Source organism: Cyprinodon tularosa, unplaced genomic scaffold, assembly GCF_016077235.1.
Source record: "Cyprinodon tularosa strain WSP-4 unplaced genomic scaffold, ASM1607723v1 ctg653, whole genome shotgun sequence".
In the NCBI taxonomy this organism is placed as follows: domain Eukaryota; kingdom Metazoa; phylum Chordata; class Actinopteri; order Cyprinodontiformes; family Cyprinodontidae; genus Cyprinodon; species Cyprinodon tularosa.
The window spans coordinates 1-144,179 of NW_024039400.1; the positions used below are offsets into that span (position 1 = coordinate 1).

The 144,179-nt window shown below is 40.0% G+C and overlaps 3 protein-coding genes across 9 annotated transcripts; 2 read left to right on the top strand and 1 right to left on the bottom strand.

The window, feature by feature from the left end:
• Window positions 1–9,072: 9,072 nt before the first annotated feature.
• Window positions 9,073–34,545, top strand: LOC119799204 (septin-5-like). Its single transcript, XM_038309006.1, has 12 exons — window positions 9,073–9,187; window positions 9,337–9,347; window positions 16,558–16,648; window positions 16,728–16,814; window positions 16,910–17,033; window positions 20,049–20,183; window positions 21,397–21,514; window positions 23,336–23,437; window positions 23,603–23,699; window positions 23,773–23,908; window positions 33,433–33,535; window positions 33,980–34,545. The coding sequence occupies exons 1-12, from the start codon at window positions 9,142–9,144 to the stop codon at window positions 34,040–34,042; spliced, it is 1,113 nt and encodes a 370-aa protein (XP_038164934.1). The 5' UTR covers window positions 9,073–9,141; the 3' UTR covers window positions 34,043–34,545.
• A 5,598-nt stretch (window positions 34,546–40,143) lies between these two features.
• Window positions 40,144–107,519, top strand: LOC119799207 (multiple C2 and transmembrane domain-containing protein 1-like). 7 transcript variants are annotated; one of them, XM_038309009.1, is made up of 22 exons: window positions 40,144–40,733; window positions 78,240–78,360; window positions 78,433–78,575; window positions 78,668–78,747; window positions 81,993–82,116; window positions 83,780–83,824; window positions 89,197–89,235; window positions 90,152–90,319; window positions 90,428–90,558; window positions 91,520–91,706; window positions 91,983–92,076; window positions 92,162–92,264; window positions 93,846–93,948; window positions 96,346–96,447; window positions 96,559–96,633; window positions 101,464–101,583; window positions 101,661–101,771; window positions 101,855–101,908; window positions 104,396–104,505; window positions 105,946–106,055; window positions 106,748–106,845; window positions 106,923–107,519. In XM_038309009.1, the coding sequence occupies exons 1-22, from the start codon at window positions 40,260–40,262 to the stop codon at window positions 106,992–106,994; spliced, it is 2,664 nt and encodes an 887-aa protein (XP_038164937.1). In that variant the 5' UTR covers window positions 40,144–40,259; the 3' UTR covers window positions 106,995–107,519. The 7 variants fall into 7 exon arrangements, with proteins under 7 accessions (XP_038164937.1, XP_038164938.1, XP_038164939.1 ...); XM_038309010.1 differs by having other exon boundaries at window positions 90,155–90,319; XM_038309011.1 differs by having other exon boundaries at window positions 40,144–40,697.
• A 22,750-nt stretch (window positions 107,520–130,269) lies between these two features.
• Window positions 130,270–141,862, bottom strand: LOC119799206 (arrestin domain-containing protein 3-like). Its single transcript, XM_038309008.1, has 8 exons — window positions 141,341–141,862; window positions 138,183–138,264; window positions 137,675–137,822; window positions 137,491–137,593; window positions 137,111–137,367; window positions 134,073–134,226; window positions 133,828–133,982; window positions 130,270–131,115 (listed from the first exon to the last, which is right to left on the bottom strand). The coding sequence occupies exons 1-8, from the start codon at window positions 141,618–141,620 to the stop codon at window positions 131,038–131,040; spliced, it is 1,257 nt and encodes a 418-aa protein (XP_038164936.1). The 5' UTR covers window positions 141,621–141,862; the 3' UTR covers window positions 130,270–131,037.
• Window positions 141,863–144,179: the final 2,317 nt, after the last annotated feature.

Genomic DNA, 144,179 nt, shown 5'->3' on the forward strand with positions numbered 1-144,179 from the left:
ACAATTGACTCACCTTTTTTTGGTAATTAGGGGCCCCTTTGGGGGTTTCCACGCTCTCCATGGTGCCGAGACGTCCGACGTCCCTTTTTGCTTTCCTCCTGCGCTGGCCGCCAATTATGTCGTCTATAATTCTCTTCTTGACGACTTAAAATTGAAGCTAAGTTTTATAAAAATTCAAAGTTCTTAAAAAGCAGAAAAAGTCTCAAACAAAGATCAAAAAATTTAGGCAGAGGCAGCTGAGTCCGGGTCCAGTGTGTTTATTGCTAAAACACAAACACATTCACACTGAGCTGGTCACCGGTGAGCCGAAGCTGAACAAATGGTGAACACAGCTCCCTTTTATACATTTCTTATCGGTGGAAAACCCCCTTCAGAACATATTTCAGTCTTTGGTAAAGGTCCATTGATATTTATCTGCAAAACACGGTGACATTCATAGACACATCTCATTCTTGTGAGAGCAATCTCTCAGGCCATGAAAACATCTGGTGCATTCAAATCAGAAACTTATGACGGTTTAGTCACAAACATGTCAGAACACATCTTTCCCTTGCTTCAAGCCATGTCAGTCTGGCCTACTGCTCCCCCCTCGTATCTTAGTCAAAGCATCACCCTTTCTGGGACCATTACCCAGAAAGGGTGCCTTGAAAATAACAACTCTTTTTGTATGGCCAAATTTTGCTGAGCTGGGCAACCTTGAGATGTCAAATATTTCATTTTTATTGAGTGTGCTATCTTATCACTAAGGGGCCTCAACCCTGCGTTGTCCTGCAGACTTCACTCCTATTGGGGCCAGGTGCAATAGTTACACATACTCACTGCTCTGCTTTTCTCCTCTCTGGCCTTGAATGGCTCCATTCATTGCTCTGTTTTTTTCTTTTTCCTTTTTGGCCTTGAATTGCTCTTATAACAGTATTTGGGAAAACAACTTTAAACTTATAAAACATTAACTTTATTTTATCTTATGATTAGTGCAGATTAATACACAACAAACTGATGCTAACAGCTGGTCAGGTACGCGCCAGGGGTTTTTCTCTCATGTAAATCAAGACACAAATGTCTTCACATTGGATTGATCCAAAGCAAAGAACTCAACGCTATTCTGACATTTTTAATTGAAAAAGCTTCCTGATGGGAATCAAAACGTCTTCAAACTTAGAAACAAAGTCCAGTGGATTGTTTTTAACTTTTTTGTAATGACTATGACCTGGATGACTGAAAATCTTCTCCAGCATATCCAAAGCAAAGTAAAGCAATGCTTTTTACTGTACTTCGTCTGCTCTTACCCCACTGAGAATGGAATAAAAACATCTGGTTTTCCTCTAACAGTTGTGCAACAGCACTGATGATGTAATGTTCCACTGCTTTCCAGCTCTCTTACAGTTTGAAAATTATTGGAGAAGATTCCTGCTCGATAGATGGGTGGGCTGACACATCTGCTGCTAGTTAGCTTCCACCCTTCCAAGGATATGTGTTGTTTCTCAGGAAGTTCGCTTTGAGCTCTTCTTTTTCTGCTACAGCTAAGTAACTAATAGTAATGATAACTCCCTGGAACATCATATGAAGGAGCTCTTTAAGAAGTGAACCCCAAAAACAGAAGATTATAGAGGCAAAAAGGTGCCTCTAGTGGTGAAAGAGGGACATATGCACTTAGTTATGTAGTTTTTTAAAAGTTTCAGTATGACTTTTAAAGTTTGTGAGATTCTCTTCATATGTTCATTAAATAGAAAAAGAGTATCCAACACCAAGGATTTTCCCCCCGTCTTATTGTAAATCCACCTTTGTGTGTTGAGAGAAAACTTCCTAAAACTTTTCACATCAGACTTTTTAGTTTAGTTCCCTTTATGGCAGTCATTAGCACTACACCTAAGTGGACGTCTCGCCTTGTAGTAAACCACACAGAGACTTCGATGAGCCACTGTTGGACCTCAGATATACAGGTGGACAATATCTCCACAGCTTGCTTGGATGACTTATAGCCTTTTCCTACTGATTGAAAACGAGTTTAAACCCGGGAACAATCGGCTCTTAGTGGCAGTGGGACCAGCTCACTGACACGTGTCTACCTGGGTCAAACAACACGGCAAGCGACCCACGTTAAAATCGCCTAGGCTCTGATCGGCATGCTGTGGGAACACCAGACATGGGTTGATCCGCTAATTTACACGATAACACTAAACGCAAAGTAAAGACGTCAACACATGTCATCTCAAGGCGATTTACAGTTTACCAGATCATCCAGTCAAATTAATTCAAAGTTTTCTATCTAAGGTAAACCAGTTGATTGCATCAACTCATTAACTCGAAGGCAATCCCTCACACTAAGCATGCTTGTAGCGACAATGGAGAGGATAAACTCCCTTTTAACAAGAAGAAACATCCAGCAGAATCAGAATACTTTATTGTCATCGCTCCACAGGGGTGCAACGAAATTACTTACTTGAGCAGAACCAGGCTCAGTGTGAGCGGCCATCTGCTGAGGCCAACTGGGGTTCAAGGAGACAGAAGCAGAGATACAAAAAGCAGCTGTTAAAGGCGGCCCCGTCCACGAAACACACAGCCAGCTCCGAGCCAGCTCCCATGTCAGAGGATGAAGAGAGCACATCCAGTTAGTCACAGTGAGAGAAACAGGAATGCACTGAAAAAACAGGCCGATCTCCAACATCTATAAACAAAGGTGTTGATGGCAGCAAAGCTGAAATTTCTCTGCTGGATGGAGACACAGCCAAACAGGAACAGACCAGATGAAGCTACTATGAAAAAAAAAGGAACAGATGAGGCAAACCTAGTCTGAGAAAAATCAGAGACAGCAGAACATTAGAGATTGAACTAACAGATTGTGCAGAGTGGGAGAATAGATAGAATGAAGCAGAATGATGAAAAAGGGGTCCCTATGTCCTCCAGCAGTCTAAGCCTATAGCAGCATAACTATAGAGATAGCTCAGGATAACCTGAGCCACTCTAACTATAAGCTTTATCAAAAAGGAAAGTTTTAAGCCTAGCCTTAAAAGTAGACAGGGTGTCTGCCTCACTTTTAGGAATTCTAGGAACCACTAGCAAACCTGCAGACTGAGAGAGAAGTGCTCTGTTAGGAACATAAGGAACAATCAGATCTCTGATATCAGATGGAGCTTGGCCATTTAAGGCTTTATATGTGAGAAGGAGGATTTTAAATTCTATTCTGGATTTAACAGGAAGCCAATGAAGAGAAGCCAGGATAGGAGAGATATGATCTCTCTTTTTTATTTTCATCAGAACTCTGGCTGCAGCATTTTGGATCAGCTGAAGGCTTTTAACTACAGTTTATGGATTTCCTGATAGTAAAGAATTACAGTAGTCCAGCCTGGAAGTAACAAATGCATGGACTAGTTTCAGACAGATCATTCACACAGTCAAATTGAATACCGCTATGAATACTGGAGTGATTAAATGTCAAAGTTTATGGATTATCTCTCCAGCTTGCCCTTTGTAATTAATATGAATGCCTAAATTCTACTTGCCATATAAGGAGAAACAGTGCTGCAGATGTTTCCTGAGTTCCCACTTAATTAGTTTAGTCAGCAGGACTGCAGCCCCTCCTGTGCTTCAATCTGCCCACAATTGCCCTCACATCACCAGAGGACAGTGATAAACTCCTAATGCATCAGCCAAATTTAAACACTGTCGTCCGGTAGCATGGAAGGCTGTTGCAAATGTATGCTTAGTTGTTTTCAGTACTTATGGCCTTAAATAATACTGGTCCTTTAAATTTCAACATAACTTCAAATTTTCTAATGCTCCTGAATTCCAATACCTTTAGGTAATTCCTGTGTGCGTTCAGGGTTGATAATAAATAACAGTGTCAGTGAATTTTGCAGGCTAAAGCACTGCAAATGCAAATCTGTTGATTTTGGCCTAAGGGGGTCAATATATGTGTATGAGAGATTAATCACTAAACACAATAATGCTGAAAGGTAGAAAAGCATCATTGGTTATGGTTAAATGGGATCTGCTTTATGAGATCAGGGTGATATTACAGTTTTATATTCACATTTGCCTTTTTGTATCTCTGCTTCTGTCTCCTTGAACCCCAGTCAGCCTCAGCAGATGGCCGCTCACATTTAGCCTGGTTCTGCTGGAGGTTTCTTCCTGTTAAAAGGGAGTTTTTCCTCTCCACAGTCGCTACAAGCATGCTTAGTATGAGGGATTGTCTTTAAGTCAATGAGTCGATGCAATCAGCTGGTTTGCCTAAGATAAAAAACTTTGAATGAATGTGACTGGATGATCTGTTGAACTGTAAAGGTCCTTGAGATGACATGTGTTGTGAATTGCGGCTATAGAAATAAACTGAATATAATTGATTGACCCAGTTAAAGAGCTCACTAATGCTAACAGTACAGAGGAACTAATCAAACAGGTGCTAAAATCATTTGATTAAAGGATCAATGTGTCACAAAAGGCATGTGGGATCATAACCCAGAAATGTATTTTGTCAAAAATAGATGCCATTGCAGTAACAGGCTTTTGTCTTAATTGGTGCAACAGCAAATATGACTTTTGTGCAGCAGACGGTTTAGGATGGATTTATGGACTTGCCACTACTGCTCACTGTTTATGCTTGGACTTGTTTAATTTCAGTTTCCCATCTTATCTAAGCCATCAGCTCATTTCCTGCGTGTAGCAGGGCCATTTCCTGTCTCTGTGGAGCACAATCAGCATGGTGGCTACTCAGATTATCCCCTCTTTGCAGCACGTTTCTCTTTGGCTCCTGTCTCTTTCCTCTTCTCTCTGTTCGCCTCTGCTCTCTGGCGATCATGATCTTTGAGATTTCTTCATGTCAACAACTGTTTGTGTGAGAAGGGAAATGTGAGCTTATCTTCTTTGAATTTTGACACTCTGCTTTCTCAGAAAAAAACAAACAAAACAAAGAAAAAGAGAAGCACACCAACTGAAACTCCTAGCATTTTTTTGTTTTCTTGGGATTCCTGTGCGTCTTATGAAGGACAAATAGCCATCTGGGTCCATTGTCCTCATGCCACTGAGAAAGAGAAAATGCTCCTGCAGAACAATGCGTACTTCCTCCTGGTGGGTTTTTTGCTCCTTGGCAGCCAACAAATCAGTTAAAAACACATGCGACAGACCATTGTACAATGCCTGCTCCAAACTTCCTGCGTTAACCTGCTTCCCAGCTGAAGTCGTTTAAGCTGAGGGAATGCTCACATAGATTGGTGTTGTCATTTAAAGGATAAAGTTGCAGTTAAAAAGGGCTTAACCAGGAGCGGTCTGGGAAAAGAAATTAGACCAGGAATTTCTTCAAGCATTTTTTTTCAGACCACCACAACCTGATTAACTTAAATTAATAATCCAACAACATTTAAAGGAAAAGTCCGTTCACATTCAAATTACAAGCTTCTGAAAGTACTTTTAATATGAAATTATTCCATACTGTTCAATAAATGATAAGTGTTTTTAATTAAGAGTAATTTGCATTTCAATGTGCTTTACTGGAGGCATCCATGTTTGTCAAAGAACACTACTGCCACCTACTGGTTTGTGACGTCATGGTGCTGTATCGGCTGTTGATCAAGTCCCAGTGCTGTATCTGGTGTTTGTAACAACGCGCTATGATCCAAGTCATCTTGAAAACATTCTTCTTCCAAATGTTGGCTACATATTACGTGTTTTTCCTCTGGACAGAAGTTTGATGGTAAATCCTCCCTCTTCACGTTGGCAATCCAACGATGAACCCGTCCGTGGAGGATCAGAAATCGGAAAGGTGAAATAAATTTTTTTTTCACTTTTACCCCATGTATTCCAACATCCAACTGCCATGCACGTGGGCATTGTCAGTTTCACTATAGCTCTGGTGAATTTCTCTGGTGAAGTCCTCTGGAAATCTTTAATAATTGTTGTTGATTGCAGATGTGTCTAGTAGTTCCCATTGATTTTGCTTGTAAAAAGGAGGGAGAGGGAAAATTAAATTAAATTCAGTTCAATTCAGTTTATTTCTATAGCGCCAATTCACAACACGTGTCATCTCAAGGCGCTTTATACTTCACCAGATCATACAGTCACATTTATTCAGAGTTTTCTATCTAAGGAAAACCAGTTGATTGCATTGACTCATTGACTCAAAGGCAATCCCTCACACTAAGCATGCTTGTAGCGACAGTGGAGAGGAAAAACTCCCTTTAAACAGGAAGAAACCTCCAGCAGAACCAGGCTCAATGTGAGCGGCCATCTGCACAGGCTGACTGGGGTTCAAGGAGACAGAAGCAGAGATACAAAAGGCAACTGTAAAAGGCGGCCCTGTCCAAGAAACACACAGCCAGACAGACGAGCTCCGAGCCGGCTCCCATGTCAAAAAAATGGCGCTAGGCTTACCACTTCCAGAAGATGTCAGGAGTCAGATGTTACTATATTTGCGTAAGGATGGCCGGTATTTTTTACTATCAACTATTTGACTATCTGTATTTCTTTAGTGATTAATGCTAAATTCATCAAATCACTGCAAACATATTAGTTTTAGGAATAGATCCATTGATTATTCCTTGCTGGCTGGCATTTTCCTTTAACATCTCAAATGATCTATATTTGTAAAGTTCAGTGTGTGCAGAACATCCTATGTGGTTTATAAATTATTGTAAAAGCATGAAACAATATTTTCAGCAACTCAATATACAGTACGGTTTTTGAGTGCTGGAGAATGAGTAATGCATCATCTGCATAAATACTGATTTTATGTTCTATATTACTGCATTTAATACCTGTAATATTGTTGGTTAGTCTGATTGCTGTAGCTAGTAGTTCAATAAAGATAGAAAACAATGAAGGAGGGAGTGAAAATCCTTGCCTAGTGCCCTTCTGCAGATCAAAGCTACAAGATGTTTGATTATTTGTTCAAATACATGCGGTTGGGGGACTTTATGGGTTTTTTAACACATTTATTAAACCAACGCAGATGCAAAGATTACGTAGAGACCACTTCCTCACCACCTCAGCTGTATCTAGACCCACAGCTAGTTCCTGATTGTCCCTCTTGCGTTGTGGCGTGGAATAACATAGTGCAGAGTACGCTTCAATATTGGGCATAAATCAAAAATATCTGTGACAAGCTCACTGCGACCCACTGCTGTGGGAGTATAACCACCCTTTTACCCCCCAGAGCTAGACCCAGCCAGCCACTACCTCTCCCCTGTTCTGGCTGTCTCTGTCAGATGGAACCCAATCTCTCAGTGGGGTTCCTTAACTCCAGATGGGAGCATAATCATGCAGATTTCAAATTCTAAAGAAAGCGCGCTCACTTACGCGCTTTCTTTAGAAAGCGCGTAAGTGAACGCTTTTTGAATCTGATGCGGAACACTCGTTTAAATTTATGACAAGAAACCTAAATCTGAATAATCCAATCTGTCCCATAATGGCCCCTGGGAGTCAACAAGGGTCACAATACAATATTGCAATGTGGTGGTTTGGGATTGAGCCTGTATGCAAGACATGATCACTTCTTATACATCCAACTACTGAAGGGTCATCAGAAAACTTCTAAATGTGGCAGGTCTCTGTGCAGTAGCTGATGTCTGTGGTGTGCAGATTTAACTCTGTGAACCCAGCTGCAGCCAGAGTTCTGATGAGATCATATCTCTCCTATCCTGGCTTCTCTTCATTGGCTTCCTGTTAAATCCAGAATAGAATTTAAAATCCTCCTTCTCACATATAAAGCCTTAAATGGCCAAGCTCCATCTGATATCAGAGATCTGATTGTTCCTTATGTTCCTAACAGAGCACTTCGCTGTCAATCTGCAGGTTAACTAGTGGTTCCTAGAATTTCTAAAAATAGAATGGGAGGCAGATCTTTTAGTTATCAGGCTCCTCTCCTGTGGAACCAATGACCAGTTTTAGTCCGTGAGGCAGACACCCTGTCTACTTTTAAGGCTAGGCTTAAAACTTTCATTTTTGATAAAGCTTATAGTTAGAGTGGCTCAGGTTATCCTGAGCTATCTCTATAGTTATGCTGCTATAGGCTTAGACTGCTGGAGGACATAGGGGCCCCTTTTTCATTATTCTGCTTCATTCTATCTCTATTCTCCCACTCTGCTGAACTTGTTAGTCCAATCTGTAACATTATGCTCTCTCTGCTTTTTCCCATAATAGCTTCGCCTCGTCCATTCCTTTTTGGCTGTGACTCCATCCTCGAGAGAAATATCAACTTTGAATGAATTTGACTGGATAATCTGGTGAACTGTAAAGTGCCTTGAGATGACATGTGTTGTTAATTGGTACTATAGAAATAAACTGAGTTGAATTGAATTATTATTTCTTATTTAAAAACAAACCAAAAAGAAAACAGGAGTGTCTTGATTCTCTATAGTGGTTAATTTCACTATGTAATAGAGGTTTAATGTTGAATCTATTACAACAAAGAAAGTACAACTCTGCTTTGAGACTCATCCTACTGAACAACTTGGCAACATGACAACAACTAACACCTTGATAAAATTATAGTAATAATATCTGCCCTGAGTTTCTCACATTTGTTGTATATCAGGCAATTTTTTTGAAACAGGGGTGTCCATATTTAGTCCTAAGGGCTGCTGTCTTACAAGATGAAAATGCATTTCGAGAAAGAAAAACAGCAACAGCGGATTACAAAGCTAAGCTGAGCCAAAAGGAACAATTAACTAGCAGCTTCCTAGAAATGGAGTGAAGTTACAATATTTGACTTTGAAATGCATTGGAGTAAAAGTTATAAAAATACTCAGTTAAAGATACTAAAACAAAGTACTTGAGTATTGAAATAAGGTAAATGTACTTTGTTACTTCCCACTCATGATAAAATGCCTGAAGCAGGATGGAATAGAGCTCTATTGCTCTATATCAGTGTTTAGGTAAAGCGGGACACTGCCCCCACCTGGTGGCCTGGTGAACTGCTGACAGATTGGGTTATTTACATCACTATTACATCCAGAGTCATTTTGAATGAACCGAGGTAATAAAAAGAAAAAAAAAAATAATAAACATCAACTGTAGCAGCTCTAATACTTCTGATCTGTGCGTATTGGCTCGCGGTTGTCCTCTTCTTCTCCGCGTGCCGTGATGACGTAGATCGTGTCCACACCCCCCACCCCTTGGTTTCATCAGCAGCAACCTTCCATTGTGTCCAACATGACGTCCAACAGCAGCAGGTACCGGAGCCGCGCGCCCCGTGCAGGTGAGCACCCCCCAGCCGGCCGGATGCTGCAGCCTCCATCTCCTCTCACCTCTCCTGTCTTTTATTTCTGTCCTCCGGGTCTCCATGGGAACTGATCTGATGCTCATCGCCGCTCATCTCTGTTGGAATGCGGCTTTTCCACGCCACAGAAGAAGCGGAGGTAAATAGAGCAGATGGAGGTGTGAGAATATCTGTGTTTGCGCTAAAATGCTTTTTTTAAAGAGTAAACCCCCCCATCCAGGGGCGGATTTAGGACATTTGGGGCCCTAGGCAAAGACAGGTATGGGGCCCTCTGAATTGAGAAGACAGCACATCAAACAGACCCATTATATATACAGAAATTTGAATAGAATAGACATCCATTATTTGTTCTACCTTTTGTTATTTGATTACCTTTTATTGCTGTTTTCCTCCATTTTTTTTTTTTTGTTCCTTTCTTTTCATATTGGCAATACGCTCAGCTGACTTTTCATACTGCAGTAAAGTTAGCAACAGATTCGGCTTTTCCGGATTAATAACTCATCAGCAGATAATTAATTCTACAAAACTCCTATCATGCAGGAAGAAATACATTAACCCTATGCAGAGCTCGCTCCTCGGCGAATGCTTAGGGGCCGTCTGCAAGTTACATCGTAAAAATAATCAGAGAGAAATATTCAAAAGCGTCACCAAGGAGAGGTGGATTATTGTCAAATTGATTTCATGTGTATCTCATCTCATGTCTTTTATACCACATTTATTGGATTTTAAAATAATACTTTTTGAGGACTTTCCCAAAACCTAAATGACAAATAGAACCTCTATGTTATTATTACAATAAGTATAAAATGTGCTACACTACACTATAAATCATTGCAGTGCCACTAAACTTGTAGCACAGATAGATTACTTCATCTGGATCATACCACAACTCTTACTTTGGGAATATTTGCTAAACTCTTATTTTTAGAGATTTTTTTCAGTGTCATTATAAGCATATATTTATCAATAAATACACTATTATGAATTGTAGCCACACCAAAATCACTGTGCACATCATTCACACTCTCCTGATGATAATACAACTATTATTATATCAATTAAATAATATTTAATATATTTGGGTATTTTTTTATTGGGACAAATAATCAAGAACTCCTCCATTATGTACTGTACCTTCACTAAAATCACTGTACACATCATTCACATCTTACTGATGATAATTTAAATGTTCAAAACAATGGAATATACTTATATTATTTGTTTTTTTATTTAAAGAGTCCAATGATATATCTATCTTTCTCACTGAAAGAACCATTAACAAGTCCTGCATGAATAATAGCTGCATGAATCATGACAGCAGACAAGATAGAGGAGAGCAGGAGGCGGGGTTACCAATCTACTTGCTCTGGAGAGCAGAGTTCGCTGCTTTTAGATGTTGTAGCCAAAGTCTCCAGTAGCAGAAAAAAGTGGCTAGGTGTTTTACTTGGTGCTTCTTTTATAAATCAAAATTCTAGAGGGGTCTGAAAAGTCACCAAATATAGCGACAAAAGTTGGCAACACTGCCAACACTGATCCAAACACACAGCAGCAAACCATTTGAAAACTAACGATGCGACTTTTCAGACCCCTCTAGCACGTTTGTTTCTAAACAGCGCCTAGTGCCTAATCTAGTGACTATTTTCTGCTAAGGAGCAATTAGCTAAGTGAGCTTAGTGATTGGAAAAAATCTTTCATTCCTTTTGAGACAGCATGAAAAGTCAGCTGAGTACAAAACATAGATGGAAAACAACAAGAAAAGGGACAAGAAGAGAGGGACAAAATGTAGAGCAAAAAGTGGATGTCTATTCTATAACAATTCTGTATCTGCATGATGGGTCTGTTTTATGTGTTGTCTTCTCAATTCAGAGGGCCCCCTGCCTGTTTTTGCCTAGGGCCCCACATTTCCAAAATCTACCCCTGGATGGGGGTTTGCTCTTTTAAAAAAAGCATTTTAACAGACAGTCTCTGCACGGCAGCAGAGTGCCACAAAATCCCAGGAGACAAGGAGACAGAGGTCCCAGAATCTACGCTGGTTGATGTTTCTGTAGTCGGGGATATTTTGACGTGTCATGTTGTCTGCTGGTGTTGGTTTACCAACACGTTGACCTTTATCAAGTCAAAGATCAATGCAGCCGCCTACCAAAAGATTTCTGTGCACTTTATTCTGAAGCTTTATGGGGAAGCTGTTTTATTTTGAAGCAATGGCTCCTGACCTACGCTGCAAAAAACAAAAATACCCGCTTTAAATATACAAAAATAAAACAGAAATAAAACAATCCACGTTTTCGACATCTGATGAATTTCACTTTTTAATTAGGGAAACACCTTTGTTTAGAGATATTGGAGACCTGCCTGTTTTTTCAGTGTAGTCCTGTTTCTTTTATTGTGACTGGCTGGATGTGCTCTCTACATCCTCTGACAACCCCAGTCGGCCTAAGCAGATGGCCTCTCACACCGAGCCTGACTCCGCTGGAGGTTTCTTACTTGGCTGCATTTCTCTTCCCTTCACTCATAACCCCTTTCCTGTCAGGCTACTGTCAGAAAAACAAGCTGCTAGAGCTGTAAAAACTCAAAAAAATAACAACTAAAATAAAGAGAATTGTAATTATATTCCTTTCTGGAACTCCTTTTACTCTCCTCATCCTTGGCTTGTCAAAACGTCTGTTAAAGAGCAGAAACAAGCAGTTTAGAAGAACAAGCTAACAATAATAGTCCTTCGTTTGATTATAACTAACATTCAATTATATCTTATTCTAAGGATCATTTGATTAAATATGCAACTGTTGTTCAGTTATTTTTAATTTAGGCTTCATTATCATGACCTACTTCAGATAGAGGCTCATGGGCTAATTCATGCTGTAAGGGAGGGAAAGCAGGGACTGTTCTAGGCAGGCATTCATTATTGTTGTCTGTCATTGTTTCCTTCGTGGAAATGGGTTAAAGCTGTGCAATGTTCATAAACACGTTCTGCTCTATCAACAGAAAACAATAAGGCAACTGTTTTATCCCTTCCACGTATGAGTTATGATAAACTCAGTCATGGTTTTTATACATCCTTAGGAATGTAAAACAAGGTTATAAAAAAGAAAACATCTATCTTTATTCTATAAATATTTCTCTGTCCATTCAAGAGTACTATGCATCTTATACTGTTAAATAATCGCGGGAAAAAGGGAAATCTAAAGAAGTATTTTTTTTTCTAAAAAAAGTGCATTTTTTCTTGAATTGAGGAGGTAAGTGAGACATTTTGCCAATAGAATAAGACAATGTACATTTCAAATAAGAAAAAGAAAAAAAACAAAACAATTCCATTCTGTAATTTCAAGTTTATCTCATCTAATTTTCTTATTTTGTGAGTGAAAATAGTAATTGCTTTGGCAAATCATCTTATTTACCTAATCAAATTATGGTTAAATACACTGATTTAAAACGGTTTACTAATTTCTGGATTGTTTTTGCAGTGCACCAACAAAGTAGTTGCATAGATATAGTTGTAGTTCAGTTTTATAGTGGTGATATGGTATTCTGTTGGAATGGTGGTTCCTCTGCTCCCCTGTAGAAGCTGAAATAGCCGAGGTGTTTATTCTTTCCCCCTGTGTGTGTCAGCCATCTTGGTTTCAATGACTTTCTTCCATTGCAACGATCAACTAATGAGATTTTTCTGAATGGGATGATGCAACAATAACATATAATGAATGTATAACATACACTCACCGGCCACTTTATTAGGTACCCCATGCTTGTAACAGGTTGGACCCCCTTTTGCCTTCAGAACTGCCTCAATTCTTCGTGGCATAGATTCAACAAGGTGCTGGAAGCATTCCTCAGGGAGTTTGGTCCATATTGACATGATGGCATCATACAGTGGCCGCAGATTTGTCGGCTGCACATCCATGATGCGAATCTCCCGTTCCACCACATCCCAAAGATGCTCTATTGGATTGAGATCTGGTGACTGTGGAGGCCATTTGAGTACAGTGAAGTCATTGTCATGTTCAAGAAACCAGTCTGAGATGATTCCAGCTTTATGACATGGCGCATTATCCTGCTGAAAGTAGCCATCAGAAGTTGGGTACATTGTGGTCATAAAGGGATGGACATGGTCAGCAACAATACTCAGGTAGGCTGTGGCGTTGCAACGATGCTCAATTGGTACCAAGGGGCCCAAAGAGTGCCAAGAAAATATTCCCCACACCATGACACCACCACCACCAGCCTGAACCGTTGATACAAGGCAGGATGGGTCCATGCTTTCATGTTGTAGACGCCAAATTCTGACCCTACCATCCGAATGTCGCAGCAGAAATCGAGACTCATCAGACCAGGCAACGTTTTTCCAATCTTCTATTGTCCAATTTCGATGAGCTTGTGCAAATTGTAGCCTCAGTTTCCTGTTCTTAGCTGAAAGGAGTGGCACCCGGTGTGGTCTTCTGCTGCTGTAGCCCATCTGCCTCAAAGTTCGACGTACTGTGCGTTCAGAGATGCTCTTCTGCCCACCTTGGTTGTAACGGGTGGTTATTTGAGTCACTGTTGCCCTTCTATCAGCTCGAACCAGTCTGGCCATTCTCCTCTGACCTCTGGCATCAACAAGGCATTTCCGCCCACAGAACTGCCGCTCACTGGATGTTTTTCCTTTTTCGGACCATTCTCTGTAATCCCTAGAGATGATTGTGCCTTAAAATCCCAGTAGATCAGCAGTTTCTGAAATACTCAGACCAGCCCTTCTGGCATTAACAATCATGCCACGTTCAAAGTCACTCAAATCACCTTTCTTCCCCATACTGATTGGCTGCTTAGAAATTAAGTGTTAACGAGCAGTTGGACAGGTGTACCTAATAAAGTGGCCGGTGAGTGTATATTGAAACATTAATTTCCTGCATAGTGACCACTATGCAGGGAATTGATAATTTATTTATATTGATCAACTGAGATTATTTTTAGTTTTAAAGTATTTACTTATTTCTTTACCTGAAAATTAAAGTCTAAGAGAAAATAAACCTAATTTTGTTTTTTGTTTAGTTAATGAAAAAAACTACCAGTAAAACCAACTAGATTATTATTTTGTAGAACAAACAAAAAAAGCTCTGCTTAAAGCATTTATTTTTAAATAAGCATTTTAAGACAACAGGAAACTTCTAGAAACACTTGACAAGTTTAACAAGTAGCAGAAAAAGGGGTTAAATAAAAGGTTTAAGTGGTTTCCATGATAGAACAGAGGAAACACAAAACGCAACGAATCAGGTCAATAAAACAACTGTGAGTAGTAAGAACTGTTCAAACATGTAAGAACTGTTCAAACTTCCCCAGAAATGTGGACTTCAATGGCTTCAGCATGATTCTCCAAAATGCCTCCTCAATTTAAGAGACATAGACACAGACAGGACCATCACCAGAAAAACAGGAAATAAAAACGAATATTAACCTAAAGGCAGTTAGCCCAAAGGGTTTAGGCAAACTCTATAGCGCCAATTCACAACACACGTCATCTCAAGACACTTTACAGTTCACCAGATCATCCAGTCAAATTGATTCAAAGTTTTCTCTCTTAGGAAAATCAGTTGATTGCATCGACTCATTGACTCGAATGCAATCCCTCACACTAAGCATGCTTGTAGCGACAGTGGAGAGGAAAACCCCCCTTTGAACAGGAAGAACCCTCCAGCAGAACCAGGCTCTGCTCTGTTATAACAGAGCCTGTTATGTCACAAATAATTGTTATTACAGTGTTAACTGTAAACATGTGTTGGCTCTAATTAAAACAGAGGTTCTTTATAACTATCTGTATTAAAGAAAAAGAAGTTATCCAAACTTCTAGAAAGAACATGATGATATCAACTCCTGGAAGTCAGTGATTCTGGGCGTTCTTGTTTCAGTAAAATTAGGATATCATACTGAAGGAAGGAAGGATGGATTTCTGCTAAAAGGAATAAAATAAAAAAAAAACGATAACAATAGAGGCTTGGGAGTGAACTGTGACCTGAACTCGTCTCTGCATGTTTGTAGAGATGCGTTGATCCAAACTGGTTCACTCATAGGGAACCTTGGATCTGTTCTCCTTTGTATGTTGGTGTCCTATGCTGAAGATCATTAGCCATGGCTAACCATGAATCTGGATTACATTTAGCAACCGGCCAATATTTTGATATTGATATTGGTGTGTTTTTGATGGTGAAAGGAAAAGTCCGGTCATATTCAGAATTCAAACTTCTCAAAGAACTTTAATCATGAAATTATTACATACTGTTCAAACACTGATAAGTGTTTTTAATTAAGAGTAATTTTCATTTGAATGTGCTTTACTGGAGGCATCCATGTTTGTCAAAGAACACTACTGCCACCTACTGGTTTGTGACGTCACGGTGCGGTATCGACTGTTGATCAAGTCCCAGTGCTGTATCTGGTGTTTGTCACAACGCGCTATTATCCAAGTCATCTTGAAAACGTTCTTCTTCCAAATGTTCTTCTTCCAAATGTTGTAAAGCAGGGAGAATGGCGCTAGGCTTACCGTACCGTGACGTCACTGCCGGAAGATGTCAGGAGTGAGGTGTTACTATATTTGGACAAAAATGGCCGCTCCCAGACTCAGTGATTGCAACAAAAATGATTGTTTTTATTATCTTACTGATTAACTCTAAATTCATTAAATCACTGTGAACATATTAGTTTTAAATATAAATAATGATCCATTGATTATTCCTTTATAGCATGGTATTCAGATTCTATGGTGTATTCAGCAGCCATGTCTGAGATCTGTGAAGCTCCTGCACTGCTGCTCTGTCCATTAGCGATATATTGTTCATCTTTTGTCTGAGTTATTAAAAAAGTTTTGTTTTCATTCTGTCATTTTTATCATGTAAATGGAGGAAGAAAAAAGTAATACATTTTATTTAGGATTTGTTCCTAAAACCTCAGCAGCACAAATGTGTCGATTCCTCTGATGTCATATATCATCATCAGCCTTATAGACCTGTATTAGTCTAATCTTTCTCTAGTTTTAATGTAATAAAATGTGGTAGGAAAACAAAGGGAAGTGAAATAAATCTGTTACAGCTACGTAATGGTTGCTGCTCACTTCTGACTTTTTTGTAAACTCTAAGTATGGTTTATTTTATGCTAGTTTTTCAAGCTTTCTCTCTTGTTTTGCTCTCCGTCCTTCACTGTGCTTCATGCTGCCTGGGCTCTCAACTTGCAGCAGGGATGCAGCTTTATGGTTTGCATTTCTCAGATCCTTGTGGGGGTGTGATTTAGACATTCAGGTGTAGAGTCCCTTCATGCCTCCATATTCAGGCCTGCCTTATTTTATTATGTATTGACCATGTGCCCTAACTGCACCTTTTGCTTGCTTCTAGGACAAAGAGTATGTGGGCTTCGCGACTCTGCCGAACCAGCTGCACAGGAAGTCAGTGAAAAAAGGGTTTGATTTCACCCTCATGGTGGCAGGTGAGGAGAGCCTGGAATTGTTGAATAGGTTTAAAAATATAATAGATAAACTGGAACAAGGGCACCTTTTGTGACACAGGTGAGTTTGGCCTGGGGAAATCCACGCTGGTCAACAGCCTGTTCCTCACCGATCTGTACAAAGAGAGGAAGCTGCTCAACGCTGAGGGTGAGTCCACAATCCATCACTCAGGTTTTACATTGTTTTTTTCCTACTGATCTAGCTTCAATGTCTGCGTTACTGCATTGTTTTCCCCTGAAAAGAGCGCATCCAGCAGACGGTGGACATCACAAAGCACACAGTGGACATCGAGGAGAAGGGCGTGAAGCTCAAACTGACCATAGTGGATGTGCCGGGTTTTGGAGATGCTGTTAATAACACAGAGTGGTAACATTTCTTCTTTCCAGAATGCATCTACACACTAGAAAAAAAATCAAAATCTAGATTAGTAATTTTTTCTTTAAATAAGTGCATTGTTTCTTGAATTGAGGGGGTAAGTGAGACACTTTACCAATGGAAGAAGGTGATTTACATTTAAAATAAGAAAAACAATTGCATTGTCTTATTTCAAGTGCGTATTATCTAATTATCTTATCTTAAAAGTAACAATACTCCTTCTATTGGCGAATCAGCCATTTGAACCACTCCAATAAAGGTAAATACGCTTAATTTACGAAATGTTGACTGATTTCTAGATAGTTTTTGCAGTGCATTCCGTTTGCAAATGGAACAAGACAGTTTACATCTAAAATAAGAAAAAATAATAGCAGTCTCTTATTCCATGTGCATAATATCTAATTATTTTATTTTAAGGGTAAAAATTCTATTTGCAGATCAATTTTATTTACCTACTGAAATTAAAGATAAATGCGCATATTTTAAAATATTTTACTTGTTTTTGCAGTGTAAAAATAAAAAAAAATTATTTGTTTGATTGTCCATCAATCCTAAACCTTCTAAACCTTCCTCTGTTCTTCAATTCAATTAAATTCCTTTCTATAGCACCAATTCACAACACGTCATCTCAAGGCACTTTACAATTCACCAGATCATCCAGTCAAATTGATTCAAAGTTTTCTATCTAAGGAAAACCAGCTAATTGCATCAACTCATTGGCTCTTCAGCAATCCCTCACACTAAGCATGCTTGTAGTGACAGTGGAGAGGAAAAACTTCCTTTTAACAGGAAGAAACCTCCAGCAGAACCAGGCTCAGTGTGAGCGGCCATCTGCTGAGGCCGACTGGGGTTCAAGGAGACAGAAGCAGAGAGTCACAGCCAAACAGATGAAGCTACTATGAGAAAAAAGCAGAGATAGCAGAATATTAGAGATATTCTTCTGTTACCTTGTTTTGTATTTCTGTTAATCTTCTGCCCTTTATGTGCAAACATCATGCTGCAGTTTTAAAGCAGATTATATGGCTCTCCATCCAGGGTGTAATTTGTTTTCCATAGGAGAACTAACGATTAAAAAACAAATTCTCCTACTTTGTTTCAGTTTTAATCAATAGAAAGTGGAGGATCATTTTTTCAATGCAAAAAAACATGGCATTCTGGCTGGTTGATGAGGCTGAAGCTCATGATTACAGCCTCAGACAGGAGGAAAAAGAAAAAAACATAAATAAATGAAAGGAAGCTGTGCGATTTTTTATTTTAATGCCAGTCTGTGTGCATCTGAACCTCCAGTAAATCTCTTCATCAGGCTTAGGATTTAAATTGTACAGTAAGTAAACCATTTTTTTTTTTACTTTTCTGGCTCAGCCAGCTGTAGTTTAGCATAGCATTAAGTTCAGATCAAATCAAAACAATAATAGATTATAGACAGACTTTGGTAAACAACCTGAAGCTCATTGATTCAAACAGTTTAAATATTGGCAACAAGGTCAGAATGAAACATAAGTACAGATAGAAGAAAAACAACAACATGCGGTTTATATATTGATTGCTCTAAACCCAGCGTGGATTTTGAGGATTTTACAGAGTAACAAAGAGTCATAAAGTTGGATTTGACTGATTTTCTTTTCATATACTGGAAAAAGGCAAGAGAATGAATGAAACTTTCCCACATTTTGCCCCCAGTTGAAATTCTGAGCAAAAAGGCTGTAGTTTTTGGGATGACTATATAGATACCCTATAGTACAGTGCCAAATATAGCTAAACTACTCAACTATGCACACATCTGTAGTCACAATGGCTTGCCTGGAGTCATAGGCGGAATCTTAAACTGGCCCCTAAGCATTAACCCTGAGCAATAACCCTTCGTTTGCGAGTTCTTGTAGACGGTCCACCACATTAAAGGCCATTACAAAGCCTGTAGTGGGTAGGGCTTTTAGCTAAACTAAGCTTGTAGGGGAGCTGTAGGTTCCCCTACAATTCCTTTTTAAACATTAATCTTTGTACTAAAATATTTTGTCATGATTTGTGGACATAAAGATCTAAAGAGAAGCGTAATCTCCTGGTCAGACCCTGTAATTCAGTGAAAGGGTGGAGTCAGAGTAAAAAAATATGCATGCCCAGGAGAAGAACAGTGGCTGGAAGTTGGATGAGATTTTGCTGGGAGTTGCAGGGAAGTGAGATGGGATTCAGCTGGCGTTTGACTGGCAAGCGCCATTTTGAATGGAACCTACTGTATAGCAAGTCTGCATCAGTGCAGGCTCGCTTTAGCGGAAGGAAAAAATGTGCGTTCAAATGTAAGTTATGCTGGTTTACTGCCTCTTCATAACACTGGAACAAAATCACAAGTTAGAAAAATGAAAAAAGACGTAATTAATCCCTAAATGGAAGCTCCTCCTTGCAGTAGTTTTATCTGACTGTATAGATTCATTTTTAAGAAAATGGCAAATGTTTGATGTTATATTAATTTCGCGCCACAGAGCTACAGCTACATAAGGCGTTGTTGTGTTGCCATAGTAACGGCTGCTTTCCCTTTCTGTTAAAGTGAAGAAGCCGTTCCATTCACATTTACAGTATACCCTCCACAGCTGTGAGTGGGACTGTATCACAAGTGACACTTGATAGTTAATCTAATTTAATTTAAGTTAATTTATATAGCACCAATTCACTACACATGTCATCTCAAGGCAGTTTACAATTCAACCAGATCATCCAGTCAAATTGATTAAAAGTTTTCTATCTAAGGAAAACCAGTTGATTGCATCGACTCATTGACTTGAAAGCAATCCCTCACATTAAGCATGCTTGTAGCGACAGTGGAGAGAAAAGTTAAGGGTTAGTGGTTAGGGGGTGGTTTGGGATTCAGCCCTTTACACACTCATATATCCACCCTAATGGAGATATTTTTTATCACCCTCTCTGCTCCTACTGTTTTCCAACCCTTCCAGTATCGGTTGAATCTTTATGTTTCCTGCTGTTTATAATTAAAGCATGTTTGCTGGTGTTTTACAGCTGGATCCCAGTAACAGACTACATCAACCAGCAGTTCGAGCAATACTTCAGGGATGAAAGTGGGCTGAACAGGAAGAACATCCAGGACAACCGGGTCCACTGTTGCCTCTACTTTATATCTCCATTCGGACAAGGGTATCACACCCACAGACACACAAACAGACATTCATATGTGTCTACATGGCACATTTATGCACTTTCAACATTTGTATATATATATTAGTGCTGTCAAAATTATCGCGTTATTATCGCGTTAACGCAAGGCCATTTTAACGGCGATAATTTTTTTAACGTGAGATTAACGCTATGTGGTTTTATGGTACAATTTTCCAAGTACATCCCGCTGCCTCAAGGGAAAAAGACGCTCATACACTGGGTAGCGCTAGTGCCTTTTCTTTAAGCCCCACCACCAACAAACAAGTTGAGTGTCTGGTAACTAGTAGCAACCTGAAATACGCTGAGAAAACAGATTACTGAGGTGAAATGGAATCTGCTACGGCACTCTTGCTGTGTACGCCACAGGTCAGTATCGTGTGTGTGTGTGTGTGTGTGTGTGTGTGTGTGTGTCTGTGTGTGGGTGGGTGGGTGTGTGTGTGTGTGTGGGTGGGTGGGTGTGTGTGTGTTCTCATTTTTGTTAAGAGGCTGAAAAGTAAATTTCTAGAGCATAGACTACCTCCATCTAGTGATGTCGGTCTATTGATTTTGATGTATTGATTGAAAATTGTTCATTATTACCTTGGTTAATTGACATCTAATATTAACTGTGCCACATTTTACAGCAGTAGGGTAACATCCTTGTCTTTGTTCAAAAGACTGTATTAACTGTAAAGACTGTCTTTTACATCAGCCTGTTTTCAGGGCCTTTTTTTTTGGCTACATATTTGTTATTTTTTGCTACATGCCTCCCCATCTTCTTGCCATATGTTTCTATGGCATAAATCAGTGTCTGTGACCTGTTTTCATTTAAAAAAAAGAACATTGGCACAAACCTAGCCTGTATGTATTTTTTGTATGTCATCGAGAGTATTTAAATGATTTTCAATCATAAAAAACATTTGCGATTAAAATGCAATTAATCGCGAGTTAACTCAGGCATTGATGCGATTAATCGCGATTAAAAAAATTTAATCGATTGACAGCACTAATATATATATATATATATATATATATGACAAAGACTATCTGAGTTATTTCTAAAATCTGTTTTTCCAATTTTTCCAGCTGGTATATTAAACTTAGTATATTATATAACACATTAAAGTAAAACAAAAATCAAAAACAGAGAAAATCCGATGGAAAAATATTTTTTGTGGTATTAAATGTATTTTGTAAAAAAATCTTCTCACAGGCTTCGTCCCATTGATGTAGAGTTCATGAAGGCCCTCCAGGATAAAGTCAACCTGGTTCCTCTCATTGCTAAAGCTGACTGCTTGACTCGCTCTGAGATAAAGAAGCTCAAAGAACAGGTAACCGTCGTCTGCAGGAGCCAAATTTGCTAAGAAAAAACAACAGTTCATAAAAACAGAGATAAAGAGTAAAGCCTTCTCCACTTTAAGAACCCTGGATCAGGAACATTAGATTCTAGCTCAATTACTGCCAATAAAATTAACTACTTACTAGTCAAAGTAAATATGCAGTTACCTTTTTTCATCTAAAATGCATTTGAATCCAAATGTATTTGGATACTTTTCCTTTATTAGAATTTTAAATACACCCAAAAATTAAATTAGGAAATATAAGATATTTTATATAAATAATTAAAATGACTATATATCTAAACGTTTTGTATATCAATCCAAACCATTTTGGTGTATGACTGGATTAGTAAATTACGATATGATTATGTAGATTCATTTTTTATATTGCCATAAACAAACTAAAAAGCCTAACTAAGGATCTTTACATTTTTCACAGCCATCAAAATAGGCAGGAAATCGAAAATATAAGGACATATTTAAGTATATATATAAAAGGAGATCACATTATTGCACAAAATAATCCCAGCAGGACTGTTTAATCCCAACTGTTTAATCCCAGTATTTCTGTGTGAAAGTAACAGTGAACCATTCATTTGAATTCAGTATAACACTGAGTAACAGTAATGTGTGTTCATGAAGGCAACAGATCTTTAGATCATAGATGTTTCTAATCAAATCACAGGGACTTTAACAACCGCTTTTCTTCATGAATGAGTCATTGAATTGGTGGCTCTGCTCCATTGTTTCTCCTCTCTGTTCCAGGCTAATTATTTTATATTTAAAGTACTTTCAGAAGTTTGTATTCTGAATGTGACCACACTTTGCCTGTAATTCAAACTTTGAAACCTTAAATTTGACCGGGCTCTTGGTTTTACCTTTGAAAGACAATGTGTGCCATGTCGAGCTGTGACACTGATATATATTGGCTAATCTGTAACATGCAGATTGCAAAAAGATCAGTTTCCGTGCCTTAATGTCAGACAACCCCAAAGGTTTAGGTGATGTGTAAAACTTTCACACAGACAATCTGTCATTTCTGCTGAATCTGACTCCTACATGGTGATCCTGTTGTTATCAGTTTAATTCAGTTAAGTTTATTTATATAGCACCAATTCACAACACGTCATCTCATGGCACTTTAGTTCACCAGGTCATCCAGTCACATTGATTAAAAGTTTTCTATCTAGGCATCTCAAAGGCAACCCCTCAAACTAAGCATGCTTGTAGCGACAGTGGAGAGGCAAAACTCCCTTTTAACAGGAAGAAACCTCCAGCAGAACCAGGCTCAGTGTTAGCGGCCATCTGCCGAGGCTGACTGGGGTTCGAGGAGACAGAAGCAGACATAGAAAAAGAAGCATAGATACAAAAGGCAACAGTAAACCAGCTCCACGTCTAGGAAACACACAGCCAGGCAGACAAGCTCCCAGCCTGCTCCCATGTCAGAGGATGAAGAGAGCACATCCAGGTAGTCAAAGTCAGAGAAACAGGACTACACTGAAAAACAGGCCAATCTCCAACATCTATAAACAAAGGTGTTTATGGCAGCAGCACAGCTGATATTTCTCTCCGGGATGGAGTCACAGCCAAACAGAAACAGACCAGATGAAGCTACTATGAGAAAAAACAGAGAGAGAATAATGTTAGAGATTGAACTAACAGATTCTGCAGAGTGGGAGAATAAAGATAGAATGAAGCAGAATGATGAAAAAAGGGGTCCCTATGTCCTCCAGAAGTCTAAGCCTATAACAGCATAACTATAGAGATAGTTCGTCTTATCAGTCTCATCTTTGTTGTGTTTTGTTCTTCCAGGTGAGGGAAGAGATTGATAAGTTTGGGATAAAGGTCTACCAGTTCCCTGAGTGTGACTCTGATGAAGACGAGGAAGTTAAACAGCAAGATAAAGGGCTGAAGGTAGGTCTGATTTGAAATGAAAATCTAAATATATCTTTGTTTGTTGCTCAGGTGTTGTTTTCAAAAGTATATTTAAGCTCTTTAGTTATTGTTGTGTTCCAGATGTTATTTCTAAGCCTTGTTATGAAATAGCAGGATGCTCCCATGTCTGTGTTGATCCTGCAGGAAAGCTTTCCGTTTGCAGTGATTGGTGGGAATACGGTGCTCGAGGTTCGAGGGCAGAGAGTAAGGGGGCGCCTCTACCCGTGGGGGATCGTGGAGGGTAAGACACAGCTGGAAGCCACAGCTGTCTGTCCTGGTAATGGTCTGGCTCTGATATTGATCTGTTTCCGCAGTGGAGAACCCATCCCACTGTGACTTTGTAAAGCTCCGGAACATGCTGATAAGAACGCACATGCACGACTTGAAGGACTCGACTAATGACTGTCACTATGAAAACTACAGGGCCCAGTGTATCCAGAACATGACCAGGTGAGCAAAAACCACATGGTTGCAACATCATGCAACATAGAGAACTTACCGTTAGAATGCGTCTCAGTAAAACCTCAAACTAATCTACTATCCTCTTCCATCTGTGAAAATGGGTTGATGTACAAAATGGGAGATGGAAACACTTTTTTTACATCAACTTTGCTGAAGCTAACTTTTATCTCACATCAGGGGTGGATTTAGAAAATTTTAGGCCCCAGGCAAAGACAGGCAGGGGGCCCTCTGAACTGAGAATACAACACAGAAAAAAGACCCATTATACAGATACAGAAATTTTAATAGAATACTCATACATTAATGTTATTGGGTTTGTCCCTCTCTTCTTCTCCCTTTTCTTGTTCTTTTCCTCTCTATGTTTTGTACCTTCCTGAGCTTCTAAAAAGACGACGGCAAAAGTAAATAACCCATTCCTTCTTTTCACTGTAGACAAGCCATGATCTGCTTATCTGTTCTCCATTTTTCATTTGAATGAAATAATAGCTCCATGAATTATGACAGCAGACAAGATAGAGGAGAGCAGGAAGCGGGGTTACCAATCTACTTGCTCTGGAGAGCACAGTTCGCTGCTTTTATATGTTGTTGCCAAAGTCTCCAGTGGCAGAAAGAAATTGCTAGATTTGGTGCTTGGTGCTTTTTTTAAATTAACCCTTTAAAGCCAGATCCAAGAATAAAACAAAACAGAAAATGACTTTTTTGGGTTTGAAGTCTTTATTTGGCATTTTAACAAAATATGTAAAAAGAAAAAACAGAAATACATTTTTGATATTAATAATTTATTACTATGCGATAAGTCAAGATTATCTTTGTGTAGTCTTCTACTGGCTGTCAGGTATATCTGATTGTGTACAATAGGATTTTGAGCAAATTTTTTACCATTAAATTATGCAAAAGGTGTCAGACGCAAAACATTTCAGAAACCGTATGTATCAAATATGATACATTTGGCATTACAGGGTCAAAGTGCTTGAGGGGTCTGAAAAGTTGCTAAAAATAGTGACAAAAGAGCTAAGTTAGCAACAATGCTCTTCGTATCATTTGTTTTCAAATGGTTTGCTGCTGTCTATTTGGACCTTTCTGAACATGTGCAGCAAATGGACTGATCTAATATGGTGAACACTGAGGGGGGGTGGGGGTGGTGGCTGAGACACACTTAATATTATAAGCGTTCTGATGGCATTTTAGCGAAAGGATTTTTTTTCAAAAGCATAATTAATGTGCACAAATAAGGAATAGCTGTATTAACTATACATGTAAACATGTACATGTATAGTTAATACATGTACACATGGCTGATCAGCTGACCAGCGTCTTTACGGATGTTCTTTTTATGCACGTAAACACAGCTGGAAGCAACATCGACATGACTAGCTGAAATGTTAATGTAGGAACAGTTTGCCCAACAGCAACACATTTACTATCCTTACACCTTTATTAACCTTACATTTATTAACTTTACTCCATTACTGATCCGTGTTCAGTGTAGCCTTTACTTCCTGTTACTTGCAGCCATATGTGACGATGTAAAGTGGACTTCAGCATATGAAGACATTGCTCTTTGTGTCACTTGGCTGATTCGCTTCAGACCAAATGGAAACAGCAAATTCGCATTCCCTTTTTATTCAAACTTTTTAAGTTTGCTTAAAACTGACATTTTTAGTTTGTTGTAAACACCAGAGTCCTCAGAGGTCAACGTCCTGCTAGCTGTAGATGGTAACACAGCTGATTCTAATGGTCCAACTGGATTTCAGTGTGTTGAAGAAGGAAAAGAACTAAACGATGCAGGTTACAGGCCCTTCAGGACAACTCTGACTTATGCAAACAGGTTATTCTCCTGTGAAAAAATATGTTTTCTGCTTTAACTGTGCAGGATTGCTGTCAGATTGATGAAGCTTGTGCAGAAGAGAGACAAACACACAAAAAATATACTTTTTTTTTATCTTAACAGTTCTAAATGTTCTCTTCTGTTCTGTCAGAGAAACTAGATTTGTAGAAAATCATGTCATAAGGCTGACATTACTGACTTTTCATGGTTTTGTTTTTATACATGAATAATAACCAGAACTGAAAAGTCTTTTAAGGTAGAGGACTGCTTTCACAGCAGGATGCAGGAAGAAAAAGATCCCAGTGGAAACTGCTCCACAGCAGCATCCCTAGTGTGGGATGGATGATGTGCAGATGGAGCTTCTCTGGGAAGTGTCTGCAGATGTATGGGCGAGAACAGAGCCGGGGTGTAAAAATACCTGCTCAACTTCGGCGTGTGTAACAGTGGGAATGTAACATGATCTCTTTAATGCACTTACACAGAAATTTGGAAAAAAACATGTAAAACGTTATTTAACCGCAATGGTCTAAATGCATTAATTATTTAGCAGTTACTGGAAAAACATCTTCATCCCACATTGCTGTGATATTCTGATTAAAGGGGTGATAGAATGATTCTATAGGGTATTTGGTGTTGGTCCTTAAGGTCTCTGAATAGGGTGTGTAACATTGGTTGGGCTGAAAATGGTATATTTACTGTTCTATGAGACCTAATGCAAGCCAGGTTAAAAAGCCTAGAATGAAAGGGTGACTAGATGTCCTCTTTTTCCCTGACATGTCCTACTTTTCATACCTAAAAAAATGTCTGGGGGAATTTAAAAATCGTCCGGGATTTTGGTCAACTAAAGTGCTGCAGAACCTAGCCATCAGCTCCGGGGCTGATCCGGGAACTCTTGCGGATGGGGACGTGGCGACCATACCCGACTTGGTGACGTTAGCCGCGGCCCCATGCTGCCCCACGAGCCCCGTGCTTCCCCATGAGCCACCAGCTCCGGAGCTGATAGCATTGCTATCAACAGCTTAGCGACAGAATCATACTCCCAGCTTGCAGTTGTAATGGCCTTACGGTTACAACAGCCTCTCGTTTCAGTAAAAGAGGTTTGGCAAATCCTGCTTTGAACTGTCCAAGATTTTGAAAACTGTCCTTGATAAAATACTCTGAACAAATGAACAGCTGAGCATCAAACCTTTCAGTGATCTTCTAAAATACAAAAATAATCCATGCCTGTGGAGTCTTCGGATCGTTGGGAAGATTGAAAATGTTCCCCTTCCTCCATGCTGCCTGGAACACTGCATTTACGCCCGTGGTTCTGACTCATTTTCAGTAGAGGAACTTCCTGCTTTGTAATTCTTGTAGAAGTAAACCCAACTGTAGGCTGATCTGTATGTCAATTGCGGGGCGTGACAAAAGTACAGGCCAGAACCAAATGATGCAACATCCCCGAATTGACGTCAACCAGGGGCTTTGTTTGAATTTGCCCATTTTATGGAATAGATTGGTAATGTGAAATTTGAAAAGAAAGGGGCTCTCGATGTGGTTTCAACTTCCCTGCACGCCCATTTCACCCACTGAACTATCATTATTCATCTATGATAAGGGAAACTTGGTTTTGCATTCTGTGACCCTTTTAAAGCCATTCTAATGGCTTTATTCAGGCCACACCACACCATTCCCCCACCTGCTAAAAATAAGGTTAAATATATTTATTATTTCAAAAGAAATTGACCACTTTTATGTCATATTTTCGCTGTGTAGGTTTGTTTTACACACTGTATTGTCTTGGTGGGTAGTTTTGATTTTTGCTTCTATTAATGAACTGTTACACATAAAGAGCTGAGAAGAGAATTAACATGCCGGGTGGCCACCTGTTTTTGTATTTGGTGATCCACACAAAAAAAAAGAGCCTTGAATGGCTCTAAAATGAAATATGTCAAAAGGCCAAATCATTTACTTAATTTCATATTTCAGGTTGTTCCTGTTGGAAATGACTATTACTAGTTTTAAACTATTGATTTCACTTTATCTAAAATTTTTAATCCCCCACCATGAAAAATAAAACTACTGAAAGGATCAAATGTCTATTACTAGTATAGGTTGATAAGGTTATTGTCGGACCGTTTTTGGCACAGTAACAGTTAAAACAGGTTCCCAGTTGACCCTAGTGTAGAACAGTCAGGCTTTCCGCTTTAGATCTCTTTCAGATTAACGATCAAATCCTAATTTAGTCCCATGGATTAAGATGCCATTTAAAGTCAGCAGTGACTTTAACGAGCTGGGATTTATCGTCACAGAATGTTGTATTTTTTGCTGTTCTCTTTGTCAGACATCAATGATATGTAGAACAGCGTTTTTAAAGTGGGGGCTGTCATGGGGTTCTAGTGGAGGCCTCAGAAGGGGAAGAAAAATAAGCAAAAAATAAAAAAAAGAGATAAAAAATTGTTTTATCTTGGAATATAGTATTTTGAAATCATCAAACCTTACCTATAATAATAATATGAAGATTTAAAGCTGAGCATTATGACCACTGGAAGAAGAGATATGAATGTTTCTGATGGACAGTGTAAGCCCAGTCCTTCCAATACACACACACCTGAGAGGTTCTTATGTTTGTTTTATCATCAACAAATGCTCGCCCCTGCCTGTCTTAAATGTTTGTGTAAACATTTGTTATTCAGTGGGAAGATATACAGGTTTAAAACAAACGTACACTGCCAAACTATGAAATAAAAGTAAGTCATTTTCTTTGGAAATATGTGTATTTAACCTTATTTTTAGCAGGTCAGAGAATTTGCCAATGGAATTAAAATAAAAAAAAGAATACATTTCTCCATTATCCTTTTTCAAGCGTATAATATCTAATTATCAAAAATACTCATTTCATTGGCAGATCACCTCATTTACCTGCTTACATTACAGACAAATACACATATTTTAAGAAATCTTTCCTGTTTTTAACCCGAAAATAAATTTTTTTTAACGTTCTTTGTAGGATTGTATGTACACTCACCGGCCACTTTATTAGGTACCCCATGCTAGTAACGGGTTGGACCCCCTTTTGCCTTCAGAACTGCCTCAATTCTTGGTGGCATAGATTCGACAAGGTGCTGGAAGCATTCCTCAGGGAGTTTGGTCCATATTGACATGATGGCATCACACAGTTGCCGCAGATTTGTCAGCTGCACATCCATGATGCGAATCTCCCGTTCCACCACATCCCAAAGATGCTCTATTGGATTGAGATCTGGTGACTGTGGAGGCTATTTGAGTACAGTGAACTCATTGTCATGTTCAAGAAACCAGTCTGAGATGATTCCAGCTTTATGACATGGTGCATTATCCTGCTGAAAGTAGCCATCAGAAGTTGGGTACATTGTGGTCATAAAGGGATGGACATGGTCAGCAACAATACTCAGGTAGGCTGTGGCGTCGCAACGATGCTCAATTGGTACCAAGGGGCCCAAAGAGTGCCAAGAAAATATTCCCCACACCATGACACCACCAGCCTGAACCGTTGATACAAGGCAGGATGGATCCATGCTTTCATGTTGTAGACGCCAAATTCTGACCCTACCATCCGAATGTCGCAGCAGAAATCAGGACTCATCAGACCAGGCAACGTTTTTCCAATCTTCTATTGTCCAATATGATGAGCTTGTGCAAATTGTAGCCTCAGTTTCCTGTTCTTAGCTGAAAGGAGTGGCACCCGGTGTGGTCTTCTGCTGCTGTAGCCCATCTGCCTCAAAGTTCGACGTACTGTGCGTTCAGAGATGCTCTTCTGCCCACCTTGGTTGTAACGGGTGGTTATTTGAGTCACTGTTGCCCTTCTATCAGCTCGAACCAGTCTGGCCATTCTCCTCTGACCTCTGGCATCAGCAAGGCATTTCCGCCCACAGAACTGCCGCTCACTGGATGTTTTTTCTTCTTCGGACCATTCTCTGTAAACCCTAGAGATGGTTGTGCGTGAAAATCCCAGTAGATCAGCAGTTTCTGAAATACTCAGACCAGCCCTTCTGGCACCAACAATCATGCCACGTTCAAAGTCACTCAAATCACCTTTCTTCCCCATACTGATGCTCGGTTTGAACTGCAGGAGATTGTCTTGACCATGTCTACGTGCCTAAATGCACTGAGTTGCCGCCATGTGATTGGCTGCTTAGAAATTAAGTGTTAATGAGCAGTTGGACAGTTGTACCTAATAAAGTGGCCGGCGAGTGTATGTTTGCAATGAGGGGGTCCCCTGCCAGACCTTATTTATGTTTTTTGGACCACTGCATGGAAAAGTTAAGGTTGCAAAACTTACTGTGCTGTTTCTTGATTGTTGGCTGGACCAAAAAACATGTAATTTATAACATGTAGAGATCTCCTCTACAAGCCAACAAATGAACTTTTGTCAGGGTTCCGAAATGGTCCTAAAAAGTTTGGATGAGTTGAATCAAATTTCAGTATTTTTTAGTAGTAGATAAGTATTGAAAAAATAAATCAAAAGCATTGAAAAATATCAGTATTTCTTAAATTTAAATATTGTGTTCCTACTTCCATTATCTGGATTGCACTCCTTCCTTCCTTCCTTCCTTCCTTCCTTCCTTCCTTCCTTCCTTCCTTCCTTCCTTCCTTCCTTCCTTCCTTCCTTCCTTCCTTCCTTCCTTCCTTCCTTCCTTCCTTCCTTCCTTCCTTCCTTCCTTCCTTCCTTCCTTCCTTCCTTCCTTCCTTCCTTCTTTCCTTCCTTCCTTCCTTCCTTCCTTCCTTCGACCGTCATTAATGGTGTCAGAAGAAGATGAAGACAGTGTATGCAGGGAATTTTGTTCTTTTTTTTTGCTTTCAACAAAAATATCAACAAAAATAACTAACCAGCTAGTAAAAAAAAGTGGTATATAAAGTGGAAATAAATAAAAAGAAAAAATAGTCCTGAAATTAAACTTTGAAACACTTCTCAATAAAAAACAATAGAAGAATCTAATATAAAAGATTCTATCTAGCAACAAAAATAATAAAAATGTCACACTTCAGGCATAGATTGACACTAGGACTGAGCAGTTGGCAACGCTTGGTGGGTTTATTTTTGTACAATCCAGGTAATCTTGGTCAGACAAGCACAGGGTCAAAGCCAGGGAATCCAAGGTTGGGGGTTCAGGTTCAGACAGGCAGTAAACAAAGAGAGAAACAAAACAAGCAGGTTAGATCTTGCTAGACTTGGTCTATTTAGTAAAATGGCCTGAATGTGTTACTACTGGCGTTAGACAACAATCTGACGCCGTGCAGGGGGAGGATCTGTCCTTAAATGGCTTCATCTGCTGATTAGGGTGATGGATCAGAGGTGTGTGGGTCATAGCAGAGGAGCTGGTGTGACAAAAAATAATAACCAGCTAGCAACAAAAATGGAAGTGGAAATAAAAAAAGAGAGTAGTCCAGAAATTAAACTTTGAAAATTTTCTCATTAAAAAATCAAATAAAAAATGAAAAAGATAAAATCTAAAACATCCATCTAATTTCTGTTGGTGTGTAAAGACGTTTGCAGAAACAGTTTATTTGGCCGAGTGTTTGTTTGTAATGGACTGCAGGAGAAAAAAATGTGGTCTGTGAAACACAATATGAAAAGACAGCAATTCAAAAAACTAAATCTAAAAAAAATAAATATATTAACATTTTAAAGCTGTTTTGAAAAAGTTTGAAAAATTAAAGATTAGATTTATTTTTTTCTATATTTTTTTTATAAAATTTGATAAAACAGCAAAGTCATTATTTTTATTTTTTTCTAGGATGTTCTTTGCTTGGAACAATAATGCAACAAAACTTACTCAGTAGTTTACAGCAATAAAAATTAAATTTAAGCGCTGATGCAGCAAAAATGGCCTCAGTAGAAGAATTTTCAGTTTTATTTTATGAGATTTTTTTCCTCTCTCTTGGTTCCATGAAAGCAAATATTTCATAGAATTAAAATATGGTTTTAATGCTTTCATTGCGTTCTATTTAAAGGCAGTATTTATGTTTCTGTGACTCAAACGGACTATGATGACAGCGGTGCTAAACTGATGGATTCACTCATTACCTGTATTGTTATCAGGATAAAAATGCTTATCCAACTAAAATATAGGTCCATATTTTTCCCACCTTTAGCTTAGTAAGTAAAAGATGAGAGTTTTCGTTATTAGTGAAGAAATAAGAGACTTACCGTATTTTCACGACCATAAGGCGCACCGTACTAAAAGGTGCACTCTCAGTTATGTGTCCCATTTCTGTATTTAACACACACATAAGGCGCACCGGACTATAGGGCGCGTTTTTTATATACAGGTACATGTCCTCTACTACCTTTAAATACCTCTACTGCGTATTTAACAATACAGCCGGGGCAAAACTGAGTATGACTGTGCTTTATTCATGTATTTATTACAAAGTATTAATCAAACCTGGGAGCTGGCCGTGAGACAGACACATCGCAGATGACACAGCGCTGTGATCACTCCTAAATTAACTTAAAATCCTGAAACCTGTCGACGGAATATGTTTGCTTTTATTACTGGTATCCTGGTGCCTGCAGTTTAAATTATTTAGATAAAAAAGACCTGCAGCAGCCGCGTGAACCCGGAGGCTACCCAGCCTAGAGGCTGCTGATGAAGGGATTTCTACTGTCGGCGCACCGCTGGTATGTGGGGGTCTGAGCGCCTCCGACAGAAATAGATAATCTGGATGAACTGACTGCAATTATTAAGTTTTCAGGTGGCCTTTCTCACTTAAAAACATATTAAAACTACTTTATTCCCCCTGATCACAGCAAATATAGCTGCAAGATTTAGATTATTTAGATGAAAAAACACCTGCCAGCCACCGCGGTGAAGAGGAGGAGACCCGCCCAGAGGCTGCTGTTGAATTAAGTTTTCAGGTAGAAAAATAGAGCGGGAGCAAAACTGAGTATGATTGTGCTTTATTCATGTATTTATTACAAAGTATTAATCAAACCCATCAAAGTCATCATCCTCTGTTTCTGAATTAAACAGCTGCGCTAAATCAGACATGCCAATTTCCCCTTCTTCGCTGTCAGAGTCACTTTCCGTGCCGTGCGGCTCCTCAGAAATAATGCCGGCTTTTGCAAAAGCTTGAACAACAGAGCCAGCAGACACGTTAGTCCAAGCATCTACAATCTATCCGCAAACGGTGGCGTAACTTGCCCGGCGCTGCCTTACACTTATCCTGAAACTGTGGTCTCCGTCGGTCATCCATCGCTCCCACGCCGCTCGCAGCCTTACTTTGAAAGGCCGGTTCACACCGATGTCGAGTGGTTGAAGTTCCTTTGTCAGACCCCCGGGATAACGGCGAGCACAGCATCCATTTGATTCACCTTTTTTTTCACATCGGCTGTGAGATGGGCACGCAGCGATGGTGATGCGTGGAAAAAAACCACCTGGTCTCCTTACATACACCTGCCTCAGCCATGCTTTCATCATCTCCTCATCCATCCAGCCTTTTTCATTTGCGTTAATATAATATGTCATCAGAGCGCACCGCACCAAAGGGCGCACCGTACATTTTGAGGAAAAAAGACGTTTAAGTGCGCCTTATAGTCGTGAAAATACGGTAAGTCTCATTATCCCTGAATGGATCTGCAGAAACTGTTTTGTTAAGCAGCAGTCAGACTTCATGCGTACCCCTGTTATTGGTCATAGTGTGTTTGTTTTCTCTATTGCAGTAAGATGAACGCAGATAAGCGGGTGGAGAGCCCCATCCCGATTCTGCCCCTACCTGCCCCGACCGTGGAGACAGAGAAGCTCATCAAGAAGAAAGATGAAGAGGTGAGTGATGGCGGTCAGGCAGGAGGTTTCAGGTCAGGGTTCATCAACCTTTTTTAGGCTGAGAGTCATAGGATGAGCTACCAATACTGACCTGTGAGCCGGAGGAGTCAGAGTTCACCTAAACTGAAAGTAATATTCGGAAAATGAATAAAAAAAAAAAAACTGGGAAAAACTTGTAAAAATGTAGTTTGCATTTCTTCGTACCCATTAAAAAAATTACTTAAAGCCTTTTTCTTAATAAGTGATTTTTCATTTTTCAAATGCTTTTTCTTTGAATTTCCTTTGCTTTCATTAATCCTGGAACAAATTTCTCTCCATATATAAAAAGCGTTCATAATGTGACAAATTATGAAATGCTTAAAGTTGTGTGTAATTTTGGTTGGCCAGTTGTTGCCCTGCCTTATGCTGTTCCCATCTCCATGTTTCTGTTTTCATCTCCTGCAGCTGAAGAGGATGCAGCAGATGCTTCAGAAGATGCAGCAACAGATGCACGGGCAGGACCTGTGACCTCTGACCGTCCATTTTACAGCAGTGATAATCTCACACACACAGTTTAATCCTTTCTGCTGCCCTCCTTTCAGGGATGGGGTGAGAACAGAAGTGTTTTTGAATTGGCATGCTTTCTCTTTATTGCAGTCTTTAGCCAAGTGAGTATAGATATAAACCATAAACATTAGGTTAAAGTGACCAGAATGATGCAGTATTTGCTAATGTTGTGGTAAAGACCACACCAACCGGTGCCAAGACCGTATTTACATAAAAGAAAAATAATATTTTGACAGATTTCTTTTGTAAATGAGATCTTGGACCTCAATGAGACAAGCTGTATAATCTGGAGTTGTAGGGTTTTTTTGGCTTTAAAATACAAGCAAAACAATCTTTATTTTTGCTTTTCTCAAAGCAACACATTTCACATCATAGAAAACTTGTTGTGTTTATGGTCTTGAAAAAGTTCGTGCTAACATAACTGAACTGATAAATCACAATAAACCTTTCATTTCACAGAGAAAGAATGGATCAAGTATAGTCAGTACCATTTAATTTAACACTACATGTCCCTGGGAATGTGAATCTAATTGTCTATAAAATATAAATTGGATGCAAAATAAGAAAACAAATTCTTCTCTGTGTCTGGTCCTACGTAAACGTACTGCATTCTCCAGAGAAAAATAAAATCAGACACCTTATCTCATTATTACGAGATCAGTATCTCGTAATTATGAAATATTATCTTGTAATTAGATACTGTTCTACAGAACAGTCAAATGTTTCAAGGAAGGTTTGAAAAAAAAATCAAATTTATGTCAAATTATTTTAAAAAAGCACAATAATAAATTATTTCACAAAGTTCAAACTTTATTATTTTTCATTGATCAAATAACGTCAAGTCCCAGTAGAGGTGAAGGTAAAAAGTTTTTCTCACCAAAGTTAAATAACTCCTGCAACAACTGTGTAACATTCAGTTTGGTAACTTTGGTTCCCTCTTTAATTCAATTTAATTCAGTTTATTTCCATAGCGCTAATTCACATCACATGTCATCTAAAGGCACTTTACAGTTCACCAGATCAAACAGTTAAATTGATTCAGTTTTCTTTTTAAGGAAAACCAGTTGATTGCATCGACCTCGCACTAAGCATGCTTGTAGCGACAGTGGAGAGGAAACCTTCCCTTTTCACAGGAAGAATCCTCCAGTAGAACCAAACAAGCATTGATCCACGACTGAATGCGGAGTAATTGTTCGTAAAAAGCCTGATCTACTAAATCAGGCTCCCTTAATTGGTTGTGCATTTACTGGGTGTGTTGCAGGGGATCTACTAGGCATATATGTGCAGTTAATAACAGGTGCTGAGGTGGAGACTTTGCGCTACTCTGGAGGATTTGGAAAAGCAGAGTCGATTTTTTATTTACATCCTTAAGACAGATGCAATTAGAAAAAGGACTTTGCCCAGATGATAAGTGATGTGGAAAGTATGCAGGCAGAAGAGGGAAGAGAGAGATAATCGTCTCTGTCTGTGAAAAATGACAAAGCAGCATTAAGGATCTGTTCGTTTATTTCTGTTTTATTTCTCTTTTTGTTAAACATCTAATTAACCAGGAAGACCTTTTTAGTAGTAATCTTTGGTTCCTTGAGATGGCATGTGTTGTGAATTGGTGCTGAACTGAACTGAATTGAACAAGTAACATAAAAAACAAGTTGTTCACACCTAAAGCAGCAAGAGCAAAAAAACACACGTGCTGCTTCATTTCTTGAAGCATCTCTGCTGCTCTAGCTGCGTGGTGGAAAAAGTGGGTGTGATGTGCGTTGGGAGGAGCAACCCCTCATCTATTTGCCTGTAACAATGGCAGCTGTATGTGCTGTGATCAGTGGGTAAACAGTAGTTTTAATGTTTTTAAGTGAGAAAGTCCGCCTGAAAACTTCATCTGTGCAGTCAGTTCATCCAGATTGCCACCCTGCCCTTCAGATATTATTTCTGCCAATCGGAGCCTCTCAGAGCACCACATACCGGCGGTGCGCTGTCACTAGGAATCCCTTTCAACAGCAGCCTCTGGCCCGGTTGCCTCTTCGCGTTTGCAGCGGCGGCTGGAAGGCGTTTTTCATGTACGTAATCCAAACTGTAGGCACCAGGATAATTAAAGCGAACATGTTTTGCCATCATTTTGCCATTTTAAGTTAATTTAGGCGTTAATAAACTGTTTCAGTGGAGTGATCATAGCGCTCTGCATCAGCAGCGCTGTGTCTGTCTTCCTGCCAGCTCCCAGATCAGCTTCTCTGATTGGTTGATGTGGCGCGTCCAGCAGCAAAAGTTAAATTTTTCCAACTTTGATCATGTCAAATTAAATCTACCCAATGTGTAAAGGGAATAAAATCAGCTTTTAAATGTGTTTACTGAACTTCCTGACAACAGGAGAGGTTTCCAGCACTCAGGACTGCAAGACTTCTTTTTGTACATTTATTCTGTTTTGTTTTGTTTTTCAGTGCGATTGGATGTAAAAAAAAATTGAATCTTCACTGTTTTTATTTTGTGATTGTAATAAAAAGATGAGAAAATTGTCACAGGAGTTTCATATGTTTTTTTAAAAGTGTGATGTAAAAAAAAATCCTGTAAATTCTGTCTGTAATCGAAAAAGTTCTCAACTTTACATTCCAAAAAAGTAAAAAAAAACAATCCACTGGACTTTGTTTCCAGGTTTGAAGACGTTTCTCATCGAGGAAGCTTTTTCAATTCAAATGTCAGAAATACCGTTGAGTTCAAGGCTTTATACAGTAGCCCAACAAAGCCTTGTTTTCTTTTAGAAAAAATGCAAATTGAAACGGACTAATGGGTCCACCCCTTTGGAATGGGGGTCATTTGGGTTCTTTGTTGGCCTGCAATGCCACATACCTGTCTATGTCTCTGAAAGGAGGGCCGTTAAAGGGAATTGTTGGTCTGGCTGAACAGGCGAGGTCTTGTTTCCCGCTGTAAAGGGGTTGGGGATGATAGCAGGAAGGGATTAACTCTATTGCTGCATTGTAGGTTTTTGAAAGCTGAAACCTGATTTAACCCCTTCTGTTTAAGGTTGTTTTTTCTTTCTTAACTCTCTCAAACCACCTTTCTTCTTTGTCCAAAATGTGAGCATTCTGTTCCTCCACAGAATGTCTTTCATCCATAAGGTGTAGATGTACCGCAGAGTCTTGTCCAGAGGATGCCGCTCTTCTGTGCTGGGCCATGCGTCTGTGGAGAGGTTGTTTGGTTCCTCCAGTATGAAGATCAGAGCATTCCTCACTGCATTGAACTGCAGACACCATTCTATACGCTTATATGTGGTCTGGGGGTTTTGTCCTTAGGATGCACTAGTCTCTGTTTAAGCGTCTCGTTTGGTTTGAAATGTATCAACGTTACATAATTTGATAATCCACCCCTTATTTACACACCTAACAATTCCTATTAGATAAATATAAAAGAGCTAAAACCTCTGCTTTATGGGTTATTTTCACAGATTATGCCTTCCTAAGGGAACCACTGTTCAAACTAGGCAAAAGACAATATTCTAATGATATTTATTGATCTTCAAAACCCTGCACCATGTTGTTGGTTTGGAGTCGGATCCAAGTGATGTACAAGTAAGCCAAGGCAGCCCAGCGGATGGTCGTCTGCCCTCGTCCCTCTCTGGTGGACATTTACACTGCCACTGCCTCATTAGAGCTAATTCATCACCAAGGACAGCTCCCACCTGGCCTCAACCTGTTTGACCTGCTGCCCTCAGGGAGGCGCTGCAGGAGCAACAGATTTAAAACAGACAGTCTGAAAAACAGCTTCTTTCTGACAGCAATAATCACCTGAACTCTAATATTCACTGATTCTTTGATGGAGGTTGCTTGTGTTCAAAAATGTTGAATATCACCGTATCTATTTTATACTGCATTTATGTTCCGTTTAGCATGAACCACTGAAAAAGTAAAAACAATCATTTTCCTTTTGATCACTGAGTCTGGGAGCGGCCATTTTTTTTACCAAATATAGTAACACCTTACTCCAGACGTCTTCTGGCAGTAATGTCACGGTACGGTACACTCAAAAAATGATGCCAATGTTTTCGGCATTTACTTAATCATATTTAGTTACTTTAACACAATTGTTTCATGTTAGCAGGGTAGGACAGAAAACAAGTGTGTTAAAGTAGCTGAATATGATTAAGTAAATGCCAAACGCAATAGCATTATTTTTTCAGTGTAAGCCTAGCGCCATTCTCCCCACCTTAGAAGCAAAATCAATGGGAACTACTGGACACATCTGCAATCAACAACAATTATTGAAGATTTCCAGAGGACTTTAACATTGAAATTCACCAGAGCTATAGTGAAACTGACAATGCCCACGTGCATGGCAGTTGGATGTTGGAATACATCGGGTAAAATTGAAAAAAAACATTAGTTATTTCACCTTTACGTTTCCTGATCCTCCATGGACGGTTTCGAAGAAGAACATTTGGAAGAAGAATGTTTTCAAGATGACTTGGATAATAAGCGCGTTGTGACAAACACAAGATACAGCACTGGGACTTGATCAACAGCCGATACCGCACCGTGATTTTACAAACCGGTAGGTGGCAGTAGTGTTCTTTCACAGACATCGATGCCTCCAGTAAAGCACATTCAAATAAAAATTACTTTTAATTAAAAACACTTATCATTTATTTAACAGTATGTAATAATTTCATATTTAAAGTACTTTCATGTGTTTGAATTCTGAATGTGACCCGACTTCTCCTTTAAACCTTCAGCCAATGTGCTCTTTCCATGTTTTTTTAAATTTTGAATTATTTCTTACTCTTTTGTTATGAGCTCCCATGAAACCCCCCCCCCCCCCCCCCCCCCCCATACTGCCCACAGCCTCAATTTTTTCTGGCCATTTTTTGGAAGCCTATAATATATTTCTAAAATTACCCATAACTTATATAATATAATACCCATAATAGGAAGGTGTAGCTACAGTAGCAGCCATTCAAATGGATCTTTCCAGTCAAATGCCAATGGCAGCCCCAACAAAATCTCCTCCAACTACAAGCCATTGGAGTGACCCCCTCTTGCATATTTTTTTTTACTTTCACTGAATTAGAGGGTCTGACCAGGAGATGATGCTTCTCTCTGGACCTTAATTTCCACAAATCATGACAGAAAGAATATTTTAGTCGTGCGTCGAGCAGAGAACAGGAGGTAACGAGGGGCGATCAGCCTCTCACGACCACCTCCCGATCAGGAATCTGTTGAAAATCATGTTTGATATTCAGTCGGCTGAAGGTGGTCGTGGGCAAATCGCTCAGTGCGCAAACAAGGATTCTTCTTCTTCTGAGATGTGGAGGTGAGAATGAAATGGAGTTCTTTCTGTAAAACTAACAGACCGTAGTAGCCGCGTTTGCTCAGTCATGTATTTGTCCAAATACGTCGTCGCCTTTTCTTTTTAGGGCTTTCAGCACAATATTGCACAAATTACCAAGGCAGCGCGTTTCACTCTACAGAGCTTCTTTGTCCTTTTCTACTCGTTTGGCTTTTGGATAGACGATTCCGAGTAGCGCCATCTCACTGCGGAGCTGAGTCCCACCTGGTTTATAGATGTACGGTGTGAGCAGGTAGATCGCATCAGAGCGTCTGGTCGCACAGTGAGAGAACAAACATCGTGAGCTGTAAACCCTGCGGTTTCGTCATACATTGTGCGTAAATGGACTGATCCAAAATGGTGGACGCTGGAGGGTGGGGGGGGGGGGGCTGGTGTGGTCGCGGGGTTCTGAGACACATTTTATATTATAAATCTTCTGATGGCATTTTATCAAAAGGATTTTTATCAAAAACTTAATTTATGTGCAAAAATTAGGAATAGTTGTATTAACTATACAGGTATCCAGAGTTTTATGGGGCCCCCTGGAACATGGGGCCCTAGGCACCTGCCTTGTATTGCCTAATGGTAACCCACCCCCCCCCCCCCCCCCCCCCCCTGATTATTATAACTATGGTGGCCTTGTGGTCCAACAGAACGCGCAGGATCCAAGGCATTGCTGGAAACGCATCTGTGATTGATTTTAGAGGCTCTGTGTGCCCTCCCACTGCGGTGATGGTGATGGGGGGGGCTTCCTGCCAGATGTGCAGATGAACATGTCCAGCCTGCACATCCGTATTTCAGAGTAGTGCGGGTTTTGGTGTCGTGTTTTTTTTTCTCAGGTTGCGTAAGTCTGTCTCTGAGCAGAGGGATGGAAGGAAGCGAAGCGGATGAGAATGAGAGCTGCTCGGTGTGGAAACAGTTTCAGGCAAAAGCAAAGCCTCTGCTGAGTCCCAAACTGAGCGGCAGAGAGCCGGACGATCAGAGCAAACGGAGCATTTGGATGTTTAAGAAAACAAGGCGGAAGGAGACCGTGGCTTTGGACCGGGTCATCTCCTCCTCTCAGCCCGACCTGCTCTTCTCCTCTCAGGAGGTTCCGATCAGCGGCAGAGCGGCCGGGAGCGGATCCCTCCTCGGCCGGGAGAAGATGCACTCTTCCATCAAGCGCAGGTCCACGGGCGCGTCTAAACCCACGGTGGCTCAGCTGGTTCAGTCCCACCATAAGAGCTCCTCGCTGGGCTCTGCGTGCCTAGAGAGGCTGGCGGAGCCTCCGAGCGGCAGCCGCGCGGAGGAAGGAGCCACAGCGGAGGAAACACATCTGGAGGGGAGGGAGGAGGTGCAGGCGGTGAGTCCTGGTTCGGTTCGGTTCGGTCTGCAGACCGCGGGATTAATGGAAGCTTTGATGGATGTTTTTAAATGTCAAAGGGGAAGGATGTGTTTCCAGGAAGTAGGAAGATCTTGGTGTTAAACACCACAATCTAATAAAACAGCCTGGCCACCCTAACTAATAAAAACACAAAGTCAAGTCCTTTTAAAGTGGAAGGCTGATGGCTTTATTTGATTTTTTTATTCATCAACCCAAAGCTCAGTCTGTCAGATCAATACGAAACTCAGTTTCCTGATTTATTTATTCACTTATCTCAACAATAAAACAGAAGTGCTTCTGCTGCAGGTTTCTTCCTGTTAAAAGGGAGTTTTTCCTCTCCACTGTTGCTACAAGCATGCTTAGTGTGAGGGATTGCCTTTTAGTCAATGAGTCGATGCAATCAACTGGTTTTCCTTAGATAGAAAACTTTGAATCAATCTGACTGGATGATCTGGTGAACTGTAAAGTGCCTTGAAATGACATGTTGCTGATGAAGATTCTCAGTCATCCAGGTCATAGTCATGCCGTAAAAGTTCAAAAAATATTCACTGGACAGTTCATTGGTTTGTTTTTCTGATAAATAAATAAATCAATCACGAAACTCAGTTTCTTATTGTTCTCAAAGACTGAACTTTCTTTTGATCAATAAAAAAAAAAAATGTTTTGCTTTCCTACTTCATGGAAACTAGAGAGGTGGCGAAACGTCTTCAAATCTTGGAAACCAAGTCCAGTGGATATTTTTTCGAACTTTTACGGAATGATGTGTTGTTGGAGCTATAGAAATAAACTAAATTGAATTGAAAACACGTTTCCATGAAGTAGGAAAGCAAAACATATTTTTTATTTTTATTGATCAAACGAAAGTTCAGTCTTTGAGATCAATAAGAAACTGAGTTTCCTGATTGATTTATTCATTTATCAGAAAAACAAACCAATGAACTGATCTACTATTGTCTAACAAGTCCAAAAGGGATTTACTGATCAGCAATTCCAGCATCAGGTTGTGTTTCTTTGTAAACTACATGGCTCAGGGCATTTGACTGTTTGAAGACCATCCAATGTAGATAGTCGGGGTGTAAATCTCACCTATCATGGCGATTCGATTCAGTATCAATTTCATGACCCAATGATTCGATTCTTTTCGATACTCACGAATACACCACGATTCGATTAATAAGTTGATTTATTTATTTTTACCTTACAGGCTAGACAATGTTTCAAATTTAAAATAAATCATTGAAAGCTGTAATATCGTTATGCACTTTATTCTAGAAACAACAGCAAATAACAGAAGTAGAAAAGTCGTACTCCACCTAGGCCTATGAAAACCTCATTCATTGAAAAATAATAATGCCTCTGCATTATAGTTTCTGAAAGGCCTTGTATCCAAAAAATACTACGAGCGGAAATAGGGTAGTGGATAAAGGAAGCGAGGTAGGAGGGCAAAATAGGTTTAGAACCACCGGAGCATAGGAGTCAGAATTATGTCCAGCAGCAAATGGATAAGAATAGACCAGAAGAAAAAAAAAAAAACATGAATCGATATTCTTGCGGACGTGTCGATGCATCAGATCGTCGGCAGTTGGATCGATGCATCGATAGAAAACGATTATTATTTACAGCCCTATTAGATAGAATTTAAAAAAGTGATAAAACTCATAACATGTACACTTCTGCAATAAATGCAATCATAAAAATGCATAAATTAGAAGAAGTTTGACACCATAACAGTTCAAGCTGGATAGCTGTGTGGTTGCTTTGGTTTTGCTTGTAGTGATTCTCTGTAGGTGGGAGCTTATGAAAGCTTATAACTTGATCAATGATCTACTGAAAAAGGGAAGAAGGAGTGGAATAAGTTTCAGGACAGTTCGATGATTCTTTCAGCTCCTCCTCACTTCCCCTCCATCCCCTAAGGATGCTGGTAAGAAGGACGTTTCAGTTTCTACAGAAAGTCCATTGGACCAGTTCCACCATCACATCAGTGATCATCGATCTCATTCTGATAGATCAGAAATCTGTACTCTGTGGAAATTCTAAGTTACCCACTCTCCTAAAACCTCTTAACATCCACCTCATTCTGTAATGATCTCAGAATGTAGGACCCAGAATTCGAGGCGAGACAGGCAGTGGAAAAGTTCAAAGCGTTTATTTAGCAAAAACAGGTGCGCGGGGCTGCTCGTCTGCTGCGGGGCGGCTCTCTGCAGAAATGGGAGAATACAGATCAGTGACTGGATATGGAGCTTAACACGATTTGGAGCAAAGTCACTGACCTGATTCAAAGTTCAGTCCGTTTGCTGAGGTTTGACCGCAGGTGCGGCGGGAGACGCCCCCAGAGTTCCTAGAGAGCGCGCAGCAGACGCCGAGCAGCAACAGAGTCCAGAGGGGAAATCCAAGGCCGAAGTCAGACGACAGTTCCAGGTTCAGAAGCCGGTGGAATCCAGGATCAGACAGGACAAACAGAGCAGACAGGGGCAAGGCAAAAAACTCGAAATCCTCAGGGCAGAAACTGGTCAATATCAGGGAAACAGGCAGACTACAGACTGCTGGGGAACGTATCTCAAAAACACAAGAATAACCCGGCGCTGATGGGAGGCAAACACACAACTTAAATAGTAGAGGAACCAGGTGGAAATGATCGGCAATAATCAGCCGCAGAACCAATTAGACAGGAAAGCAAGGAGCAAAGGAAAAAACCAAACCATCAGCGCCGAGATCATGACACATTTTGGGAAATTCTCGCCTATTTTGCAAGCCCAAACAGAAAAGGAAATAACTTAGGAACTGTACGTCCAAATTACATGTGTGATACGTTATTTGAAAGCGAACACTGTCTAGTTTCTGAATATATACATGAAAATTGGGTGAGTAAAACACTGCCCAAGCAGTAACAGCAGTAATAAACACATGCTTGAATGTTGTATTGCTTTGTCCTGTTTACATTTTGACATGCTGCTATATCTGTGTTAATTGTGCTTTGGTGCTCGCTGTGTTTATAAAACGAACTTGGTGGTTGAATTATGGATAATCTAAGCTTTCCAACAATGTGTAACATGTCTATATTGGTAAATATATTAGAGGTGTAATTTACATTCATTCTTTGTTATTAGTTGTTAAGGCTTTAAGAGGTTAACTGCATAGTGACAGTTGCAGAGCCATATGACCAGATTATAACCCTAGGGAAGTCCATTTCATTTGATTAACATGGAAGAAACTTGCTGAGAACAAAAATCTCTTTTCCAAGAACACATTGGTCAAGAAAAGTGCTGGAGGTAGGACGACAAAACAGTCCTTGTAGGGCTAAAATAAAACCGCTTTCTCTAAAATATCCCACAAACCTCTTAATAACATTCCCTACTTCATCCTTTATTAACATTATTTTCTCTATCTTACATTTTGATTAAAAATGCTCATCTCTGCTGCCTTCGCTTTATGATACTTTCTAATCTACTTTCATTCCTATGTCCTATAATGAAGAATTTATTGATTTGATGCTGTGATCATGATCGGCAATCGGCAGATACAGATTTTTGTAACTGATGATCGGTGCTCGGCCCCTAAAATCCTCATCTAGTAACTATCCGGTCTAGGCTTGAGAATATTTTTGAGGGGATTGTTTTGATATTATTCAGCCTCTCGACTCTCTTGTAAATGCTAAAAAATAATCATGAGCCTTTATAATTTTATAACTGTCATACTCAGCTGCACATGTCTTTAAAACTGAGTATGCTGTTTTTAATTAATTCAAAGTGTTTCCTTATGCCTAATTTCTGCTTGTGCTGTGCACTCCCATATTCTTTCTTTCCGTCTTTTCATTTTCCAGTGAATCTGCATGTCTCAACTTGTCCAACCCTGGATACGAATATACCTGAAATTCCTCACTGTGGGACATGAAAGCATATGTCTTGTTCTACTCAGTCTCTAGATATTAAACTAACCATGATGGAAACGACTGCAAATATATGCATAGACTATTGCTGAATTAATTATCATACAGTTCTTCAAGTATGCAAGCTTATTGTTAAGACTTTATTGATTAAAACTCAGTTCATTTCTGTATCTTTAGTGATTTAGATTCACAGTATTTGGATAACTCTTAGTTTCACTAGCAAAGACAGTGTGAGCTTACTGATTAAGTCAGTTTTAAAGGAAAGAATGTGAGGGTAAATTACATACGATGGCTGAGCTCTATGGGGAGAACTGAGATTAAAGGCTTAGAAGAATGAGCCTCAAAGTTGTTAATCTGGTCATCTTAAAGGAGAAGTCAGTCAGCAAGGAATGATCAATGGGTCATACCTAGAACTAATTTGTTTGCGTTGACTTAATTAATTAACATTAATCATAAAAAAAAAATTCTTCACGATACCAAGTCTGAGAGCGGCGATTTTTGCCCAAATATAGTTAAAGTTTTTGATCTGGTCATCTTAACAACCCCCAAAGGTCACCTGGGTAAGATTAAGGTAATAAAATTGGTCTTAGCAGAGATTAGGGAGGATGTTATTGACAACTAGAGTATAGATTGGGTCCAGTAAATTAGTCCTGTGATCAGTCTGAAGATCAGTCCAATGATCAGCCCAAGGATCAGTCCAGGGATCAGTCCTGGGGTCAGTTAAAGGATAATTGCAGGGATCAGTCCAGGCTCAGTCCAAGAATCAGTCCAATGATCAGCCTAAGGATCAGTCCAAGGATCAGTCCTGGGATCAGTTAAAGGATAATTGTATGGATCAGTCCAGGCTCAGTCCAAGGATCAGTCCAATGATCAGCTTAAGGATCAGTCCAAGGATCAGTCCTGGGATCAGTTAAAGGATAATTGCATGGATCAGTTCAGGATCAGTCCAGGGAATGGGTTGCAATAAAATGTGGAGACAGGTTTACAGAGCCATTATCTATTCCCGAAGCTTGGTGAGAAAGAGCTAGCAACGAATTCTCTACACTGCTGAGAGTTCACGTGCGAAAGCCTGCTGCAATGACCTCTTTATACACGTTTTAAACATGTTTACCATGTTAAGCTGTGACTTGTTCCTGAGTTTTAACAAACCGCTCAGCTTTCTACCACAACTTTAAAGAACAGGAGGAAGTTTGTTTTGGAATCAGGCCTGACATTAGATCCAACTCAACATCAGAGCATGTCACTGAAAATGTTTTGTTTGAAAATCCTTGTTTAAAACTTTTTAAGCATTTTTAAAGCAACAACAGCCGTTTGTAGAAGGATGATTTCTTCAGTTCTGAGCAAAGGGGAAGGCTGGAGGCCTTGTCACATGTGGGAAAAAAAGAAAAATGTGTGGAATGAGTGGGATGGTGAAATGTTGCTTCAACCTTCTCAGGCACGGTGGGCTCCTATTGTTGGGAAGAAAGTTTCTTTAGATGTTTTCCATAATGTTTTTTAGACCTGCTTTGTCAGAATATTGATTATCTCTGCAATTTGGTAACAGCAGGAGAATCTGGTAAAACATCCATTAATCCTTAGAACGCTGAGAGGTTGGTGTAAAGCTGAGCTGGAAAACGTTTCCTTAAAGAACTTTAAATATGAAATTATTACATACTGTTCAATAAATGATAAGTGTTTTCGTGGTGCGGTATTGGCTGTTGATCAAGTCCCAGTGCTGCATCTGGTGTTTGTCACAACGCTATTATCCAAGTCATCCTGAAAACATTCTTCTTCCAAATGTTGGCTACTATTACGTGTTTTTTCTCTGGCCAGAAGTTCAATGGCAAATCCTCCCTCTTCAAGTTGCCAATCCAACGACCAACCTGTTCGTGGAGGATCAGGAATCGGAAAGGTGAAATAACTAATATTCTTTTTCACTTTTACCTGATGTATTACAACTATTAACTATAGCTCTGGTGAATTTCAATGGTTAAGTCCTCTGGAAATGTGCAATAATTGTTGCTGATTGCAGATGTGTCTAGTAGTGCCCTTTGATTTTGCTTTTAAAGCGGGGAGAATGACGCTAGGCTTACCGCACCATGACGTCACTGCTCTGCTGGAAGATGTCAGGAGGGAGGACGTACAGTAGGCCTACTATATTTGGGCAAAAATGGCCACTCCCAGACTCGGTGATTGTGATGAAAATTATAATTAAAATTTTTTTTAAGATCAATGCTAAATTGATTAAATCACAGCGAACGTATTATGGATGGAACGGTTTATGAAAACTGTTCGAACCGTTCGGTTCGACTGTCTCGGTTCGGTTCGCGTGTGTTGCGTTCGGTTCATGCGCTGCTCCTTTTTCTCATAGGTGAAGCGTGTATACTGCAGAGCAGAAGGTGGCGGTACTGTGACCAAAGCCAACCACCAGTAGTAACCAAGAAGAAGAAGCGAGGCAGCGTAACCAGGTGTAGCAGAAAAAAATCAGTTGTTGGGGAGAATTGGGTATGGCGAGTGGGAAAGAACAGGAGTTGGAAGACGCGCCAGCAGCACTTTATAGGTCTGCTGTATGGGACCACTTTGCATTTAGAGTGACCTACAATGATGGTGGAAAGAAAGTTGTGGATAAAAGTGCAACAGTGTGCAAGCATTGTGCAACACGTGTTGTTTATGCTAACAGCAACATGACCAACATGTCAGCTCACCTGCGGAGACATCATTCCAGTGAGACAGTTGGCAAATGGTTTGCCAAATAAATGAAGCACATGTTGGAACTAGCACTGTCTCCTCTCCTGCAATGCCAGAATCTCACCTACTTTTAACCTAAGACTGTCACAATGATGTATCAAATGTCAAACTGCTTTTTTCTTTCAGTTTTAACCTGACTATACAAGACATAATAGATTTTCCTAACAATCAACATATTCTTAACCGTAAATCGTGACCACGAAACCGTAAACCGAAACGAACCGTGGATTTCGTGAACCGTTCCACCCCTAGAACGTATTAGATTTAGGTATGAATAATGACCCATTGATCATTCCCTGCTGACTGACTGACTTCTCCTATAAGATGACCAGATCAACAACTGAGGCTTGTTCTACTTAGCCTTTAATCTCAGTTCTCCCCATAGAGCTCAGCCATCGTATGTAATTTAGCCTCACATTCTTTCCTATAAAACTGACTTAATCAGTAAGCTCACACTGTCTTTGCTGGTGAAACTAAGAGTTATCCAAATACTGTAAATCTAAATTACAAAACATACAGAAATGAATAGAGTTTTAAACAATAAAGTCTTAACAATAATCTTGCATACTTAAAGAACTGTATGATAATTTATTCAGCAATAGTCTATGCATATATTTGCAGTTGTTGTTTCCATAATTGTTAGTTTATTATCTAGACACTAAACAAATAATACATATACTTTCATGTATATATTCCTCAGTGCTCATGGTGATGGGACTGGACTGATCCAGGGCAAGGTGAAACATGCAGATTCACTGGAAAATAAAAAAGACAGAAAGTAAGAATATGGGAATACACAGTAAGAATTAGAGCCTAAAGGAAAAACTTTGAATTCATTAAAAACAGTATACTTGAAATGTGCAGCTGAGTTTAATAGTTAATTATACAAGTGCATGTTTATATTTTGCATTTCCAAGAGAGTCAAGAAGTTGAATAATATAAACGCAATCACCTCAAACTCTCAACAGGGTATAAAATATTCTAAAGCCTGGAAAGGATAGTTACTAGATAAGGATTTTAGGAGTCGAGCACCGATCATCAGTCACAAAAATCTGTATTTGCCGATCATGATCACAGCATCAAATCCATAAATTCTTCATTATAGGAGGTAGGAAAGAAAGTAGATTAGAAAGTATCATAAAGCGAAGGCAGCAGAGATGAGCATTTTTATCAAAATGTAAGAAAATGTATGTGGATGTTGCTTTCAGTTTGGGCTCATGGTCCACCAGGGGGCCCAAAGAAGGGGGGGGGGGGGGGGGGGGGGCAAAAAACAATTGAGCCGGGCTATTGACCAAACTATGACGACTGCCTTTGAGCTTCTCACATACCTTTAACAAAATGAGATGTGTGTGTTTTGGGTAGCTCTCAGGAGCTAGCCTGCACTCTGTCTGTGATAGTTGCCTCAGCAGAGGAGCTTCAAAGCTGAAATACTCAAAAACATACTTGATATCATCAATGGCCCAGGAAAGACTGAGTGGACTTGCAGTTATTAGTATTGATAACAACATTTTCCAGCATTTTTTATTGTTATTACACTGTCATAAGTACAGCGCAACAAAATACACTCTGCATTTAACCCATCCCCTTAGGGAGTAGTGGGCTGCAATCGGGGGCTGCCCAGGGAGCAGTGTGGGATAGGGATCTTTGCTTAGAGTGGCAGTCTGTGGGAGTGGGTTTCGATCTCACGACCTCAGGATTCTAAGCTCTTTGCTCTAACCACTAGGCCCCCCCTTTTTTATTTTCTTTTTGGCCTAGTTGGCCATGCGATACAATACAATGATGTTGTCAATGACTTTACCTCCAGAAAAGCTAGAAAGGAAGATTTTTGAGGTCATTATTGAACCCTTGCTGTTCTTTGCTTTCTTTATTTAAGTATCTTTGTTTATAACATTCTGTTTTTGATTATATTAATGTTTGTATATTTTGGTTTTATTTACAAGATTACATCACTGTATTCGTTTATAATATTCGCTATAACATTATAGTTTGACATTTGTGTCAATAATGTTCTAGCATATTCTGAGTGGTTGGAGGGGGAAACCCAAATCTATCCAATTCAGTTTATTTCTATAGCCCCATTCAAAACAAATGTCATCTCAGGCACTTTACAGTTCACCAGATTATCCAGTCAGATTGATTCAAAGTTTTCCATCTAAGAAAAACCAGTTGATTGCATCGACTCATTGACTCAAATGCAATCCCTCACACCAAGCATGCCTGTAGCGACAGTGGAGAGGAAAAACTCCAACAGGAAGAAACCCCCAGCAGAACCAGGCTCAGTGTGAGCGGCCATCTGCTGAGGCCGACTGGGGTTCAAGGAGACAGAAGCAGAGATACAAAAAGCAGCAAAAAAAGGCGTTCTGTCCAGGAAACACAAAGCCAAGCAGATGAACTCCAAGCAAGCTTCCATGATTAGGAGAGCGCATCCAGCCAGTCACAGTCAGAGAAACAGGAATACACTGAAAAACAGGCCGATCTCCAACATCTATAAACAAAGGTGTTGATGGCAGCACGGCTCATATCAAATCAAATTCTGCTTAGGGCCCCCAAGAGGCTCGGGCCGGCACTGTTTGCCGAATTAGTCCATCTATGCTTTATGGATCTGGAAAAAGCCTTAGACTGTTCCCCTTAAGTCAGAATTGTTCTTGTTGCATGTTTGACCCCTGTAGGCCTGCCCTCTGTCACTGATCCTGTTCATAACCTTTATAGACCAGATTTGTAGGTAGAGCCCAGCACCAGATTGGATCTAGTTTGGGGAGTAGCAGATTTCTTCTCTGCTTTTTGTTGATTACCTTGTTCTGCTCTCCCCCTCTAAGCAAGGTCTACAGCTGAGAGTAGGGCTGCAACTAACGATTATTTTAAAAATCAGAACAAACAAGCACACAAGTACAGGTTGCTCATTAACTGTACTGGTGCAATATGAAAAATAAATGTTTGTGTTAAAACTACGCAAACTTACATGAGAAATGTAGATGTACATCCACAAAATATAGGGTACTTTGTTTCATAAAGCGCAAAAAAAGACATTTTTGTTTTTAAAAGCCTCTAAGGGGTTCAAACAATAGGCCCCCCCATTTCAACAAATGAGTTTTTTTTAGACTAGAAGAGTTCTGCCTTTTAAGACAGGAAAGTACAGCAGTTAAAGTTGCTACTTGAGAAAATACTGAACCATAGAGATAAAAATAGCCCTGTGATTCAAATTATAAATTGTATTTGGAATAAAAATGAGAGAACTAGGGGTGCTAAAAAACACATCCTCCAAAGACAGATATTTACATGGGAATGTGGCATATAATTAATTGACATATTACTGATCTTGCTGGATTTTATTCTGCTTTACTTCTATAAATTGCAGGATCATCTTTACTTTATCTTTGCCAGATTTAAACTTTAAAAGTCTTGCCCTCATAATTTGCAAGTTAATTTATTTATAAAGTAAATGTAAACGCTGCTTAAGCTAGTTCAAATGAAATTTAAAGTAAAATAAGTAGCCAACCTTATCACTGTCTGTAACCTACTAACAAGATAAGGAAAGCATCAGATGAGCTACCTGAGAAACTAACGTAACGTTTCCCCACTTTAAAACCAAACAAACATGGTGGTTCCGTGCCATGTTAATTTCTTTTGAAAAAAGTTGCATGTTATCACTTTTTTCACTTTACAAAGCGCAGGCTATTTTAATTATTGTGATCAATTTGCGCCGTCAATCCCGGTGCATGTGCGCTTCATTTGCAGTCTGGACGCTGAGGCTCTGACTGAGAGGGACTCCTGCGGGAAAACGCGGTTGGGGTGGGGGAGGCGCCCCACGGCAGAGTAGGAATGATACATGCTTTCACGTAAGAGTCTCCAAAAGCCACCAGTGACACTGAAAAAAGTCGCCAGATTTGTCGCTAGTCGCTTTTTTGAAAAATAGTCGCTGGAGGGGTCTGAAAAGTCGCGGAGTTGGCAACACTGCACCTGCGGCGCTGACTCGCTCTGCCGTATTTTTTTTCCTTCCTCTTTCAGTCAAGAGGCAGTGATGACGGCGCAGCGGATGACGCAATAATCGCGCGACACGACTAATCGATGATGAAATTCGTTGCCAACGCTTTTAAAAGTCGATTTTTATCGATTTTATCGATTCGTTGTTGCAGCCCTAGCTGAGAGTAAGTTCAGCTTATCCAATTCTAATCCATAGCTGAAAACCAGAAAACAAGTGATTTGCCTTCCAAAGATGACTTAGACTTTAGATATAGACAATTTTTATTGTCATTTTGTATACATAAAGTGTATAGAAAACAAAATTTTGTTTAGTACTGCCATCCACACAGTAAATTATAATTTCCATTTCATAAAGTGTAGCAGTGATCAAATGTCAACAGTGTGGGAGAAAAAATTGTGCAAAAATGCATTGATATGGAAGTTCAGAGCATTAATATATCTGCTGCAAACATTCAGTATTTTTGGTTTGGTGTTCTTAGTGTGATGCAGAGTCTGTGACATGATTTAGAGTTTTCTCAACAGCTCAGCTGTCTGATGGTGGTGGGGAAAAAAACAGTTTCAGAATCTGCTGGACCTGCAGCGGATGCTGCGAAGCCTCTTCTTAGCAGGGAGAGCAGATATTGAAGGGAAGCTCCTGCCTCAAAAGGAAGACTTTAGGTATCTCTGTCCTGTTTATAACTGAGGTGAGAATGAAGAGAGGGGTCGATGTCTCATGGTTTAGTGTTCCTTTATGTCCCTGCTAAATCAAAAATAACATTTCAAATCCTCCCTCTTACATAGAAGCCCTTTAATCCTTAAGCTCCAGTAAACATCAGAGATCTGATTGTTCCAAGCATTCCTAACTCCTGCTGCTGCACATCTATATGCTGTACATCACCTGTGCTGCTGATCCATTGGATATTTATCACAAAAACTGAGTTAATTAATTAATATTATCAAAGACTCACTCATCTTCTTCTGTAGGTTGTTTCATGTAACCTGTGTTGTTTCAGTAGTTTGTAGTTTTCACATAGTTTATTAAACATAATAATAGTGTAATAGAGATGTTTAGGTTTAATAATAGTGCACCAGAGTTTAATTCCTTTTATAACAGGGACTGATTGTCTCTAAGAGCTGAATCAGTTTCATTTTGAGTAAACAAGCCGAACAAACAGAGACAATATTTTTCTTTTCGTTAATGATTAATAACTTGCTTGAAATTAAAACCCAAGTTATTGACATTTACTGGTGGTGAGGACACACTGGATTTTAAGAGCCAGATGTCCAGCCTTACAGGTAGCCGAGTTACGAACAAAAAATTTTCATTTCTATGCATTTGACCAACATTCATGACATTGTGATTCTAATTTTTGTGATCTACTGTATTGATTTTTGACGCCAAGTATAGATTCTTGATAAAAAAAAAGGAATAAATAATATAAATGAGTGGTTGGCTCACATCCGCCAAACACAAGTGGAAAACAAATTCCAGTCCAGTAGATGTCCCTGCGGTTGTGTTGACGTTTCTGACCGCGGGATACTGCGACGAGTCATCCATAAATGAAAGATGGAGGATGCTGATAAAATTCACCCGGCTCTATCACATTTCAAGTTCGATGTTTGGATGCATTTTGGCTTTAAAAACAAAGAACGTAAAAACAAAATTAATATGACACATGTAATTTGCAAAAGGGGAAATGTCGTGTCAATGTTTTCATTTCATTGGTGTAAAGGACCACTGAGGCCATGTAAGCAGCACTGATTATCCTTATTTTGTTATTTTAAATTTTATAAATCCTTAGCACTTTTTGTCAGTGTGTCCACTCCAGTAATAGTAATTGTGTCCAGTATATGTTTTCATGGCAGTACCTCCAAAATTCCTTTTTAAATAAATACAGCTATGTATGAATTCAGTTGCTTTCAGTTATGCATCAATTGAAGACACTATCCAGATCATAAACAGCCAGTCAGCCACTGGTAAGGGCTGTATTTTTTGTAACAGTGTTCAGTGAAAATATATAAATGCATCAGGTTGCATTACAATATTTCAAGTATGAAGTATCATTGTGGCATGTGAATCGTGATTCGAATCGAATTGTGACTTCTTTGGCAATACCCACCCCTAGTTGCTTTCCCTTAAGTAGAATAAGAAATGAACTGAATTTCACCTCAGGGTGCAGTTATTAATAAATAATGTTAATGAAAACAGTAAAACTTCATAACAACCTGCAGACATTAAAATTGTAAAAGACAGTTAGACTGCTGGGCGTGCTTTAGTGGTTAGGGCACACGACTAATGGCTTAGTCCTCGACACAGTCAACCCGGGTTCGAATCCAGCCTGTGGTCCTTTGCTGCATGTCTCTCCCCCTCTCCTGTAAGCCTACTGTCAAAAAAACAGCCACTAGTACTGTAAAAAAACACAAAAAAAAAAACAGATCTGCTGAAGTCTGTAAGTTTTTAAAAATCACTTTTTTGTCATATTGGCTAAAACTGTCCCTATGCCCAGACAGCAGTACATGTGATATGTAACCTGTGAAAAAAACTGCTTCAATTGGTACCGCCTACTGCCTGTATTTCAATCTGGAAAGAATAATTCGGGACGAGTCAAAACAACCAATCACTGCCAGAGGAGCGTCTGATGGAGTGTCAATCACAGCTCACACACGCCCCCCCCCCCCTTCTGGTCTCATACGGTAGCCGCGCAGATGCTGTGAGAGGGGTGGAGCTTGGAGGTGGGGCATGAGTGAAGCAGAGAGGGTGGGGGAGTGGCGTGAAACCGATTTTTCTTCAAATTTTCAGTCGAAGTCTGCTCTCTTCTCAATGTTACAGACTGCAGCTTTAAAGGGGAATGTCAGGCTACCATTCATTCCAATGTAAAAAAAAACGGTGTTTCCCTTTAAGCCAGGCACACAATGTATGATTTTTTTGCCTTTTTCGGGACGATTTTCCAGTCGTGTGAGAATTTTTCCGATTGGGCCGACTTTCAGCTAGTGTCCTGCGTCATGTAGTATATAGGGGGTAACGAGGGGCGATCAGCCTCTCACTAACACCTCCTGATCAGGAATCATAAGGTTGGGAGAAAACCAAAGATTTTTGAATGTCAGTCGGCCGTTGTGCGGTTGTCGTGGGCAAATCCTGCTGTTGAAGCAGAACTACGAGCCGATTTACCAGAACATCAAGCACTGCTCATGTGCAAACAAGGGAGTTCTTCTTCCAGATTGACGAGTCCGACCAGCGCCATCTCTCGATGCTGAGTGCTTTTTAGACATGCAGAGTGAGCAGGTAGTTCGCATCAGAGCGTCAGGCCGCACAGTGTGAGAACATACATCGTGAGCTGTGAACTTTTAAACTCTGCGGTTTTGTTGTACAGTTTGAACTTGTTGCACACAGTGAGCCAGGTGCTGCTTGATGATTCTAGATGTTTATGGAGCCGTTTCCTTTTCACTGTCACTATGCAAGCTAGGTGAAAAGAATTGCTTTCATAAAGAGTTCCTTTCTAGTCAGTTTTAAAGTGTTTTATAACCTTGACTTGGAATTTGTCTGTTTTGCCTTTAAAAAAAATATATAATCTTGATTAGAACCAAATTGATATCCCTTTTTGTGTCATAGATGTGAAGGTTTGTTTTTGGTAAAAGAAATATACCTCATTGAGTAACACATACAGATTTGCATGTCAAAAATAGGTCACTGATCTAATTCTAGATAGAATGAATTTAAAACCCATGAACTGAAACTAGAAACTATTTCCTGGGTGTTATTTTCTCAAATCTTTTAGCAGCCTTCTATTAAAGCAACTAGTCATTCTTACCCTGACTGTTCCTGGACATTATGTTTTGCTGTTTCTGGTTGGTCTTTTTTATTTTTATTTTTAGTCCACTGTAAACCCAGCAAAATCCTTCAAATTTATGCTCATAAGCATAGCATTTTTTATACCCCCTCTGGAATTAAACAGGGCATTCTCAAACTGTGTAACGTGTCAGCATCAAAATAAAGATTGGGGAGATGAGAGCGCAGACGTGGTGGAGTCAGTTGGGTATCTGATATCTGGAGTTTTTCCAAGCTTACTGTTCTGGAAGAGGACCAGTGCAGAGCCAGAGTCTGTCAGAAGCATCGTATGTCTGGGATTCCTTCAGAGATCAGCTGTAGAGATCATAGACATTTTTTAGCCTATTTTTTGGGATGAGGAAGCAGCCTTTATTTGAATCAGAGTACCGCTCAAATATGAGTAGTTTTTTTAATACTGTATGCACTTTTTACAATAAAATACAAAAAAATGTTACATTGTAAAAAATATACAGTATTTGGTTATTTAAATATTTCAATGATGTTCTAGTTCATCAGAAATAATGATAAACAAACAAGTAAACCAGTCTAAGGGAACTCCTTAACTAAAATGTTGACCAACACTTTAAGGATCTTGTTCGAGATCCCGGATACAAGCGGCTGAAATGAGCTTTCTCTGCAAGGTGTCCGGGCTCTCCCTTAGAGATAGGGTGAGGAGCTCGGTCATTCGGGAGACGCTCAGTGTAGAGCCGGTTCTCCTCCACATTGAGAGGAGTCAGTTGAGGTGGCTCGGACATCTTTTTCGGATGCCCCCTGGACGCCTCCCTCGGGAAGTGTTCCAGGCACGTCCCACCGGGAGGAGGCCCAGGGGACGACCCAGGACACGCTGGAGAGACTATGTCTCTCGGCTGGCCTGGGAGCGCCTAGGGCTTCCCCCAACGGAGCTGGAGGAGGTGTCTGCGGAGAGGGAAGTCTGGGAGTCTCTGCTTAGAGTTCCGGATAAAGCGGGAGACGACGAGTACGAGTACACTTTAAGTAAAATGCTGCATTCAGGTGTTTTCTGAAACGTTCAGTCTGATTTCTGCACCTATCGATGGTGTGTTGGGGAAATGCTCCCCAGCAAGGTGCTCTAATGGGTCTGACTGGTTTGTTTAATTATCTTTAAAACCACAACTCAATATCAATATTTAAATTACTGAATCATTACTAAATCGTCATAATTTTTTTCAGTTTCTAGTTATTTGAATTTACAATCCATTTTATGATTGCCTTTCTAAAGAGTGAGAGGCGTAGAAGGGGGAGCAGAGGAGCGAGTAGTAACAGGTCAGTAAAAACCAGGTAGGAAAACAGACAGAATAGCAGCAGATCAAACAGGAGTTGTTAAACAGGCAAAGAAAAACCTTTCATTCAGTAGATTATGTTACTTATATCATTGAAGTAATTTTTTGCACACTTCACTTTATTAAAACTGATATTGATGTCCTTCTATAAAATGCTGCTTTTATCTTTGCTTGTTAGGTTTTCGGTGCACGTCTCAGATGTGATGCATTAGTGAATGATGGAGTCAGTCATTAGTAAAACGCACTGAACAAGTTTCACAAATATGTGTAGAAAACAGTGAAATGAATCTTGTGTGGCCAAACAGCTCTCTGGGTGCTCAGCCCCCCAAACCTCTCGTCCTAGAATCGCCACTGAGGAAGATCTACATTTATTTCCTCAATTTTTTTTACCAATATCACATGATCTAGTAAATCTCTACGGAAGCGTATTGCATTTAACGAAGAAAAAAAATCTGACAGCATATCTCATAATCTCGAGACCAGAATCTCTAATTATGAGATATTATCAATATATTTGGTCATTATAACTTGAGCCAGTAAAGAAGCATCTCCCAGAAAACAGGTCTGCATGATCACTTCTTAATAATATCTGCTTCTGTTTCACTGAACAGTTCAGTGTACCGAGGTCTGACCTGATGCGCATTGGAGCTCCGCTCCTGTTTTTCACTTCATCAACAAAGTACGCAGCTATAACCCTGGGATTACAACTTGTGGAGCAAGTATGTAGCCATAGGACCATCCGTGAAAATCCACAAACAGCTCCACAGATTCTGTATGGTTTTAGTTTTTCATATGTATGTCATGCTGCATGAAGTTGGGACCTGATTGTTTTAAACGACCCTGAAGCCTCAGCTGCAGTCATTGAGGATCTAGGGTTTTGAGAAGGTACCGGTGGACAGTTCTTTGGGACACCACCAGCTGGAAAGCGTTTTAGATGCATTAATTTATAAACATAAAGCATCCCTTGCTGGTTTAATTGCTCCTGCAGGAACAATGCGATTTCCAGCGAGTCAGAGCCGAGTGGGCTTTTTTGCCTAAACAATTCAAAGCAATGCTGACAAACTAAAACTAATTCCATCCACATTGAGGAAACTCAGTATTTCCCAGTGTATCATACCTAAAAGGAAATAAAAGCAAATTAAATCTGAAAACCCACTCATTGTTCACGTTTCATGTGGCGTAGCTCAGCAATGATTGTCCTTCCTGATCTTCTAAATATAACATATTGTCTCATGATTATGAGATCTTATCTCGTAATTATGAGAAAAGATCTCATAGTAACGAGATAAAATATCATAATTAAGCTGTCAGATTTTTTTTTCTTTGGTGAATTTAAATCGCTTCTGTTAATATCTGCAAATAATAGAAAAAAGTTTCTTATTTAATCTAAAGGTGTTGATGTTTTCATCAGATGGATTTGGATTAAAAGTGTTTTCTAATTATTTTCAGTCTGGTCTCATCAGATCATTTTGCTTCTGTCTCTGTCTGTAGTTTTGAGATACTTGAAGTTTGACCTCCTAAGTTCAGACTTTAAGGGCAGCAGCAGCACATCCTTGTCTGCACATGCTGGCCTGAAACGCGTGTGACCTGATGAGGCTGTTGTCCTGTTTTCTGTGATCATACCCTTAAGTGTACCCTGTAAATTACTCCTAATCCTCTGGGAAAGGATTATCATCCAGCCAATCAGCCCAGCTCATCGCTGTTAGGTTATTTTCTTGTCACTCGTCTCTTGGTTCCTTCTTGCCTGGAGTTGTATTTGAGACAACCTACTTCTCTGCTATTTTTCACTACAAACTCTCTTTTACCAATCAACATTACCTTGTGTTTTCTGAGACCCTGGATCTTTTAACATCCCCGGTGGCACAGCGCCGCCTGGCAATCCAAAGGTTTCTTCGCTGCGCCTCTACAGATGACCCCTTTTGTCTCTCCTCATCATGTGAACGCCTGCTGTCGGTGAGATTTTTTCACCTATTGGCTCACAGTTTCTGGAATCAATTGTCTATTTTCATTCAATGATAAAAGTCTTCTTATTTCTTTTTTTTATTATAAAAAGAATCAAGTAAAAGAATGTGAAAACCCACTGTTACCATAGAGAAAAAGGTAACAAACAATCTGCAGTTTAAATCATGCTTAAAGTGAAAATGGTCTGAATATATGACAGGATTGATGTTGATGGGCTTCTGGCAGATTACTTAGAGTCGGTACGTCTGTGTTTGAGCAGTGACCCAGATGGTGAATCAGACAGCAGTCCAGATTATTCCTCTCTTATCTTTTTAGATAAACATAGAATAGAATGAAAAGTCCTTAGCAAACAGTCGCAGTCAATTTCTAGGTTTATTCTGGGTCCTATAGTGGTTATTTGTTATCTTTTAGCAACAGAGGTGGGGAGTATTAGGTCAAGGCATTTTTTTAATACAAGAATAAAGTCATAAAATTATGAAAATACTGTTTTAATATTATAAAGTCATAACATTACGAGAATAAAGTGGTAAACTTACGAGAACAAAGTTAAAGAATTACCAGAATTAAGTCATCCTACCACAATCCATTTCAGAAAGAAAGTTGGAGCATGCATCTTCCATACAGACAAAGTCGTTTGCACAATCATTTCAAAGTTTAAATTTGATGCTGGTTCGCTAAAAGACTTATTTCCTCATTTGTGAAACTGATGCCAAAGTTTAACTTCACAAGGTGCTTGACATTCCCTATGATATGGAAGTCAGTGCTTCTTGTAAGAGTTGTCTTAAATACAACGTAATTCTCATAATATTACGACTTTATTCTCATAATAATAGGAAAACTCTGCTTCAAAGAAATGACAAGCAAAACCAGGCTCAGTGTGAGCAGCCTTCTGCTGTGACTGACTGCAAGATTGAAAAGAGTAAAGACTGAAGTAAACATATAAAAGAAACATAGAAGCACTGATCCACAAATACCTTCAAATACTTTCTATGTCAGAAAAGGTAATGGTTAACTAGATCCATAGGTGGCATGTGTGAGAGAGCCACATTCAAAGCTGATGCCATAACTATGCCTGGGAGAGAAATAAAACTAAAAACTGAAAAACCAAAGTTGTTGATGGCAGCAACAAAACTGATGCATTCCTCTAGGATGCAGTCACAGCTACTATGATGAGAAACAGCAGAGAGAACATCAAGTTAAAAAGTAAATGAGCAATTAATGCTGAATTTGGGAAAGTAGGTAAAATCTCGCAGAGTGATGAAAGGTAGTCCCTAAGTCCTCCAGCTGTCTAAGCCTATAGCAGCATAACTATAGAGAAAGCTCAGGATAACCTGAGCCACTCTAACTATAAGCTATATATTATAACTATAATAACTATAAGGACTTAAACTGGTAGTTGGTTCCACAGGAGAGGAGTCTGATAACTAAAAGATCTGCCTCCCATTCTATTTTAAAAAATTCTAGGGACCACTAGTAAACCTGCAGATTGAGAGCGAAGTGCTCTGTTAGGAACATAAGGAACAATCAGATCTCTGATATAAGATGGAGCTTGGCAATTTAAGGCTTTATATGTGAGAAGGAGGAGTTTAAATTCTATTCTGGATTTAACTGGAAGCCAATGAAGGAAAGCTAAAGTGGGAGAAATGTGGTATTTCTTTTTAAAATAAAAAAATGGACATTTTGTTGACCAGTCCAGCCCAGAAGTAACAGAGAAATTGACAATTTTTTCCAGCAGAAATAGGGAACAAATAGGTATTTGTATCATTATTCTAGCTGTAGAAAATAAAACTTCTAGCAAACAAATTTAGTCAGATTTAACTTTACTGAGAATTGAAAATTATTTATACTTGTTTACATTGGATTTATACATATCTAGTTTCCAGTTTATATTAAAAGTTCTTGCTTTTAAAGCATTCTACTCTAGAAGCAACATAAGCATCTGATTATTTAGAGATAATCCTAAATACTTACATTTACCAACAGCCCAGAATAAGTTTTCTATAGACTTTAATAATTCTGTGCACACTTAAACAGAAAGATTATCTTTAACCTACAGCTCTACCTTCAGTAGTCCTGTTATAGGAGCAAATCTGTTTATGTGATACAGTCATACATGCCTGCAGTGTTTTTTTAAAACAGCACTGTGGAGAAATGTTAGATCGAATTCTACACCACACTTTAACACTTCCAGAAAGAAGAACCTTTTAGTTACAGTATTGATCTTCAGCTGTAAGGGCAGTCTATAAAATTCCCATGAGGTTAAACCACTATCTTAGTGAAGCCCTTTTTTCACCATCAACTGTTGTTGAATCTATACTCAGCATCAGTATAGCTATCCTCCTTTTTGTCATTGGTTGTTTTTTTTTTATTCTTGCTTAGAGAGCAACTACAATCTGCAGTTCACACGCTTTGGACTGCAGCTTGTGATCAACTCTAAAATTAGAGATGCTACTAACAGGAAGTTTCTGCCTAGTTAACAGATTTCTCTGATAGAGGTGTTAATCAAAATGCAAAAACACTCCCTGCTATTAGATCTTTACCTTTATCCCAGTCATGTTCCCTGTACTAACTTTAAAGGAGAAGTCCAGTCAGGAAGGAATAATCAATGGATCATTATCTATAACTAACACTAATACGTTTGTGGTTATTTAATGAATTTCGCATTAATCAATAAAAAAAAAAACAATAATAATTTTTGTCATGATCACTGATTCTGGGAGCGGCCATTTTTACCCAAATATAGTAACACCTCACTCCTGCCATCTTGTGGCAGTGACGTCACGGTGCGGTAAGCCTAGCGCCATTCTCCCCGCTTTACAAGCAAAATCAATGGGAACTACTGGACACATCTGCAATCAACAACAGTTATTGAAGATTTCCAGAGGACTTCACCATTGAAATTCACCAGAGCTATAGTTAAACTGACAATGCCCACGTGCATGGCAGCTGGATGCTGGAATACATCAGGTAAAAGTGAAAAAGAATATTACTTATTTCACCTTTCCGATTCCTGATCCTCCATGGACGGGTTCGTCGTTGGTTTGCCAACTTGAAGAGGGAGGATTTGCCATCAAACTTTTGGCCAGAGAAAAAACACGTAATATTTAGCCAACATTTGGAAGAAGAATGTTTTCAAGATGACTTGGATAATGGGATCATAATGGGACTTGATCAACAGCCGATACCGCACAGTGACGTCACAAACCAGTAGGTGGCAGTAGTGTTCTTTGACAAACAGGGATTAAAAACATGTATCATTTATTGAACAGTATTTAATAATTTCATATTTAAAGTACTTTTCAGACTTTTGAATTGTGAATATGACCGGACTTCTTTTTTAATAAGCGAGGTGCATTAGGAGGCTGCTAATAGCTTTATATAAATCTTTTCAAGTCCGTTATTTTATATAATTAAAACATGTAGACTTGACTGATTTTTCCTGGTGAATGTTTATTTATTTTCCAGTAAAAGGAATAAGCAAAAATTTAAAGCTTGAAAAGCTTTAAAAAAAACTGGACCACATTGCATTAGGTTTATGGTAGAGTTGTTAGGCTTCCACAAAGCCTTATTTAACAATCACTAGAAATACCCGTGTTGTTTGGAAATGGATGTTACAAACATTTTTGCTGCAGGTAGCATCTCCAAAGCATTTTGCTTCCACCTCCGTTCTCTGCTTTGTGGATTGTCTTCTTCAGGTCCTACACTAAAGAAGAAAAGTAGGTATAGTTCAATTCAATTCAATTCAGTTTATTTATATAGCGCCAAATTCACAACACATGTCATCTCAAGGCACTTTACAGTTCAACCAGATCAAATTGATACAAAGTTTTCTATCTAAGGAAAACCAGTTGATTGCATTGACTCATTGACTCAAATACAATCCCCCACACTAAGCATGCTTGTAGCGACAGTGGAGAGGAAAAACTCCCTTTTAACAGGAAGAAACCTCCAGCAGAACCAGGCTCAGTGTGAGCGGCCATCTGCCGAGGCCGACTGGGGTTCAAGGAGACAGAAGCAGAGATACAAAAAGCAGCTGTAAAAGGCGGCCCCGTCCAGGAAACACACAGCCAGGCAGACGAGCTCCAAGGCAGCTCCCATGCCAGAGGACGAAGAAAGCACATCCACTCAGTCACGGTCAGAGAAACAGGACCACACTGGAAAACAGGCCGATCTCCAACATCTATAAACAAGGGTGTTGATAGAAGCAGCACAGCTGATGTTTCTTTCCAGGATGACGTCACAGCCAAACAGGAACAGACGAGGCAAAGCTACTCTGAGGAAAAGCAGAGAGAGCAGAAGGTTAGAGATTGAACTAACAGATTCTGCAGAATAGGAGAACAGAGAGAGAATGAAGCAGAATGATGAAATGGGGGTCCCTATGTCCTCCAAAAGTCTAAGCCTATAGCAGCATAACTATAGAGATAGCTCAGGATAACCTGAGCCACTCTAACTATAAGCTTTATCAAAAAGGAAAGTTTTAAGCCTAGCCTTAAAAGTAGACAGGGTGTCTGCCTCACGGACTAAAACTGGTAGTTGGTTCCACAGGAGAGGAGCCTGATAACTAAAAGATCTGCCTCCCATTCTACTTTTAGAAATTCTAGGAACCACTAGTAAACCTGCAGATTGAGAGCGAAGTGCTCTGTTAGGAACATAAGGAACAATCAGATCTCTGATATAAGATGGAGCTTGGCCATTTAAGGCTTTATATGTGAGAAGGAGGATTTTAAATTCTATTCTTGATTTAACAGGAAGCCAATGAAGAGAAGCCAGGATAGGCGAGATATGATCTCTCTTAAAGTAGGTATAGTTGATGCCATAGATGTTGATTGGGGTGACTACCTACTTTTTAAGGGTTGTGCAGAAACATTATAGATGCCCCTACTCCACCAGTGGATTTTCTGTTACCTTTACTGCAATCTTATTAATTTTTCCAAAAGTTACAGACTTTCATTACACAGTCATTCTCTGTTCCTCTCTCTTATTTGCAGCAGTCTGTCAAACATTTTCCTCTGTGCTGTTTGACTTATCAGGTCTGATTGCAATAATTTCAACAAAAATCTCACAACGAATAAATGATCATTAAATGTTTAACCCGTTACCTTTGTTACATCACAGACACACTGTTGCTTAAATTTTAGAGTGAAAACATTTAAATCCCGTATTAATAAGTTCAATAATCCACCTGTTTTGTGCTTTTATTTACCATCTAGTTAGATAAATAATTATTGCTTACACAAAGGAAACCCCCTTATTCTTCTTACCATGATCTGTTGCAAAAATTTATCTTTAGGGGAGAGTAACAACACTACTGGCATTTATTCAGAATCAAGTTTATTGCCAAGTAGGTTTGCACTTGCAAAGAGTTTGACTTGGTGTTTATGGTGCAGGGAAATTAGATATATATACAGAATGTATGGCTATATACAACATCAAACATAAAATAGACTCTATACAATATATAGTATATAGACATGTACTATATACACAGTAGGCTGTGGGTTAATGTGATGCAGGAGGTCTGGAGATGCTATGTTGGTGTAGCTTTTAGGTCCTGAACGGGGGAGGGAGAGAGGCAGTGTTACGAGGGTCTCTGTGGTCTCTGGGTCTTGTTGATAAGGCTGGTGGTGGATGGGCAGAAACTGTTCTTGTGGTGTGAGGTTTTAGTCCTGATGGACTACAGCCTCCTGCCAGAGGGAAGTGACTGAAATACTTGGTGGCTGGGATGCAAAGGATCAGCCACAGCCTTCCCTGCATGCCTCAGAGTCCTGGATGCGTACACATCTCCACTGTTTTTGGAGCGTTGAGCTCCAGGTTGTGAGGATGGTAAAACAATTTTGAGTTAAAAGCATGTTATAATATTAAAATTGTCTCATGTATTTCCTATCTGGTCAGCTTTGAACAGATGAGAATGAAATATTTAATATATTGATTAGGCTTTATATGTAATTATATTGCTTTAGTAGTCATCATATGGCTATATATGTAGCGGAGATGGCTCCTACAGTCATCTTGGAAAACCAAATCAGTTTAATTTAGTTTATTTCTATTGGGCCAATTTACAACACATTTCACCTCAAGGCACTTTACAGATACAATTAAACCAGATCATCCAGTCATAATGATTCAGTTTTCTATCTAAGGAAAACCAGTTGATTGCATCGACTCATTGACTTGAAGGCAATCCCTCACACCAAGCGTGCTTGGAACGACAGCGAGGAGGAAAAACTCAATTTTAACAGGAAGAAACCTCCAGCAGAACCAGGCTTAGTGTGAGCGGCCATCTGCTGAGGCCGACTGGGGTTCAAAGAGGCAGAAGCAGACTAAGAAAAAGAAGCATGGATACAAAAGGAACTTGTCAACCACCTCCACAGGTGGCCCCGTCCAGGAAAGACACATTCAGGCAGACAAGCTCCGAGCCAGCCACCTTGTCAGAGGAGAATAAGAGCACATCCAGTCAATAACAATCAGAAAAACAGCACTACACTGAAAAACAGGCTGATATAAAAAATCTGCTTTAGAAAATATATTCAAATACTTATCCATAAAAATAACATGAACACTCCATTATCTACTTAGGTAGGGAAAATGGAACCTAGGCGAAAGTTAAAATAAATAAACTGATTACTCGCCTTCATCCGCCTACAACACAGCCAATCAGCTTTGAACCACGCCTTCATGAAAGCCGATCAGCATCCAAAGTTAATCTTAAAAGGCCTCCGATCTGCAACTTGTCTGCAACCTAGCTACCACTGCCTGCTACCACTGGCAGTGGACTTCAATTCCCATGACCGTGTTTCAACCCACCTCCATCCCCTCCTCCACCATCGTAGCTAAAGCTTCATCAGCGCGTCATTCCTCCCGGACTCTTACTGCGTTCCCTGTCTCATTTCAACCAGTCCGGTGAAAGACCGCCATGTTGAGCCTGGTTCTGCCAGAGTTTTTTTTATCCCGAAGGGTAGTTTTTCGTCTCCACTATTGCTTCATGCTTGCTTATCATGGACAGGTTCTCTCAACCTGTGTTATCCAACTGGACTTCCATCTTTCACGTCCCTGAGTGAAGCTCTAGCATCAGCTCACACAGTCCACTGGATCCCCCCATAAAGCTCAGCAGACCGTCTCGCTAACCAGGAGTCTACAGACTGACCAACTTCATCTATCTCCACTCCACTACCAGTTTCAGGCTTCTGGGGGAAACAGCCCTGTTCTTTGCTCCTGTTCATGCATATCTATCAAAATTCAGCGCTATGCTTCCTGCCGAGGTCTGAGCGCCAAAGACAAAGTAATTGTAACAATACATATCTTCCATTTGTCTTTTCTCTTCGTGTGAATTTTTCAAATTGAACTAAATACTCACATTTCACAATATATTTGCATGATTGGCATTTTCGGCACATAAAAAAACTGAAAAATGTATAAAAATAAAAACATTCATACATCTGCACATAAACCTTTTTATGAACTAACCAGACAGATAACCAAATGTTAAAACTACTGTTATGTGACCTTTTTAAAATGAATGGGGATAACAGCTGTTGCCACAGTCTCACTCCCAGCTTGTTACTGACACTTGGTCACACCCCCTGAGCATCAGATATTGCTCTGATGCACAGCATGCATTACAGGTTTTAGCAGGAACCTGCAAAAATATTGAAATGCAAACTAAAAAACTAACACTAGTCTATAACCTTACCCTAAACCTACAGACACGGTAGCATACAGGCTACCATCCCCTCCCAATCTACCAACAGTAACTTAGTGGGCTAGAATTTCTTTTACATTATATCGTAGATCATGTGCGTGTGAGACAATGCCTGTAAGCTGTCATGCACCCCGCTCAAAAAGGTACGGAGAGAGGAATATTCAGTTCAATACATTTTATTCATATATATATACAATTTATAACACATATCACCTTAATGCACTTTACAGAGACCACCATAGTACCCCTGCTGCTTCATATTTGACCAGTTCAGGGTTACAATGTGTCGTCGAGGCAGCCATGATAAAACCTCATCCTCTGGCTAAAATAGGCGACCTTGATAGAAGCTAACCTAAAAAACCAAAAACGTTAACTTAGCACTTATCCACATGGTTTGAGCTACATTACAACCACTTCTACAACAACTAAGCTCATTAAAAATCAATCAATCAATCAATCTATCTATCTATCTATCTATCTATCTATCTATCTATCTATCTATCTATCTATCTATCTATCTATCTATCTATCTATCTATCTATCTATCTATCTATCTATCTATCTATCTATCTATCTATCTATCTATCTATCTATCTATCTATCTATCTATCTATCTATCTATCTATCTATCTATCTATGACATCATCCTGTCAATGTTGTTAACTATAAACCACCATAGAAATAAAACAGACTTCAAGTCTTTTTGAAGTTATTATTTGTAAACTTGGCACTGAACAGTTTCAGCTGCGTGTGTAAATTCCATGATGAAGAACGATTGTTAAACTGATCCTTAAGCCTGACGCACGCGTGTGAGTTGAAACAAAGCTTTAAAATAGGCGTACATTAGTGTGTTGATGGGATGGTAATGGTCTAATGCTATTCATGGCTTCTTTAATTCCTGATATAGTACCACTCAGTTAATTCTTTCTAAGCAGCTTGTTAACGCTGGAAAATCCAGTCACTGATATAAGATAAAGTCCTCTGTGTTATTTTAGTTCCTCACTCATCTGCTGTCCTTTTTCCACCAAGGCAAAAGGTTATATTTGTGTGCTTAGACTTTTTCGTTTTACGAATTAGGCTCCTTTCCCAAATTATTAGCTGTAGAAATAATTCCAGCAGTGATATAGTGGTGTCATCCCTCACATCACACAACGATTTTGTTTGGCCAGTGAAAGTTGGGCTAAGGCTAAAGCTGGTCGCTGATATCTAAAACAACTTTTTTTTTTTTTTTTTTTTACATTTAATTGTTTATTAAGGTTTATCCAGTTCTTTAGTTTTTGTCTCTGTCTTTTGTCTTGAATGTTATGCATTTCATCCACTTTTCTTCCATTTGAGTTTCCTGAAACAATATATCAGGTTTTCCATAATATAGATTTCTTCTATTTTTTCAGTCCATTCTTCTTCACAAGGGGGGGTCAGCCTTTCCCCATTTCCTTGTAATAGCTTTCTTATTCAGTTTATTTCTATATAATTCACAACTCATGTCATCTCAAGGTACTAGCAGTTGACCAGTCAAATTGATTCACAGTTTTCTATCTAAGGAAAACCAGTTGATTGCATCGACTCATGGACTCGAAGGCAATCCCTCACACTAAGTATGCTTGTAGCGACAGTGGAGAGGAAAAACTCCCTTTTAACAGGAAGAAACCTCCAACAGAACCAGACTCAGTATTAGCGGCCATCTGCCGAGGGTGACTGGGGTTCAAGGAGACAGAAGCAGAAATACAAAAAAACAGCTGTAAAAGGCGGCCCCGTCCAGGAAACACACAGCCAGGCAGAGGACCTCCAGGCCAGCCCCCACGTCAGAGGATGAAGAGAGCACATCCAGCCAGTCACAGTCAGAGAAACAGGACTACACTGAAAAACAGACCGATCTCCAACATCTATAAACAAAGGTGTTGATGGTAGCAGTACAGCTGATATTTCTCTACAGGATGGAGTCACAGCCAAACAGGAACAGACGAGGCAAACCTAGTCTGAGAAAAAGTAGAGAGAGCATAACCTTAAAGATTGAACTAAAAGATTCTGCAGAGTGGGAGAATAGAGATAGAATAAAGCAGAATGATGAAAAAGGGGTCCCTATGTCCTCCAGAAGTCTAAGCCTATAGCAGCATAACTATAGAGATAGCTCAGGATAACCTGAGCCACTCTAATAATAATAATAATAATAAATCCAATTTGTACCGTACTTTTCGTTAACAAAAATCTCCAAGTGCTACACAGTGCCAATAAAATCAAAGATAAAACTCAACATCATAAAAATCATGTGGTCATTAATAAAAATCTCAAAGTGCTACACAGTGCAAATAAAATCAACGATAAAAATCAACATCATAAAAATCATGTGGAGGCAGAATAGGCTTGCTTAAATAAAAAAGTCTTCAAGCCTCTTTTAAAATCATTCAGTGGTTGTGGAACTCTCAGATGATCTGGGAGAGAGTTCCAGAGACGGGGGGCAGCGACAGCGAAGGCCCGATCTCCCATGGACCTTAATCTGGAGCGAGGAAGGTGAAGGAAGTTGCAGTCTTGTGATCGAAGAGATCTGGTGGATGAATGTGGAGTGAGAAGGTCCTTCAGATAATCCGGTGAGGATCCGTTTAAACACTGATGAGTGATGAGCGCGATTTTGTATTGAATTCTGCAGGTGATGGGAAGCCAGTGAAGGTCATGCAGAATAGGTGTAATATGGGCAGATTTGCGGGCCCTCAAGAGAATCCTGGCTGCGCTGTTTTGAATGTATTGGAGCTTCTGAAGATGTTTTTTATGGATTCCAACAAACAGAGAGTTGCAGTAGTCTAACCTGGAGGAGACAAATGCATGAACGAGAGTCTCAGCATCAGAAAAAGAAAGAAAAGGACGAATTTTGGAGAAATTACGAAGATGAAGGAAACAGATTTTAAACAGATGCTTAATGTGATTTTCAAAAGTAAGTTGAGAATCCATTCTAACTCCAAGAGCTCTAACTCTACTCTTCTCTACTAGCTATTAACATTATCTGACTGTCTTTTACCCTTTGGTGTTACTCAAATTTAAAAGATATAGTACCATACAACTCATAGGAGTATCATATCCCAGAATCTTTATCACAGTTGCATGTAAATTGTTCCAAAATGTAACATCTTGCATTGTTTAGTGTACATGGGGTAACGAGGGGTGATGATCATGACTACTTCCTGATCAGGAATCGTAAGTAGGCCATTTTTTGGCCCCAATAAGGATACCTGATAACTGGCTGTGCAGTATTCCCGATACTGGTATCGGTGCAACACTAATTGTAAGGTAGGGAGAAAATCAAACATATTTGAAATTCACTTGGCCGAGGTGAGGTGTTGAAGCAGAGCTAAGAGCCGCTTTACCAGAACCTCGAGCACTGCGCATGTGCAAACAATGGAGTTCTTCTTTTTCTTCTTCTAGATTGACGAGTCCGACCAGTGCCATCTCTCGGCGCTGATTCAGTTCCGTACAGTGAGAGCAGGTAGATCACATCAGAGTGTCGGGTCTCACAGTGTGAGAACATACATCGTGAGCTGTGAACTTTTAAATCCTGTGATTTCATTGTACAGTTTGAGCTGTGGCTGCATGCAACAATTGGAAATATCGCAGAGTGTGCCCGGCTTAAGATGCTATGTTACGCAATATTATGCTATGTTACGCCTGGTTCTGCTGGAGGTTTCTTCCTGTTAAAAGGGAGTTTTTCCTCTCCACTGTCGCTACAAGCATGCTTAGTGTGGGGGATTGTATTTGAGTCAATGAGTCAATGCAATCAACTGGTTTTCCTTAGATAGAAAACTTTGTATCAATTTGACTGTATGATCTGGTTGAACTGTAAAGTGCCTTGAGATGACATGTGTTGTGAATTTGGCGCTATATAAATAAACTGAATTGAATTGAATATGTACACCATTGTTTTTGTAGTAAATGTAAATCCTATAGAAAATCAGTTGCTTGAACATATGATTCAGAGAGGATCCAGAATGATATATTGAAAAACATACATAGATACCTCTTCTGGGTGAAGGGTCATCGACTTGCCACTGTAGATTTATTAAAAGCAATTGTTTCCCTATCTTTGAATTTTCTTCTATCTCGCCTGGATAGATGTACTCATTAGATGTTTTATGGCGCTTCAATAAAAGTTACAGTTGATTGAGGACTCTTTACTTATCTCAGGGTGCTAGATTTCCACTACATGTTGTGTTTGCATTCAGAACATTCAATGTAGGCTAATAAAAGCAAATGCAGCCTGGGTTTGTGATAACAGGACTTCCTCCCTTTCTGTCAACAACCCCTTGTGTGACTGATAGTTGTCCTGCTAATAAACAAGGCTGTTGTTGGTCCTAAAGCAGTCATTAAAGATTTACAGGTGGATGCTTTGGCAACCATCCTCACCTACCTATATCTCTGTCAGCTGGGACAGAACCTCCCAGTGTGTGTGTGTCCCAACTACTTTGCTTGCTGGAGAAAGGTTTTGTGTAAAGATGCTGCATATCTGAATGTGAGGCGCATTGAGATTTTATGTGTGTTGAGATCCTTGGCTAGTCCTTGGCTAGTCCTTGGCTGGTCCTTGACTGGTCCTTGGCTAGTCCATGGCTGGTCCTTGGCTAGACCTTGGCTACTCCTTGGCTAGTCCTTGGCTGGTCCTTTGCTAGTCCTTGGGTGGTCCTTGGCTAGTCCTTGGCTGGTCCTTGGCTAGTCCATGGCTGTTCCTTGGCTGGTCCTTGGCTGTTCCCTGGATAGTCCTTGGCTAGTCCCCTTAGCTGGTCCTTGGCTGGTCCTTGGCTACTCCTTGGCTAGTCCTTGGCTGGTCCTTTGCTAGTCCTTGGGTGGTCCTTGGCTAGTCCTTGGCTGGTCCTTGGCTAGTCCATGGCTGTTCCTTGGCTGGTCCTTGGCTGTTCCCTGGATAGTCCTTGGTTAGTCCTTGGCTAGTCCCCTTAGCTGGTCCTTGGCTAGTCCTTGGCTGGTCCTTGGCTGTTTCTTGGCTAGTCCATGGCTGTTCCTTGGCTGTCCCTTGGCTAGTCCATGGCTGGTCCTTGGCTAGTCCTTGGCTAGTCCTTGGGTGGTCCTTAGCTAGTCCATGGCTGTTCCTTGGCTGTCCCTTGGCTAGTCCATGGCTGGTCCTTGGCTAGTCCTTGGCTAGTCCTTGGGTGGTCCTTGGCTAGTCCTTGGCTGTTCCTTGGCTGTCCCTTGGCTAGTCCATGGCTGGTCCTTGGCTATTCCTTGGCTAGTCCTTGGTTAGTCCTTAACTATTCCCCTTAGCTGGTCCTTGGCCAGTCCTTGGCTGTTTCTTGGCTGGTCCTTGGCTGTTCCCTGGATAGTCCTTGGTTAGTCCTTGGCTAGTCCCCTTAGCTGGTCCTTGGCTAGTCCTTGGCTGGTCCTTGGCCAGTCCTTGGCTGGTCCTTGACTGTTTCTTGGCTAGTCCTTACCTGGTCCTTTGCTTTTCCTTGGCTGGTCCTTGGCTAGTCCTTGGTTAGTCCTTGGCTAGTCCCCTTAGCAGATCCTTGGCTAGTCCTTGGCTAGTCCTTGGTTAGTCCTTAACTAGTCCCCTTAGCTGGTCCTTGGCCAGTCCTTGCCTGTTTCTTGGCTGGTCCTTGGCTGTTCCCTGGATAGTCCTTGGTTAGTCCTTGGCTAGTCCCCTTAGCTGGTCCTTGGCTAGTCCTTGGCTGGTCCTTGGCCAGTCCTTGGCTGGTCCTTGGCTGTTTCTTGGCTAGTCCTTAGCTGGTCCTTTGCTTTTCCTTGGCTGGTCCTTGGCTAGTCCTTGGCTGGTCCTTGGCCAGTCCTTGGCTGGTCCTTGGCTGTTTCTTGGCTAGTCCTTAGCTGGTCTTTTGCTTTTCCTTGGCTGGTCCTTGGCTTGTCCTTGGTTAGTCCTTGGCTAGTCCCCTTAGCAGATCCTTGGCTAGTCCTTGGCTGGTCCTTGGCTAGTCCTTGGTTAGTCCTTGGTTAGTCCTTGACTAGTCCCCTTAGCTGGTCCTTGGGTAGTCCTTGGCTGGTACTTGGCTGGTTTTTGGCTTGTCTTTGGCTGGTGCTTGGCTAGTCCCCTTAGCTGGTCCTTGGCTAGTCCTTGGCTGTTTCTAGGCTGGTCCTTGGCTGTTCCTTGGATAGTCCTTGTTTAGTCCTTGGCTAGTCCCCTTAGCTGGTCCTTGGCTAGTCCTTGGCTGGTCCTTGGCCAGTCCTTGGCTGGTCCTTGGCTGTTTCTTGGCTAGTCCTAAGCTGGTCCTTGGCTTTTCCTTGGCTGGTCCTTGGCTAGTCCTTGGCTGGTCCTTGGTCGGTCCTTGGTTAGTCCTTGGCTAGTCCCCTTAGCAGGTCCTTGGCTGGTCCTTGGCTGTTCCTTGGCTGGTCTTTGGCTGGTCCTTGGCTAGTCCTTGGCTGGTCCTTGGCTGGTCCTTGGTTAGTCCTTGGCTAGTCCCCTTAGCTGGTCCTTGGCTAATCCTTGGCTGGTCCTTGGCTGGTCCTTGGCTGTTCCTTGGCTGGTCTTTGGCTGGTCCTTGGCTGATCCTTGGCTGGTCCTTGGCTGGTCCTTGGCTAGTCCCCTTAGCTGGTCCTTGGCTGGTCCATGGCCAGTCCTTGGCTGGTCCTTGGCTGGTACTTGGCTAGTCCTTGGCTGTTTCTTGGCTGGTCCTTGGCTGTTCCTTGGATAGTCCTTGGTTAGTCCTTGGCTAGTCCCCTTAGCTAGTCCTTGGCTAGTCCTTGGCTGGTCCTTGGTCAGTCCTTGGCTGGTCCTTGGCTGGTGCTTGGCTGTTTCTGGGCTAGTCCTTGGCTGGCCCTTGGCTGGTCCTTGGCCAGTCCTTGGCCGGTCCCTGGTTAGTCCTTGGCAGGTCCTTTGCTAATCCTTGGCTGGTCCTTGGCTAGTCCCCTTGGCAGGTCCTTGGCTAATCCTTGGCTGGTCCTTGGCTGTTCCTTGGCTGGTCTTTGGCTGATCCTTGGCTGTTCCTTGGCTGGTCTTTGGCTGATCCTTGGCTGGTCCTTGGCTGGTCCTTGGCTATTCCCCTTAGCTGGTCCTTGGTTAGTCCTTGGCTAGTCCTTGGCTAGTCCCCTTAGCTGGTCCTTGGCTACTCCTTGCTAGTCCTTGGCTGGTCCTTGGTTAGTCCTTGGCTAGTCCCCTTAGCTGGTCCTTGGTTAGTCCTTGGCTAGTCCCCTTAGTTGGTCCTTGGTTAGTCCTTGGCTAGTCCTTGGCTGGTCCATGGCCAGTCCTTGGCTGGTACTTGGCTGTTTCTGGGCTAGTCCTTGGCTGGCCCTTGGCTGGTCCTTGGCCAGTCCTTGGCTGTTCCTTGGATAGTCCTTGGTTAGTCCTTGGCTAGTCCTTGGCTAGTCCCCTTAGCTGGTCCTTGGTTAGTCCTTGGCTAGTCCCCTTAGCTGGTCCTTGGCTACTCCTTGCTAGTCCTTGGCTGGTCCTTGGTCAGTCCTTGGCTGGTCCTTGGCTGTTTCTGGGCTAGTCCTTGGCTGGCCCTTGGCTGGTCCTTGGCCAGTCCTTGGCCGGTCCCTGGTTAGTCCTTGGCAGGTCCTTGGCTAATCCTTGGCTGGTCCTTGGCTAGTCCCCTTGGCAGGTCCTTGGCTAATCCTTGGCTGGTCCTTGGCTGTTCCTTGGCTGGTCTTTGGCTGATCCTTGGCTGTTCATTGGCTGGTCTTTGGCTGATCCTTGGCTGGTCCTTGGCTGGTCCTTGGCTATTCCCCTTAGCTGGTCCTTGGTTAGTCCTTGGCTAGTCCTTGGCTAGTCCCCTTAGCTGGTCCTTGGCTACTCCTTGCTAGTCCTTGGCTGGTCCTTGGTTAGTCCTTGGCTAGTCCCCTTAGCTGGTCCTTGGTTAGTCCTTGGCTAGTCCCCTTAGTTGGTCCTTGGTTAGTCCTTGGCTAGTCCTTGGCTGGTCCATGGCCAGTCCTTGGCTGGTACTTGGCTAGTCCTTGGCCTTTTCTTGGCTGGTCCTTGGCTGTTCCTTGGATAGTCCTTGGTTAGTCCTTGGCTAGTCCCCTTAGCTGGTCCTTGGCTAGTCCTTGGCTGGTCCTTGGTCAGTCCTTGGCTGGTCCTCAGCTGTTTCTGGGCTAGTCCTTGGCTGGTACTTGGCCAGTCCTTGGCCGGTCCCTGGTTAGTCCTTGGCTAGTCCCCTTGGCAGGTCCTTGGCTAATCCTTGGCTGGTCCTTGGCTGTTCCTTGGCTGGTCTTTGGCTGATCCTTGGCTGTTCCTTGGCTAGTCCCCTTAGCTGGTCCTTGGTTAGTCCTTGGCTAGTCCTTGGCTAGTCCCCGTAGCTGGTCCTTGGCTAGTCCTTGCTAGTCCTTGGCTGGTCCTTGGCCGGTCCTTGGTTAGTCCTTGGCTAGTCCCCTTAGCTGGTCCTTGGTTAGTCCTTGGCTAGTCCTTGGCTAGTCCCCTTAGCTGGTCCTTGGCTAGTCCTTGGCTGGTCCATGGCCAGTCCTTGGCTGGTCCTTGGCTGGTACTTAGCTAGTCCTTGGCTGTTTCTTGGCTGGTCCTTGGCTGTTCCTTGGATAGTCCTTGGTTAGTCCTTGGCTAGTCCCCTTAGCTGGTCCTTGGCTAGTCCTTGGCTGGTCCTTGGTCAGTCCTTGGCTTGTCCTTGGCTGTTTCTGGGCTAGTCCTTGGCTGGTCCTTGGCCAGTCCTTGGCCGGTCCCTGGTTAGTCCTTGGCTAGTCCTTGGCTAGTCCCCTTGGCAGGTCCTTGGCTGGTCTTTGGCTGGTCCTTGGCTAGTCCTTGGCTGATCCTTGGCTAGTCCCCTTAGCTGGTCCTTGGCTAGTCCTTGGCTGGTCTTTGGCTGGTCCTTGGCTAGTCCCCTTAGCTGGTCCTTAGCTAGTCCTTGCCTGGTCTTTGGCTGGTCCTTGGCTATTCTTTCGCTGGTCCTTTGCTAGTCCTTGGCTGGTCTTTGGCTGGTCCTTGGCTAGTCCTTGGCTGGTCCTTGGCTGATCCTTGGCTAGTCCTTGCCTAGTCCCCTTAGCTGCTCCTTGGCTACTCCCTGGCTGGTCCTTGGCTAGTCCTCTACAGTTCCTTTTTAAACATCTACAATGTTCATGATTTGTGGAGATTACGATCTAAAGAGAAGCAACATCTCCCGGTCAGACCCTGTAATTCATTGAAAGGGTGGAGTCACAGTAAAAAAAATATGCACGCCCATGAGAAGGTTAGTGGCTGGAAGTTGGAGGAGATATTGCTGCCCTTCAGCTAGCTTTTGACTGGGAAGGGCCATTTTGAATGGCTGCTACTGTAGCTCTCATACTTGCAGGAAGACACACTTAATTGTTTGTGTTCTCATCAGCAGTGCAGCAGGTGGGTTCTGCTCTCCTGCCTCCTGTTCTGGCTGATCTCCAACCCTGCAGAGCTGTGAATAATACATCCTAGCTGTTGCTGCATACAACACTTGATCGCAGAGATGGATACTTTTACATTGTCACACATGTGGTTTCTGTTTAGCATAATTGCTCCATCTTGCTTTTATCAGGTCCTGACTGTGTGGATAGTCTGACCTCAGATTAGCATCATCTGTGTTGCTTTATCTCCTTATACATGTTACCAAAGGTAACTGTTGCACAACACTTTGAGCAATTCATGTTACTGTGTTGCAGGCAATGCTGACCTCCGAGTTTGAAGGCTTTTTACACCGGTAGCAATATTCCTCTAAATCCCAATTCCTCAAATCAAATGGATTTCTCTGACTGTGATCTGATTCCAGAAACATTTAGAGGCATATCCAAGCATAGATATGTTTTCATTTTCACTGAGAGGAAGGTTCTTTAATGTTTTAGGTTCATAAGGGATCAGGGGGGGGCATACTGTGGGGAAAAAAAGTTGTTGAACTTACAGGTGAATCACTGAACGAGCAAGACATGGAGTATTAATGGGAGTTAACAGGAGCTATAAGAAAGGTATAAGAATAAGAACAAAAGAACTGTGTAAATCATTGATTTGACAGTGGAGAAAGATATTGGCTCCTTCCAAAAACCTTAAAATTATAGCTCTTTCCTTCTGTTCCTGGCTTCTGTACCATCACCTTTGACCTTAAGGTCACCATAATAAATTAATCTAAAGTTGATTAATCTTATTGAGTCACTAACAATTAATTTGATTAACAACATATTGTATCAAGCGAATATTTCTGCATTTGTTTGGTGCATCAAAGATGAGCAATAACCTTAGTACCGGGAGCTGGTGAATTGCTTTGTGGCATGGTGTGAAAACACTTGTCTGATCAACCAAAAAAAGCGAGGTGATTGTTATTTCAGATGAGACAAGAACAGGTTTTATCCTGTTAACATCATGGGAGAAGAAGTAGAGGTGGTGGAGGAGTATAAATACCTTTGTTTTCACCTGGACAACAAACTAGACTGGGGTTGCTCCTGTGCCGCCGTCTAGAAGAAAGAGATGTTATACATACAGGCAGAGTTTCGATGGATGGTGTAGATCGGACAATACTACTGGGGTGAAAAAATTCTGCTAAAGTTCTGAAATAAATTAAGCTGAGAATAAGGGTGTTCCCCATTTGACATATAAGCCTTTCAGATTTCAGATGATTTTTTTTCATTTTTTGTTATTTCCACCATCAGATCTCTCCGTCATTCACACTGTAAACAACTTGGATTCTGAGTCACCAGTAATACTTAACGACCCCCGATGTTCGTTTACTCTGGAGCGTTTTCTGTATCCATCCATTATAGCCCTCATTTGTCATCAGTATTGATCCAAATGAGTGATGTATGTGTGTGTGCTGACAGGATGCGCAGTTCACAGCAGTTTCCTGGCATTTTAAATGCCAGGAAACTGTGTGTTAAATACTGTGGGTTACATGCTTTCTCTAAACCAATGGGATCCAAATGCTTTAAAAAAAAGTTAAAATGCAATTGAAAACCTTGTTATTTAGGGAAGTCGTATTTTAACTTCTTATCATTTGATTAATTAATTTGCATGTTCATTTATTTCCCCCTTTGCCTATTAACATAGTTTACATTTACACAAAGGTGTATACATACAATTAGCTACACACGGACAGAGCTAGAGTGTTTATATAATATATTATCCTTTCTTCATGAAAACGGCATTTCTTCAGTTTTACAATAACTTTCATTACCATTAACATTTTCAGTGTTTTTTGCACATACAAACCTACTGTCAGTCCCTATTCTAGTATTTACAGTTGCCTTTTGTATCTGCTTCTTTTTCTATCTCTGCTTCTGTCTCCTTGAACCCCAGTCGGCCTCGGCAGATGGCCGCTCACACTGAGCCTGGTTCTGCTGGAGGTTTCTTCCTGTTAAAAGAGAGTTTTTCCTCTCCACTGTCGCTACAAGCATGCTTAGTGTGAGGGATTGCCTTTGAGTCATTGAGTCGATGCAATCAACTGGTTTTCCTTAGATAGAAAACTGAATCAATTTGACTGTATGATCTGGTTGAATTGTATCTGTAAAGTGCCTTGAGCTGAGATGTGTTGTGAATTGGTGCTATAGAAATATACTGAATTGAATTATTAACCCAATCTGTTCAGCTATGTAATGTGTCCAGATATGTAACTACAAAAGCAAAGTAAAATAAAAGACAAAAGAAAAAACAACAAAGAATATGATGGATAATTTCTTTCTTTTCCTTTTTTCTTCATATTTGTTCTCAAGCATTTGAACTATAGTGTTATAGTTTATTATCAACCTTTATGGGCTTTCAAAATGTGGAAACTTCTGGGTAAATCTGATGTGAAAATTTGCTTGAGCACAACATTGGGAATTCACTGTATGAATGTCTGGAAACGTCTGTGTGTCTCCTACTGAGGTGAAGCCATAGTTCATAGGTATGGAAGTGGTGTTAGAGTTTAGTTTCATACAGTTTGTCTGTGGACTGATAACTCCTCTAAAGGGAGCTGGTTTGAAACAGTCTTACTACATAAACGGAAGAGAATTCATCTCACCATCGGTGCGGTTGGTTGGGAGGAAGCTTGAATCGTGTAATTTCCTGTCAGAAGCCCTCTGTAGAACAAAATGACTTTGACACTGGTCCGTGTCGCTATGAAGTGTGTGTACAGCTGAGACATTAAAGGCTAAAGTGGGACTATCGCACAAAGACATTTGTGTTTCTCTGCTAAATGTTGGTGAGTCTACATTAAGGTGGAGCTGTGGTGTGACTGTTTGTGATTAACACATCCATCTCTCCTGACAGGGCATGGGGGCATCCTTCTCCTCAGGGACGTCTGCTGAGGCAGCCGCCCCGTCCTCAGGGATGTATAAGCTGGAGATCGAGCTGAAAAGAGGACACAACCTGGCCATCCGGGACCGAGGAGGTGCTTCCCTGCCTTTCTTTCTCTTCTCATCCTTTTTCTGCTCATGGCTCTGTAACACTTTTTGGTTTTTAGGCACCAGTGATCCCTACGTGAAGTTCAAGCTGGCTGGTAAAGAGGTGTTTAGAAGTAAGACCATCCACAAAAACCTGAACCCGGTGTGGGATGAGAAGATAACGCTGGTCGTGGACAGTCTGAGCGACCCTCTGTACGTTAAGGTAAAGGAAACAGACAGACTGCAAACATTTAGAAATCCTTGATTTAAAGGAGAATGAGGAATCAGTGCAGATGTTCTGTTGCTCTCCTACAGGTGTTTGACTATGACTTTGGTCTTCAAGACGACTTCATGGGTTCAGCTTTTCTTTACCTGGAGTCTCTAGAACAGCAGAGGTCTGTTAGATGTTGATGTGACTGTGTGCAGGGTTTTTACCAGCCGTTCAAACAGTGAATTTATCTCCTCATATCAGAGCTTCAGCCTTCCAGTGTTAGACAGACTCATTCAGTGTGTTTCTGTGATCAGTTCTAGTCTGTGTGGGTGGTCTACTTGTCTGTGGTAGTTGGTGGTGGCATTTCTGTTTTGGTCTCTGCTGACCTTTCGTCTATTTGTGCCTGCAGGAATCATGATAGCTGCTTATCTGTGTCTGCGTGCTGTTTTCATGCTGTCACTGTGTTGCTTCGTGCTGCTTCGTGTTGCATGTCTCTATGTGATCCAGTTGTCTGTAGTTTGGGTTAAAAAAATATAAAATAAAATATTTGTATTTTGCCAAACGCCTCACTGAAAAAAAAATCAAAATCTAGATACGTTTTTTCTTAAAATAGGTGCATTTGTTCTTTAATTGAGAAAGTAAGTATAACACTTTACCAATGGTACAAAACAATTTACATTTTAAATAAGAAATTTAAAACGACATTGTCATCTGTCAATCAATTTTTTTCAGTCATAGCATCTTGATTAATATGTCGCAGCTAATATACGCAACGGTTGAAAAAGGAAATAAGAATCATTTACTTTACCATTGAGTTCCGTCCCAGTGTTCATGGGGATGGACGTCTGCGTCTTCGGCAGGCCTAACCAAACCTGTTTGTGAATCTTCTGCCACAATAATCCCGCCCCCTTGGTAAACAACCAATCACATTCACTTTATTCACTTGTTTAAAGTTGTGCACTACTGGGTTGGAACAGCCGTTTCCCTAAAACTTTAAGGGTAAAAATCGACATCCATTGGCAAATCATCTTATTTATCTGCTCAAACTAAGGGTAATTACACCTAATTAAAGAAAAGTTGACTTATTTCTAGATGGTTTTAACATACCTGTTAGCTTATATTGCAGTGGAGTTTTTTCAAAAAAATGCAACAGCTACAGAATTTTTCATATAAACACACAGATTTTAGGGCTGTGTAGGATCTGTATGACATATTCCTATATTACTCATACAGACTAACTACATTTAGGGATTAATTATCATTTTTATGAATGACAAGTCTTAATAGGGATTTTATTTTTATATGTTAAATTGTTATTTAAAACAAATCAGACTTCTATCATGAAGACCAGGGAGTTCCCAAATATTTCAGCCTGTAACCTAATAAATACTGGTGACCCCTAACAATAGAAACATTGGTTTTAAAAACAGAGTGAAATAATTATATTACGCTTAATGAAATGTAATTATTTATTAAATAGTTTTAAACATAATTTTGATTATTAAAAGCAACATTAATTTTTAATTGTGCATTTTTTGATTTAATTGGGTTTTTTATGTTTGAATCAGGTACAAATGTTGCATCTAATTATTTCATGATGTATAATGTATTATATCTGATGGATCAGATCATGATGATTGTGAAAGATATTTCATGACCTGTCACTTTGTGTCTCACAACGAGTCCCAATTTAGACCCTTTTGGCTATCAAAGATGGCGACTCAACATGGCGTATTCCATTAGGAGCAAGGCCGCCTATGTGTTTAAAAGCATCTCTTTCTAAGCTCACTGATGTAGTTGTTATCAGACTTTGGCAGAATATTTTTTTATTGGAAACACGACTTTATTTTTGCAAATAAAAATTTCCTTTAAAACTAATTGTGATGCTTATATTAATCCTTATGTTTTACATCAGCATGTATATGTTTAGAGAGTGATGACTTGGTACAGGTTGATTTGGTTGAATTATTGCCTAAACAAAATGGTGTTTAATTTCCAAACTTGCTGTATATACTTAAAATAATATTATTTAGATGCACTGGTATTTTTTTGATGGTCAGAGAAGTTTACACCCTGTTTGTAAAAATGAGCACTACCACCGCTCATTCATCCCTGCTGCAATCAGACACAACAGTAACAACTCGTGCAATTACTATTATAATAACTTGTACATTAACCTGTTTCATTAAATTTGATACCCTGTGCAATAGTTATATAGATACATACCCATCTATGTAAATACCCATGTAAATGCTATCTATATATATATATGGATATATATATAATGTTTCGTTTTTTAAATTTTCATCACATCTAAATTGATTGATCGACTGATATATATATATATATACATTGGCACCTTCTTATTTTTGACTATTTGAGGCGATGTAATGAGTAAATTTCTCCAATGTGAGATCAATAAAGTTAATCAGTCGATCAATCAATTTAGATGTGATGAAAATTTAAAAAACGAAACATTTCTGTAAGCAGGTAATAATTTTTCATAGAGCTGCAGTTCCTACAAACAAAAGTTTAGTCCCAATAAAATCCCAGCGTTCAGACTTTATGACTTGAAACGGCTAAATGTTTGGAGCTCCACTTTGAATGAAATTAGAATTAGAAAATAGCTTTTTTGTTTATTAAATTATTTGTGGTGTTTTTTCAGTATTTTCTATTTTCAGAAAATATTTAAAAAATCTGTCAAATCCTAAACTAGAAATTTACAAGAAATATATGATGAATGATAAGATTATCCAGATAAAAAAAAAAAACGATGAAGCTGAGCCAAACAAAATGTCACCAAACGGGTCTTAATCTTATTTCCTCTATATTTGTTAGTGCATAGAATCATACCAAGTATGTCCTTTGCTTTCATTCTGTGTGCCAACCTGTCATAAACATATAAAGCACACATCTGATGACCCAACCAAGGTTCTGCTGCAGAGCAGATTGACGGCAGCAGAAATACAAATGTAAACATAACCCACCTAAAGCATTTAACGGCATCTCCAACATGAGCAAAGTACAGCCTGAAGGCCTTTCGTGGGTCTTTAACTGTAACCACCTTTATTCATCCAAAAATAGAAAAAAAGATTAGATCATTAGAATTTAGCATTGTGACATTAAAACTTAAAAATGTTTTGTTAATGTTCCGTTTTCTTGTTTTTCTCCTATAAGTATTCTATCACCTGCATCCTTTCTAGTATTATATTTAGAGGTTAAAGCTAAAGGCTATTTAGACACTATTACACAGAAGACGATGGTTATTTATACAGGAAATGGAGGCTGGAGGCAGTGCGTCACTCATAATTGTCCTGTTGAAAACATGAACACTGAGCTAAACATCTAAACCAGATCTGGTCAGAGTAAAAACTGCTTTTTTTATAATGTAGCAGTGATTGAGCACAAAGACATGCTTGTGTGTTGTAGGACGATACCTGTGACTTTGGTGCTGAAGGACCATCAGCTCCCCAATGAGGACCTGGGCTGCCTGGAGCTGGCAGTAACCCTGACGCCTAAAAACAGCCCCATAGAGGAGCAGCGAGACCCAGCGGTACGTACGCTTCCTCATCGCTTCAGATACTTTGGATGGAGGGGGGTGGAGGGGGGTTCCTCACAGGTGGAATAGCAAAAATTTATCCCTACTTTTCAACCTAGTATATCCAAAGCTTTACAACAGGTATAAAAGAGATTGCAGAAATAAAAATTTAAGCTCAGGGGATCAGACGGTAAAAAATGTTTGGTCTAAGTGACTATAATTTAGAATTATATTCATATTTTAGAATTCTTTTGGATAATCCTGCAATTTTTTTGTTAATTGCAGGATTATACCAGCTGAGATATGCTCACTTAAGGTCAATAAAAATTCATTTAGAGTCTAATCTTTAAAAAAAAAACTTTGCTAGTATAACTAAAGCTTTATCTGGGGTTTCATGACTATCCTTTAAAGTATATAAAGTATTAAGCAATAGCCTTGGTAATGAGATATATTACGGTGTTTTGAAGTTCTTGTGGCACGAGATCTACGCCTCTGTTTTATTACTTTGCTTTCATTATTTCGTCTTTTAAAGTCGTAGGGAAGTCATATTCAAATGTCAAATCCTTTCGGCTTAAACATGTATATAAATGCACTCTTTATCCGATAATATTGTCCCAAAATGTAAAAAATGTCTATTTAAAAAAAAATCCTGTCTTAAAATCTGTTTTTTTTTTTTTTTTTTTTTTTTGTTATCTTCTGCAGGCCAATTAGTTCTATGTTAGCCTGAACACCTAAATTCGGCCAATGTTTGCAACGGTCATCTGTCAATCCGATTTTTTCAGTCATAGCATCTTGATTCATATGTCACAGCTAATATACGCAACTGCTGAAATAAGAAATAAGAATCATTTCCTTTCCCGTTGAGTTGCGTCCCAGTGTTCACGGGGATGGACGTCTGTGTCTTTAGCAGGCGTAGAGCTAACAGAACTGGCAGCGTTGCGAGGCAAGGGCTCAAACATGTACCCTGGAAGCCTTCTACACCAAACCAAGCTTCTGCCTCCCTGGCGTCCTCTTCCACAACATCTTCGTCCCCACTTTCCTCCTCTAAATAAAAAATGTATGACGGAGGAGACTCATCCACGACCTCCGACTCTAAAATCTCCTCCTCTTGCACGTTTCCTCTGTCCATAGCGTTCCTTGACAGCGTCGTTTCTCAGTCACCTATTTAGTGCTACTTGGTCCCAATGGAATTTCCCATTGGGAACCTACTAGCACTAAGTTGCTAACTGGTTAGCAAGATGCTTCTGACAAACCGGCCACAATTAGACTTGCTTGCAAACCTTCCGCCACAACAATCCCGCCCCCTTGATAAACAACCAATCATATTGACCTTATTCACTTTGTGTAGAGTCCTGCACCACTCGGGAGAAATCAGAAATGAAACCGTTGGAACAGCCATTTCCCTACGACTTTATACGCAGTTTGTTTAATACTCACTACTTTGATCATTACAGCTGTAAAAGGTGCAGCAATACCTGCAGCAAATACAGCATCCTTATTAGATGCAGAAAAATCTAAAAGCCTAAATAGAAAATCTGCGTTTTAATCACACACCAATTTTTTCTCCTTTAACCAGTTTACAGGTTAAGCTGAATTGATTGCCGACTGAAGAAAAAACTTTTATTAGATTCTCTTTTCTTTTTTAACTGGTGAAACTAAATATTTCTGTTTCCTGCAGCAAGGCGAAGTTAAGACCTATCGGTGGAAACCTTATGTAAATAAAGTGAGTGCGGAGGTATTTTAGCTTGTAGAGATGCCTTTAGATGAATGCTTCCCCTGCTTCACCTCGTAGTCTTCCTTTTCCTATTGTGGCTGAGTGGTGCAACAAGTATGGAAAGTATTGCGAAGACAAAATTTTCACAAACTCATGCAAAGGAAAACATGATGCAAAAGAGATATGCTACAACCACAGAAATTAGAAAACAACAGTACAAATGCTGTGTAAATTTATTGAAACGCTTTAAATAAGCACATAAATGATGCTCACACACAAGCTCAGCAACACACCCACAGGAAAAATTCAGTAAAAAAGTAAAAACAAATAGAAAACTGGAGTTAGGTTCTGCAATGCAGAACAGCTCCAGACCACTAGGGGGAGTCGATCACTGTCAACAAGACTGATGACATTACTACCAATTAATATCTACACTCATAAAGGGCTGGTTATACTCCCACAGCAGTGTATTGCAGTTAACTTGTTGCAGGTGTGACGCAGATATTTTTGATTTATGCCCAGATTTGAAGCATGGTCTGTGCTACGTTATTCCACGTCACAATGCAAGAGGGACAATCATGAACTATCTAGGATTGTGGGTGTCGGTTTGACGAGTTGTTTTCCGTGTACAACCCCTCATCCAACAGCATGATGACACACAGTTCACCAATGAGTGTTCCCCAAAGACTCGCCATAGCGCTGCGTGTTTTGGCTTCGGGTGCAAACCGACAGGCCGTCCCCGGAGCGTAGCTTCCTGCACGGTGTTTGGTTGATTCAACTAAAATCTGATTTTGTTGACCTATATTTGTCATTGCATTGAATTAAGTTAGAAACAACTAACTCAACATTTAACCTAATTGTATTTACTTTAAGAGCAGAAACTATTTTTGTTTACAGACATGGATGTATGTTACATGGTCTAAATAACCTCAACATAGAGCTGCCTTTCATCATGGATCTTGGCATCAAGGTAACTTATGGTTTCAACAGTGTGAACTTGGGCAACACCTAACTCCTCCATCTCTCTTAGGTTCATTCACACTGGAGGGCTTGATGCTCAATTTCGATTTTTTTGTGAAATCCAATATTTTTGCGTTGCCGTTTACATTTCCAAATATATGCGTATATATTGCAGTCATACAACGCAAGTGTCCTGCATGTGCAGTAGAGGACGTAATGACATCACAAGCCAGAGTGCTCTGTGTTTACGAAAGTAAACATGGATGGTAGTGCCGGAGCGCATCTAGCGATCTTTCCCAACCATAAAGACACAATCTTTTCAAGATGGTTTAACATACATACTGCTCTCTGCATCATCGTCTGCCAAGGTTGTTGTTTTTCTTGCTGCTTCTTCATAGCAAGACCCAATATAGTGACCTTTGTCGGGTATTAATGGCTTTCAGGTCGGATGAATGTGACCTGGCTGTTCAGACACAGGTCGCATATGGGCCAAAAAATTGGATTTGGGTCACTTCAGGCTGCAGTGTGAACGTAGGTCAAAGATGTAGAATTACCGGCCATGCGGCTGGTTATCTGGATAAAGTGGTCCAGCAGTTAAAGGAAATAATCTTAGCAAGGACCAATTTTCATGACCACTGCAAAGTAACCTAAAAATCTTGAGTTCACTTGAAAGACTGTCCTTGTTCAAACATGTTGTGTTACATTTATTATATATTACTACATAATTCTGGAACCAATTAATATTATTTTATTTTTCAAAGAGGGACTTAATTTTTTTGTGTGTGTGTATAGGCAAATCCTTAGCTCAAAGATGAGCAGGATTCCCTCTAATAGCACATTTTAAGTTTTTACAAAAGATCCATATTAAGACTCTGTGATTGTCTCCCCCTAGTGGTCTGAAGCAGGTAGATTATGCAGAGCTACTTTGCAGCTTTAACAGCAGTGGTTTTTGCAGCCTGTAGGATTTTTCACTGTTTGTGCTTTTTTGTTTTTGCAGTACTTTTTGTATTTGCTGCATATATGCATTTATATATTTGCAGTATGCTTCCACAGCTCGGCCTCTGCACTGTCCTCATCAGACTGTAGAGCAGACATTTAGGTGGCCTCTGGGAAAGAAGCTCTGTACCAAACCGTCGCATTGTCCTATTGATTTGTAGAAGATTTTGTTTGTAGAGGAAAGCAAGATCGATACCTTGCCTGACTTTTATAAAGATGTCTGTGATTTCGACAACCTTACAAAATGAATCCCCTTATATCTGCAGCTGGGACTGGCTACTCTATAGAAGAGGCCTATTTTAACAGGCTGTGTGGGTGTTTCATCCCCCTTGTCAAGAATCAAACTTTTATGACTGCAGGGAAAGGCTGGAACATGGATGGACCAATAAACTGAGTTAGTTTAAACATCATCCTGATTACTGCATGAGCAGTGCTTACTTATTTATACCAAAATGCAGACATCAAAGTACAAGCTCCATTTACACACCACTTCTAGATGGCCATTTCCTTGCCAGTGCAATGTGGAAAATACCAACACCAAAGGGGTTGATCCACAGATCGCTTCTAACCTGACAAAAAGTAAGATATAACAGTTTGGAGATGGGCTGTGATGTTTATAAAAAAAGTTAATTCTGTAGTCTCAGCCATGCTGCTAGCTCCTTTTATTAGCAGGCAGCACTGATCGGGCTATTTAACTTATTTTAATCAGTTTACGATTGACCAAGATCAAATTAAATAGAAGTTTATCTTATAAAATAATCACAGAATACACAAAGACCTCATACTTAAAAAGCGCTACAACATCTTGTTTGAGCATTTGCCAATATTATTTTGGACATTTATGTGTATTTTTTTTTCTATCTGGGCTTTGGAAACAACTGGAATGTTCTGACACTGCATTGGCTAACATATACATAGCTTTAAATATGTTGGTAAAAACAAATAAATTCATGTTTCCTGGTTTTTATCTGAAGCGTTTTGCTGATGTGTGAAGCTAATGTGAGCATTTGTTCCCTTTATTTTGATATGAATTGTTGATTATTTAGTTTAGGTGCGGGTGATTTTATTCGGTCAAATGCTTTTAAAACACATTGCTTTGATGGTTCAGCATTTTTGCTTTGAGTTGAATGTCGTTAAGTTTAATAACTAGTGTTTCAGCTGCACTGTACAGCTTTCCTAAGACCTTTGAGAGATCTGAGTCATGAGATCTAGAGCGGATGGCATCCTGCGGAGAGAAAGGAAAATAATTGAGAATGGTGAAAAACTGATTATTTGTGGAAATATAGACTTATCAGGGCTGTAAGAGACCAACCAAGAGTACAGTTTTATATTTCAATATATAAATATGGTCCTGATTTTGTAGGAAAGTCATGTTGCTCCTGTAAAGAGCTCTTCAAAGACTCGTGATTGTAATGGTGTTAAGAAAGACTGGATCAGGACACCATGCTGACATTCTCTCTATTTAGCATTTCAAAATTTTAAAAAACAATCCACTGGACTTTGTTTTCGAAGTTTGAAGATGTTTCGCTTCCCATCTAGGAAGTTTTTTTTTTTAATTCCAATGTCAAAAATAGAGTTGAGTTTGAGGCTTCATAGAGTGGACCAAAAACAAATCCTTGTTTTTGTTTAGCAAGCATGCAAATTGAAACGGACGAACGGGTCCACCCCTTTGGAATGGAAGTCGTCGGGTTCTTTGTTTGCCTGCAATGCCCCATACCTGTCTTTGTCTCTGAAAGGGGGGTCATTAGGGGGAATTGTTGGCCTGGCGACAGGCGAGTGTTTTGTTCCCCTATTCAACCATTCCAACAATTCCCATAAAGCAGGGGTAACCAATTAAAATCAGCTGGGTCCGAATAAAGAAAATCAAGAACCAGTAAAGGTCCTGAGACATTTTTAATTATAATTCGTTACTTTAAAGATAATTTAACACTTTTCCATTTTAAAATCAAAAGTGTTTTTTGAAGTAGAAAACAGTCGTTCAGTTTAGACAACTTCCTGATTAACATATTTTATAAAACACATGAACTGACTGTTTGTTTCTTTCTTTTTTCTGTCTTAATGTTGGCAGTGGGCTTTATGCTGCCCTGCAAGGCTTTAAACCTGGCTTTGAATGGAGACAATTCCATTCTAAAGCACATATCAAGGAGCTCATTCTGAGCCTGGATCCAGATTTATTTATGATTCTGTTCATGGTGGAGAATCCTGCTTCACAGCAGCAGGTTGAGCCAAACATCCTCTAAATGTGCAGGGTCATCTTTGAGCACCATTTCACTTTTCTTTCACCAGTTCACCACAGTTCATCCAGCAGTCCACACTTTCTCTGCTCTCTTTTTCTCATCATCTTCTCCTTCCTTCCCATCGCCTGGCTTGCCACAGGTTTGCCTGCTGCATCTAAAAGTAGCAGCAGCAGCAGCAACCCAGCCTGACAGCAGCTCATTGGATCATTTGGTGTAGCCTGGTGACAAATTAACAGGAGAAGCAGCGCAAGTAAAATTAGACACTGCTGTTGGACAACATGCAGTAATATTTAAATGTTTTAAATCAGGTTGGTTTCATATTAGCCAGCGTGTGGACACTGGACCCCGGTCCAGTATTCCGCAAGCCTCTAACTCAACCCTATTCCAGATCATTTTGATTTAAAAAAGCTTCCTGGATGGGAAGCAAAATGTCTTCAAACTTGGAATCAAAGTCCAGTGGATTAATTTTTTACTTTTTTGGAATGAATATGAACTGGATGACTGAGAATCTTCAACCAGCTATTCTCAGCATTGTTTCTAGACTTATGTTGGTCCTGATTGGTTGTTTTCAGTCGGCTGTATGTATGTAAGAGGGTTCACGGTGGAATTGGAAAAATATTATATTTGATTGATTTTGGGATCATTTTAGCCACATAGCAAAGTCTTTGTGTTTTCAGGGATTGCTTTAGAGAATACAGAAAACCTCTTGTGTTCCAAATCCGACAAAAAGAGGTTTTCATTTTGATATTTAGACCTGCATGCTGTTTTTCTTTTCGTTCAGCTTCACTTGTTGTCAGCATTAGGATGTCTTCAAATGCACCCGAAGCCCCAAGACATTAAGCACAGCCTGTCCCATTCATGTATTATTCACTGAATGAAATAATAATAACCCGACTCTCAGCCTGTACTGCAGCACAAGTCAGATATTTAACCAGATTGAAATGCTGATAAGAAGAAAGAAAAATACATTGTGGTAAATAAACCCCTTCTCTAACTCTAAAATCAGTTTTTGCTCTATTTTGGGGGCTTGAATAAATCAACCCAACATGCTCCTCCCCATATCTAGCTCCACTTAGTCAAAGTAGAGCTTTCACATAGCGTGCTATAGATCATGGTGTTTTGTTTTAGAGTTTAGTTTCAACATGTAACCAGATGCTGATCTAAACCATGTGTTTAATATGTCCTCAGACCATGCTGCTCAGGAGATCCTGGAAACGATCCACGAAGGTAAACCATCACCATCCTGATCCCTGTGTGACTGTCTGCAGGCACGGCATCATCTTAACATTCCTAGCACCTTAATCATTGTTCTCTTCCCTATAGTTTAATATTAAATGTATTTCCTTTTTCCTGTTAGATTCCTTATATGTTATATTCACCAACGCTCCTTTCTTGAAGCTGAATTTAATGTGACTTATTGGACCAAAGTGATCCAGAACATCTGTTTAAAGTCTTCAATGGCCACATCTATTTAAAAAAAAACTCTTCTGTCATGTTATAGCAATAAATATAATAAGTTGATCAGAAAACACAGTCTTTCATGTCATATTATTGTTTAAACCTCTATTTTTAAATAAAGTTGCCATAACCTTATTTAAAAAAGGCTAAAAACATGTTAGCATCTGGTCACACGAGCATTGAATGCTGTTTTTTAGTGAAAATTTTTTAAACGTGTATCTGGATCAGCAGTCAGGCTACCAACCATATTTATATTCCTGAATTCTGGTGAAGCTCTTTATAAAACCCTCCCAAGGTAAAAAAAAAAATTAAAAATGTCCGCCCTCTCTTTCAAATCAGGATACTGTTGTTCATATTTACTTCATCCTCCATTCGGTCAGTTTTCTTGGTCCTCCTGAAGAAAAGCACCACCACAGCATGATGCTGCCATGTTTCTGTGTCAGTTTCAATTTTAGATTTCTGGTGTTATGCTTGTAGGTCAAATGTTTTAAAAGTAATATTCTGACAAGAACAACCAAACCTTGAAGTGATTAAAAAAAAATATATTTTTTGCTCAATTCGGATTCTCATTAAGTTTATGCCAGCCTTCTTTTTATATAACCTAAGAGAAATTAAGAACAGATTCTTGTTGACCTTGTTCCTAACTGTGAAAACATCTGTTTGTGTTTGGGGGCGTTTGGGTCAGCAGCAGCAGTCAATGCGTCTCACTGAGGTCCACCGTAAATCCCAGCTGTGGCGAGGGATCGTCAGTATCACGCTAATCGAAGGTCGTAACCTCACACCCATGGACCCCAATGGCCTTAGTGACCCCTACGCCAAGTTCAGGCTGGGACCACAGAAGTACAAAAGCAAGGTGGGTTAAACAGAGGAGACATCTTGTCTGAGCTTTCTAAGAAAAACGGCTTTTAAATGTATTTATGATGTTTGCTTTACATCAAACAAATCCTGTGCGTTTGTGCAGACGATGGCAAAGACCCTGAGTCCTCAGTGGAGGGAGCAGTTTGACCTTCATCTGTATGAAGAAACAGGAGGCGTTCTGGAGATCACAGTGTGGGACAAAGACACCGGGAGGAGAGACGACTTCATCGGACGGTCAGAATCAGCTTCATTTAATTCAGTTCAGTTTATTTCTATAGCACCAATTCACAACACATGTCATCTCAATGCATTTAACAGTTCACCAGATCATACAGTCAAGTTTATTCTAAGTTTTCTTTTTAAGGAAAACCAGTTGATTGCATCGACTAATTGACTCTTCAGCAAGCCCTAACACTTAGCATGCTTACAGCGAAAGTGGAGAGGAAAAACTCCCTTTTAAGAAGAAGAAAACTCCAGCAGAACCAGGCTCAGTCTAAGTGGCCATCTGCTGAGGCCGACTGGGGTTCAAGGAGACAGAAGCAGACTTAGAGAAAGAAACAGAGATACAAAAAGCAACTTGTTAACCAGCCCAACAGGTGGCCCCAACAAGGAAACACAGCAAGACGAACTCTGAACCAGCTCCCATGACAGAGGATGAAGAGAGCACATCCAGTTAGTCACAGTCAGAGATACAGGACTACACTGAAAAACAGGCCGATCTCCAATATCTAAAAAACAAAGGTGTTGATGGCATCAACACAGTTGATATTTCTCTCCAGGATGGAGTCACAGCCAAACAGGAACAGACCAGATGAAGCTACTATGAGAAAAAGCAGAGAAAGCAAGAAATATATTAGAGATTGAACTTACAAATACTGCAGAATGGGAGAATAGAGATCGAATGAAGCAGAATGAGGAAAAAGGGTCTCTATGTCCTCCAACAGTCTAAGCCTATAGCAGCATAGCTATAGAGATAGCTCAGGATAACCTGAGCCCCTCTAACTGATATGTAACTGATATTTAACAAAATGCCTCACTCTTTATTCCAGTGTTGAAAACCAAAACCAAAAGGAAATTCTCTGGTACAATTAAATGATGTATCCTTAGGGTTACCAACCACTTGTTCAGGATTTTAGCCACACCTTGCTTTTAGCTTCCAGAGAATGATCTCAAATCCTTGTTTGCTCTCTCCCAGCTGCCAATTAGACCTCTCCACTCTGGCGAAAGAGAAGACCCATCACCTGGAGCTGCCGCTGGAGGAGTCCCGTGGCATCTTGAATCTACTGGTCACACTGACTGCTTCCGCCGCCGTCTCCATAGCTGACCTGTCCCTTACGCCGCTGGAGGACCAAGAGGAGCGCAGAGAAATCCTCAAACGATATGTCAGTGCCAAACTATCAATCTTTCTGATTTTATGACTTTAAACTGGTTTCATTTTCTCCTACACTGTCTACATTCTTGATCACTGCTGCACTTTATAAATGGTAATGTTCATTTCACTATTGTAAGCTGCTCATTCACTGTGAAAAGCTGTATACATTGAAATTTCATTTTCTATACACTCTGTTTGTACAAGATGAGAATAAAGTTTGTCTAAAACTAAATATCTGGAACATTTTCAGATATCTAAATCCCAGTGAACACCTTGTTTTCTGCAGAGTCTGAGGAAGTCCTTTTTTAATCTGAAGGACGTGGGTATTGTCCAGGTGAAGGTGCTGAGAGCAGAAGGACTTATGGCTGCAGACGTAACGGGTATCAGAGCCGTCTGATTCTTCTCCTTGTTTTGTCTCACCTCTCCTTAAAACAGGCACTCTCATCTGATTTCTACCTTTTTCAGGTAAGAGTGACCCTTTCTGCGTGCTGGAGCTGAATAACGACAGACTGCAGACACATACTATATACAAAAATCTCAACCCTGAGTGGAACAAAGTCTTCACCTTGTGAGTCGTATTCAGTTTTCATCACAGGGCTGTGGATGTTTTTTTTTTTTGCTTTTTTTCCGCTAGTCTGAGCTGCTAGAAAAGGCCTTCCGAGTCATTCTGAGTTATGAGCTTGTTGTTAAAAAGTTCAATACATGCAGAAAGACCAAAAATATAGAAGAAAGTTTAAAACTACAGAATATAAAAGCTGAATACACAAGTGCTTGGCTTTTAGGATGTGGAATTAGTTGGATAATTTATTTGCAAAATGGTTTAGAGAAAAATAAGCAGAGAAAAATAGAAACAAAGATAATATCCTAAAATAAAGCATTCAGCTAATAGAAACAGTCATGTTTCGAGTGTCTAGAACCAAAGTGGAAACAGTTGGTCTTCATGAACGTCAGCAGCAGCACTATTATTGGTCAGTATGTGCTTAGAGTCAGAGAATGTTATCTGTAAAATGCATATTGAAAAGTATGAAATTCGTAAAAAACAATATAAAGAACATAAAATTGCAGAAAAAAAAAATTGTATAATCTCTAACACAAAATGTTAAAACAGCAAATTACTCCTTAAAACGATTTTTAGCACGAGGTTTTTCAGTTTCACAATGGGTTTGCATTTTTTCATTTCTATTTACAAAACATGTTGTTTGCTTGAAACAATACTGGAACGAAATTCACTATAGATAAAAAATAAAAAAGATCTGACACTCACCCGATCAGGCATGTCTTTGTTTCTCTGATATAGGATGTTTTATCTTGTAGTTTGGTGTCATTTTCTAAAAAGAAAACAGACAGAGACGGTTCAGGTTGGTAACAAGAGTAGACCTCACATCGACAGCTTTCGCCAATGGAAGCTGACATGACTTGGTGGCGCCATCTTGGAGCGGTCGACAGCTCCGTTCAGTGTCACATGTGGAGCAGGCACACAATATCCCTGAATATTAAACAAATTTCAAGTTTTTTTTTTTTTTTTTTTTTTGCTGAAAACAAACAAATGGTTCAGTACATTTAAATATTCGTAGTCAAGAGAATAGAATATTCTGATATGGTGTATGTATGTTGCAAAGCACAGCTGCTCATATAGTTACTCAGTATGTAATAAATTAAAATTGGGTGACTAGAACACAGACCAACCTGCATCAGTTCAAACATGACTCAAAGTTGTTGTTTTTTATTCTCGTAAATTATAGGTCTTTTTTGAACGGCAGTAATAAGGATATTCTTGAAAAGGGGCAGGTTTTATTGTTTGATTATATTTGTTCTACATCATGTCAACCACGCATGCAGAAAATTTGAGACCTCTAGCTCTAATGGTTCTAGATCTGTGGGCTATGAAACTTTTGGTGTCAGCTTGGAGCTGCGCGCAATGGCTCCACCTGCTGGTAAAAATTTTATGCATTCTGAATTATTACCCCCACTTAAGGTCTTTTCAGAGGTTAAAACATTTGAATGCCATAAAACTGAACAAATATGTTTATTAGGTCAGGTTCATTCATCTCTAGGTTAACTAATCTTGGGCTCCTCATCCAACTGGGATCTCTGAAGCACAGCTCTGATGTTTAGCTGACGGCTTTCCTCATTCCTCCTCTCTCCTCAGCAATGTGAAAGATGTCCACTCAGTCCTTGAGGTGTCAGTGTTTGATGAAGACAGAGACAGAAGTGCAGACTTCCTGGGAAAAGTAGCCATTCCTCTACTAAATGTGAGTAGTAAAGCTCACATCGCTTTTTATTTATAAATGTATTTATAGTTTTCTTTTTTTTAACAAGGTTGTATATGGAAGACCTAAGCAATGCAACATAAAATGATTGAGAAGAAAAAGGATTCCTGTGTTCCTCACAGAGGAATCTTTAGTCAATCCGCTGGTTTTACTTCAGTCACACTCCAAGTGTTCTCATTAATGTTTTTACTGTACTTAGTCAGATTAGACCAGGGGTCGGCAACCTGCGGCTCTGGAGCCACATGCGGCTCTTTAGCCTCCCCCTTGTGGCTCCCTGGAGCTTTTTCAAAAATTTATGAAAATCGATTTTCTTTTTTCTTTCAATATGGTGTACAGGTTGCAAACAAAAGTTAATGTTTTCCAATGCTTTAAACATTTGTATTATAAATAAATTTAAACAATAATTTGCGTCAAAGCCATAGAAATCAATGGTCAGAACTTGGAACCAGCGTGGCGCAGTGCCAGGCAAACAAAGCTGCAGGTGTGTCTTGGAATATGAGTCCCAAAGGGAAAAAAAGGAAGATTACTGATGAGAAAAGAGGATTCAAATAGGCCGACTCATTTGCTTTCATTATCAATGATGCACGATTGCCTGCATTTTTGCTTTGTAATGAGAGGTTGTCAAAAAATAAAAATAAAAATTTGGAAAGGCATTTCCAGGGAAGGCTAAATCTGCAGCCGACCACCGAGCTGGGAGTGAGAGAAGAAGTGCGATTGCAGGATAAATTAGAGGAGCGCAAAGATAGATTTAAGAAGTGGATTGCATTTCCAAACTCCACTACTACTGCTAGTTTTGTTGCAAAGATGGAAAACCGTCCACAGATCAAACAGGCAGAGCTTTGATGCAGGTATCTGAACTTTCTTCCATTTTTTCCCCAAATCCTAAAAATATTAATCAGACCAAGAAACGATGGTGACAGAGGATGTGGGATTTTGGGGTTAGAGAGCTCTGCTCTGATGGGTGTCAGTTCCTGCTTGGTTCCTCATGACTCAATAAACTCTTCCCAACAGAAACATGTCCACCATAGAAAGATTCCTTTATTGTGTTTCTATAATTTCATCAATGCAAGAAAACTTAAACAGCGCGGTGAAGGTGGTGAAGCGGCGCTCGGTGAAGCGGTGCACGATGGGAGCGTTCACTGTTCCTCCTTCACCTCAGGCTACTATGTGACATTTGCTTCAGGATAAACATTTAATCGTGAATGCTTATTATATATTAAGCCCATATAGTCCTTTTTTATAGTGGGATAATACACTTAGAGCCCGTGTTGCCATACGAGGCTTATATAAGGCTTTTACATTTTTGTGGCTCCAGACAGATTTTTTATTTTATTTTATTTTTTTGTCCAATATGGCTCTTTGAATAGTTTGGGTTGCCGACCCCCGGATTAGACAGACAGCATCAGAGGAAATATGCTTTAAACGTCCATTTTGCATATACAGGTAATGCACACAACAGTTTTTGATTGGCTGAATCTTTCTTTTAAAGGAATCATGTTTTTTATATTTTACTATTAGGCTTCACTTTTTGTAATTTCCTGCACTGTGTGCAATTGCAGCCCCTACAACAGCCTGGAAACTGTTACAAGGAATTGATTTATGACAGGGTTAATTAAATCCTTATTTAGCATAATGCCGCTCAAGAATTCAATTTAATTCATTTTATTTATGTAGCACCAATTCACAACACATGTCATCTCAAGGTGCTTCCCAGTTCACCAGATCATACAGTCAAATTCCTTCAAAGTTTTCTATCTAAGAAAAACCAGTTGATTGCATCATTGACTCGAAGGCAATCCCTCACACTAAGCATGCTTGTAGCGACAGTGGAGAGGAAAACTCCATTTTAACAGGAAGAAACTTCCAGCAGAATCAGGCTCAGTGTGAGCGGCCATCTGCTGAGGCCGACTGGGGTTCAAGGAGACAGAAGCAGAGATAGAAAAGCCTAGTTTAAATGCAGCCTAATCCAGGAAACAGCCAGGCAGACGAGCTCCGAGCCAGCTCCAATGTCAGAGGATGAAGAGAGCACATCCAGCCAGTCACAGTCAGAAAAACAGGACTACACTGGAAAACAGTGCATGCTCCAACATCTATAAACAAAGGTGTTGATGGCAGCAGCACAGTTTATATTTCTCTCCAGGATGGAGAGATTAATCCTCTTCTGAATTAATTTGGCCCCAGGCTCTTTATAGTTTGATGATAAACACTGCAGCTTCCTGCTTTTAGCTGCCTGCTGGCTCTTCTGCATTAGGTCTGATCTGTGACCAGCCAATTAATAAACATTGATGGGTAAATAAAATATAATAATTTCCCAGTGTTAAAGGTTGCTGGTCAAATAAACTCGAGCCGCTCATGGTTCATAACACCTGTGTGTTTTAGGTCCGCAACGGCGTCCAGAAAGCATACGTGCTGAAAAACAAGGAGCTCACCGGGTCCACGAAAGGAGTCATCTTCCTGGAAATCGAAGTCATCTACAACACTGTGAGCGTCACTCTGTTTCAGCGTGGTTGGTCTTATACTCATAAACCCAGGATGGATCCATGAGGTTCAAACAAGCTTTCTTATTTGCTTCATTTCCCTGCATTCCTGCAGATAAAGGCTGCTATAAAGACTGTGGTTCCTGCAGAGCAGAAGTACATTGAGGAAGAACCAAAAGTTTCTAAACAGGTTTGTAATTTTTTTGAAATTATAGTTAAAATGATTTAAAAAAAATACTGTCACTGAACCCTGAAACACATTTGTAATTTTTAAGAGGAGAATGTGCACCAATTGCTGGGCTGTTTGTCAGTTCACAAGAACGCTAGTATGGACTCAGGTTCTCGGCAAGTACGTTCTCGAGAACACAGAAAAGTAAGGAATCAACGAGAACGGGAACACGCAGAATAAATCTGGTTCAATCTGAACAGAAGCGTACTCGTGACATCACCATATTCAAAGCTAGTCTGGACGTGCATTTCCCCTCCTGTTGTTAGTGCTCTCTAGATAATAATTGGATTATATCTTTTCAAAACATACTTTTGTGGAACAATGGCAACAAAAAGTGAACTTCTAACTTAATACTCTGAGCTCTGTTAGCGCTAACCTGGAAGCTGCTACTGCTGTGGTTCATGCCGGAACAGCTGTCAATCTGGAGAACTGTGTAGGTACCAGATCTGCTCTGGCCCTGCGCATGCTAGTGACGTTATGCTACATGACTGGCTGAAAGTTGCCACATGATGTAAAACATTGTGGTTACCCAGATAACTATAATAACATCATGCAGCGTCCGTGTGCCGAGTTGGGAGTATCTGTAGCATTAGCGTGTCTAATGATCGATGAAGTTTTACCTGTTGATAGAATGTAGTGCTTCCCTTCAAGACTGACAATGATTGTTTTATACTTTCGGATACTTTAGATCACTAATGAAATGTAAAATAATAGCAAATATGGGTTATAACATGTGGAGACTCCAAAAGAGAATTAATTCTTAAAAAAACAGGTGCAATACAGTTTGTCCGAGTGGAGTTGCCATATGATGACGTCATCAGAATGGTCAGGGGCCTGAGCAGATCTGACCTACAGCAGACAAGTCTGCTCTGAGACCTGCTGGGTAAAGACGGAGGGACGAGAACAAAATCTGGGGATTTTGTCCGTTCTCATGCTGAGTTCAAATTCAGCGCCTTCGTCCTCTGAAGGTTAAATTCCGGCCTAACCACCCTTCATTGCTCATCAACAGCTCAGCTGGTCAGTGGTCAGTAGAACCAAATTCCGGGGGGTGCACATCACAGACAACCTCAACTGAAATATAAACACCACCTCAATGGTCAAGAGATAACAGAGGCGCTTGTACTTCCTGTGGAGGATCAGGAGAGCCCACCTGCCCCCACCTATCCTCACCACCTTCTACAGAAGCACCATGGAGAGCATTGTGACCAGCTGTCTCACTGTGTGGTGTGGAGGCTGCAGCGCCCCAGACTGGAAGAAGGTGAGATGAGTGGTGAGAACAGCTGAGATGATCATGGGGGCTCCACTCCCCTAAAAGATATTTAATCCCAGCTCTGCGTGTCCCGAGCCCGTTACATCATCAGTGACCCCTCACACCTCCACCATGGACTGTTCTCCCTGCTGCCCTCTGGGAAGAGGCTCCGCAGCAGTCATTGCAGGACTTCCTGCATGTCCTGCAACAGCTTCTTCTCCACCGCCATCAGACTGTTTAACTGTTGAAAACTCTAATTCAGTCACAAATCGAGACTCTTCATCATACTGTAAACATCATACTTACACTACAAGTTGAATCTTCAAAACAGAACTCAACTCAGTGTTTCTATTGCATTTTACACCATATATATATTTATCTATTTTTGCACTGTTCTGAACCTTACACATCAATGCCTTTGCACCATGTCTCTCCAACACTGTTTACATTTTGATCACTGCTGCACTTTATAAATGGAAACGTTCATTTCACTGCTCATTCACTGTCAAAAGTTGTATGTATCAAAATGTCGTTTTGTATACAGTCTAAGGGCCGGATTTATCAAGATCCAATTTTGCATGCAGTAATTTGCGCTCGCAAACTGGAATTTTGCGTGAGGGGCTGAACCATGGTTTGCGGGTGATTTAACAAGAGTAATTGCGTAACTGGTGGCAGGTGCAAAACTGTTGGAGACGCCCTATTTAAATGATGGTTTTGCACGTTTTGTGGTTTGCGGCAAAGTAGTTTGTGCAAACTAGTGCATTAAGAAATGTTTATCTTACAGTGACACCCCCACCCAATCCCCCCCCAAAAAAAAAAAAAAAAAAAAAATATATATATATATATATATAGGGTATAGCCCTGCGATGGACTGGCGACCTGTCCAGGGTGTACCCCGCCTCTTTCCCATTGACTGCTGGAATTAGACACCAGCACCCCTCGCGACCCCACTTGGGACAAGCGTGTAAAGAAAATGGATGGATGGATGGAAATATATATATAAACTTTGGCAACCTTTATTCCCTAAGGTGGTATGAATTTCTACTTCACTGCAGTAAAAAAAAACAAAAAACAAAAACAGGTGTTTTGTATTGGCCTGTAGAAAAATGCACATAACAAATGGCTCACAAGAAGTGACTGTGGATAAGATGACTGCACGCACTTCTGAAAAACGCGATTGGGAGATCCCAGATGCAAAAAAGTGCAATGTTGCAAGGAGTTTTGTGATATCTGGTATTGCGTGGGTCCTCCTTGTGGCTGGCTCCAAATCCATTCGGAGTTCCCCCAACAGCTCCAAAATGGCAATGCTGGATAAACGATATGTTTTGATGATCGTTTCCTCGTTCATTCCAAAAATATTCACACGGAGTGAAAAAATGCGTTCTCTGCGTCTCCTTGCTTCATTTCGATGTCTCCTTCTTGCGACAATAACCGCTGCCATGTGTGCGCAATTACGCATACAGACCATTTGCACCTTCTTTTGAAACGTGTTAAATATAGAGTCAGATACCGTTAGCAAAATTGCTTTCAGGTTTAATAAATCACTTTGCGAGTGCTAAATTAATATATTTACAGGTTCTCCTCCCACAAGACGCACTTTTGCGTGTAAACGCCCCATATTGCATATTCATTGCAGAAAAAGTACTAAATGGATAAGAGGCGCTATTTAGCACGTTTTAAAGACCAAATCCTTTTAGCACGCTGTTGATAGATCAGTTTGTAAATTTTTTAGCGCGCGCAGTGAAATAGCTCACGTTTTTATACACGCAAACCTTTGATAGATCCGGCCCTAAGTTTGTCTGAGTCTAACATTCGACAGCCAATTGCGTCACAGCGCAGCGCCAAGGCCTGTTCGGATTGGGCTCCTCGTTATGTGGCTAACAAATGCAGCCTTTTTTTTTGCCCGGAGGGGTTCGGTGTATCCTATGTAGCCTTTTGTATCCCGTTAATCAATGCGAGTCCAAGCAAGCCGGCTGCTCCTTACTCAGAGGAAACATGTAATTGGCGCAGAACATTGAATATTGTAAGTTCAGTTTAATATAATACAAGTATGTAAATAGTTCCGTTTGAAATTAATGAAAATAGTTGTTTTAAATGTTATTGATTCATGTGGCGGGTAATGTTTGGTTTATTGAAAGTTTTTAATATCTGTGCAGTGTGGGGACTATAAATATGATATATGCAGCAACAGTAGTGCTGCTGAAGCTTCTCCAAAAATATTATTAGCACCCAGAACAGTAGTGAGAAGTTCAGCATCCTGTTTTGTGTATCAACTGTTACGGTTGCTAGGTGACAGAACCTACAGGAGGAGATAGAAGGCTGGACCTGTTTCCTCCAGCCTCCTTATTTTACGCGACCTCGAAGGACCCAGTCCTTTTAGACCCCCTCCTTAGGAGGACACAACCTCTGAAATCGAACACACTCTCTGTCTTGTGTTCTTGTGCTGGTCCTGATGACATTTCATGAACACATTAAGAACGCACAAGTACATACATTGAGAAACGGCAAAGAAAGGATAGGGTAACTCAGCCCAACACGCATCAGACCCACTTGATTACCGTGCACTTCTGCTGCTTCTGTTGCTTGCGGTCAGAACGTAGCATTAGTTCTAATGGATCCTCCCCAGAGCCTCATGTCAGAACATCAAGAAAAACAAACCGAATGAATGCAAACAGCTAGATACCCTATATATAAAATGTCCATAAACTGCAGTGTTTTTGTTAGAACCTTATTTCTGTGTGAACAGCTTGTAAAGATGTATTGAAAACCAACTATTTGGTTGATCTGACGAAGCTTTTCCTTGATAATGTACCCTTTATCTCACGTTCCGCTTCTCATCCAGCAAGCTTTTTCTAATTCAAAATGTCAGGAATAGCGTTGAGTTCAAGTTATATACGGTAGCCCAACAAAGCCTTGTTTTTGTTTAAAAAACATGCAAATTGAAACAGACGAACAAGTTCACCCCTTTGCAATGGGGGTCGTCTGGGTTCTTTGTTCGCCTGCAATGCCCCATACCTGTCTATGTCTCTGAAACGGGTCATTAAAGGGAATTGTTGGCCTGGTTGAATAGGCAAGGTATTCTGCTCTGCTGTAAAGGGGTGGGGTTGCGGTGATAGCAGCAAGAGATCAACTGAATTGCTGCATTATAAGTTTTTGAAAGCTGGAATCTGAGTCCACCCCCCTCTCTCTTTAATGTTGGTTTTTCTTTCTTAACATAGATGGCTTCCTTCACGCCCCTCTCAAACCACCTATTTTAAATTGAAAAACCTTCCTGGATGGGAAGTGAAACATCTTCAAAGTCCATTGGATTGTTGTTTTTTTTTTTACTTTTTTTAGAAAGACTTGTGTAGATTATGTCCGAAGAGCAGGCAAACCTTAATCCTCCTAAATCAATAGTTATGCTTAACATAAAGCAATATCCCAAGTTATTTTTATGGTTTATGACACAGAACCAGTTAAAAGCACACATTCCTTATGACTTCTTCTGCTCAGGCCGTTGTGTCATGTCTGCATTAAGCATTGTGTACCTTTGTGTGTTTAAGTTGCTGCAGCAGAACTTTAACCGAGTGAAGCGGTGCATCATGGTCCTCCTCAGCTACGGTACCTACATCAACACCTGCTTTGAGTGGGAGTCGTCACAAAGGAGCATCATTGCATTTATTGTATGAAGAGCAAACATGCACCTTTAAACACAAACCGGCTGCTGCTTTCCCCTTTATGACTGTTTTCTTCTGCGCAGCTGTTTGTGGTGGTGGTGTGGAACTTTGAGCTCTACATGCTGCCCCTCGGCCTCGTTCTGCTGCTGGTCTGGAACTACTTCTTCTCATCAAGCAGAGAAATGTCTGAGGCGGTGAGAAATTATGCGCTTCTGTGCTTAGGTATATGTTTTGAAAGATCGTTCTTATTTTGAAGTTCTTTGTCTCTGTTCTTCAGTCCATGGAGACCATGTTTGATTGCGAGGATGAAGAAGAAGACAAAGAAGAAAAGGTTCGTATCTAAGGGCTCAGGACGTCATGTAGTGTAGCTAGTTGATTACATTGCAATCACAGCAGCCCCAAGAACAACACTGAGCTATATATGTCCTGAATGCAGTGTATAAAGCAGGGGTAACCAATTAAAAATCAGCGGGGTCCTAATAAAGAAAAGTAACGGTCCGTAGACATTCTTAATTATAATCCATTGCTTTACACAGCATTTAACACTGAAATAAAATGCAGGTGTTTATGCATCCATGTTACACATGTTATACAATGTTTAGATAAAAAATAGAACGTTCTTCCATTTTAAAATCGAAATTGTTTTTGAAGTAGAGAACAACAATCTTTCAGTTTGGTATATAGAAAATTTCCTGACTCACTTTTTTTTATTTTTTATAAAAAACAGTTGTTTTTTTTCTTCTTTCTTTGTTCTGTCTTAATGTTGGCAGTGGGCTTTATTCTGCCCTGCAAGGCTTTAAACCTGGTTTAAATGGAGACTAAGCCATTCTAAAGCACATATCAAGGAGCTCATTTTGAGCCTGGATCCAGATTTATTTTTGATTCTGTTCATGATGGAGAATCCTGCTTCACAGCAGCAGGTTGAGCCAAACATCCTCTAAATGTGCAGGGTCATCTTTGAGCACCATTTCACTTTTCTTTCACCAGTTCAACACAGTTCTTCCAGCAGTCCTCACTTTCTCTGCTCTCTTTTTCTCATCATCTTCTCCTTCTTTCCCATCGCTCGGCTTGCCACAGGTTTGCCTGCTGTGTCTAAAAGTAGCAGCAGCAGCAACCCAGGCTGACAGCAGCTAATTTTTAGTAGCAAATTTGTAATTTGCTTTGCAAGAGAGCTCTCAGTGCAAAGCATTCTGGGATATATCCGCCTCTTCTGAGGCCTTTCTTTTCTTCTCATACACTTCACATACACCTTTCCTCTAACGACCCTTGGCCATTTTCAAAGAACTGTGGTGAGAAAGGTGAGCTTCAATGGCTGTCTGAAACCGTAGCTCAGCACAGATATACGCCTGAAAGTGCGCACGTGCAGAAAAAGATAGCTAACATAGGACAGCCTTACCTAAACATATCACCAGAATCATTGACAATAAGGAGGACCACTTATTTACATGATCCATCTGTAAATAAAAAATCGTCCGCTATACCTTCAAAAGCAGCAAATCTACTTGCAGCTGTTCTGTAAAACATGATTAAGATATAAATGTTAAATATTGACAAAAGTATATCAGCAAAAATAACTGAGGTACAATTTACTGATGTAACAATACTAGAAGTTTACCACAAACTGGGACATTTTTTTTTTTTTTTTTTTTTGAAAAATAGCATTCCAGGTATACTTTTATTTCACTCTTCATAAACGGTCTGTTTTCGATATATAAAAAGTACACTTTCACATACACTTCATGTAGTCTTCCACCTAATTTACTTAAAAAGAAACTTTCAAATCTGCATACAGTTTATAAAAGTATTGAAGCACACTGAAATGTACCTTTTTGTTTACTAAATGATTCATCCATCCATTTTTCCATCCATCACGCTTTACCCCATGCAAGGCGGGTTCCACCCTGGACAGGTCCCCAGTCCATCGCAGGGCAACACAGAGACAAACAGGACAAACAACCATTCACAGAAACTCACACAGGAGAATTTATGACATAATTAATGATGTGAACAACAATATCCCATAATCATTTCATAATGAAAACAAAAGGTTCTTTTTTGATTAAAAAAGTCTGGGATTCTTCAGCTGAGTCAGATACAAATGTTAAAATAAAACAGACTCAGCTGGTCACAATATTTTCCCTCATATAATTGGCCAACACCATTGAAAAGATCCTATTAATTTAATAAAGTCTCCACAACCTTCTGGTAGTTAAGTTTGAATTGGGCTTAACTAGAATCTGTAACAATATAATCAGTACAAAGTATTTAAGATAAGTATAAACGGCAAACGTAAGTGGTTGGAGCTCTGTTGAGTTTTGTTTTATTAAGCTGAATCTAATTCAGAATTCAAAATTAAATTTTGCATAATTAATGAAATATATATTTTAGTAAACTTCTGGTATACTTGTATCAATGACACTGGTAAACTTTGAATATTTGTTTCTGTAATTGGAAATATTAATTTGAAGTTTACAGTACCTGTTTTTATAATTTGCCTTTTCTTTTATTCTAATTCCCTGAGAAACACAACTTTGGGTTTTCCTTTATTTGAATACACCGCCATCTAAATTAATGCAAATAAACATGCAGTAAATCACTGTGTATAACTAACCCGTCTAATATAAATACCCATTTCATGTCATTCCTGGAATAAGCTTTTCTAAAGTGTTCTGAATTACTGTAAGGCACCTATATATCATTTCAGTTTTATTCCCACTAAGTCAACAGTCAGGTTCTAACCCTCCATACTGGCTCATCTAGGCTTATAAAATCAGCTTCAAAGACCCAACATTTGATATTTAATCCTTTATACCATCAGGACTCAGAGCACAAAGGCTTCATGGATAAACTCTACGCCATCCAGGAGGTGTTCATCAGTGTGCAGAGTGCCCTGGATGAAGTAGCATCGTTTGGAGAGAGGTTAAAGAAGTAGGTGTTCTTCAGTTTTTAATGTGTGTGACCCTTAAATTGATTGCAAGGTCTGAAGCGTTTAGAACCAAACAGCTGAGTAGATCAACAACAACCCACAGAGATGGTTTGAAAGAGATTCATGGTTCACCTATTCTAAGTCTCTTTGCTTTTCTTTCTCTGATATGCTAAAGATACCTTTAAATCCTTCTGGGCTCCGTGTCAGAGGTGATTTATAAGCTCCAATTTGAACTCAGTTCAATTCAGTTTACTTCTATCGCGTCAATTCACAACTCATGTCATCTCAAGGCACTTTACAGTTCACCAAATCATACAGTTGGATTGATTCAAAGTTTTCTCTCTAAGGAAAACCAGTTGATTGCATTGACTCATTGACTCAAAGTCAATTCTTCACACTAAGCATGCTTGTTGCGACAGTGGAGAGGAAAAACTCCCTTTTAACAGGAGGAAACCTCCAGCAGAACCAGGCTCAGTGTGAGCGGCCATCTGCTGAGGCTGACTTGGGTTCAAGGAGACAGAAGCAGAGACACAAAAAGCAGCTATTAAAGGTGGCCCCGTCCAGGAAACACACAGCCAGGCAGACAAGCTCCGAGCCAGCTTACATGTCAGAGGATGAAGAGAGCACATCCAGCCAGTCAGTCAGAGAAACAGGACTACACGGCAAAAAGGCTGAACATCTATAAACAAAGGTGTTGATGGCAGCAGCACAGATGATATTTCTCTCCAGGATGGAGTCAGAGCCAAACAGGAGCAGATCAGATGAAGCTACTATGAGAAAAAGCAGAGAGAGCAGAACGTTAGAGATTGAAGTATCAGATTCTGGAGAGAGAGAATGAAGCAGAAGGATGAAAAACGGGTCCCTATGTCCTCCAGCAGTCTAAGCCTATAGCAGCATAACTATAGAGATAGCTCAGGATAACCTGAGCCACTCTAACTATAAGCTTTATCAAAGAGGAAAGTTTTAAGCCTAGCCTTAAAAGTAGACAGGGTGTCTGCCTCACGGACTAAAACTGGTAGTTGGTTCCACAGGAGAGGAGCCTGATAACTAAAAGATCTGCCTCCCATTCTACTTTTAGAAATTCTAGGAACCACTAGTAAACCTGCAGATTGAGAGAGAAGTGCTCTGTTAGGAACATAAGGAACAATCAGATCTCTGATATCAGATGGAGCTTGGCCATTTAAGGCTTTATATGTGAGAAGGAGGATTTTAAATTCTATGCTGGATTTAACAGAAACATGTAAAAAGTATTTCAGGGCCATTAAACCGCCTTCAAGTCTCAATTAAATGGATATTGACATGAAAGTCTGAAATTATTTATATTTGAAACTTGACAGTTAAACATAGCTACTAATCATTTTCCATATGGATCAAACCTGCGGAGTGTCTAAGTTTAAACATTAATTATTGCTCCTTTTCTTTCTCCCCTCCCTGTACTGCAGCACCTTTAACTGGACAGTGCCTTTTCTGAGCTCGTTGGCGATCGCTGCCTTATGTTTGGCCACATTTCTGCTCTACCTCATACCACTACGATACCTTGTGCTCGCATGGGGTGAGTAATGACTGTTTTGTCATTTTCTTTCATTATTGCAAATGGACAGTGTCTGTAAGTGTACTATCAACCCAGTTACAAAAGCCTCCTTTCCAGTAATGCTGGAAAATAAAAGGCATTTCTTTGTAGAATAAAACTGTTTTGAAATCACAGAGGCACACCAGTTTTGGCCATGTTACATTTGACAATAATAAACGGCTAATTTTTTCACTCTATCCCTTTAGATGCTGGTCATTTGCTGAAAGTGGGTTTGCCTCCACACTGAAGGGAGGATAGAGGGGTAGCAGCTAGTGTGTAGATCTATGCAGGCAGGCAGAAACACTTTTCTAAGCAACAGTTAAGTCATAACAATCAGCATAGGAAAAAGAAGCATTTAAGGCAAGGAAAATGTCTCCAAATCTCATTTATGAAGCAAGTATTTTCCACTTTTTTTCAGAATCAATGGAAATAACAAAATGTAGCATTTAGAAACCTAAAATAACATAAAAATCTAGAAAATATATTGAAACTGCTGATTTTCAAGTTAAACTAAGCCCCAGTGCATTTTCTGAGCTGTATTATTATTTTTTTCGGCCTTAGGCAGTGTAATAAAACAAAATCAGCGAATTTGTTTAAAATTTCCCTTGATTTAAAACATAGCTTTATCAAACGTAATTACAACAGATTTACCAAAGTATATGTCTAATCAACAGGTGTGAATAAGTTCACCAAAAAGCTTCGCGATCCATACAGGATCGATAACAACGAGCTTCTTGACTTCCTGTCCAGAGTCCCGTCTGATGTTCAAATGGTGAGTAAAGCTGCCATGAAACAAGTGGAACGTGTTGTTATGGTTTAAAGTATATTGTTATCCGTCTAATTGGACAGATGCAGTATTATGATCTGAAGATGGATCCCGGACAAAGCCCCAACAAACGCAGGAGGACCAACCCGAGCTAGCTCTAAACTGTGTCAATTTATTGTAATTTTAGATCTGATTTATTACCAGTTTCTCTTGTATATTTGATTCAGATGCAGAGAAATATTTTTTTTATTTTGTTCCTACCAGACTGAATTATTTTATAAGTATTTGAAAGAAAATGCATTTTTTTTTATCCCATTTATCTTTCTGCATATAAACATGTTTAAGTGATGAAAAATGAATTTGTGTTACACGTGCAGTCTGCATGCAGTGCTGGTGTTGCATGAACTCTCTAAAAACATTTCTTTTGAATTGAATGTATTTTCAGCGTGTGACTTTTCTAAAATCAGAGCTGCATGCTGTTCTTGCTGCTTATTAGTCAAATCCTCCTAGATCTGCACCGTTCACTTTTATACTTTAATTTAGTTTTTCCTCTAATTCATGTCAACAAGGCAAAGCAGTGCTATTGTGTGAATTTAGCACCAAATAAATCTCACTTATTTTTTCTCAGGATAACTACTGCTAAAAGATTTCTCAACTGAAATGGATCATTTTGAATTAAGGTGTGATTTTAAAAAGGTTTGCTTGTTTAAAACATGTGCAAACTGAGTAGCTTGTGCAAAAATAATCTCCAGACCGGGTGCTATAAATACTGCTTGTGTAAAATTAGCAGAAGAGTGGGCTCAAACATTTCTTTGTGTCTGCTTTTATATCTTGCTTAGCAGACTGTGCATAATACTGGAAGGAGCATATGCAAATACAAAATGTGTGATTTCCTTACATGTCGTGACAGGGAATTGCTTTTATTAAACCATAATGACCAATACTGTACTTATAATTACATTATTGCAATATTTTTGGTCAGGAGGTTGTTTAAGGACTTGTTTGAAGCAAATCCAACTCATCGTGTAAGTCTGAGCGTCGCACCTTCTCTTAATTTCTATGGGTTGGGGGGGCTTTTCCTGGTTTAGGTAATTAATCTGTTAAATGTAACTTATTGTTTTCATCTTGTTGCTTTTTTAAGGTAGTTTAAAGGGATAGTTCGGTATTTTTGACATGAATCTGTATGGCATCCCCATCACCAGCGGCATGCAATCACACTGACTTACCCCTGGCAGCGTCCTGTGAGCAGAGTTATCGTCCAGTTTTGGTCAAGCTGAAAGTAGTCCTGCAGGTTTTTAGGAACAGCGAAATAAAACTTTTCTCTTCCCAAAACATTATCGCTCCGCCGCGGAAGGAGACATAGCTGTTGTTGGGCTCGCTGTCTGAATGACGGCGCGCACTGATACGAACAGAGAGAAAATAGGACCAATTGATAACGACGTGTGACTTTTTCCACTACAATGTTTTTGGGATGCGAAAATATCACTCTTTTGAACACATAATGTTTTGGGAAGAGAAACGTTTTATTTCGCTGTTCCTAAAAACCTGCAGGACTACTTTCGGCTTGACCAAAACTAGACGATAACTCTGCTCACAGGACGCTGCCAGGGGTAAGTCAGTGTGATTGCATGCCGCTGGTGATGGGGATGCCATACAGATTCATGTCAAAAATACCGAACTATCCCTTTAAAGCACATCAAAATATTTACTTCTTCAGTGCGCTATGAACAGCATTTAGCCATCATTGTTTGGGGTAATGATGTTTACCTCCTACCCCATGGTTTAGAGATCTTTATCTTTGTTTAATCCCAAACTGCCAGCAGCCACAGCAATTTATTTATATTAATGGGGTGGAACCAAACCAGTTTTGCATGTCCATTGCACACAATCAGATCACCTGGAATGCACCCACTAATTGCACCTTTTTTCTTTTGCATTCCCAGTTTAGCATTCCTTATATTTAAATATGAAGTTTCTACTTTTTTTACCTCCGGTCTATAGCGTTCCTTTCTGAGTTTGGATAAAACAGCTTTGCGTGCTAATGAATGAAACAGCTTAAATCTCAGGAATGTGTTCACAGTTTATCTGAATGCCATTTTCTAAGAATTAAAGCACCTTCTGTCTTACAGTCTTTTGCTTATTTATATAAAATGAAACTCCTGCTTTTTATCCAGATGTTCTGCAAACTTATTATCAGTTTTTGTTAATGGTAGTGGGAGGTTAAGTCCCTGTGAGTCTGTAGGAAAGTGAAGAAGGCCTCAGGGCTGTGGGGGGCTGATCCTCCACCCATCCTGTGGTTTTTAGCTGAGCTTAGCTATTAACAACAAATCATGAACATATCCTTGTGATATAATGGTAGGTTAGGCGAAAAGAAGCACAGTTTTAAAGGTGACTCATCTTTGCACAACATGACCCCTGATCAGCTGCTACATATCAGCCTGCTCCAAGTCGGGCAGCTGTGGAGAAAACATCTGGATTTAGGGGAGCTGGTAACTTTCAGTGGTCTCAAAGATATTTGGAACTGATTTGAACCCAGATTAGCTTCCTTTACCTGTTGGTTAATGATTTATGCATCATGCTATTTCTTTTTAGCCGGGAAATTGCAACATACATAACAGTGGATATGTGGTTTTTGTATTCTTTTAATTATTTATTTCTGTGTATTGATTTTTATCAAAAAAAGGAAGAATGAAAACCTAATTCAATTTATGTCATCTCAAGGCACTTCACAGTTCACCAGATATTACAAATTGATTCAATATTTTCTATCTAAGGAAAACCAGCTGATTGCATCGACTCATTGACTCGAAGGCAATCCCTCACACTAAGCATGCTTGTAGCGACAGTGGAGAGGAAAAACTCAGTTTTAACAGGAGGAAACCTCCAGCAGAACCAGGCTCAGTGTGAGCTGCAATCTGCCGAGGCCAACTGGGGTTCAAGGAGACAGAAGCCATAATACATAATGCAGCTGTAAAAGGCGGCCCCGTGCAGGAAACACTCAGCCAGCTCCCATGTCAGAGGATGAAGAGAGCACATCCAGCCAGTCACAGTCAGAAAAATAGGAATACACTGAAAAACAGGCTGATCTCCAACATCTATAAACAAAGGTGCTGATGGCAGCAGGGAAGCTGATATTTCTCTTAAGCATGATTGTAGCGACAGTGGAGAGGAAAAACTCCATTTTAACACGGAGAAACCTCCAGCAGAATCAGGCTTAGTGTGAGCGGCCATCTGCTGAGGCCGGCTGGGATTGCTGTTGTCTTCTTAATTCAGAGGGCCCCCTGCCTGCCTTTGCCTAGGGCCCCAAATTTCTTAAATCCGCCCCTAATGTTACTTTTTGGAGAAACTGGAATGTTTTCAGGATTTTTTAAATCCCACAGTAAATTGCCTCTGCAGATATTTGGCTAGATTTATTAAATACATAAAATATTTGTCCAGCCTTGTCAAATAAATCTTCTCCTCCTGATCTGTTAAAAGAAGTACAGCATCCAACAAGCAAATATTCTGTTTTGAATTAGGTCAGCCTCTGTGTGAATTCAGCTATTATCAAGTCACAGTGGTCACAGATTTGCATCTGAACATGATCTATGTACAGCTTCTACAGCGATCGAGTTTCTCCTGGATTTATTCACAGTTTTTAATCAAATGTGAAGGTGCTATTAATGCATGTTGATGTCTGATAACCACAGAAATAAATATCTTGTTTAGGCCTATTTTTTATTATATTTTCTCTCACTTGTTTTTTTTTCTTCTTCTTTGCAAGTTCATTTTCAAGAGAAAAAGAAAGGCTGGTATTATGTCAGCTACCAGTCTTAAATATCTTCTCTGATTTCCTGTTTCGCCCTCTCAGCATTTATCTTCCTGTCTTTTTAATTTGTCGTTATGATGAAAGCTGCATGTCTGTGAAAGCTACAGTCTGTAAAGTGTTTCTGCATGATTGAAACTAAGCTATACAAGTGCATTTATGGAAACTAAATGTGCATAAAAGCTGTATTATTGATCTGATGTACTGTTATCTACCGCTGATGAGTCTTCTTCTGTCGTATTGATCTGTTTTTGTCCAAAGAGGACAGACTTAATGACTTCTTTCTCTCTGAAAATATATTTCTTCACAGATGTGTGTGACATTTGTGTTTTTTTTCTATAAGAAAAGAGGAAGAGCTTTTGAAAAATAGGCAGGAATTTTAGGAGGGAAGGTAAAGTAAAAGCATAAAGGAGTCGAACTGTGATTAAAAACTGACAAGGTCCTTATTGGATGTAGGAGCATCTGTCAAAAGTAACCATGAATGGATCTGATTGACCCAATGTTGTGGTCATAAGCTGAAGTGAGAATCACTGATACAGCAGAATAAAATAGATGTTGGTGCTAAAAAATGTATTATGAGAATCTTAAACTAAAGACTTTTTTTTCTAAAAGTCCAAACCATTCTGGGGGAAGTGGGGGTTGTTTTGACATTTATTTATTCAGGAAATTATGGTCAATTCCCCAGAGACAGAACAAGCAGATCCGTTCAGATTGGTTCAAAGTATTCTAACAAGCGAAAACCAGCTGATTCCATTGACTCAACAGCAATCCCTCACACCAAACATGCTTGCAGCGACAGTGGAGAGAAAGTCTCCCTCTTAACAGGAAGAAACCTCCAGCAGAACTAGGCTCAGTGTGAGCGGCCATCTGCTGAGGCCAACTGGGTGTCAAGGAGACAGAAGCAGGAATAAAGAAAGAAGCAGAAATACAAAAAAAACAACTGTAAAAGACGGCCCCATCCAGGAAACACAGAGCCAGGCAGACGAGCTCTGAGCCAGCTCACGTGTCAGACATTCAGAGACAGTCACATTCAGAGAAACAGGAGTACAGTAAGAAAAACAGGCTGATCGCCAACATCTATAAACATCTGCTCCCAGCCATCCACACTTCCACAGATGGTTGACTGAGCCAAGATCCTGTGGGACTTCATTCACATGGACCCAATGGTAATGACAAACCAACCAAACATTGTGGTGGTGGACAAAAAGCAGAGGAAAGCCGTTGTGGTTGACATAGCAATACCAAGTGACTGCAACATTAGGAAAAAGAAACATAAGAAACTAGAGAAATAGCAGGGGCTCAGAGAAGAGCTGGAGAAAACCTGGGAGGTCAAGGCATCAGTGGTACCCGTGGTCCTTGGGGCAGTGACCCCCAAACCTGAGAAGTGGTTACTGCAGATCCCTGGAAATACATCAGACATTTCGGTCCACAAATGTGCAGTTCTAGGAACAGCAAAGATACTGCGCAGAACCCTCAAGCTCCCAGGCCTCTGTGTAGAAATGTATATAATTCACAACCCGAGTAAAGGTATTATATCAGCCACATATAACTGCTTGTCTCAGAACAACACTCACTCCACAGCATATATTAAAGAAAAAATGGGAAACGGAAACAGGTAGTGAAATATCAGATGAAGTGGAAAAGAATACGGCAATATCAATGGAAATGCTCCTGTTCAATGAACTGGCAGGAATTTAACTGGAAGAACTTTATTCAATATTTTATTACCCCATCCCAGAAATCTAAATTAAGTGATACATCCCCTGTCTACAGTAGACAATGTGGTCAGCAAAGGGCAAATCACCACCATGTCTTTTGGGACTGCCCAAAAATTCAAAGCTTTTGGTCAGAAATACATAACTCATTACGAGACATTTCCAGACAGAGAGGAGTTTAAGACTTTGTATCTGGGATGTGTTCCTCAAAACTGGCTGAAAGTGGACAAATACTTAATGAACATCCATTTGGGTGGCCAGCAAAAAAGTTTTCACAGGGAAATGGCTACAACAAAAAAGCCCAACACTTGGTGGAGAGAAATTGTGGTGGAAATATATAAGATGGAAAAAATAACAGCCCATGTTAAGCAAAAAAGGCAACTTTTTAAAAACAATTGTTGAAATCTTATTGCTTTGCTCCAGCCAAGTGGTCTAACAGCCCGACTTTATTACTATGACTTTATAATGTAAAATTTATCCTATCATATTAACCTGTATGTGACAAACTCCCTGTATGTAAATTTATGTAAAAGAAAAAAAATAATGTTAGAACTGTAAATATACAGTCATTTGTTCATGTTACTGTTTTTTTTATGTACTGTATTTATTACTGTTTTCAAGGCTGCACTTGAAAAGAAATTGTCTAGAGCTGTTTTAAACGAAAATTATTTTTGTATACAAGATGACATAATCAATCTGTCTAAGTCTAAGTATGTACATAGTTCTGTTCTTAATGGAGCCTGGCTGGAATTTCAACTGAAAAAACTGGTTGTTCTCCAACATCCGCCTACAACACAGCCAATCAGCTTTGAACCACACGTCCATGAAAGCCAATCAGCATCCAAAGTTCATTTTAAAAGGTCTCCAATCCGCAACTCGTGTGCTACCTAGGGCGCAGGCGGAGGTTGCGCTGCGTGACCTCAATTCACCCACCTCCAGCTCCTCCTCCACCATCGTAGCTAAAGCTTCATCAGCGCGTCATTCCTCCAGGACTCTTACTGCGTTACCTGTCTCATATTCACCGGTCAGGTAGAAGACCGCCATGTTGAGCCTGGTTCTGCCAAAGGTTTCTTCCCAAAGGGGAGTTTTTCCTCTCCACTGTCACTTCATGCTTGCTCACCTGTGTTACCCAGCTGGACTTCCATCTTCCAGGTCCCTGAGTGAAGCTCTAGTATCAGCTCACACAATCCACTGGATCTCACCACAAAGCTCAGCATACTTCCTTGCCAGCCAGAGGAGGTGGAAAGAGTACTAAAAAATTGTAATTGAGTAAAAGTATCTTTACTTTGCCTAAATTCTACTCAGAGTAAAAGTAAAATTACCCATCTCAAAATTTACTCAAGTAAAAGTACAAAGTTACTTCATTTAAAATGTAATTTGAGCAAAAGTTACTTAGTTACTTTGAGTCATTTAATGCAAAAAAAGGATGAGTCATGAATCGAATTGAGCACAAGGTGTTTTAAACGATTTCAAGGCGTATTTCAGTGGAGATCCACACTTGCAAAAGATCAGCTGGGCTAAACAACATACTTCACAACCTGTACTATAAAGTGCAAACCATTTTCAATCCTACTGTCCAACAGAAAACACCATGATAACTAACTTACTGCCACATTTTTTCGTGAATTGGATGTTGATGTTTTAAAGCCGAAAGCTCCGTTTTGCTGGGCAGGCACATGTAGCACTGCATTATCACATTGTTCCCTTTTATGCATTTGAAAACAAATAATCCTTCCAAATATGGCCAAGGGTTTTTCTGGCTTTCGTCTCCAGAATATGTTTCCTCTTCACGCCTTTTCTCGTCCATACTCCCTAAGTTGTGATTAGCAACTGCCATCTTCCGAAGCTGATGTTTTAAAGCCGATTACTGGATTATGAGACAATACAAAGGGTAATTGCAAGGCATATTTCAGAAACTACTCAGAAAATGACAAATTACTCATAAAAAGTACTCAATTACAGTAACTTGAGTAAATGTAATTCATTACTTTCCACCCCTGCCAGCCAGCAGTCATGGACTGAACCAGCTTCGTCTATCTCCACTCCACCACCAGTTTCAAGTCTGGGGGGAAACAGCCCTATTCTTTGCTCCTGTTCATGCATATCAATAAAAAATTCAGGTCTATGTTTCCTGCCAAGGTCTGAGCGCCAAAGTCTAAGTAATTGTATGAATACATTTTTTCAAATTGTCTTTTCTCTGTGTGAGTTTAAGTTTTTCAGGGTTTTTAAGGGAATTGCTGGATCAGTCTGGATGCGGAAGATGTTAAACTAGTATACTCCTTTGAAGTGAACAAATAAGCCTTTAATTTAATCCAAGCCTTCGCCAACTTCAGCACCATCAGACTTCTAAGGCCAACATGAACCGTCTCTTGAAATGTGTACACCTCAGGGTGTTCTCTCTCATCAGCTTCATGTGCAAATTAATAAACAGTTGAAAAGTGTTTTAAGTCAGTTAATCATTTTCTGGTGGCGCCCAGTGAGGTCATGCCGCCCTGCACAGAAGTCTGTATTTCCCATATTAAAAACTTACACCAGTTGAGTGCGTGTTGTTCATCATGCATCTGATGAAAGAGGTCAGTGTGTTAAGACAGCTGCTGTTGCTGAAACCATAGAGGGACGTGATCCTCTGGAGCCAGAACTCTGCGGTCCTCTCAGTTGGACGATGGATGACTGCTTCAACAGGCTGCTGTCAACAGCCTGATTTAGTGAATGAATGTTTTTTTTTTTTCTACTGCAGTTTTATTAACTCTCCTACTTAAAGTTCAGAAAAGATGATGAGATGTTTTACCAAGATCTAGTTTTATTTTGTTTTTGATTCTTGCCTTAAGTCAGCCAGTCTATAATTTGAGTTTTTAAAGTGTTATAATCTTTAATGATATTCTTGAGTTCTTAGCATTTGCAGGTAACAAGCTTCTCCTATATGGGTACAGTTAAAGGAAAAGTCAGCAAGGAGTGATCAGTGGATTGTTATCTGTACCTAAAACTAATATGTTCACAGGGATTTAATAAATTCAACGTTAATCAGTAAAATAATCAAAATAATAATTTTCGTTGTGATCATTGAGTCTCGGAGCAGCCATTTTTGCCCAATTATAGTAACATCAGACTCCTTACATCTTCCGGCTGTGACATCACGGTGTGGTAAGCCTAGCGCCATTCTCCCAAAAACACTTATCATTTATTGAAGAGTATGAAATTATTTCATATTTGAAGTACTTTCAGAAGTTTGAATTCTGAATATGACCAGACTTTTCATTTTAAGACCATCTCAGCCTCTAGGCTGAGTAGTAAAACATTGGCCACTAGAGGGCGTCATGGGTATTGGTTTTGTTGAGCACAAAGCTTAAAACAGGGTTTGTTAGAATTTTGATCAGGGACCCTCACTGCTCATCTTCTTCCTTCAATCTCCCATCTGATTTACAAAACCAAACACATTCAAGAGGAATTTGATTTATTTCAAATAACTTTTTTTGTTTTTTGTTTTTTTATCTTTTTTTGTTTCCACTTAATCCTACACTAACCTGTAAGGAGCAGTGGTGAAAAGTACTTAATTATTGTACTTTTTTGGGTACTTTTACTTGAGTCCTTTTTTGGAAGGTACTTATAACTTTCTCCTCCAGTCCATTTCTAGGAAGCTGCTAGTTAATTGTTCCCTTTGACTCAGCTTAGCTTAAAAATCCAATGTTGCTGTTTTTCTCTCTTGAAATCCAATTCCAGCATAGGACTGATCGTTTGGACACCACTGTCTTAGAGATTTACATGACATTCCACAAATGTGAAAAATTCAGGATAGATATTATATGTACTTGTACATGTGGCCAAGGTGTTCAGTAGGATGAGTCTCCAAGCAGAGTTGTAGTTTCTTTGTTGTAATAGATTCAACCTCAAACCTCTATTCCATAGTGAAAGTATGAGTAGAAAGACACTCCTATTTTCTTTTGTTTGTTTTAAAATAAGAAATAATAATCAGAATAGGTGTCTCTTTTTTGTAGTATTTTTATGCTGATGTTCTTTACAGGTGGTGTAGAATCTATGGATCTGTCAGGGTTCTGCCCTCTGTTTATTTTTAGCTTCTTTCTATTTGTAGTTGTTTTCTAGCAGTGTTTTGTTCTGGAGTTACTCTCTGTTTCTCCCTTGTGTTTGTTTCCTTTCTCCTTCTAGATGTTTCCATCCACTCCAGTTCCTTGTCAGCTCATTTGTCCAGTCTTTGTTCTGTCTCCTATATATACTCTCCCTGTGCAGTTCCACAGTGCTGGTTCCGCATCTTTTCCTGGCTCTCTGCGTAAGTTTTCCCCTGAAGTTTTCTAGTTTTTTGGTACTTTGAATTTTGGAAATTTTCCTCAGTGAACTTATTAAACCTTCACGCCTCTCCTCTGCCTCCTGATCTCTGCATTTGGGTCCTCAAAACCTCAACCCAACCGTGACAGCACCAGGTGGTTTCTGAAAGTTACAAGGTTCTTTAAAATTACTTTGAAAATTACTCAGAAATGTACTGCAATTAGAAAATGTTATTATTATTTTTGAATTCTTTAAAATGCATGTACTTTTGAATACTTCAGTATTTTCAAAAGTGAGTACTTCAGTACTTGACTAGATGTTAGACCGAATAACTTTTACTTGTAGTTGAGTAATATTTGACTGAGCATCAGTACTTTTACTCATGTGCTACTGTTGAGTACTTCATCCATCACTGGTAAGGACACTCTGGGGAAGTTGGAACATCAGCAAAGCAAGTCTTAGGTTTTGTGGCTTGAAATTCTGTGGATCAGCTTTTCTTTGACAGATAATTCATCAGTTTTGCTATTTGCTCATTAAAGTTTGGATTAAAACTGAGAGTCGTTCCCACAGAACATTTTGTGAACCATCATTGCCATATTTAAGCAGTAACATCGCCTCTATAAAAAAAATCTGTGCATAAGCTCAGACTCAGCATTTCTTCTGTGGTTAAATCTGTTGATGACAAGGTGGTCATCATAACTGTCAACAAGTAAACAGACAAATCAACTGTACAGTGTAAATAATAAATTCCCCTTCTGTTCTTTTCTTTTTGTGAAGCTTGTCTGTTTCACATGATCAAACATATTTAAACATCAAAGATAACCCGAATATAAAATGTAGGCTTTAATAAATTATTTATTAGATAAAAATAGATCATGTCTAAAAAATAAAGTAGATTCTAGAAGTGTTACATTATATCCCAGTTTAAAAAAAACAAAACAAACCATAAGAACTGATGAGGAATAAAGTCATTGGCATTTATAAGATTAATAATGGTTTCAAAGCCATTTAGAGAAAACATTAAACAGTGATTAAGCTTTCCATTTTTCTAACTGGGTTAATTATTTCCTCTTAACAATATAATTCAGTTTTGTTTTTCCTGTTCAAAGGGTCTTCATGAAACAGGGAGGGAAGAAGCTGTCGACATACAGTAGCTCTGGATTACCATCAATAGGTGGTAGGTGCTACTTCTTTCATTACTGCTGTTGGTCTCACAGGAGATATGGATGGATGGACGTTAGCTGCCCTGCTAGCAAATTTAGCTGTTATCAGAAAGATTATTGGAGAGATTAAAGACAAACATCCAAGACGCAAACATTAGCAGGAGAAAGGAAGTGTGCAGTTACTGTGGCGATTTTTTTATTAAATATTCCTTTCTGAAGCAGCAGGACGCTGCTATAGGCTTAGACTTATGGAAGACATAAGGACCCCTTTTTCGTCATTCTGCCTAATTCTTTATATATTTTCCCATTCTGCAGAATCTGTTAGTCAATCTCTAACATTATCCTCGCTCTGCTTTTTCTCATAGTAGCTTCGCCTCTTCTGTTCCTGTTTGGCTGTGACTCCATCCTTGGAGATCAGCCTGCTTTTCAGTGTAGTCCTGTTTCTCTGACTGTGACTGGCTGGATGTGCTCTTTTCATCTTGGCTGTGTGTTTCCTGGATCTCTGCTTCTTTCTCTGTCAGTTTCTGTCTCCTTGAAACCCAGTTGGCCTCAGCAGATCACACTGAGCCTGGTTCTGCTGGAGGTTTCTTCCTGCTAAAGGGAGTTTTTCTTCTCCACTGTCATGACAAGCATGCTTGGTGTGAGGTATTGCCTTTGAGTCAATGAGTCGATGCAATCAACTGGTTTTCTGGATAGATAAAAAAAACTTTGAATCAATCTGACTGTATGATCTGGTGAACTGTAAAGTGCCTTGAGATGACGTGTTGTGAATTGGCGCAATTTATAAAAGAACTGAACTGAATTGAATTGCCTGTCAGCCTCTATCAGAAATCTCCGTTGAGGTCTGTATCTGTCTACTGAGGTAATTAGCGAGAAAGTTGAGCCCTGATCGGATAACATGCTGAATCGTCACTTCCAATGAGGCTAAACCTCTTCGAGGGTAGCAGGGGCGGGTCATGATGCTGGTTGTTTGATGCTAAATGGCCAATGCACTGAAGGACAGTGGCCAAACAGCGAGGATTTCCTCATGAGTGGAGAGAAAAAGTGATAATTCAGTCAGAACTGTCATCTTGTGCTGAATTATTGCTAGGGTTCCTATAGTTTAATATTCCACAGTGCTTCACAGCAGCTATTTTCACCCGTTTTAATGATTTTATGTGTTTGATATTGCAATATGTTAGGTTTGGATCTAATAAGAATTTAAAATCCTCCTTCTCACATATAAAGTCTTAAACGGCCAAGCTTCATCTTACATCAGGGATCCGATTGTTCCTTATGTTACTAACAGAACACTTCGCTCTGAGGTTCTTCGCAGGTTTACTAGTGGTTCCTAAAATTTCTAAAAGAAGAATGGGGGGGGGGGGGCAGATATTTTAGTTATCAGACTCTTCTTGAACCAACTACAAGTTTTAGTCTGTGAGACAGACATTCTGTCTACTTTTAAGGCTAGGCTTAAAACTTTCCTTATAGCTTTTATAGCTTTTTGTTAGAATGCCTTAAGTTACCCTGAGCTATCTCTATATTTATGCTGCTTTAGGCTTAGACTGCTGGAGGACACAGGGACCCCTTTTCCCCATTGTGCTTCATTCTGTCTCTATTCTCCCATTATGCCGTATTTGTTAGTTCAATTTCTTACGTTATGCTCTCTCTGCTTTTTCTCATAGTAGCTTCACCTGGTCTGTTCCTGTATGGCTGTGACACCAGCCTGTAGAGAAATATCAGAGGCTTGAACCATGGAGCAGGATTACTGGGGTAGGGAGACAACTTCAGGTTTAACCCCTTCTTTCCCTGTACAATGAAGCTCGGTTAATTCTTAGGTAGGCTAGCTTTCAGGTCCGATCTGAATGGATAGGGGATATATCAGCTGTGCAGCTGCCATCAACACATTTGTTTATAGATGTTGCAGCTTGGTCTGTTTTTCAGTGTAGTCCTGTTTCTCTTACGGTGACTAACTGTATGTGTTCTCTTTCATTCTCTGACATGGGAGCTGCCTCTGAGCTTGTCTGCGATGCACTGTGTTTCCTGGATTGGGCCGCCTGTGGAGCTAGATGACAGTTATGTTTTGTGTCTTTGCTTCTGTCTCCTTGAACATAAGGGAGTTTTCCTCTCTACTGTCGCTACAACCTTGCTTAGTGTGAGGGATTGCTGAAGAGTCAATGAGTCGTCCCAATCAGCTGGTTTTCATTTAAGAGAACTTTGGACCAACATGGTTGAATTGTTTCTATAAAGATGACAGGTCTTGTGAATTGGCCATATATAAATCACCTGAATTGAATTGAAATTAACACCATAGGGCCTCGCATATTTCAGAGAGCAGCAGCCACCACTGTGCAGTTGTCACCTGCAACCTAGCACAGTTGATCAGCAATGCCCCCGCTGCATTTAAAGCAAGGAAAGCCACTGCAGACATGTGTGCAGCAATAAGGCTTTGTTTTTCTACTGTGAGGTCAGATGAAGGACTTCTGAAAAGGATCCGAAATGTCTTTAATTGAAACTTCAGATCATTTTGTTTATGTAGCAGACATCCAGATGGGGTGACACCATTTAAAGAGCAGAATGACCTGATATCCCAGTCTTAGTGGGTATGTCTACCTTGCCTCCTGCCTGCATAAAGTTCCTGTGTGTATAAAGTAACAACAGAGAGCATGATAAGACACCAAAACCAAAATGCAATTGTTTTATGTTGTAAGTAGTTGCCTGCTGGATGGATGCACCGCATGTTTACATGCAAAGTATTTAAGGCTTTAAAGTGCACTAAGTGTACAGCTGAAGTAAATGGAGCGAGCTCCTCAGCAGACCAACCTGAGCTTTGTTTAGAAGCCGTCAAGGACAGGCTGTGAGTTGGCCTCCAGCCGACATTCCTGCTGGGCACTTTGCATGAAAGAGAACATTGTGTGCATGTATTGGTGCTTGAATTTATGCATGTTAAGCAAACATGTAAACTTGAGTTGACACTGTTGGACTTGCTTCCTTGTAAATACCCTAATTTTGAATGTTTACTAAAAAAATAAAACCAGTGAGCTTCAATCTACTCATATCACCTAAGGGATCATCTCCTCAAGGTCAGTGACCAGAAAGAAGGAGGAAATGTTAGGCTATAAAACCCCTGTCCTTAGGCATTGTTTACAGAGGACTGGGCACAAAAAGCACAATTCTGCAGATTGCATTCCTATTTTCTGTGAAGGTTGGGGAAAATGAGTAAATAAACAGCCCGGTGTGGAACAAGAAACACAGCAGACACCAGAGCTTTCAGCATCTCACAGAGATCTGTTCAAGCAATCAAGTTATGGAAAAAGGAATAAAATGGGCGGGCATTGTTCAGAGAAGTAGTCAACAGACCTATGGTGAGCTTAGAGAAGTGGCTATCAAGCTGTGTGGGTGGAACATACGCTTAGCCCAGACAAACCTACAAAACACCAAACCCTCATGGTGAAACATGGTCTTGGCAGCATCATGCATTTTTGAAACAAAGACAAGAACCAGTAGGTGCCAAGATGGATGGTGCTAAATAAAGAAAACTGATGGAATGATGGAGTTCGCTCAAACGAGTGTAAAATGTATTGTAAGTGAAATTTTGTGAGTTAATTTGAATGTTGCTGTTTCCATCAAGCTTTTCTAAAGCCGGACATACGCTGTACGATCTTTTTTTTTTGCCCTTTTAGGGCCGAGTCTCCAGTCCTGCAAGAATTTTTTCGATTGGGCTGACTTCAGCCTGAACGTGCATCCTGCGTCGTTTAGTTGTGTATACAGGGTGTAACAAGGGGCGATCAGACTCTCACTACCATCACCCGATCAATAATCATAAGGTCGGGAGAAAATCAAACATGTCTGAAATTCAGTCGGCCTTCATGAGGTGTTCTTGGAGAAATCCTGCTGTTGAAGCAGAGCTACGAGCCGATTTACCAGAACCTCGAGCACTGCACATGAGCAAACAAGGGAGTTCTTCTTCTTCTTCCAAATTGACGAGTCCTACCAGTGCCATCTCTCAGTGCTGAATCCGACGGGTGGTTTTTGGACGTACAGTGTGAGCAGGGAGATCGCATCAGAGCGTCGGGTTGCAGTGTGAGAACATACATCGTGAGCTGTGAACTTTTAAACTCTGTGGTCTCTTTGTACAGTTTGAGTTGTAGCGTAGCATTAGAATTAGTCCGATTTTTTTTTTGTCATTTTGTACACACAAAGAAATTTCGTTAAGTACAGCTCTCCAGACTATTTCATTTTTTTAAAGTGCAGCCTTGGTAAGGTAAGCAGCAGTTATTTGTATGAATGCGGAAAACGTCTCGTGAAGATGGACCAGCTAGAAGAGCGAGGTGCGCGAGAACGCTGGGACCCTTTTTCCACCTGCATCCCGCTCTTTCTGGCCCTCAGAGATAGAGTGGGAGTGAGAACAGCTGCTTTTTGTGTCTCTGCTTCCGTCTCCTTGAACCCCAGTCGGCCTCGGCAGATGGCCGCTCACACTGAGCCTGGTTCTGCTGGAGGTTTCTTCCTGTTAAAAGGGAGTTTTTCCTCTCCACTGTCGCTACAAGCATGCTTAGTGTGAGGGATTGTATTTGAGTCAATGAGTCAATGCAATCAACTGGTTTTCCTTAGACAGAAAACTTTGTATCAATTTGACTGTATGATCTGGTTGAACTGTAAAGTGCCTTGAGATGACATGTGTTGTGAATTTGGCGCTATATAAATAAACTGAATTGAATTGAATTGAAGGGTTGACTTGGAGAGGCTGAATAAAAACAGTTCAGATCTTTCTCTACAAAACCAATTTGGAGGCTGCTGCTCATTTTCCCTCGACTTTACCATCATTCACCTCTTTATACCAGTGTTGTGGCTGCGGTTTAGTGGGAGGAGAAGCCGTGAGCCGATTTCCAGTATTCTCTGCCTCATGATAAAGTCTCCTTGACATAAAACCCTGAAGTTGTCAAGAGTGTGAATGTAATGAAGCATGCTATGTGAATGAGATTAATGCTTCGGTTGCTCGGAATAACATATTTTTTATCAGTTATAAAATGTCCCGTGTGGTTTTAATGAAAAACACTTCATTATGAATATATCTGCAGCTGAGGTGTCAAAAGTATTAATATTTATTACTCAAGTAGAAGTAGAAATCCTATTGTTTAAAAACACGTTTGTAGAGATTAGAGAATCAACTTAAGCTTTGTACTGAAGTAAAAGTGTAAAAGTACCATTTTAAAACTACTTAAAGTAAAAAAGTAATGCAGGAAAATGTTAATAACAGAAGCTTTACTGTACTACTCTATTAAAGGAACATTTTTTTTTACAATTCTGGATGATAACTTCTTCCCCTTAATTTTCTTGTTTTTATAACTAATAGTAACAGTGTCAGATTTAACTGTGCATCATGTCGAAAAGCTATTTATTTTGCTATATAGTGAACAACAAGTTGGTGCAGTAATGGCTTTCCCTCAACTGTTCCTGTTTGGCTGTGACTCCATCCTGGAGAGAAATATCAGCTGTGCTGCTGCCATCAACACCTTTGTTTATAGATGTTAGAGATCGGCCTGTTTTTTTAGTGTAGTCCTGTTTCTCTGACTGTGACTGGGATTTTTTTTACTCACCACTCTTGCTAAAAGCAGTGTGAGGGATTGCATTCGAGTCAATGAGTCGATGCAATAAACTGTTTTTTATTAGAGAGAAAACTTTGAATCCATTTGAAGGGATTATCTGGTGAAGTGCCTTGAAGTGCTTGAGATGACATGTGTTGTAAATTCATGCTATAGAAATAAACTGAATTGAATTGAATTGCAGCACCGAGTTCAACCACAAAGAAATTAATTGAATGAAACAAATTATTTTGATGGATTAAATTTTTTTTTAAATACCAACAAACCATAATGAAAATTAGCTCAAATGAAACAAAAATAACGAGTCTATTCTTAAAATTTAAGGAATAGAAGGTAGAGATAATTGTAAAATAAATGTAAGGAGTAGAAGTAGAAAGTTTGTGTAAAAATAATTACTCCAGCAAAATATATAGGTAGCTGAAATTTTTAGTATAGTGTTGTGTCGTTATTGATACCAGTATCAGCCAGGGCCCCGATCAAGCGCTAAAATGGTGGTATCGGCAAGTAACGACAAATAGGACACCGATACTATTTGAGAGCCCAAAGTTTATTCAACTATTGTCACCCATTCCAGGTAGGCAGTAAAAAGTTCTACTGGATTCACTTTATATTAGTCTTTTTCCTGCTTAACAAAGGTAGGCAGCAGCTTGATGGCAATTATTTTACGTCCAAGTAGGATGCAGTTCTTCATATATACACACATACACCAATTTCCAACAGATGGTATCGGCAAATACTGCACAGCGAGGTATCGGGGCCGAAAAATGGCATAGGCGCAACACTAATCGTAACATGACAAAGTATTTGTACTTTGTTACTTGACATCTGCGCTCTGCATTTTAGCATAACAATAACAAATGCTGAAGCTTCTGTCATATTTATGCTATTTAACTGTGAAACTAATGCTTTGCAATGTTTGAACTCGGTGAAAAACACGCCCCCTTAAAGTCTTGTTTCTGGTGCTTTTTCTGCAGATATATATCCAACCCCATAAAAAGACAATATCCTCCACCTTTATCCTGAACCTCTGTTATTTTATTAACATGTTTGGTAGTTTTTCTTATTCTGTGACCTGTTCGTACCTTGCTGGAACAACAACGCAGGACTATTCTGTTCTCTGTGCTGCCTCTCCCCATTCCACCATCCAGTTCAAACCAGTTTCTGTTTATCAGCCGTACAGACGCGCCTGTATAACAGAGCCAAAACATTTTTCATGTGACCTCTCATCATTTGTGTGTGCTGGAATGTGAGAGTTGTGTGTTCTTCAGTGGGGGTCAAAATAAAACAGAGCGATCAGAGGGAGAGGGAAGTTTGCTAAAATGACATATTTCCATAGTAGCTGATGAGCTGCTATAAACAGCTCGTTCTGATCACTTCAAGTCTAAAAAAATGTCTCTGTTGATGCTTATATCTACCCCACACTGATAAGGCCTTCTCTGAGTTTGCTTGCATTCCTGCTGTGCCCTCAGAGGAAAGTTGCTCATATCAACCATTATGACAATCTGCTTCCATCGCATCACATTTACAAACGTCCAAAATTTGAAGTTAGAGAGGAAGTGCTAAAATAAAAAATAAAAACTGTTCCTATCTAAAACAAAATTATCTATGCTGAGATGCACTAGAAGGACCCAGTTCAAACAGCCTCATTCTCAGACACATAGACTCCTGAAAGGTCCCGGCTTTTACAAAAAAAGTATTTATTTAGAAATTTATTTTCATTTTATATTTAGTTAGAGGCACTAAAATTGTACCATTCATGTAGCATATTCATGCATTCTTTTGGTTTTAGAAAGGGGTTGTAAAAAGTACAACAGAAAAAGGAAGAAACTATAACAACTAAAATGATTATTTCACTGAAGTGTAATAAAAATGTTAAAAATGTGCAAAAGATCAAATGTCTAATATATTAAGTTTAAACTGGTAAAAGGTTTAATTAAAGTGGACCTGTATAAAGTCCCATTCAATGGTTATCTGAATCAAAACAGGATTATATAATCCGGGATTATACTACTGTTTGCCTTGGATGGCCCTGGTGGTGACTGGAAATTAGCACTTTGAGCAAAAACAGAATGCAAGTGAATTTGCTGTTTTGTGTAGAGATTTTGTTCTAGAACAGACTCAGCTGAACGTGTGCAGACGAGGTGTAGCTTCCTGCTGTTTGATGCAACCCTAAAATCTGCCAAAATTAACTTTCATGCAAAACCTTAAGCAGGTAGAAGGCAAAGTAATGTCAAAGAATTAATGGTGACGTGATGAATATTGAGTCCTTCACAGCATTTATATCCAGAGCTCTGCAATATTCAGCATTACAATCAACACTGTGACACTGAATTAAGCCACAGATGATTTGATGCAAACCAGTAAATTTATGGTTTTAGGTTTAGGTTAGTTTAGGTTAGTTCAGAACATTTAAGGAAAACATCAAGGAAAACTTGGGTTTGACGTCGCAATAATAGTATCACAGTTATCACACATTTGAGAAAATTTTACATGAGGGGCAAAGGAGGCACAGAAAGGCCTCGGTAGGATGATAATGCTGGACCTCTTCAGCGAATACATCAGAAATCTCTTATATCCAAATGGGATCAAGAAAACATTGAGACAACACAAAAATAAAATAAATAAAAATAAGTTATAAAATAAATAAAAATAAAATAAATTCAGAAAAATAACTGAAAAGACCACAGGATTTCAGATTTCAGACATCTAGGATTTGGGCAGCTAAACGTCTCATAAAGAGGAACCAAATCTAGCATCTCTGCACTAGCACCTCTACAGAGAATAACCACAGAAAGTACCAGGAGGGCTAGATTCCCTGCCTGCCTTCATTTTCTCCATCAGTTTCAACTGAAACTTCCTCCTCTTTACCGCTTATGCTAACGTTATTTTCCTCATCTTTGTTCGTTTCTTCAACTGTTCCACTTTCAGTGATCTCCTTCACCTCTAACCCTCCCAATCTCTCTATCATTCGTCTTTTCTCTAATCTTTTTTATTTTTATTTTCCAGCATTTTATTGTCATTAAACTGTCACAAGTAAAGAGCAACGAAATTAACTCTCTGCTTTTAGCCCATCGTAGGGAAGTCATATTCAAATGTCATATCATTCCGGCTTAAACATGTATATAAATGTACTCTTTATCAGACAATATTGTCCCAAAATTTAGAAAATTTCTATATAAAAAAAAAAAAAATCCTGTCTTAAAATCTGTTTTTTTTTTTTATTATCTTCTGCAGGCCAGTTAGTTATACGTCAGCCTGAACACCTAAATCCAGCCAATCATATATCAATAGTCATCTGTCAATCAAATTTCTCCGGTCATAGCATCTGGATTCATATGTTGCAGCTAATATACGCAACGGTTGAAATCAGAATAATTTCCTTTCCCATTGAGTTGCGTCCCAGTGTTCACGGGGATGGACGTCTGTGTCTTCAGCAGGCGTAGAGCTAACAGAACTGGCAGCGTTGCGAGGCAAGGGCTCAAACATGTACGGCTGGAAGCCTTCTACACCAAACCAAGCTTCTGCCGCCCTGGCGTCCTCTTCCACAACATCTTCATCCCCGCTTTCCTCCTCTGAATAAAAAATGGATGATGGAGGAGACTCATCCACGACCTCCGACACTAAACTCTCCTCCTCCTGCATGTTTCCGCTGTCCATAGCGTTCCTTGACAGCAGGGCCGTGCAGAGACCACTAAAGGGGCAGGTGCTCAAAAAAAAAAAGGGCACATCTTATCGCATTTTAGGACAGAATATTAACAAAGTCACATAGCTTTCAGAGTTTAATGAACAATGATAAATTACAAAATTGTGAGACATACAATCAAAGCTAAGGGAAATCTCTACATAGAACATAGAACTATGCATATGTAAAATATTTTATTAGTAATTTCTTTCTGCAGGTCTATTTTGTTATAGGAAAGTATTACAATATTCAAACCTGCAATTTAGCCAAAGATGTAAATCAGAGCTGGACCACCAGACATATTTTGTCTTTACAGAATTAAACTGTAAAAAATGCATACAAGGGCACAATGCAACCTTTTAGTGTACTGTAATCTATAAAAAAGAATGTCTGCCTGGTTTGCTGTACTGACAGTGGAGATGGAGACGGTCCATTCAGAAAAGCAGAGCTGCTGCATCAAACTTTAACTAGAACTGCAGAAAAAAAAGAACAAAACAAACATTTTATTAATGCATGTCACCATGAGAAAAGCCTACTCTGTTTGTGTCTTAGTGTATTTTGTAAGTACCTAAATACATTTTCTTCAATCTTTCCTCTTCGTTTTTTCTTGTCAGTTTCTCTTTTCTTTTTTTCCTCATTGTCTCATCTTTTCTGTGTTGAGTGAAGGTCAATGTCTTATTTATTTCAGTCTCTTGCCTTTCTTTTCCCCCCAAACTAAATCCAAGATTATGATGCAAAAACTTATTTTCCGTCATGGTGATTTAACTGTTTAAAAACAAATTCCCATCTTTTAAGCATTTTTGCTATTTTTGTTCTCTTTTGTTCACAGCAGCAGTTTTCTGTTAGCCATGTCTTTAAAAATGTTAATGACCTCACTGTGAATGATTGGCACATCCTTCTCGATTGCCAACAAAAAGGTCTGACAACCGATCCTCCTTGCATAAGCTGCGCAGTTTTGTTTGCACCAGCTTCATACATTATATCTATCATATATCTATCATGGTAGTTTTGGATGAGTTCTCCTTTAAGATACATTTACCTAACGCTAGAATAAATGAAATGTACATCATGCAGCAAAGGAAATTAGAAAATCAGACATATATCCATTATGGAGATGATAGGTTTTTGACGGGCGATGTGCCCCTATTGCATAAGTAATACTGAAGAATGTCCTACTATCATTAACGACACAGGGAAGCTTTTTAGTTATCTTGCTTTGCTAGCAAAGTCATTAGCTAGCAGCTAGCTCATAGCACAAGAACAACAGCCTAATGTCTGTATGATAAACATACTGAATCGATAGATAAGAACAGCTTTTCCTCACCTGGCTGTCTCCTCCCGCTCAGTAGTTCTTCAGAGAAAGAACTACTTTCCTCCGTTTAAACCGCTACTCTTTGCTAAAGTAGAGAAATTATACAACGTTCAAAGTTTTCCGTTGTCTGACAAGTAGGAAGCCTACTCCAGTATTTTCACCAAAAATTATGTTTTTTAATTCACAAAAAAACTGTTCTGTAATCATTACAGAACAGTTTTTTGTGAATTAAAAAACATAATTTTCAATGTAAAAGACTAAAAGCACAGAGTAAACAGTGTTTTAGATCAAACAATACTGCATCATCCATGGGGCTCATTTGGTTTCACTTACATCTCTATTCAGGTTGACATTGGAGAGGCGGTGCAGACTGAAGACATAGCCATCCGTCCGATCATGTTTGATCTTGCTTAGGGCCAAATGAGCAGCGGCCACAGTGTAATGTGGAATATCCGCTACCTTTAGCTCCGCAGTTAGCCGCCTTATCTGACTGTGCGAGAGGCAAGTGCGTCGTCACCGGCAAAAGGTCAAAGGTAACAATGTGATCGGAGGGCTTATTGTATTGTTTATCTTGCCAAAAAAGAAAAGATAATAATAATAATTTCAGTACATGTGTCAAATAAATAATAAATTATAAAAAAAAAAAAAAAAAAAAAAAAAAAAAAAAAAGGGACCAAAAGGGCACATTGGGATCATGGAGCAAAAGGGGCAGGTGCTCAAGCCCCCTTAGCCCCCCCCTCTGGACGTGCCTGCTTGACAGTGTCGTTTCTAAGTCACCAATTTAGTGCTAAATACTAGCATGAAGTCGCTAACTGGTTAGCAAGATGCTTCCGAGACACCAAACTTGCTTGTGAAGCTTCCACCACAATCCTGCCCCCTTGATAAACGACCAATCAATTCACTTTATTCACTCGTGTAAAGTCGTGCACCACTCGGTAGAATTCGGAACAGCTGCTTCCCTACGACTTTAAGGATCTTGCTCAGGGACTCAGAGTCCCAGTCGGTGGGAGTTGGGCTCAAACTCAGAACCCCAGGATTCCAAGCAAAATGCCCTCGACCGTATTAGGGTCTTCCCTAAGGTCCCACCCTGGCAGCTCATTACCCCCAGCTGGGATAAGAACCCTGTTTTAGGATAGGGTGACTTACCACATGAGCTAGCGAGCCGCTAATCTTACATGTAATGTATCCTTTTTAAAATGTCCTTTTCATCAGCAAAGTTAAAGCAATAAGATTTGGAAATTCAAAATTTGTCCATAAGTCATCTGCCGTTTCTGAGCTCTATCATTATCTGGGCTCATGTCTCATCATTACCATTTCCCATTAGTTCTGAATCGGCTTTGGGATCATAACTGGAAGTAAATACTTCTGTTTTTAGAGCCATCGAATAAAAAAAAACCCCAGCTATTATTATTTATACGTTTTTGTGTAAAATGAATACTTTAATCCTAAACGACTCTATATGACCTTTTAATGTGTTAATTTAAAAAAAATGATGAAAAAGTTGTATTTATGACCTTTACAGCTACACATTAATCCTTTCTCTTCAAAAATGTTTGATGTCGGCCAAGTTGTTTAAATTCAAATGAAGTTTTTTTGTGGAAAAGTTCAAAGGGTTAAAAAAACAAAAACAAAAGCAGTTATTGTATCTTGTTGCAGCAACAAATGATGGAGCCATTGATTATTTTAGAAAATAAACCTTTTTATTTAATCCAAAGTTGATCGTGAAAGCAACAAGATCATGACAATAATATATATATATATATATAATGCACATAGATTGAATAAACAGCGACAGAGTACATGAAAAAAACTAGTGCAAAAGAACTCAAAATGTAAAAAAATATATTGCACTTAGTAATATGAAACTTTAGGTGGAAGATATTATGTGTTTGAACATTCTTAATCTGGTATATTCATTTGTAAACATTTATTTTATACTTTTTCTTTTCTTTTTTTTCTAACATCCATCCGATGTGGAAGAATCTGCAGCTACACCAAGCTCATCTCAAAGCAGAAACCAACAGGCAACATATGGTTCGCTGTTTGGGTTGGTCCATGTTGTGCTTTGTCTTAACATTTAAATCGACACACACACACCCTGTAACCCTTTCACACACACACACATTCAAACTCAAGCTGAGCTCAGAGCCCTTGAGTTGGTCGTTGATGCGACACATTTCTGTAAGTCGTTTCTGGTTTGGGTCGGACAATCTGTGAATTTCACCTCGCTTTAAAATAAGAGATCGTTTCCGCCTTCCGGCCAGAGCTATGGTGTCAGTGGAGATAGTGTTCATCTTTATGTGCCCCTGAGAGTACTACAGACTCTGAAGTCTAGTGAAGCATGTCGACCCGTGGCGTTCAGAGAGGGAAACAGCTGAGCAAACTTCTCCATGAGGCAGGAGGAGACGCCTTCTGAGCAGCAGAGGGACAGTTTCTCAGCGCGCTGCCAAAAGACGCTCTTTGTGTCCTCGTCTTGATGACAGGAAGCGTAATCATGCTCCATGTGGTCTGTGGGTCACCACCTTCCTCCATCAGCTGGCTGTCCTCAGGTCAGGTAGGGTCCAGCCACATCTACGGTGACACATACTGTTGGGAAATCCTTCAGGAATTCCGGGTGAGTTTGATCCTGTCTCATTTGTGGAGACTTTTTCGAGGATCCTCTCAGCGGGACGGACACATATCAGGTCGTCTGACATCTGCAGTAGTGCAGACCTCCACTGTGTCAGGGTAAGGGTCCACCTGAGGAGGGAAGGAAGGAGAAATCAGGATGGATGCTTTGACTCTACTTAGATGACTGTTATGTATGGATTCTGTTGCTTCCTCCTAACAGGATAAAATATTCTTTCTTTGTCTTTTACTTTATATAAATTAACAACATTTCGATGCATAAACCAGCTGATGCTTTGGGGATTAGTTTTAGTTTATTATCCTGATATCGATAAGTTTTTATATGCCTTTCAGATCTAAATTCTTCAGAAGAAACACATGAAGAAAGTTGGGCTCTAGTTTATTGTCACCTTTATAATCCTTTTGTCTTTCTATTTTATAAAGTAAAACAAGGTTTAACAACAGCTTCTCTCTAGCACACATAACCAGGGGCAGATCTAGTTAATTTGGGGCCCTAGGCAAAGAAAGGCAGGGGACCCTCTGAATTGAGAAGACAACATATGAAACAGACCCATTATAGAGATACTGAAATTTTAATAGAATAAACATACATTTTACATTTTGTCTTGTTGGTTTCCTCTCTGATTGTACTCAGTTGACTTTTCATGCCGTCTCAAAAGAAATTAGAGATTTTTGCCAATCACTAAGCTCACTTAGCTGTTTCTCTTTCCTGTGTTTCCAAAAAGGCTGTAGACAAGCCATGATCTGCTTATCTGTTCTCCATTTTTCATTTGGATGAAATAATATCTGTATAAATCATGACAGCAGACAAGATAGAGGAGAGCAGGAGGCGGGGTTACCAATCTACTTGCTCTGGAGAGCAGAGTTCGCTGCTTTTAGATGTTGTTGCCAAAGTCTCCAGTAGCAAAAAAAAAAGTCGCTAGATGTGCCGCTAGGCTCTTTTCTGAAATCAAAGTGCTACCGGGGTCTAAAAAGTCGCTAAATATAGCGAAAAAAGCTCAAAGTTGGAAACACTGCTCTTTGCATCGTTTGTTTTCAAATGTTTTGCTGCTGTCTGTTTGGACCTTTCTGAACATGTGCAGCAAATGGACTGATCCAATATGGTGGACACTGAAGGGGGGGGCTGAGACACACTCTATATCATAAGCATTCTGATGGCATTTTAAGTAAAGGAATTTTATCAAAAACATCAGTAATGTGCACAAAAATTATAGTTGTATTAACCATAAATGCAAAGAGAGTGTTATGAGCCCCACAGTAACTTGGGGTCCTAGGCAACTACCTAGTATTGCCTAATGGTAAATCCTCCACCCCCCTGCATGACATGACGTTAACTCGAACTTCATAAAAATAATTTATTATCTGTGACGGCAGAAAGGCTTCGAAAAATATTCTGTGTGTCGTTAATCTGGCAGATGAAGGCAGAAAATGTTATGCTGGATATTCCAGCAATGTTTACTTTCATGCCTCAAACTTAAAGGAGAAGTTCGGTTTTTTACACTTTAAGCCCATTTTCTGTAGTGTCCAGGATGAAATCGAATGATCGACACCAAAAGTTTGACAATTGCTCCTGTCTCTGCTTTTTGGCTCATTTAGAATCCCCCCCTGGCTGCTTTAGAATGGCTTGCATAGAGCATGTCCGATAATGTCCTTAAAACAACCTTAAACGTTCTTTTTTTTAAATATGCTACTCACCGGGTCGTCAGCGCTGTTCAATGACGTTCCAAAAAAAGTTTCGTGAAGAAAAAACGTTCCTGTAGTGTTTTATTTAGCATTTTGTAAATCCCATTGAGTTCTGTAGGAATAGTCAATATTCCGCTGCCACCGGAAACGGAAATGCAGCCTGTTTACACAGTTGTAGTCTTTTCGCTTCACTCTGTGTACTCCGACGTCGAGATTCAAGAATCCACCTTTCGTATTCCATTTTCAGAGTTTTTTAAAGTGTTTAACAGAGACGTTAGCACCTTGACGTCGGAGTACACAGAGTGAAGCGAAAAGACTACAACTGTGTAAACAGGCCCCATTTCCGTTTCCGGTGGCAGCGGAATATTGACTATTCCAACAGAACTCAATGGGATTTACAAAATGCTAAATAAAACACTACAGGAACGTTTTTTCTTTACGAAACTTTTTTTGGAACGTCATTGAACAGCGCTGACGACACGGTGAGTAGCATATTTTAAAAAAAAGAACGTTTAAGGTTGTTTTAAGGACATTATCGGACATGCTCTATGGAAGCCATTCTAAAGCAGCCAGGGGTTGATTCTAAATGAGCCAAAAAGCAGAGACAGGAGCAATTGTCAAACTTTTGGTGTCAATCATTCGATTTCATCCTGGACACTACAGAAAATGGGCTTAAAGTGTAAAAAACCAAACTTCTCCTTTAAAACTAACTTTTGTTTTCATCAGATCCTATGAAGCGCGTTTGAAGTGAATGAACTGTGAAGCTTTAAAGGGTTCTGCATACATAAATTTTACCTAATCAGTAATACTTGCTATCATTTAGCAAAGAATGCTATTTTTTCTGCAAAAAAACCAAACAAACCAACACTTTTTTACAAATATATTATATGGCTTATTTTGTGGAATCTATTTTTGTTTTTATGTTAAACTTTTTATTTTAGAGACACATGACAACATTTTAGATTATTTTATTGTAACCTTTATTTTTCAGTTTTCCAGTTCAGTATTTTGCCAATTGCTCTCAGGTTCTTATTTGTGTGTTTTTATAAGTAATGTTTCCTTTTTTTAATGTTTACTACGTCATCAACGGCGCTGAAAAACTAATTTGGGTACATGCGTGTGTAAGTGTGTTTACTGTACCTCAGAGTAGAGTGGCGGGGGAAGATATCTGAACTCTGTGATGTATGTCAGCATAGATCCTTGGTCCTCTCCCACCCCATCAGACCTATCACTCCCCTGCAGGCAGTTCCGCCTGTGAGCCTCTGATATTGCCAGATCGCTGTAGCTTGGCGGAGCTGCAGAGGACAAGCAGGGGTAAGATATGGTTCTGTTCTGAAAAGCCTCTCCGGGTGAGAAAAGTATCCCACATAGTCGCTTGTACATACCCTCAGGTCTTTCTGGCAGACCCATCCAGCTCCCGGAGCTACAGCTGCTGCTGATGCTGGAGGTGCGGGTGGAGCAAGCATGGAGCGGAATGGTGCCGATGACCAAAGGCAACGAAAGGGACAGGTTCAACCCGCCGGGAATGTCCACATACACCTGAGGAGACGAGGGAGAAGGACATGTTCTCAGCTTAGCAGGGGCCACTGGTGTCTGTTTGTGTTGATGCAATCCAGCTGCAGGCAGTGAAACAGACACACTGCAGGCACCGTCACTATGCTGACCCACAATAAAAGAAACACGTTCATGTAATATAAACACACCGGGCGTCTAACCCCCCTGCTGCCTAAAACATCTTAACCTTGTTATCCACCCTTTCTCCAGTAAAAACATCAAACAATGGAGCCCTGAACAGCGCCCTCATATCACTTTACCCAAAATATATCAACTGAGCTGAAGTTCAAGAGGCTGGAGAGGTGAAAACAAAGAAACCGTCATGCATGGATACCGAGCCATAAAGCTTTATTAGCTCTGAGCAAAACGATTTGAATGTGGATTATCAGAATATTCATTAGCTTGTGAGGATAACTACACATCTGGAAAGACAGGATTCAATATTCAATGTCAAAAATATTAATTACTGTCAATTGGCTTATGTTATTGAATCATTCTCAACAATAATAAAAAAAAGTTGGCTAATGATAAGTATCCACCCCTTTGGTTGCCACTGGAATAAAATAAAAGAATTTAAAAAAAGCAAAGAGATTTCAGTTTGTTTTCAATCTCCTGCTCTTCTGACTTCCTGCGATCGCTAGCTGTGCTTCATAACTGTTTTACAGATAAAAACAGTTTATCAGCATCTTAATGTTTATGTTTCTACACAACTTTAGTTTCAGCGAATTAGGGGTGAGTATCAGCATGGGTATTGCGACATGTTAGGGCTGGGCGATAATTCAATAACGATATATATCGATCGATAGACGTGTGGCGCAATAGAAAAAAAGAGGGTCGATAAAAGTTCGATAAAAAAGAAACGCAGTTTTCCTTCCTTCTCATTGTAGCCTAGCATGTAGGTTTATGCTAGTCACTGCTTCCTCCCAACCAATCACAATCGCGGACCCAGGCATGCCGTCACAAAGCGCCGCCCTCTCAAACCACAACACAGAGCACATGAAGCTGTGCAGTAAGGAGAGGCGGAGGAAATTGTTTCAAAGAAGGGTTTTTTTAGTTCGGCAGTCTGGCAGTATTTCGGTCATGGCAAGTCGGACCAAAAACAAACCACAGTCATCTGGAAAATGTGTCGGGAACCAGTGAAAACCAAGTCTGATAACACAACCAACTTTTTTTTTTTTTTTTTTTATCATCTCAGCCGCTCACACCCGCAGTAGTACGAGCTGTGTAGGCCCCGACTTGGGGCCAGAAACTTCAAAGTAATAACTCAGGTTAAAGCAGGAAACGGGGGCGGTGGGGGGGCATTTATTTATTTGTTATATTTATTTTGGTCACTTTTCTGGTCACTTTAATTTATTCTTTGTCAGTATTTAATAACATAACTCAGGCCTCTTAAGTTATTTTTCTTTAAAACAATTCTGTTATGGTTAAAAAAGTTGGTTAAATAAAGATTTAATTTGAAGTCTGTGTTTGTGTTTTTTATTAAAATTGAATCATTTAGCAATATTATAAAAAGTCCAGGCAGAGCTGCATATAAAATATGGTTTCAAATCTTTTCAATAATTATCGATATCGATCAATATGCATTTTTTTTATCGATAAGCTTTTTCTCTATATCGCCCAGCCCTACGACATGTGTCACAATAATTGTGTCGCAATACGATTTTATCATGATATTGCAAATCACTATATATTGAGATATTTTCCCTGCTATCAAATTAAATGTGTAAATAAAAATGCAAGTGCTGTAAAAGTCAATCAGAACATACTGATCATTTAATTATTGTGGTATCCATGGTGTTTGGGGTTTGAGTCAATCCATGTCTTCCACTGTGACTGCCTCAACTACATATATGGCTCTGTGCCAGCTAAATGCTCCACAGCGCCATCTGCTAGAGTGGCGTGCAGAGGTAGCCCCTTTCCTTCGCTGTTTAAGGTAAAAATGTTTGCCTTTTTTAAAAATCGATACCAGGAAGTGGAAGATCAATATTATATCAGGGAGCCTAAAATCAAGATATATTGCCAAGTCGATTTTTTTCCCACATCCTTACTGTGAATTTGGTCTATTATTTACCACAGGGGGAGCTGCAGCGCTAACTGATGACATAATGCTAATTATTATACCAGCAACATTTTGGCCGGTGTTCTGTCAGATCAGCATACCTTAATCAATATGCACGCGCAAGACATCAGATTTGTGTTTATCCCTTTAGTTTTGTAGGAAATATAGATTGTAAAATACCTCATTGGGCGTATATCCCTTTAGTCATGTACAACAAAAAAGCAATTTAAGATCAGGTCGCCATACGCTTTAAAAGACACCAAAAAGTAAGTAATTAAATATTTTTTTTGTTCATGGCTAAAGGGATACACGCTTGTTGAGGTATTTTAAAGTTTATTTTTCGTTAACGGGTATTGAATATGGGTATGCTGGTCTGATCGGAACACCAGGTCATTAAGGAATTGGTGCTATTATATACATTTTAGAGGTTTATTAAAGCTTTTCATCTTTTCCAATATTAGAAAACATATATTTGCAATAGAAGCAACCTGTGTTTGAGAAAAGAAAGGCTCTAATTTTACAGTTTGTCACAAGTCAATCTTTTAATAAAGTCTGTCTCCTTGACCCCCAGTCGGCCTCAGCAGATGGCCGCTCTGAGCCTGGTTCTGCTGGAAGTTTCTTCCTGTTAAAAGGGAGTTTTTCCTCCCTACTGTCACTACAAGCATGCTTAGTGTGACATGTGTTGTGAATTGGTGCTATAGAAATAAACTGACCTTAATTGAATGAAGGAGTCCCAGAAAGTCTGAACAGCTAATTTATTGTGTATGGAAACAGCTATTGGCAAATATCCAGAGAATAAGAATTACTCACCACAAGGGCGTACTCCACTCTGATGATGGGGCAGTCCAGTATGGAGGGGGACACCGGGGGGATCTTGAGCAGCTTGCCCTCCCAGCTTTGGCTCTTCCCTTGCTGGAGAGGCTCTCCCCGAAGGTTGGACACCAACTGTTGGATCTGCCTCCCCTTGCCCTTGGCAAAGAAGGTCTGTGTCTGGTAGAGCGCCGCTTTGGGCACAACGACACGAGACGAACAGTTTTCCACCTCGGCAAAGATCTGAATGGACTCACCTGGGAGAGAGGGGAGAAGAGATCAGTCTGTCAGACTGAGAGAGGAAGGGACATAGGTGAAACTTTAGAGGGGAATACTGAGAGGAAGAGCAGGATGAATTTTAAAGAAGAGGCGTGGCTCACCTGGTGTGTACCCCTTTCGCTCTATTTTGGCACTGAGGGAAATTGGACCCGAGGCGCAGAACCAGCAGCACAGCGTCTTCTCCTTTGTTCCAGCCTGAGGTGCCTGCTCACACACATTATCAGATTTAGCCGCGGGCGACACACTTTAACACACCAATGGTTTCCGAGAGGAAGCAGCTCCTACCAGCAGGAGAGGCGTGTTGATGTCAATGTGTTCGAAGACAATGAACTCCTTCTTGACTTTAACAGGCAGCAGCCAGTGGCGGTGCAGCTCAGCCTTCACCCAGTACCTCACATTGCCATGCTTCCCCTCAAAGGAGGTGGCCAGAGCCCTGCAGGAGAGAGAAAAGAGGAGGGGGTCAGAAAACTGGGTGGTCCAGCTCAAATTCCTGCCTTTTTCTTCAGAGCTAAAACTTGCCGATCCAACATATTGCCCTAACTGTGGCTCCCTGAGACAGGGTTAGTTTTAATTGCTTCAAATACGGTTAGTTAGTTTAAATAAGGCTTTAGGCAGAGGTGCGGGGCACCTTCAAGGGCCCCAAAGAGGGACTCAGATAACCAACATAAAAGGAAACCTCTGTAGCTTTGCCAGAGAAACATCTGATCAAAAAAAGCTGCTGTAAGGCAGCCCTATAGATTCTAAAATGGTCGGTTCATGCAGAATAAACTGAGAACACTCTGTACACACTCACATCTGAGGCAGGTTGAAGCTGAAAGCAAACTCATGCAGGCCGGCGTGCAGCACAGTCATGCCCTCCTCCAGAGCATCTTCGTCTGAAACACAGATAGCAAGCGTTCAAATCTTCTGTCTGATAGCATGAAGTCTCAGGAACTCCTTAACATTTATGCTCATAAAACATTTAACAAACAACATTTAATTCAGGTAAAAAGTCACAGTATCTGGAGAGCACACTCAAAGGAAAAAACAGCTCAATTATGTTGGCCTTTTCTTCAGAGATTTTTTTTAATCGTGTGTAAAATATTTGTTTCCTGTCCAAGTTTAGATTTTATGTTTTGCACTACAGAGAAGAAAATAAATAATATTCCCATTTTAATAGTTAAACTTGGTGTATTAACTTTAATTTAATAATTTCCCATTCTGAAGACGTTTTGCTTTCCATCCAGGTAACTTTTTCAATTCAGTCTTTTTTAATTTAAATGTTTTCAGTTTTGAAAACATGTAAATTGAAACGGACGAACGGGTCCTTTCCTTTGGAATGGGGTCATTTGGCTTCTTTTGTTAATTGAATCAATTTGACTGTATGATCTGATGAACTGTAAAGTGCCCTGAGATGACATGTGTTGTGAATTGGTGCTATAGAAATAAACTGAATTGATTGGACAGAGCTGAGCTGAAAGGACAATTACACTGGCTGCTTGTAGAAAATATAAAAAAACTAAATGTTAGGAATTATGGAGGCCTACAGAAAATTTGAATAAGTGAATAAAGTTTTCCAAAAAAAATAGATGAACAAAAAATGCTTTATTATAACACACACTGAAAGAAATTATGCTAAAATTGTTTTCCTTTTACTTAATCATATCTAGTTACTTTAACACAGTTGTTTCATGTTAGCAGGGTGGGACATAAAACAATTGTGTTAAAGTAACTAATTATATAAGTTGTATCATTTTCCATGCACTTCAATGGATGCCGTTCTTTAATCTGAAGCTTTTTCAGAATCCCACGCGGTCCTAAATAAACTATCAACATGTGTGGCAGAGCGTGCAGCAGCAGAGGAGGGGAAACGTCATGACCTTCTTCACTTCCTCATCTCTGGTGTCATCTATCAGCTCAGTTGTGTAAGAGTATTCAGTCCACCCCACCGCTTCTCGCTTCCTGCCACCTCATCCTGCATCTCTGCAGTGTGCGCGCGTGACCAGAGCGGGGAGGTTTCGTGTGTGCGGCTGAGTGAGAGGACGTTAGTGCGCGCGCGGGCGTGCGCGCGGGCCCAGTCACCGGCAGCGCAGCTCAAGCAGGAGTAGACCGGTATGAACCAGACTGAGCAGCTCACTCGAGCTGGAAACTCCAACGAGCGCATCGCTACTCGACCTCTCATTGGTCAGGGACGTAAGACGCATATAAAGGAACGTGCGCTGATTGGCTACTCAGACGCGAGTCCCTGCCCACAGAGGCAGAGTCGTACAGTGTTGGGCCTGAGAAGGAGTAGGAAGGGGTGAGGCAGGGAGGAAGGGTGTTGTTACTCAAAAGATGAACTTCAGGTGGACCTGCTGTTCTCACGCGAAGTCTTCACTGACAAACACCCTTAATGGCTGCTTCATTTCCATATCCATAACCTAATGGTCATCTTTGTTTGCTGCTGGAGAAAAAAGTGGCACATCCTGGATATAAATCTTTCAGATTTATAGAATCCCATGAAAAAAAGCAAATTTTCAAACGTGGACGTGACCATTTATCAGTATAAAATATTAATTTGATCACATTCGAGGAATAGATCATATTAAGTCAGGTTAACCATTCAGTTAAAGCACACATCCACACTATTGTATGGTCCATGGAAATAACTCAGTATACTTGGTCAAAGTGATTAATAGAAACCAAACCTAAAATGGGCAATAATTATTTTAATCAGCTGTGTAGCTGTCATACACATCTTCATTATTCTTTTTTTATTCAGACTCGGTTTGTCTAAGGGAAAACCAATAATTCTTTAGATTTTCTTACAAATTTGTAATTGCGTTTATATATGAAACTGGAGAGCCATAGTACTATGTGGTAAAAATGAGGGTAAAAGAACAGACTAGAAATATATTTGACTGACTCACCAGAGCAACCAGCAACAAATTGAAATAATGGAAATACAAGCTATGCATGCATATGAAAATAACAGATTTAAAAGAAACTGCAAAAAAATAAAAAATAAATTACATATATAAATATATGAGGAGGAATACAACCACTGTTTTTTGAGAGCAGTAATTGAATATCTAGAAATGATGAAGCATGTGGATCCAAATTTGATGCAAATGAATTATTTACATGAACGCAGACTTTAGGAAAACTAATTTGTCGATTTAGTTTCTAACTGTTACAAAAAAAGGTGTTTGAATTCTGCATTGGAGATGAGGCATTGGAAAAAAAATATTATTTTATTGATCTTTCTTCTTTTCTCCCCCAAAGCATGGCCCATGGATCCCAGATGACCTGAGGTCCCTCACATGGGCCCCTAATATGACCCCTGTGCGGCTGCAGGGCCAGTAGTGAACACACCTTTCTTGGACACTTTTTATTTACATAAAAGGTTAAATTCAACGGTCTGTTTTGCATCTTATTTTATTTATTACCGAGGCAACCGAACAACAGGAGAGTGTGAAGTGGAGGCAGCAGCTGAGGCATAATTCCCTCCACACACACACACACAGCTCTCCCCTCCCCTCCCCCGTCTCTGGCAGTTTCTGAACAGGTTTGAACCGCTTCTAACAAAGGGAGTAGCCAGATCTGCTCTTATCAATGATGTCAGCTCTAAAAATCCTCTTTCCTTGTGTATTTATGAAGGAAAGTTGATCTGAGACCCAAAACCCTGACGATCACTTTGTGTTTTTTTTATGATTTTAATGTTTATTCGAAGCGCTGGTAACTTTTGTCTGAGTTTTCCGCCACCCTCGACAGAAGCCATGATAATAAAACCCAAAGTGGTCAGAAATGAGAGGAAAATCGTCTGTTTCCATCCCTGCTGCTGATCATAGAGTTTGTACAGATGAACAGGCTGAGCAGAGGAGCTGCGCTCCGGGCATCAGCTGTTGCATCAGTACCACTGCGGCTGATGGACCGCGCGCTCTGCTTCCACCAAGTTTCCAGAAGTTTGCGCACAGACTCCTCTCCTCTTACCTCTCTCCTCTCCGATCAGGGTGTCGCTGTGATGCAGGTATTCCACCTCCTCCGTGTAGTTCTGGGTGTAAGCCGTGTTGGCTCCGGCGTTTCTCGACTCCGTCCAGCGGACTTTGGCGACCCCCCGGGCGGTGATGTCCAGCCTCTTGACGCGCACGTCCCCGGTCACCTCCACCACCACCCTGCCGGAGACCAGGTCTCCCCCGGAGAACACGGGCAGGTTGTTCTCGTTCAGGCAGTCAAAGTAGACCGCCAGGGCCTTAACTTTGCCCAGCACCATAATGGAAATGCTTATATAAAAATATTAAACAAATAAAAGTAGGAAGATGTATAAAAAAATGGAGTGTAAAGAGGAGTTGATGAGAAGGGAGCGGCCCAGATGGATGCGCTGCCTGGCGCTGCGGGTGCCCAGCATAGAGCCGGGTCTGCAGCTGTCAGGGATGGCTCATCTGGCAGCTTCTGCAGCTCTCCCCCTCTGTTGGTGCTCTCAGCTCAGCCTCTCTGCTCTGCTCCTGTCAGCAGCAGCAGCAGCGCTCTTAAAGCCTCTGCTTGAAAAAAAAAGCAACAACAATAATCCCACTGAGCATGTGCGCTCCGACCGGCCGGCCTGCAGCTTCTCAGCTCAGCCTTTTCTCCCGCGATGTGTCTCTACTTGCCCTTAAAGAATCTTATTTTACGGAAGATTACATATTCTAAAAGAGAAAATGGTGAAGCTGAGGCACTACAACTGTTCATGGAAGATGGAGGAGCATTTTGGCACGTCTGTGCTCTGTGTGAGAGTTTAAACCCAGTTTGTTTTTCTTTACCGAGTGAAAACAGAAAGAAACATCTTATTTTAATAAACCGTTGAAAAAAGTCCCCTTTTCCAGTTTGGTTTCATTTTTAAATATTCATAATATATGACTTTGGAATCAAATGAACCAATGAGCAAACTTAATAGATTATTGATTGCAAAACTGAAAAGAAAATTATATTTTCAATTTTCGGCCTGTTTTTCAGTGTAGTCCTGTTTCTCTGACTGTGACTGGCTGGATGTTCTCTTCATCCTCTGACATGGGAGCTGGCTCAGAGCTCGTCTGCCTGGGTTCCTGGATGGGGCCGCTTGTGGAGCTGGTTTACAGTTGCCTTTTCTATGTCTGCGGCTGCTTCTGTCTCCTTGAACCCCAGTCGGCCTCAGCAGATGGCCACTCACACTGAGCCTGGTTCTGCTGGAGGTTTCTTCCTGTGAAAAGGGGGTTTTTGCTCTCCACTGTTACTACAAGAATGCGTAGTGTGAGGGATTGCCTTTGACACAATGAGTCGATGCAATCAACTGGTTTTCCTTAGATAGAAAACTTTGAACCAATCTGACTGTATGATCTGGGGAACTGTAAAGTGCCTTGAGATGACATGATGTGAATTGTTGGTATAGAAATAAACTGAATTGAAATTGTCTATAAAAATAATCTATTTTGCTTCACATTATGTATCATGTATTTTTTTTGACAACCACCTCGAAAACTGATTTTAAAATAAATCTGTTGTGATTTTATGTTCAATGCCCATCCAGGTTGGATGCCATATGTTGTGGATAACTGTCCTATTCTATTCCCAGCCAGTTTGGGAACTGATATTTTCTGATACTTTAAGATGTGTATTGCCCTCTGTTAGGGGTGGTAAATATCTTATTTAATCAGATATTATTTGGGCTATTATATACTGTTTATGAACACACGCCCTACTAACTGTGTGTTAGAACAATAAATGAAAGAGTGATTTGAGCACTAATCATGGTCAAACAGTTATATCTGCACAAACATGGAATATATACACCACAAATTCTGTTCAAAATACAAGCGTTTATTCACAAAAATCATTCAGCTCCAAGTCAAACATATTTCAGTTTAAAACTCTTAACTAAGACTAGTAAAACTAAACAAAAATACTATGCACAAAGAGGAAGGGAAAACATGGTTGAAAACCATATTACAGTTTAAGATGGATTTTATGTTTGAAAACCAAATCTGGAAGAATTTAGAATACGATCAGATTAGCTTTTCACTAATTTTAAAGAAATTGGAATGTTTTCAGACCAATTCACAAGGCAAATCCACGAGGTGAATAAAACATTATTTGGCCAAATAATGTTTTATAAAATGATTTGCTTAATCAGGAACCAATGACCTTTAGTTAAATGATTTTTTACCCTCTTTGAAATAGTTAGCAGAAAAAAGACATCAGGATTCACTAAATGACTCTTGGTCATACTTGGTAATGGAAATGTTATGAGCATCTGATGAACACATGAACACTAATGATATATCAGTGTTTAACCCTTAGTAAAATAAAAGCTTGTCCAAGCTTCAACAACAGCTCAGAACATGTTACTATAGCATTGCATCAAAACCATCAAAAGACATATTGTTTGCTCTGTCCCTAATTATGCCAGACCTGCAAACCTTGTGTCCATGTCCATTTGGAAGGCTTGAGTTTCATCCAGCAGGCAGACTCACAGCAACCAGGGTTTTCATTTGTCCATGTGGCTCACACCAAAGGAGGCTTTCTCATTCACTATTTACTTCTCCGGTCAATTCAATTCAGTTTATTTCAATAGCACCAATTCACAGCACATGTCATCTCAAGGCACTTTACAGTTCACTAGATCATGCAGTGAAATTGATTCAAAGTTTTCTACCTAAGGAAAACCAGTTGATTTTATCGACTTATTGACTCGGATGCAATCCCTCACACTAAGCATGTTTGTAGCGATAGTGGAGAGGACAAACTCCCTTTTAACAGGAAGAAACCTCCAGCAGAACCAGGCTCAGTGTGAGCGGCCATCTGCTGAGGCCGACTGGGG

Excerpts from the sequence above, each read along its gene's own strand:
- LOC119799204 (XM_038309006.1), top strand. The coding sequence starts at position 9,142 with ATGACGTCCAACAGCAGCAGGTACCGGAGCCGCGCGCCCCGTGCAG. Across the intron at positions 17,034-20,048 it reads GCTGTTAATAACACAGAGTG|CTGGATCCCAGTAACAGACT; the intron begins GTAACATTTCTT and ends GGTGTTTTACAG. Across the intron at positions 23,438-23,602 it reads AGCAAGATAAAGGGCTGAAG|GAAAGCTTTCCGTTTGCAGT; the intron begins GTAGGTCTGATT and ends TTGATCCTGCAG.
- LOC119799206 (XM_038309008.1), bottom strand. The coding sequence starts at position 141,620 with ATGGTGCTGGGCAAAGTTAAGGCCCTGGCGGTCTACTTTGACTGCCTG. Across the intron at positions 138,265-141,340 it reads CCTGATCGGAGAGGAGAGAG|ACGAAGATGCTCTGGAGGAG; the intron begins GTAAGAGGAGAG and ends TCTGTGTTTCAG. Across the intron at positions 134,227-137,110 it reads GAGTGGAGTACGCCCTTGTG|GTGTATGTGGACATTCCCGG; the intron begins GTGAGTAATTCT and ends TCGTCTCCTCAG.
- LOC119799207 (XM_038309009.1), top strand. The coding sequence starts at position 40,260 with ATGGAAGGAAGCGAAGCGGATGAGAATGAGAGCTGCTCGGTGTGGAAA. Across the intron at positions 78,361-78,432 it reads GGCCATCCGGGACCGAGGAG|GCACCAGTGATCCCTACGTG; the intron begins GTGCTTCCCTGC and ends TTTGGTTTTTAG. Across the intron at positions 91,707-91,982 it reads GAGAAATCCTCAAACGATAT|AGTCTGAGGAAGTCCTTTTT; the intron begins GTCAGTGCCAAA and ends TGTTTTCTGCAG.